We start from the raw sequence: 126,769 nt of genomic DNA on the forward strand, positions 1-126,769 counted from the left end.
AAAGTGATGTTGCTCAACCTTTGTAAAATATTTTGACTCGGTGCATGAAAAGTTCCATGTTAGGACCAAGGCATCATTCTCACTAAATGGGAATATCAGCTCACTCAATGCACAGTCTTCTGTTGGGGAAACAAAGCCACAAAGTCTACAAGAGAAAACATGATGACTACAGGGGAGTGCAGTCTTGACCTTCGTCACTGTGAACATTTGACTGTGGAAGTCCCAGCTTCTTCAGCTCTAGCAGATACCTTTAAAAGGGAGTTTGCATCTTGGGTGTTTGTTCTGGAGGACTTGAGGGAAAGGTGAGTGAAGGAGAGCGCACATCACTGTTGCTGTGGACTTGACAGGGCAGCCAGGTCTCTTGAGGCCGTGTTCAAAGCAATGCTGTGTTATCTCCTCCTGGCTCTGGCTGAGCCTGCGTGAGACCCAGCCCAGGGGCAGAAGTAACAGCAGATTCATTTGCAGGGGCTTAACACTTGATATCAGAAGCAGAGTGTAATGACATAAGGCAGAAGCATAACCACAGACGGCTTGTAAAAATTCAGCTTTGTCTCTCACAAGCGAATCCATAATTAAAACAGCAACTATAGTCCATTGTACTTATCCAGCAGGAGGACTCACTCCCGCTACCACTTGAGTCAGCAAGTTTCTCTATTTACAGTAATCCTTTACTTTGTCTTTCTTTCATTATTATTAAAACAATTTAAAAGTCTTTAATGTCAGCCAAATGGTGTTTTAAATTATATTTTCCAGGAAAAAAAAAAAAAAAAAAAGTTGAGTGTTCAGAGGGGAACACTTAGTTATGTTATAGTTCAGCCTGAGACACTCTGGTGACTCTTAGAAAGTGTTGAAATTGCAAGTTCACGTTGGACCAAGTGTTGCAGTAACATGGTGTTTCAACACTGTGTACGTCATGAACCTGTAATTTCAACACTTCCTAGGTCTTTTGTAAAACTCCATAACTGACCAGAGCAAATGCAAGTTCCCAAAAAGTCTAAAGCAACGTGATGTACAACAGGACTGAAGGGAAAACCCACTTAATTTCCAGAACTGCTACTCTTACACAGGATAATCATCCTCAAAGTATGTTTAATTAAAAAAATAATAATAAAAAAATAATAAATAAAAATCTATCATCCAGGATTAGTTGCTCTCACAGCAGGATGCTGGTCTCAAGACATGACTGGTCTGATCCGGTATGGTAACATCTATATTCCTCCAACTTATGAATTAACTTTTTATTTTGTGTCACAATAAATCCAACAGGAAAATACCTGCCTCAACCTAAGCAAAAGATAGTCACAACCAGTCTCCAAAATTTGCTGTCCTAGAGCTTCACAGAGACCATAATAACACAACATTAAACACAGGGATAAAGCCTTCTCGACCAAAGGGAAGCTGCAATTTAAAAACACAGCAAAATTTGATATTTAAAAATACACCATGGCATTATTTCAAAATACCATTCATTATATAACTGGGAGGCAGCAGGGCAGGCAGGATCAGGGCTCTCACAGCGTTTATTTTCAAGACGAGGAGAGTACAGGATCTGTGCTCGACCTCCTCACAGGTTACTCTGAGCTCATTTGGGCTCACTTACAAAAGAAACTAGTTTTCAGTCCAGGGAATCACCCATCAGCAGCTTTATACCCTGTCTTGTGTAAGAGGCTCGGGTGAGGAGACTGCTCCACTTGCACAGCACCCCACGGAAGCCATCAGAGATGCCACCAGCAGGAGTACCTCATGGAGCTGTGGCACAGGGGACATTTGGTTCTCTGCCCCTGAGGGCAGACAGAGGACTGCACACACATTTCACCACTCAGGAATGGGGATGAAGTGAAATGAACCCTCAGGCTGAGAGTCTGCCAAAACTTCGGCCTGGTGTTAAGACAAAGCTGGGCTCAAGTGGCCATAGGCCACACATGGTCCCCTTGTGCCCTGCAAAGCCTCTGTGAAGCACAGCAAAACGATGCAGATGGACTGGGAGTTGTAACAGTGCCTTTCCTTCTGCCTATCTGGCACTCCTCTGAATATTTCATGCTAATTTTAGCATTTTGGCACTTGGGGAGGGGTATAAAACAGAATAAACATATTGTGTGTATGGGGCTGTAAATATAAAGCCCCTGACATACCAGCTTCACTTTCTCTGCATCGATCAAAGCTGGAATAACAGCAGAAACAGCAGTTTTGGTGTTATATACAGCCACAGTTCTAATTTATTTTTGGAGAACATAATTTCTTAAGATAGCAGAGAACTTACTTGGAAAATCATGATAAATTATAATAGTCTCTCTTCTCCATGACTTCTTACAGAAGCTGCTTTTTTTTGGACCACTACAGTGTGCTGCATACTAGGAAGAAGGTACTTACGATAGGATTTATTTGTAGTCCTGAGCCAAAATACATATTGCCTTAGATGAGAGTCAGTATTATCACAAAGAACCGTGCTGACTAGGGTTTAATGAAATTGGACCTGGGTGTCAGATTTTAGCTTGGTAAAGTTAGCAGCTGTGATGAATTGGACCAGAAATGTGCTGTGTAACAGGATTTCACTGGAATCCTCATGAAAAAAAAATAAATAAATAAAAAATAAAAAAAAATAAAAAAGTATGTGGAATATGTCACGCTAACAGTTGACAGTGTAGCTGCAACACCAAACATTAAATAAATAAATTCCATACGTAACACAGGCATAGGAAAACTTTTCAGGAAAGCGCCTCAGAACTGCATAGCCTTGTGTCTATAAATCTCCATTAAATCAGTTTGAGTGGGGCGAGTGTTAGAGACAGAGCTGCCAGAAATAGCTCTTTTCCTGCAAGATGTAAAAAAGATTACAGCTGAGATTGAGACGGCGGGGTGGGGAGGGAAAGGAGGGGAGGGCTGGGGGGAAGCGAGGCAAAGGAGTGGAGCTGGAGGAGGCGGGGGAGTTGTGAAAGGCATCTCATAAAAGTCCCATTTGTTGGAAGGCTGCAGGAAGTGGAGGCAGCTTTGGCACACGTGTCCATGGTGCTAAATTAACTGTTAACACAAATAATCAAAGTGCAAGGCCCATCAAGCCGCTGGCGCCAGCAAAACGAGGGAGCGGCCAGGTCAGCTCTGCCTCTCGAGCTAGCCAGCTAGCAGGTGGAGACCAACCAGGGACTTGACAGGATGGAAGTGCTTACAGAACACACTGACCCACTGACAGAGGAAAACACCACTGCACTCCTGCTTTCCAGCTATTGTGTGCGGAGTGAGTTTGCTGCATATTTTTATTTTGAATTTATTTATTATACTTTTTTTTTTTTTTTTTTTTAAGCAAGTCACCACAGTTGAGCACTCAGGCACCCCCAGGATAAGCTATAGCACAGCACAGCCCTTGTTTGGCAGCAGTGGTGGAGGAACAGCTGAGCAGAACAAAGGAAGAGCCATCAGGCGCTGAAGCATCCATCATGCTCCAGCGCTACCCTTGGGAAGAACAAGTACTGCGCTTCAGAAACAGATGCTGAAAAGCAATATGGGCAGGGGTATTTCTGCCTACTAGGTGTTATAGCAAAGCAGCCACCCTAGCAGTGAAGCACAGAAAACCACTGCTGTCCACACCAATGTATGTATAGAGTGGAGTCAGGCAGGATGATGGCACTCGTTCCTGCTGAGTAGAATTAGTCTTGCAAGCAAGTAGGACTCCTCAAATCAAATTTGGACATGCTGAGGTTCACTGAAAGTCTCAAATGATCTCACTGTATTGTACTGTGGAAACAGAAACCACTCCAGCTCTCACCCTGCTCCACTCTTAGTGAGATAGCTCCATGAAAAGGCTGCCTGGTGAGCAGCTCCCACCACGCTGAAATGTTGAGTCTTGGGCTAGGTTCACTGTCTGCCTTGCTGAGCTGCGTGACACAAGACAGCTGTAAACCCTGTTTAGCTGCCTGGTAAAGCCAGGTTTACAGTTACTTTGCATGACCAGAGATCTGGAAAGCAATCACAGTGCAATGGTGAATAAGGCCCTGGAATTACAGGGATCATTTTCTTGTCCAGCTACAACACATATAGCTAGATGCTATTGTAAGTTACATTTATAACATATACATGTGCTGTGTACATAAATATTTACATCACACACTTTGGTTTGCTTTGGCTTTAGTTGGACTTAAAACTATTCTCTATAGATTCAGCTGCAGGCACATATATTCACAAAGTAAATAAATAAATAAATAAATTCAGTAAGGATACACATATGCAGGTCATCTAAACAACTTATACCTTTGATTCATAACTGAAAGTATAAAAATCTAATGTATCTTTGAAAAGTTCTCATTAAGTTTATCTCAGCCAACACATGGCAAGATGCCTGACAAAAATATATTGGGAGAGTGTAATCTTATCATAGGGCATTGTCATTCCTTTTGGTGAAAAAGTTACTAGTAACTGAAACGACAAAGTCATCATTAAGTCTGGCAGTAATATTCACGCATATCCTAGAAAAAATATTTTAGTGAGGTTTAATTTTTTTAGGAAATATGAAGAAAACTGAGTAACAGACTAATTATGATAATTGGGGGTGCTATAACTATACATTCACATATAAAAATAGGGGGGTTTACCATAGATTTGCAGTGCTTAGTATAATGATAGCAATAACATCCCTGGGATGTAGTTTTCCTTATGTTGACCCATTCCCACAGGTCAATTTGACCTCTATCAGATCCAAAATCTGAGTAGATCCAATGATCTATCACAGTATTTTAGACCAGTGCCTTTAATATTGGGGATCATCCTTAGCTAATTTTGTAAACTTTAACTGAACCATAGCCAGCTGCATGATCTGAACATAGAAAACCCAAGAACAACAACAGCAGACATCTGATGTGATCCAGGGAACAGGTATAAAGATAAATTGCTCATAAGTCAGCTAGACTTGTGAAGACTTTACAGGATAGGAAAATATAAGATCTCTCAGGAAAAGAAATGGGGAGATACATACACAGGAAAAGAGGGAAGGAGAGAGAGGAAAAAAAAAAAAAAAGAGAGAGAGAGAGAGAGAGAAGAAACAAACAAAAAACAAAAAAAAAGAAACACAGAGAGAAAATAATAGTCATAGGCCAAAATGTAATACATGTATTACTCTTTGTCCCCCTCTTGATATGGGTTAAACCAACTTCACTGAGACCTTCCATGTTTCAAAGTCAGCTTGAAACAGAGAGAATTACAGAAAATTTCTGCAAGTGGAGTGAGCGAAAAACTGAAAACACTGACCTACATCAGAAGTTCACTGGCCCTTATTATATGTGTTGCTATCAAGTTTACTGCTACAAACACATTATGGCCCCCCTTAAAGATATCATTGTACGTGAGTGGGTGGGTGGGTGCTTGCATGTGTGTGTCAGAAACAGCAAGTGCTGTCACAGCTACCTAATTAATGGAAATGTTGTAATTACTCTGAAAAATGAGAGCCAAGCACTTCCTGAGTAGGTAGGAAAAGAGCAATTGTAAATTTTAAAGCCTAAAGAATCATGGTTAGTTGAATAAGAAAATGAAAATACAAGTCCATTAAACAAAATGTGTATGATAAGAGACCCTTTTCTGACACCAAGCCAAGCTTGAGAAAGAATGTCATTGTTACAGTTTGATAAAAAGTATTGAGGACACAAAGAAACCAAGTCAGAAAAACAAAGCTCCAGACATATAAAGATGAGATCGCTGCAAACACATCAAGATTGAGTAAGAGCTAACTTGGATCCTGTCCTACAACTCATAAATCCAGCGAAAATTTGTTAGAGTTTTCAGAGTATATTGTAGTTAGCACTAGTTGTGTAATGTTTAGCATGGCCAGTTTAATAGCCTGTTCATAAATGCCCCACATCCTGGAGTATCCAATGTTGTCTGCATCTAAACTTTGGGGTAGGGGTCTCTATAGTGCTTGTCTCTGTTCTGCTCCTCTTGCTGCTTGTGGTACCTGATGAAGTGTGCCACCACTTCGTTTTGTCCTGGGTTTCCTTCCAGCAGACACTCAGGAATGAGAAGAACAACCAACTGTGAGTAAAGGTGGGCATGGGGGCAAGTAGATTTCCTGCTAAGTAACGCAATGTATATTACCCTGCTAACTGAGGAACCCACCACCATTCCATTTATATATTTACATTTCTGAATTGTCTGTCCTTTCAACTGTCAGGAAGAAATTTCTCTTCCCCTCTGTTCAAAGCAAAGACAAGAAAGAAGACCTTTACCTCTGCTGAGAAAGGGGGAACAAAGACTCCTGCTTCTCTTTACAAGGACCTTGGAGAAAATAGTTCAGGAGACTGCTGCTGGTCCAGAACACGAAGGAAACCAGTCACTCCTTTACACGTATGAAAGAATGTCTCCTAGCCTGAAAGAAAAAAGGTCAGATAAAAGGGGAGAGCAAGCCTGGGCCCATATGAAAGGCCTTAGACTGGAATTCAAAGACTGCTTTTTATTAACTATCATCTAAACATCAGGAACCCTCCACCAACATTTGAATGTGAAAATCAAAGAAGCTCTCATTCCATCCAATTTTTCTGCTCTTAGTAAGACTCAAAATGTCCAGAATAGGAAACGTTAATGCAGTGGGGCATCCAAAATTTTGACAAACAATGAAGAGAGAAGCAGCAAGGGTTTACCAGATACAAAGAAGTAGGTGGGTAGACATAGACAAAGTATTCTGTGCAGAGCTACATTCTTCCCACTCCCCTTCACTTGTTTAAATCACTTCTGTGCACCTTTTGCAAGCTGAACTCTAAACTGTCAAGGACACAGAGATATATCTTGATAACATGCAGTGTAATGTGCCCAATACAGTTAGGAATGATCTGTGATTTGGCCCTTATTTTCCACAGAAGTAAAGAACATCTACTCTGCACAAGTCACAAGCTCCATATGACAACAACATCAGGTAATGTCCATCCCTAATGAAAGCTTTCACACATAGTCTCAGGCTACTGGGTTCCTGAAGCACAGGGATGCATGGACTGCAGAATTAAGAATCACAGAATCACAGAATTTCTAGGTTGGAAGAGACCTCAAGGTCATCGAGTCCAACCTCCAACCTAACGCTAACAGCCCTCCACTAAACCATATCCCTAAGCACAGCTTGGGATAGAGACCATCAACCAACACACTCTCAAAAACAAACAAAATGCTCTGTTTTTTGCTGCTTATTTCAGTGCTTAATCTCCTTCAGTCATTTCCCAGACTGCATCAGTGAACTGATATAGAAGGCCTTCTTCCACGCAGTACTACTACATGCTTGGAAAGACCAGTAGCCTCCCAAATACCATGCATATTGAAACTGGAAGTTCTCAGAATAAAATTAAGTCCTTTCTCTCAACTCGTCCAAACAAATGTCAGTTTGTACAACAGATCATATAATGCAAAGAAATTTCCGGATATAGATCCAAGAACATTTTTGCCAGCCTCATTCTGGTACAGTATCATGCAGCATCGCTTGCTCAGACTCTACAAACAGTAGTTATGTTAGCAGTGTACGGCACCAAAGCAAACTAGGCCTGCTTCCCTCCCCCTGCCCCCAGTGGGACTAATTATCTCAGCTATAGAGCTGTACCGAAGCTCTCAGGTCCTGAGATAGCTCATCTGATGGTGGTTCAGGGATGTCTACACTGCATTGTGTTGAAGATGTGCACTTTTCATACCCTTTTTCTTATAGACACAATTATCCATAGATGCAAATCTCCTTGGGCACAATGAAAATGCCAGATGATAAACATAAAAACATAGAGAGGTCTGACAGCAAGCCTCCGTCTAGGCAACTCACATCCATGTGGTAGCAGAATAAGCATGTATCTCCTTTGTTCAGCGAGGATAAAATAAAGCTTATTTCTCCAGTTTAGCTTTCTCACAGAAAAGATGAAGTGAAATTGTTACACACACGTAGACCTGTTCAGAACTGGAGGTATGCAGCATCTAGAATCTTTAGGTGATGCAGATAGAAGCAAAAGCCAAAGTGAGCTACCAGAAAAGCTACTCCTGTCCCATGACACACTCCCCCCCTCCTTCCCCCCCACCCCCTGAGTAGACTCACCTAAATTCTTATTTCCCCCAGGTCCTGCCAAGCTGTGAAATGCATTTCCCCCCAACCCTCCAAAGGCTTAAATACAAGAGCATTTGACCCAAAGTCTTTAATGAACAAGCATGAATACAGACGTGAATGGATTTGGGGAAGAAAGCTTTCCCAATATTCTGAAATGGTTAACAAACACTTAACAACACAGGTTATAACTTTCAAAGAATTACTGTTCCCAGTTCATCCCCATGTTGGTACCCACAGTGAAAACTGAATTTCATTTAACTTTGAGCTCTTGTATCTTCAGCATAAATCCAAGCAAAAAGTGGTCACTGAGAACAGTCACTAAGGGTTTTCTAGAGGATCAGGTAGCCTGGCTAGTCTTATGGGGTTTCAGAATGGCTGATTGCAGACCACCATTTATTTCATTTCCATCTTTGAAACAGGCAATTCTCAAACTACTGACAAATAAACTCAAGAACTCCCTGTTTCATAACCCAGGTGTCCACCTATACTAACCCAATGTCATTTTCTGCCTTTGGTTTCCAGACTGCATGTGATCCTAGAGTCACACAATATGCAGGAGTAGTTAATAGTGCCGAAGTGACCTTAAATAATCCTTTAATTTTTGGTTGTTATTAACCCACGAGAGGAAAGAACAGGCAGCCTGAACTAGCACTTTCTCAGTTTGTTCTATCATGAACTGTTTTTTTCTCAATGGGATTGTGCACAAGTAGTAAAGATAGCTATGCCAGGAGAGGGGGCGGGGGAGGAGGAAAAGAAAGAGGCTTTTTACTCCTGAGGGCTTTTTCTCTTTCCTCATAGTTTTCTGCATGATATAGCTCCTCTTTTCATTGCCCAGCAGGGGATCCCAGAGGCCAGAGGCAAATTTTCCCTTTGGTCTTAGAGCATGCATGATGGATTCTTGTTTTAAGAAGACTTTATTAGTTGTTTGCTCTTGAGTATTATATCATCACCATTACAGCAAAGCTGCTCTCATTCTAAATTTCGTTTATTCTTTGGCACACAAGAGATGTATTGGGTTACACAGCTAACATCCCTTTATGCACCAAAGTCAAAGAAAACCTTTCCATTGGCTTCAGTGGTGCCAGATGAAAAGTTGCAAAGGTGTTGAAAAAATGATCTCTTTTGGGCTTAATTCTGTTTCCACTGGTAAAATTCCCTCTGACATTGACAGGAGTTGCTTTCAGTCCATTCATTTAAGCAGCATTTTAGAAACCATGAAATTATTCAGTTATCATATAAACTTCTGCTTGATAAGGAATGCTCATAGACCTTGAAGTCTGCTTATGTTTTACCTTGTCAAAAGGAGTTATCACAGAAAAATGTCATTGGCTACTCTTTATATTTTCACTACTTACAGCTCATGTAAGTTACTGTAGAAATAGTGAAAGATAAAATATTTGAAGAGGTATCCAGTTAGGGACAGTATCTATTTTTTTTTTTTTAAAGCATAGTGTTTCCAAGTAATTGATAAATAGAAACATTCCTGATCAGAAATTTCAGAAGTTAAGGCATGTTCTTATGTTGACTTACATAACTTTGTACCTATACTACCTTATACAGCCATTTTAAGCCCCATTTTTGTCTAAGCTTCACAGCTTGGGAAAACATATCCTAGCCTCATCTCAGTGCTTAAATTCCCAAGGATCATACAGCAAGCAAAAGATTCTTTAGATGCTTTTCCAGTTTTGTTATAACACTCATGTGCAGGAAAATATCCATTATTCAAGAAGACTCTGTAATAGCCGTATGCATTGATTACACGTTGTCATTCTTTCTTTTTGACTAAGTCTTAATTACAACATTTATTCATGCACACAGAAAAACAATCTTCCATATAGTTAGGGTTTAGGTAGGAGAGGTTTTCTCTTCGTTTTGGTTGTTGTTGTTGTTGTTGTTGTGCCTGAAGGTTTATTTTTCCCATCCCCAAATAGGTTATGTTATCATTCTCTTCAACAAGTTCAAGAAACTACAACCAGAAAACTCTCAATGTTCAAAGAAAAAAGGCACGTTTTATCTTATCTGTGATACACATACTTTTAATTCTGAGTCTGACATCATTGCTGGCAAAACCTTCATAATTACCAGAAAACTAACAAGTTTATTACAGTAGTGACCTGCAAGAAGAAATCTTACAGAATCTGTTTACAGACGTCAGCATAGAAGAGTTTGAAATCAAGAGTGTAACTCGATATCTCTCAGAATACCTACTTGAACTTTTCTGCTCCCTGGAGCTTGGTCATCCCTGTCAGCTTTGGAGACTGTGTGCAAGAATTTCAATATGAACAACCATATTTACTTGGCAAACATTTTCAAACATGAATGTAGATAAAGCCAAAGGAGCTGATTTCAAAACCTTTCAAGTTTCTTCTGTATACTTGATAAAATTAACTAATCTTCCCTTCAGATCAGGTCCCTTGGGGACCAGACATTCCCATATTCCAATACTTCAATTCATAGTACATAACAGAAGAGAAATGAAATGCAGGTTCTGAAGGAAAAAAATAAAAAATACTATTAAAAAATATAAATATGTAGTTTTACACAAATATTTCAGTAGTTATTTTAAGATGTTTTAAATATCTCTAGGTTTGCCACTTGCATCAGAACAGGATCTAGCTTTCCCAGTTAGTTATTTGAATAAACTGTCCATTTTTAGTAACCTTCTAATTTGCACTGAATGTCAAGTATTAATGCCTGATATTTGGGAATAATTGTTTCCACAGAAAGAGGGTTTGCAATATCTTTGAATTTCCTTTTCAAGGTTAGAGGGATGAGATCATTAAGGGAAGCCTGTGTCCTGTTATGCATAACAGAACACTCCCATCTGCCCTCTCTGCCTTTGTATAGGATTCCTGTTCCTACACAGGTAATGCATATGGCAGGAGCCAACAGCCAAACATTCCTTCTGTGTTTACATCCCAGCAGATGTTTACCCATAATTTCCATACATGAGCACCTGCCATTAAACAAAGAGAAGATCAATTTTTGTACACCTACTTAAGTGCTGTGATCATCAGAGGGGCCAGCGATCACAGGGTTACACCTTACAATCTTTCCTTGGCCTGTGAGACAACCCTGTGCTCTTGTACCTAGTGTGAGGCAAGGCAGAAATGCTGGTACAAAGGCCCAAGAAGACAGAATTAACAGCAGCCTCGAGGCAATCAAGACGGCATCGCAACAGAGCAGCAGGTGTTGTTCTCTTCCTCTCCTACTCTACTGCAAAAGCTCAGTTTCTGTCTTTCTGTCTTAGCTTTTTTTTTTTTTTTTTTTTTCTTTTTCTGAGTTAGTCATGTTTCATCTTGACTTCTTGATTGTTTGTTTTGAGGAAGAACAAGGCAACAGCCTTCCTCATGGCTTCAGATACTGGCATCACACACGGCAAGTGGGAATTACTGGTTATTCAGCTGGAAAGGGAGCTGCTCCAGGAGGAGGGGAGGGAAGAGGGGCTGCGGAGATGGGGGAGAAGCACTGCATGATGGTTGCCACTGGGCCCCTCGAGGCCATTACACAAGCTCCTCCGCTCTCTCTAAGCACCATGATCTTCTCTGCATATTAAATAGAGTTGTTTTGTTTTCTTCGAGCTAGGATGATTCCTGCCACGTATTTGATATTAGAATCTCTCTCTAGTGGTTTGCAAATATTCGATCCCCTGGGGCTTGTGATGCTGGATCCACTAATGATTCACACAATGGCATTAATGTCATTCATGGTTGAAACCACATTTCCTTACCCTACAGGGTGAGAGCGAGATGGGAAGACTGTGGCTAACATTGGGAAGGGACTGGGTGGGAAATAAAAATTGAAGTATTCAGGTCAAAAGACAGTGGGTGGCTAAATAAAAATCCGTGATTTCTGATCCTTTTGGAGGTGGGGTGAACAATAGAGATTTCACCCTCGAATGCCTGAGGACCCAGCACTAAAAAAATAGACAATAAATGACCCCCCAAGTGAGCAATTTAAAACCATTCTCTTTGAAAACAGTTCTTGAAAACGAGTTGGCAGAACAGCTAGATCTCCCCACAGCAATGCATCATGAGATCACGTACAAGGAAACAGCAGACGCATCAAAGCATGCTTTACTAGAGCATGCCCTCAGTTGCTCTGTTCTCCTCAACCAGGCAGCCCAGGCTACTGCCTAATGGCAGGGCCCGTGCGAGGAGCTGGGGAGGCATTGCCAGCTCAACGGTGGTTCAGACCCTTCTTGCCTTTGGGTGGGAAAAGGGCCTCTTAATTTTAATTACTTAAAATAATCACAGCAGATTAAAAGAGGGAACTTACATTTAATTGTTAACGCGCATGCAAATGTTGAAGGAACACTTCCAAGGGAGCTTGCACTGGTAAATGGTACAAGGAAGGTGAGAAATGACACAGGAATGCAGAAAACAACAACTTCCAGGAGGACAGAGGGGCTGAGGGAACTGACTGAGACTGGCGTGAAGGAACACCTTCACCCAAAACATAAAAAAAAAAGAGGTTGAAACAAAGGCAAAAGACAAAAAAAAAAAAAAAAAAAAAAAAAAATCACTCAAGAAGTGCATTAGAAGTAGCTGCCTCAGGGAGATGCTTGGAGCACTAGAGCGACCAACTCAGAAAAAACATACCAGAGAAATTTCCAGCAGAAAGGTCTGTTCCAAGGCTGGGACGGACCTAGGTGACTCAGAGGGCCTTTCCATCTCTGGGATGGAAGAAAGAGGAAAGATTTCCAGTTCCTCACAAGAAGAGAAACAACACTTGGATCAGATACCAGCCTAATAACCAAGGTGTACTTTCCGTACTCTTGAAACGTCCCGACTGAGAAAATATACATTGTTCCCTGGTTAACAAAACACAATAACTGTCAAAAGCGGGACTTGTGTCTTGATTTGTGGATATAATTTATTGCACAGGGGAGTCTCAGTCCCGGCGTCAGTTCTGTGGGTGCCAATCCCACCATGTCAGGATCTGGCCTCAGAGACAGCACCTCCTCTGAGCCACGCCACTGGCGTCATTTCCCGGTGAAGTCCCCTTACACCCACAAATCAGGTGCTGAAATCCCTTCGTGGGACAGGAAAAATGCTGGCACAGCTGACTGCCAATGCAAAATTGTTCCTGAAAATGAGAGGGACAGGTCAAAGCCCCTTAAAAAACCACCAAGTCTTGGTGGCTGCACAGCAGCAGATTATATTATGCTTAGCTAGTGCGTGGGTGCAGAGAACAAGGGACAGAGACTGTCTCCCTCAGTACACGCTCCCCACAGCCCCAGACTTAGGCGGAACAGAGAGGCAACGCTTCAACCTCAAAGCCACAAACAGATCAGGATACACTGGAGGACGGCGAGACAGATTTCTCTTTTTTTAATAAAAGGTAGGATTAAGAAAAGCTGGAGGTGGGGAAGGTGTAAAACAAGCAGGCAGGCAGTCCTTACTCAGCTTCCCTCTTCTATTCATTGCTCTGAAAAGTGGACAAGCCTTAGGAAGAAATAAGACACATGGCTGTGGGTAAAGGGGGGGAGGAATTAGAAACTGTAATTCAATCTAATATTTGAGGCTTGGCAAATGCACCTATGGGATTTCATGAAAACCCCCGAATCTTTTTCATTTTGGAGCAATTAACCAGATCCCAGCATCGCTGGCTCCAGTGAGCCGCTTAGCTCTCTGTTTTATTACCCATTTCCTTTCCCCCTCACCAGCACTAGCTCCCATCCTCGCACTTGGGAAAAAAAAAAAAAGGGGGCGGGGGGGGGGGGGGGGGGAAAAGCCCCACACTGTTACAATGCCACAAAGGGGCCACCACAAACAAGTGCCAGCCAGTGCATTTCAGAGCAAACACAGAACACACATAAATGAGGCTCACATTTGGATTAAAACGCTGTTGTGTTCAGGCATTTATGTGTGGCATAATTAAAAACATCCAGCCGTAATTTAATAGTTCCCACCAAGCACAGACATAAAGTCTAGCAATTTTTTCCCTCTGCATATTTAACCCTTAGAGACAGACGGAAGAGGAGGCGGGGGCAGGGGGAGGGGAGCAGGAAGCTTCAGGGAGACAGGGATCTTCTGAACACATTTTTTCCCCTTCCTTCATGTTACTCTGTTTTGCTTTTCACCGTCTCTGATCTTTTTCTTCTACAGGGAGAAAGCAAATACCCTCTGGATGCTGTAGAAATAGGACTCACACTCAGAGAGCATTTCTTTAGCTCAACAGCGGTCCGGCTGGGTATGGGATCCTCGGTCTGCAGAGGATAACATCTGTAGCTGGATGCTCTGATTCACAATTTGTGAAGACGCCAGATTTTTCAGGCTTAAAAATCAGCTACTAAAAAGACAGACTAATTTCACCACCATTACTCACCCTGAGCACAGACTTTCTATTCAGAGTGGCCCCTCTAAATCAAAGGCAGCAGTGCAAGAACTACGCGCAGAGCGAGGACGGGAAGGAAAAAAACCCATTTGCAGCCCTGCTAAGCACCAGGGGCACTAGGGTGGGTTCAAGTCCCTGCTCTGCCACATCACTCAGGACTGGATTTGCCAAGAAGCATCTCTAGGGGCATTTTCAAAAATGCCTAGCTACCAGATATGAGAGTAAGGCATCTGAGTAAGACCCCCCCTGTACCACTGGAAACCTGACTGCTTTAGCAGTTTCCATGCCAATTCCCAATAGGCAGATCTGGGATGATAACATTTTTCTCCATGCCAAGGTATATGATAAAGAGAAAGGCACTGGGATGTGCTCACATGCCCACAGCAAGGAAGAAAGTTTAAAAAAAGAGCAGAAAATCTGCTTTGTCCTATATTTCTAAATACTGCAGTCTACATTTAGGCAATGGTCCATTACCTTGACTCTGCTGCACAGCAGGATTTTGCTTGAGCAAGGAACACAGAATCCCACCCTCACTCTGGAAGAGTGAAGACTGAAGGAAACACTTTGTACAAGTTTATAATCATGGTCAAGTGTGTCCCAACTTTTCATCAGCTGTATATGTAACAATTAGTCTAGGACCTTAAATCTGTTAGACTCCAGAGACAGAAGAGTACCTATGCATATAAAAAACATATGATATTTCTATCACCAGCTGTTCAGCTCTACCCTTTCATCATGTTCCTGCCCAACAGAAGGTATGTGCAAAAAATACAGAGGGGAAAGGAAAAGGACTTCCAGAGGAATAATGTAAAACAGAGGAAACTGAGAAACAAACCTACTCTGCACCTATAATTTTGAATTTTAAGATCATTCAGACCTCTCTTTAACCTTTTTTGCCACATCCAGGTCAATATTTTACTGGCATGAAAACTTGCAGAAAATGTACTTTAATCTTGTTGTCCTGAAGAATTAGAGAAAGTATCCAACCTATTCACTCAGGATTATGGAAGCCAGCAGTGCTGTGAATTGTCCCAGTTAGGTCATAAACAAGACCTTGAAAGTCCTGTTGCCTAATTGTGAATTAGCAATTAAGAAGCCTGGTGACAATCACAGAATGGTTCATAAGCAATATACAGAGGAATGAGCTATGAAAGACAGCTTTCTAAAATACATAAAGTAATGAATGAGAGAAAACTATGACCACCTCATAGATATCTTGCTTTCATTATGTGTTTGTCAGTAAAAATAACGTGTCAATTCTCATGTACTATTTGTTCAGCTGTGCTACCACGTGAGAAGCATCGCTGTCCTATTGTCAGCGTAACCAGCTAACCACAGCTGTCAGGTAAAGGAAAGGATGGCCTAGTGGTTACAGCCATAGCTCTGGACTTGTGAAAGGTGGGATCACAGGGTCATACAATAAGTCAGGCTGGCAGGGATCTCAGGAGCTCTTTGCTCAAGCATATTTACTTTGTACTTCAGAGCACCCAGACACTGGTAGCTCTGACCTGCTGGGCACCGCTTGGCTGCAGTGCAGTGCAGCATGGACCAACACAGAAATGCTTACTCAGATCTGGTGGCATTGCATCCCTGAGAGATAAGGTTTTCTTCCCAGGAGGATCAGTCAGCCTGGAATAACGTGGCACTGATGCCTATACTGCTCCTGGTTCCAGAGTTGTTACTGCTATGTCTCTGTGCTCCACATCTATCATGCCGATATTCCCTTCCCTTCTTTGCACATCCCTTTCCCAACAATAAAGCCTTCTAGGCTGCTGTGAGGAAGAACAAAATTTAAGATTCAGACAGGCTCACCTCATCCAAAGAGGAGACTCACATAGGTATCTGAAACAGATAGCTGCGTGTGAGGGGGTCAAGTAAATAAGTTCCAAATGAAATCCCACAAACTGCAGCTCAGGACTACTGAAGTGTTGTTTCTGATTGCCACTTTATTACTGCCTTTACAGCCTCTCAAATAGATTGCAGAGAGCATGGCATGCCAAGAGAGAAGAATGAGCCCCCCTATCCTAGTAAAATCATGGGTCTCTTCCAACTAGAAATCCTAACCCTGATCTCTTTTTATATAAATAAAAGTCAGAGCAGGTCTTGCACTGTAGCAATTTCTTACAATGTCATTTTAAAAGTGCTCTGCTGCAAACCCCTCTGCAAATGAAAACAATCCGTCTTCCCAAAGAAACCTGCAGAGTGTGTAACTTTTCAGGCAAGGCAGGAGTGGGTGATGCTGAAATGAAGATGGAACAGGGTGACACAGTACACCAGCACTTGGTGAGATCTGTTTTCTGCATACTGACTCCTGCTAATGAGAAAAAAGCTCCATTGTGCCTTAAACATCACGAAATTGAAGACAAGAACATCTAGCTGACTACGACTGCCAGCAGCACTTCTTTCCTTCCTTTTTACCTCAGTGGGCTTGTACAACGCATGTAACTTGGACTGCTAATACAGAAGCACCCATGCAGCTCACAGGCAAACCTGCCAACCTGCTGCTTTTGGAATGCGGCTGCAGTGATGAAGTTTCAAACACACAGCATAAGACAGTAAAGTTTTATATTGCATGATCTTATGTCATAAAGCTTCCCAGGTAAAAATACTCAGAAGGCACTAAAAGTGGAGAAAGTCATAGAATGAGCAGTTTTCATGCTTTACAGAGTCAGAGCCAGTACTCTGAGGTTCTAGCCAATCCTATGGAAAAAGTTTTGTCATGATTTCAATAATATGGGCAAACTGGAAAATTTCCCATTGCTGTTCCGATTTACCTTCCACTCCCTTCACCATCCACTCTCATTTTAATGCAATACATTGAACCTATACATAGCAATAGAAAGGTGCCAACAATGTTACAAAAGGAAAAAGTGATAGTATCTGTTCTACACGTCTTCTGAAACTGCAGTGCCCCAACACCACTGTAAGGAGGAACGCCTCCATCACGCAGGCTGAACCTGCGAGCTCAGCTAACAGCACGTCATTATATAACCCACTTGCTGCTTGAAAGCCGCATCACCACCAAAACGCAACCACTTCTGGGCTGGAAGCAGTCAACTGACTCATGTCTTGCTGCACAATGGTTACTGCGGGACATAATTATAGTCAAGAACTCTGCAACAAACCACTGCTCTTAGGAAAAAGCATAGCGGCTTCTTTAATGTCCACGCAGAGCAGACAGGGACTTGGAGTCCAGCCCTGCAAGCTTGACTAAGCACATTGGGAAGTATGTGAGCCATGCCATGGAGCTTCCTGGCACAACCATGGCAGAAAGTATGACAGAGCTGCAAGGGGCTGGGTTCACACTTAGCGTGTGGCCCCCCAGCATTGGGATGCAGTCGATACGACTGCAGCTCACGCTCACTTGGAAGGCCCTCTCCCTTTGCCAAGCTGGTAACAGTAAAAATAGGAGTCGGGATCCAAGGTTTGAAAGAATGAGCCATTGTTTTTCCTAAGGCCACGTTAAAAAAATAATAATCCCCCTATGTTTTTCTCCTGCGCTTTGCATGCTAGTCAGAATGCACTTTCCTGGGAAATGCATTATAATAATGGGCAATGTTTAGCATCACATTTGAAGTAAGCACATCCCAGTGATTAAAATCCAGGCAACAGAAATAAACACATCAGCAGGACATGCTGCACAGTACTGAATTGGGACTTCTTTGTTTTATGACTTTCTTGAACGTTAAATACTGTGTGAGAAAAACATTGTTCGAACTAAACCATCTGTATTTGGTTTCTTTTGAGCGCGCTACAGTCATCAGCAATCATTTTAAGCCTAAAATCAGAAAACCTGGTCGTACTTGTGGGAGACTAATTGTGGCAGTAAAAGGTGGCTTATGTAGCAATAGAATCATTTTATTTATTTTTTAAGTGAATTTATTAGAAACCCATTGTTTTTAAATGGGGCTACTCCATGCTAAAGTGGCATGGACTGTTATGTTAAGCTGAACGAGAAATGGCTTCCCTGTAAACAGTTTTCTAGATATCAATGTTTTTTTTCCACATTTCAAAGTGAGAGAAAAGGTTTAAATTACCAAAATTTTCAAAGCTAAAGACCTAGAGCAAAGGGTAAAAAAAAAAAAAAAAAAAAAAAAAAAAAAGCCTGGAGTTCAAGGCCAGCATTTTGCTTTGACAATTTCAAAACATATCTTTTCAATGTGACTTTTTAAATATGCTATTAAGTTTAATTTTCTAAACAAAAACTAATTTTGAATGGGAAAGCCATTTAGTTAGAAACTACCAAAACATTCTGACAGTTCCAAAACTTTATTTCCACAATACTTTTTGAGTCAAGATACTTGTGAAAGCCAACCCTTTCCCACAAACAGTCTCAATTTCTGTGAATCAGCATGTTCCGTGCTTGAAAACTTTATTGCAAGAATGACACAAAGGCTCCCACCTCACAAGACCTCTTTTCCAAGCGCCTGTTGTTCCCACACCCTCCTGGGAGCTGCCACTGCAGCAAGCAAGCCATATTTAGGCCCTGCCTACAACCGAGGCCATATCCTGCTTCTGACTGCATTTCTGAACCTGTGTGAGATAGAGACCACCACAGGCAGGCAGAAGCGCTAGGGGCTCCCACACGGGTGGTATAGCAGTGTCTGTGCCACCCCATCAGACTGTTCTGAACTGTCTGCAGCTTTTTTTGCTGCTGGGACACAGAAAGTGCACACAGCCCTGCCACAACTCGGGAGGATGGGAGAGGCAGAGAGAAAGCAGCGCTGCTGCATGCACAATCTCTTCAGGAGGCAGAAAGAATGAAATTAAAAAAGCCTGGAGGCAGACCATGGTCTACCCTTCATCCTGCTACCCAGCTGAAGTCTTCCGTCTCTGCAGAGGTCTTGTACATCTCCAGCCAAACCCCAGAATCTAACAGAGAGGAGGAACACAGGGTAAGAAAACCACTGCACCTGCAAGCATGGCCTCACCCCTACCTCTTGGGTAAAGCTTCAGATCCTTAAGAGGTTACTTGGAGAAAGAAGATCAGCAGGAAAAGGAAGCAGCTGGCCATCCCACCCACAGCTCCTTGAAATCTCACGGCCCCATGTACAGAAGTACACCGGGACACCTGGTGATATCACAATTTTATTTTAATTATCCACACTGAAAAGCACTCAAATGGTCTCACCCATCATTCATCCCACCTCAGTGGACAAAGTAACTCTGGCTTCCAGCTCATCCCTGGGCCTCTCTGGCCAAGTCCCTGGCCTGAATGTCTGTCACCCCACAAATGTCCCTCCAGGCTCCCCAGCCCCAGCATCAGGAGGATCCTCTCATTTCACTGGTTTCTCATTCCCTGTACCAGAGTTAACAGCTGCTCTCATTACTCCTGAGCTCTGCTCATGGAAATCCCAGCCCAGGCACAGAGGCTGGAAAAAAACGCCTTAATCCAGGGTAAAACTTTCTGCTCCACACATCAGATCTACTCAGGTGCTGAGCAAGTGACGAGCTTGCTGGGTGTGCCAGCTTCAGCCTTAGCAGCTTAAACAGCTAAGCTGTAGGCAGCAAGAGGCATGGAGGAGCTACAGGCATTTCTGTACCCAGACAGGATAAAATCAAAACTTGGTTTCTAAGCTGCATGCAGGAAGCCTGCCCACACCACTCCACTCTTCCTTTCTCTAGAACTGTCTGCATTAGGGGGTTTCTGTGTGTCTTGGGTGATTAAAGCCATCCAACCTTTGGCCTCAGGCCTCATAGCTCCACCCAAGGCATGTTGTAATTCCCTAGAAATGCACTGCTTGTCATGCTTCGTTGTTTAATTACACTCTGGTTTTATTTTATTGATACGTCTGTTTCTTGACTAGCTACATACGGGCTTTTTATGCCCCTGAAGGAAAGACTGGGAACAGAGATGCCCTGCAACCACTGCTGCTGCCGGCTCAGCACCTGCCTTCTGTTTGCCTGCCTTGCTCATGCTCCAACCAAGAGACGTGTGGCCTACCAATTAGCACAGTGCCAGCAGCAAAGTCTACATTTTTCATATCAGAGTGTAAAAAGAACATCCCCAGACTCCTAATTATGAGATATCCTTTACAACATCTTGGTAATCCCTTAAATAAACAGAAGTAAACAAAAAGAGCAAGGTAGCACTGCATTTGTTGGATATATTAGTTTTACCATTTTGATGCAAGGAGGGAGGTATTTCTCTTAGTAGGTTTTTATTCCAACAAGTGACATCAGCAGATACTATAGAGAATGAATGAACAACAGATCTAGGATGTTATTCAGAGGGAAGGGAAGGGAAGGGAAGGGAAGGGAAGGGAAGGGAAGGGAAGGGAAGGGAAGGGAAGGGAAGGGAAGGGAAGGGAAGGGAAGGGAAGGGAAGGGAAGGGAAGGGAAGGGAAGGGAAGGGAAGGGAAGGGAAGGGAAGGGAAGGGAAGGGAAGGGAAGGGAAGGGAAGGGAAGGGAAGGGAAGGGAAGGGAAGGGAAGGGAAGGGAAGGGAAGGGAAGGGAAGGGAAGGGAAGGGAAGGGAAGGGAAGGGAAGGGAAGGGAAGGGAAGGGAAGGGAAGGGAAGGGAAGGGAAGGGAAGGGAAGGGAAGGGGTGATATGGACAGTCATTCCCAGGTCTAGGAATGAAGTTTGCAGATTCTAGAAGTATGCAGTTCTCAGGATGCAGGACAAGCTAGGCAGCCTGATGTAGCTTCTTTTCTCAAGGTTTGGCCCAGCTGAGCACAGACAGCTGTGCACTACCACATCCGCAGTAGTACCAGACAGGCTGAGAAGGTAGCATCCAGTAGGAGGATAATTATTTCCACATAAGAATCCCAAGGCCATTACTCATGTAAATTCCCATGGAAGTTAGTTGAGCAGAAGTTCAAAGAATTCCCCCCAAAAATATGAAAGTACCACAAGGGTATTTACAGTAAATTGCAAAATATTATCAAAGTTGGATGGTGTGCTCTCATCCTTATCAGCCCTTCTGATGCTATTTCTCTCTACTTTTTTCTCTACCTCGATTAGTTGCAAGAAATCTGTCTTCCTAGCTGAGCAATCCTTTCAAATAGGAAATCGTATTTAGAAATGTGTCAGTAAGGAGGAATAACAAGCACTCTCTGTAAAAATCCCATACCTCCTTTCATTTATCCCTTTCAGAGATAGGACTCTGCCATTTGGAACCAGCACTGTCTTTTTGTTGCCTGATTCTGGGTCCCAGTTGATCAGTATTTCCCAAAAGTTAGCGCTGCTGTGTAAGTGTTGCACGTTAGGCATCTAAAGTTCAACAATAACAGAATTCTTTCTGTTTTGGCAGAGCTTGTCTCAATTTGGAAACTTTCAGCCTGAGCTTGATGTCACTTACAGCAGTCAGTATGCCCATCCAAAGAAGTAATGCTAAGTAAATAGACTTACTCCAGCTTCTGCTAACACAATGGACACCCTTACCTGTTTCCAAAACTTTTGGGAGACAGGGAGGAATAAAAAAGTGATAGAGATTTCACTGCCTATATAGGCATATATGTACAACAGTGATATCTCAAGCTCGGGGAAAGTCGATTGTCCTTATCCTCATCAATTCTGCCAGAACCTATAGAAACTATGCTGATATTAAGGAAATAATAACGTTGATGTTAAGGAAATAATAATAATAATAATAACCTGGTCTTTCTGGCTAACAGAAATCCTTCCGAGTGTGAAATTGCTAAACATGAACCAGAATGTTTTTGTGAGCCTGCAGAAAGAGAGTCTGAAACAATAACTGACAGGGTGTCTCTCCTATGTTAATTGTTAACTCAGAGGACTGCCTTGGGACATGGAAAATGCCCATGTTGTTAACTATTTATTGCACAGGAAGGAGGGAGAGATATCAGCCTCCCTCCTCAAATCCCAGAAAGCATGGGAATGAGAAAAGAAAGCTAAGGTAACTGTTAATAAAATGCTGGCTAATGTGCATGACATTCGCATAAGAATATACCTCTGTTCCCCTCCCAACAGAATATTGTGTCCGCTTTTCATCCTACATCCTCGCTCTTTGATCCCTAATGAAAGTTAACATTGAAATATTGTCTTCAAGCTACTGATTTGCATGAGAAGTGTCAGTAGCAAATTGATTTTGACAGTTAGTTTGTCACACTGAAAATAAAACATTATTAGACACCATCCCATACTGTTGCATGTCAAGGAAACCCGTAAGGATTATTCCCCATTCAATGAAGTAGGATAACTTTACATGCTAAAAGATAGTGAAATGGCTCTGTATGTATTGTGGGCTGCTCACTGGGCAGTTTTCCTACAAGCCTGAAGTTTCTTGGTAGTTATGGTATGACACATCAATCACAGAACTTTTTAATGTATAGCCAGCTTAAGGAGTCTGTGAATCCTACATTTGTAGGGGATTGGAGAAGCAATTTATAAATCTTCCAACTTGATTTTTGAGGGGTAAAATTTCATTTAAACATTTTGATGCTTTTATCACCCTTTCAGTCTGATTTTTTTAATTGGATTGGCTTCCTACGAAACCAGCCAGTACTTAAGTAAATGAATAGTTACTCACTTGGCTCATTATGAATAAGAAATCTATCATATACTTAAGGAAGTTAGTGATGGTTTCTGTTTAGTTCTCTGTCTTCTTCTTATTCGTTCCTAAAATTTATTTGTCATTTTGACTATCTGTGAGCTAAAGTTTACATATACCTGCCTGCAACTATTTCCAAGATTTCTTCCCAAGCAGTAAACAGCTAATTTAGAGTCTAGCATCAAATAACATGCAGTTGCAGCTGGTTTTCCTCCCTAAGCAAATTATTTCACATTCATTAACACAGAATTTCATCTGCCATTTTGTCTTTCAGTCATTAAGTGTTGTGATCTTTTTCTGCTGCTCTACAAAGGACCTTCCTGCCTGAATAACCTAGCCTTGTCCTTCATCTTCTTTTCATAAACACTCTTACGTACCCAGACTAACCTAGTAAGATGCTAGGGGAAAACTCCCTTTATTCTGCAAATTCATATTTTCATTTCCCACTCACTGCACATCACCATGTTTTTATGAGTGAATGTGATGAAGGCTGATCATAGTTTTTGGAGAAACAGAACACAGCATCCAACTTCCCTACATTGACTTCTTTGGAAAAAATAAAATTGTGAAGCAGATTTACAAAACCATACCAGTAATCTTTCATCATACGTACCTCTGTGCCAACTCACCTATCTGCATTACATAGCTTCTATCAGTCTGCCTGCCACAAAGCCAGTTACTCTAGATCAGCACAAACAACCACTTTCCATCCCTCTATTACCACCAGTTGCGGTGTACAATACACTTAATAATTTGGCAATTTCATATTTGTATCATTTAAACTCCTGGGTAAGCAGCACTTGTCTGTCTGCAGAATTTGGTAAAAATGGTGCTATACTCATGTTAATACTATTCTGTCTCAATTTGAACACATTTCTTTGTTTCACTTCCTGAAGTAAATAAATAAATAAATAAATAAATAAATAAATAAATAAATAAATAAATGTTGTAGTAGCTATAAGCTCTTCCACACTGAATATCAGTACAAAAAAAAGTTTTGACATTTTAATGATATTACATTTTTTTCATATACTGAATCTAGAAATATTCCAGTAGAGTTTCAACTTCTACTGTATTAGAAATAAAATAGTTAACTTATTTATGTTTATGCTTTTGACAAATTTTTCTTCACAATCTTCTTGAAATACTTTCCTATGATTTGACAGACAAGTTGTGAAAGTTTATTTTCTTTTGCATACCCATTATTTGGAATGACTTCCACTTGTTGAATTATGTCTCTTTATTTCTTTTATTCTTTTTTAGTCTGTTTGGAAGCAAATTTACAGGCAGTGAATGAACACTATTTAGCAAACTGTCCCTAACGCAACCCTTTATACTTATACATCATGGCATTTCAAGAAATATACCATTTGGGATGTTTAAATTTCCTTTCAGAGAGGTTTCCTCTGTTTTATCTAATATCTCTGTGGTTTTCTCATTCCCACAAGAATGTTGGGCTTCAGTACATGGCGATCGCTATTGCATTGACTCTTTGGCAGTTATCTTTTGGGCCATGTCCTGCACAGTAACTCAGGACTAAATGAAATCAAACGCTGTTTCTACTCTCTTGTGTTCTTTGACTATTTAATCTAAAATGAAGTCACAACTGTGTCAGAACAAAAATAAAATAAAAATAAAAAAATAATAAAAAAGAAAAACAAAAAAAGGCCCCATATCTCAGCCCCATATGACATTTATGACATTTACGCTACCCATACCAGAATAGTTGAAATTTTTCATTGTTATTGTGATATTTTACTCTTTCATTGCATTACATGTTCATTGTTAGTTGCCCAACCACGTGATAAACATTGTAAACATAACATTATTAATATTCATGTTAATTGGAATCCATCAGCATACTATGATACAATTAATTTATTTAGCTTCATTGACCCTGATTTGTAATGGATCATGCTACTTCTCCACCAGCATTGTTATTCCTGTGTGATTTCTATCCTAATATTATGGTGGCTTCCTCCATTCTACCTACTGGCATTATACACTAATAATTCTGAACTTCAAAGTAAGCCCAACACAAACGGGATGCTTCCAGAGGTTTGAATTCCAGGTGCTGTTTTCTTCGTAGAAAGGCATGACCCACAATTTGAAGTCAGAACCTGGACAGTTTAAAGAAAGCAGAGGGAGACAGCTTTTCTCTTCTACTCTACAACCCAAGACAAGTCTCTCAAAGCTGCAAACCATCACATTTTAGCATTTTTTAACATTGAAAAGTTATTAACATGGCTGCTTTTCCTGAAGAGAGCCTACCTTTTCATTGAGAAATTAAATACAGGAAAGAACTATTGACTTTAAACATCTCTCATTCCTGTCAAATTACAAAGCATTTTTAACAAGGCCTATCTGACAGAAAAGCCAAGAGGTAGTGGTAACTTAAAAAGGAGTAACATGTTCCTTCTGTGGTACTGCTTTTTTTGTGGTACAATTTAGAAATGTATCAGAATCCACTATCTCCATTTGGACAGGCCTCCTGATTACACAAATTATAACTTCTGGTTGATTTACTGCACCTATCTTTTAGAAAGATACCAAATCTTGTTTTAAAGACTTCCTGGATAGATAGTCCACTATAACATACCTTAGCAATCTTCTAATAATTACTTACCCTTGCTTAACTTATTTTTCAATTTATTCCCACATTAAATATGGGTACCTTTAAATGGCCCATCTTTAGATTTTGTAAACTATCTCTGCCAAAGCAAAGTACCCTAAAGTATCACCTACTTTTGCTCAGGCACAAATTTTAAAAAATAGAGATAAGGCCCTCTTTAGCCTCTTTTTTTCTGCACAGAGCAAGTTGTGATGCTCTCCTGCTGTTGCACTGAAGAAAAGAAGTGAGAAGCTAAAAGGAACCAGTGCAGAATCAGTGGGAGTGAACATGAACAGTGGTGATGCCAGTGTTGAATTTCTCTTGTTTCCCTGAGGCAACTACTGTCCCAGCGTCCCATGATGCAGTGAGATGTGGATCGCACCCAAATCTTCCAGCAGCTTCAGTAAGTCCTCAAGGTATCAAAGCCAAAAACAACATCACGGGTGTGTCGACTTTGTTAATGATGATTCAAATGATCACGCAAAAGAAACTTTTTGCCTGGCTCAGCAAAAGATTGTTCGAAGACTTAACTCGAAATCAAAGGCATAGACATCTTTGTTTTACTATTAACTGTTGGCTATTAATAATTGCTTATATGATTCCACAAATGAAGGTTGCATAAAAATAATTTAAAAAAAAAAAAAAAAAAAAAGGAAAGGAAAGGATAAGATCTGTTCTTTACAATGAAGCAATTTTAGCAAAACACCTGCAAAACAGACATGCTTCTGCATTCAAGGAAACTAGTAATGAACCTGGCAACTTAACAGAGCAGATTCTGGATATAAAAACAAACACAAGATCTCATTTCCCCCCAGTCTTACAGCACATGTATTATGTGTACATGTGAACAGGGCATCTCCAATTCATGGTCCATCATTTAAATAAAAAGGACACCTTTCAACTGCTGAGACAACACGCAAGCCAATTAATAGCAAGATTTTTTTGATCCTGTCTGTTAAGAGACTCTCAAATGTACTCCTGTGCCTCCTTCTCTAGGCTCTGAAAGGAGGGTACTGACTTTGAAATCTGCCTTTACTGCTCAGACCATCATGCAAATAGCTGGGTGAGAAGGAAGAGATTTCAGGAATAAAGCAAACTGAAAGAGCAGTTCTGGAGGGCCTGACTGGTGATAAAGATTTTGGCTTACCATTTCAGGCTGTGACCGGACAAACAAGCACAGTGGTTTCAGCTGCATTTCTCTAGCAGATATCATGTGCTCAGTATGCCATAAACAAGAGTTGATTCCAGGAGACCACCTGTTGAAGTCACTAAGGCTTTTCTCCAAAGTAAGGACTAAACAGGAACTGCAAGATGGATCTAAGGTGCAAAAAAAGGAAGTTGGACTTACACTAATTATGAACTGATAACTACAAAATCCGTGGATTTTGGAAGAAAAAAACATGGTAGAATCCATGTATTTGGATTTATAAACGAAAGGCAGAGAAATTGCAGAAATGTACCACAACCAAAGAAATGAGCTTAAGTAAAGTTTAATTTCTCAGTAGGAAAATATGAAGTGTACTTCCTTTTCTATCAGTCACTACAGCAACCAACAAATCAGAATGGGTAAAATGTCATATAAGATCTGTGCTGTTTTATTTATTATCTCTTTAAAAATAGCCATCCGCAAATAAATCGAAATCAAGTTTCCTATTGCTCTTCATCAGCAGGAGGGCAAACTATAAGGCTGGGAGCTTATCATGTGTTATTTCCCTGCAGTGCAGGTGGTCTTGGGTTTCTGGCCTTTTGTGCAAGCCAGACCAGCACATTTGAGACTGGGAAGAATTAACACTACTACAATGGTCCAGAGCATTGTTAGCTACACCTAAAGAAATGGATCATATTTCCAAGTTACATTAAAATACAAGAATATTTCATGGCATTTCATGGCAACGTGTAGAGTCAGTTTAACAAAAATCATCAGCCACCATAAAGCATACTGTTGTTTTCAAAAGCTATACAGTGGGTTAAAAAAAAAAAAAAAAAAAAAGCAAGGTAAGAACATGAAATTCAGCCAAGCAAAAAATCATAACCAGGGCTTCAGAAAACTCTCTTTAAGACAAATACCTAATTTATGGATCTCAGAGATACTACATTTCTCTGTTAATTATCTGCTTATAAAAAACTCATTCTGCTTCATATATGCAATTCCCTCCAACAGCAGTGGAGAGCTGTGAGCATATATTGAGAAAAGTCAGTGTTGTAAATATGTTGGTGATACAAATATTCTTCTTTCCAATATTTTTCCCTCCCTAATAATAAGTTTTATGAAATTCTTTAATTGCCTGGATTCATTTTTGGATATATGGCAGATTTTAAGTACTGTAAAAATACAAAACCAATGAAATTATATTCTTGAGCATAAACAATGTGTGCCAAGGTTGTAAGAATGATATAAAAGATAGCCACATATTCCAGTGCCTTACAGTGTCACCATATAACTTTGGGGCTGTCAGTGTTTCCTTCTTTCTAACAGTACCTGCAAGTTCTGCCAAAGCAGCACTGCTTATCTGGTTATGTGTACCATGTGACTCTAAAATTGTCATTTTATTCTGATTAAAATGCAACATGAGAGAAATTCGTTTTCACATTCTGCACTCCTGGATATGCACTGAAATACAGATGTGTCCTATTACTTCTAATACATGCACCGATCTTTTAGAAGATGAAAAATATTATACTTATATCTCAAACTCCTGATATGCTGATCTTCAACTTCTTTCTCTGTATTGTTATCTCTGTATTGCAGCTTGGATTCAGTGTTTCCTATTTCAATTCATGCAAATTGCACATTTTCACAAGATTTACATTAAAGGCTTTTCCTGTTTGTCTCTTAAAACAGAAGAGAAAAAAATAATTAATAACATGTCAATGATTGATTTTAATTATTCTATCTTCCCAAGTATTTTAATGAAATTTCATTTAGGTGATTACTGACAGAAACTAATAATCTGCCATTTCTCTCACTTAATCAGTAGTTCAAAATCAAATAGCAGCTCATTAACAGCCAAAATTTACCTTATTCTCATTTTTTCAGAAGCTATTTAGAGGACATTTCATATGTCTCAAACAGATATGTTTGTTTTACCACTTTGTTCAGAGGGCACTAGTAATTGATCCAGATGCATTTGGGGTTAGACTGCTTAGAAAAGTACCAGCAAGTTTTCTGAGAATTTTTCTGCTATCCTTATCCTACATAAACATCCTAATCAATATATATTATAACTATCTATGGGTACCTCAAGGGAGGCTGCAGCGAGGTGGGGGTTGGCCTGTTCTCCCACGTGCCTGGTGACAGGATGAGGGGGAATGGGCTTAAGTTGAGCCAGGGGAGTTTTAGGTTAGATGTTAGGAAGAACTTCTTCACTGAAAGGGTTGTTAGACATTGGAACAGGCTGCCCAGGGAAGTGGTGGAGTCACCATCCCTGGAAGTCTTCAAAAGACGTTTAGATGTAGAGCTTAGGGAAATGGTTTAGTGGGGACTGTTAGCGTTAGGTCAGAGGTTGGACTCAATGATCTTGAGGTCTCTTCCAACCTAGAAAATTCTGTGATTCTGTGATTCTGTGATTCTGTAACTAAAAGCCCAACAATACTGAATTATTTCTGCCCAACATGCAAAAGTAGATGGCAGATGAATAGTTAGGACACTCTTAAATCCTCTTTAAACCTATACCTATTTAAAATACAGATTTCTATAGCCAAACTGCTGATCATTTTTGATCTCTGTAAAAAAAAAAAAAAATTCTCTGCATCCAGTGCATGGAGAGTCCGGGCAACCAACATAAAAGAGTGGACTCCACTGTGGAAGCTGGGAGAACAAAAGTTACATAATACCACATCAAACTGCTAGTGGCCAAAACACATGGCTGGATCTGGATGTGTGTTGTTACTTGGTACAAATAAAGTTGTTTCTTCCAAAGAGAGGTTAAGCAGAAAATACAGAAAGCCAGTTGATATAGGAATCCTCTGGTCTTACTGCTACACCAGCACTGGTGCAGAAATGCCTTTACAGCCGTCATGTTAGGAATACGAATGAATGATCTCAATGCAGCTGCTAAAAGTGATCACAGAAAAAGTGAACACAGAAGTGTCAGCATCCAACAAATTCAGTGAAAAGCTTTATTTTCACCATTTTTCTCAGAGGATTTGGGCTCTTTGGAGATTTATTTATTTATTAATACAAAGAAAAACATGCAACTCTTAGAAGCACCAGTTACTTTGACAATAAGAAACCAGGGAATTCAGATAACTACGTATATGCTATCTGCAACCTCCACCCCTCACAGAAATAAGAGCACCTTGAAAAGGCTGCAGTTATTTGGGATGAAGGGCCACCTGCACTACAGTCTACTGATTTGGACAAACATACATGACGTTACTCTTACCATGTCCTCCCACCACCTTGTCTTTCCCATTGACTAGTCTAATCATTTCTTGCTCAGATTGCTAACGTTAGACCCTGGTCCCATGGGGGAAGGGGCTGCCTTTGAGCTTTTCATTCAGTCCGTGCACACAACATACAGAATGCACTAGAAATAACCATTACAAAGTCATTAAAATAAACTTCTATACTCCTAAACCATCTATCTCAAAGGGAAAACTACAACAAATATTGAAACTCAGCACCAAATGACATGCTTTCTTGTTTCTTTCATGCAAAGGTTCACTAGCTCTCCAAAGAAAAGGCACCTGAAAGAGGTTCCAAGGACCAGCAGAACCACCACGAGCACACCAGAGTCTGCAAAGTCCTTGCAGAAAAAAAGAAGAGCTCCCAGCCCTAATTTGCATCATCTAACTTCTTCCTTCTCACTCTTCTTGATACCTGGGGCTGCTTGTTGTTGTTGTTTGCTTGTTTGTTTGTTCGTTTTTCTGGATTGAAATGGGTGATGCACAGCAGATCTCCCTGAGCTGCCCTGCTCACTGCAGCTGGGTAGCAGCCCCGTGACTCCTTGGTGGGCTGAAGAGAGCTCGAGCTCACCCAGGGCCCAAGGTCTCCTTGCTTCTGCCAGTTCTCCAGTTCTCCAGAAAGGCTGCTCGGGCCACGAGGGCAGACCACACAGGCTGCTGCAAGCACTGCCACAGCAGACGTCGCCACTCTTGCAACACACTGGATTCCCAAGCCTGGGGAGTTGCTGGTATAAATAGTCACTTCATCCTTAGACCCTACCTCAACAAAACATTTACACATAAAGAAGTGTGTGCTTACGCACACTGCTGGCCTGCAAAGCAACACATTGGAGATTTGTCCAATCAGACATTTACTTAAAAGAAAAGCAAGGGAAAGTTGCAGGCATTTTAATATTTTCTGGAAAGATTAAAACTCAGAAAACACAAAAAAAAACACCCCAGGGAAAAAAAGGCCATAAATATAGACACAAAGACCTTTTCGTCCAACCAGAATGTTGCACTAATCGTTTCAATACTGATTTGCAGCTTGCCTTCACTAGATGGTGTGAGTACACAAGCTGGTTCTGTAAGCTTGCCCGCCTAAACTGTAATTTGTGAAAAATTTGGCCTTTAGGATGAATACTCTAAGGAAACCTGGTTATTTTGAAGCTTCAAAACAAATTAGCTTTTCATCTGTCCCAGGTACTACGGGTACATCTTGGATGCACTGAAGGCTGGCTTCTTATTTGTTTTTGACTCCTGGCATTTATAAGAGGAGACAAAAATCAAAATACTGATGTTAGTTAACAATTTATGGTTTCCTTATCATAGACTTGAAAGTATCCAACATATGCTATATGAGCTCTTTCATTCTTATGTATTTGTCTTATCATACACACCATTTCATGGCTACAACAGCACATGGAATCCACAAATATCGTAAGCCATTGCTCTTTGCAAACTGATGTGTGCCAACTACAGCGTAGAAGATAATGAAACACTTCACATATTACTGGCAAAGTATATGAGCTGTTAAATATGGGACCTCACAGTCTTACAGCCAAACACCTGGCAAAGTTCAAATGAATTCCAAAGGTTTGCTAAAAGCTCATTTTTTGTCACTTATTCCATGTCTACCCAGAGGCATTTCAGTTGTGTTAGTCAAATATTTATATTTCGGTGTCTGGGGAGGAGCATCTTTCCCATCACCCTCCCCAAATAAAAAGCAACCGAAAAAGCTTAACACTCTGCCAAAATAAACCTTACTTGGAGGATGAAAAGGTTTGGCAAGACCACCTCACCACAACCAGCACTTCATCTCCTGTTTTAGCCGAGTCACCGAACTCAGCTAGGATCAGCAGAACATCATAAAAAAGGTCTTTCTAAACATCTTCTGTTCAAGGCAAAACAGGAAGCTCTGTCATAAGTGAACCTGCTCATCACTTCCTCTCTTCTGTCTAAGAAGTTCAGACAGGCTGGATGAGTCACAGAGAACTTAAAGATGACTTCTGGGGTACTCAGCCAAATAAACCCCAAATTTTAAAAGTCTCGAAGCCTGACCGTCTATCTATATGAGCATCTCTTCAGTGAGGCTGTGTCTTTAACAAGAATGAATGCTACAGGGCTCCTCTGTATATATTCCACAGCCTGCTTTTGCAGGTTTCAAACTTTTGAAATTCCCATTTGACTTCAAGAAGTCTGGTGAGTGGTCAACACAGTTTTTGCCTGCTGAATACATACTAACATATATGAAGAGCTTTTTTTTGCTTTCCAAACCAAATGTTTCCAAGCTCATGGTCTATTTAGTTGCTCAGGTATGCTCACTCATAGTGTACTGTCACTTGGAAAGCTACATACACACCCATGCTGACAGAAAAAAAATTCTCAGATCTCATGTCAGTTGACATCACAGTTGTTTGAAATGCTGTCATGGGAATCTTCTTTTTATAGCTGTATGATTTTAAGACACAACCCTGTACAGCATAATGCATCCTGTCAAAACTAATATAAGGAGGTCTCTTAGAGATGAGACATTAATGGATAGGAGATGCAAAAAAGAACGAAACGGATCCATAGCGATCCACTGAATTCAATGCTCCTGTCTAATCTACTTGAGCTCTGAAGGAGGATAACGTCCAGCACACTCTTGGGGGTTATTTAAAAGCCTAGTAAGAGAGTGAAAACATACAGCAGAGAAGGATCAAGTCCAAAAGCAAGAAAGTCAAACAAGGATAAATGCATTCAGAACCTCTTGCATCTAGGACATTGGCTAAGACCTGTGATAACCTAAGTTATTCCCATCTGACAGCTGTTCGGTAGCCTACACAAAATGAAACAGTGCTTCCACTAGTGCAGTTAGTCAGTAGACAGATGTTTACATTACCAATGGAACTACATGGCAATGTTAGCAAAGCTAAGCAGTTTTGCTGGGTTAATACACCAGCGATAACAGGAGAAAGCTTCCAAGTTCGATACTGCTCACCCCCACTTGCCATTCATAGGGTCAGTCCAGGTCGCAGCCAAGAAGCTGTGCGGGAAGTGCTTCCACTTCTGCTATCTGCTCTGTTTGCAAATACAGGAGTCCAGACAATACAGCATTTCACACAGACACTGAATCAGCAATTGTAGGCAATTTTTAAGTAATAACCTCTCCTAAATTAAAAACAAAAAATAAAATAAAAAAAAAATACATGTGACATTTGCTTATATTCCTTTAGCCACTAAATTTTATCTTGCAAAGTGGCTTTCAAATATGAATAATCCCAAATCTCAGTGACCTTGGCCTCCTTGAGAGCCAGTCCTGAAGCATGGACTAATTGCTCTTGACTTTTCCCCCGATGAACGTACACAGCCAGCTAGCTGCAGCACGGAGATATCTTCTTCAGATGATTTTGCTCCCCAAAACCATGCATGGAGTCATGTGTGTGTTCTTCTTAGAAGAATACTCTATGAGGGGAAAAGGAAACACGCAAGGTTCAAAGGGGCAACACACAGTCAATTGCTACTGAAATGCATCATCCCAACTATGTGTTGTAATCCATTTGAGGGCTGTTTGCTATTTGTCTTAAAGAACGATCATTTAAGAACTAATGCTCTAATGAGCAAAGCTGTAATTTTTAGTCACAGCCCTGCCCGGCCAGGGGTCCGGCTGTCCCCCAGGACTGGTGGTCCAGCCTGGTTGCAGCCCATGGTCCCAACCATGCTCCATCTCATCTCCATGACCTGCCCCATCACCATGACAGATACAACCCCACGGCCTCCACAGCCACCACCCGGAGCCTTGGCACTGTCCCTAGCCGCCAGCCCGTGCCCTGACACCGGGCCGGAGGAAGATTTAGGTCTCCCCTTCCAGAGCACGCTGAGGAGGGAATCCAGACCCGGGGCTGACGAGGCGACCCAAGGCGTTGGGCATGGCGGCATCTAGCGGCCGCTCAGGGCGCCGCCAGCCGCCGCCGGGGGCCCGCCTGGCGCCGCGGCCGGGGCCGGGGCAGAGGCGCCGGGAGGCGGCCGGAGAGACGGGGAGAGGCCGGAGGGGAGCGGGGGGAACCGGCCCGAGGCAGCCCGCAGCAGCGGTGTGCCCCGGTGTTGTGCTCTGTCGCCGTTTGCCTCCTCCGGGGCCGCGATTCACCACGGAGGATCGGCTCGTCCTGCTAATTGAAAGCGACGCGGAGACGATCGTGGCGTCCCGTGTGCCTTCTGCCAGCTGCAGCTGAACTGCAGCCTGAAACGCTGGCAAAGCGTGCCGCTGCCTGCTTGTTCAGCCACTCCACCGTCTCCATAAGTGCCCCTACAAGCAGGAAATAATGCTGTTCACCCCCCTAACCGAGGTTTCTTTTCCCCCTGGTAAACTGATCAAGTGTTATAAAAATGAATGTGAGCGTGGCAATACTTCTAACAGGAAATTACAGTTATCTAGCAACCGTGGAAGAAGCTTCTGGACCGACTGCCACGCAGTGGCTTCCACGTAAAAGCAGGGTGGATGTGTAACAGAGCCTGCAGCTCTGGGACAGGACGCAGAGCAGAAACTGCACATCCAGTCAACACTGCAGAGAGGTGCGATTGCAAAACACAGGCAACCGAACTGGAAATCAGACCAGATGCAGAACTTGAAATCCATGTTCTCGAGAAGAAATGGCACGTAACTCTTAATGACATCAAATGGTCACGACCCAAGTTTGAAATCTCATCTGAAGGAAGAGCATCTCTACTAATCCAATTCCCACTATGAGTACATCAGGGCAGCGGTTCAAGGATGACTAGGAGGGAAGGCTGCCATTTCTTGACTCACCATCCCCACTTCCTGTAGCCTGGTCTTTCAAGTCTTCGTCCAGTTACCAGCTCCTGAAGTGAACCTTCTTATCGTGTGAAATGCGATGAAGTCACAGGCCCCCACAGACTCTGTCTATACATACTCTCCCTCCTCCATGCTTTTGTCTGGAAATTTGTTGCTCATGCTCTTCACATGAACATTTTTCTCACTAAGATCCAAGTAAAATTATTCATAAAATGAATCAGGTTCACCAGGAAGTACATGTATTGTGAGACTTTAAGTTTCTTTGTACTTATAGGTGCTGTGATGCTATGAAAAGGCTTCCTATGAGGTTTTATTCTTAAAATTGAAAACTTACCTGTCAGTGCTCTTCCTGTCAAAAATGCAAGTAGAATGAGTGAATAAATATTAAATAAAAACCTCCCATTAACAACAGTGGATTGAGGTAGGGATGTTACTCCCAAATGATAAAAAAAATATTCCTCACTATCTCAGTGATACCATGCATGCTTTATCCACCTCCTCCAAAAAAACAAGCACACCAAAACCAGAAGAACAGACCTAAGCAAGAACATGTACCAGGACATTTCACAGGGAGAGGTCAAAATCTTTTAGCTGTAATCTTAAGCAATTAGCTCTGTCTGTTTTAGTTTGTTGAGGCAAAGCTAATTAACAACTTCTAACACCATTTCTCAAAATGCTAGATCTAATCTTGAAATATATAAATCACAAGAGAAAAGTGCACGTGGCCCCTGATCTGCTATGTTTATTTCTGCAGAGACCTTTCACACTGCTCAAATCAAGATCACTAAATGTACAAAATATTAATGAAATTGTTTTAATTCTCTTAGGTGAAATTTTGCCAAACTGAAGCTGTAGCCTTAAGGGTAGCCTTAAGGAAGTGTATACTGAGCCTACTTGAGCTGGACCTCTGTAGATTTGCACTAGAGCAGTAATTAGCAAGCAAATGTGCATAGAAAGCAGCCATTCTGAACACACCTGCAGTGCGAAGCAATAGAAATTGAGCCCCCTGCCTTCAAAGTAAAAACAGGAGCACTCAAAGCATGGCACAAGTATGGAAAATGACTTTGTAACAGGGTAAGCAGAGAGAGAATAAGAGTGAGTTGCTTTCTATGCCAACATTCAGACTTGGAAACAAAGTGAGCAAAATTTCCTGAATTTCTGCAGACAAAAGAATTCCCATACAAAGCAATGAGGAAGATGCAATCAATGGCAAGGATGAAGAAATAAGCCAAAGAAGCTAAAAAAGAAAAAAAAAAAAAAAATGGAGAGAAACTATCAGTCAAATTCATTGTGGGAAAATGCTGTTTAAACAACTGTATTATAACTAATATATAACTGTAAGAAAATCTAAAGATGTTTCATGAGAGAAACAGCAAATGCTGACAATGTCACAGAGAAAGTGGCCACAAATGTACTATGAACTGATGGGGCATTAAGGCATCTAGCCTGCAGTATCCAAGAACAGTTCTAGCTTCCTGGTTCATGCACATATGCTATTAATTTCCCAATTCCATGCCATGGGAAACCTTAGTGAGCACCAACCCTACACAATCATTTGATCTCACAGGAAGGAGATGCAGGTGCAGAAGCCAAAAAGGCCCTACAGAGCCCTTTGACCAAGCCCTGGTATGGACACTCAGAGACCCAAGACCACAGAGCACACCACAAAACTACTCGAAGGCAGACACACAGCAGTATTCATACAGCCCAAGTCAGTCCAAGTAACCAGCAGTGCTTTAGGACACTGCCACAACATTAAAGACAACACTAGTTATTTTGTCTTCATCCTCAAGGCCACAAATAAAAGCCTACATCACAGACATTTTTATGCCATTTATGCCAGTAATTTGTTTCTCATGGAAAGTGCCCTTCTGTATGTAGATGCAGTTATAAGTCTGCTTTCTCTTGAGGTGTTCCCTAAGCTTTTCTTCCAGCTCTTATTGCTGAGGCCTTCCCTGGAGATCTCTCTAATGGTGCTTGCAGCTTTATTTTTCATCCCACACACTGGAAGAACCCCATCTTCAACGTTTACTGTGGATCTCTTCTTTATTTTCTTTGGTCTTCCATCTCTGTTGCCACCAACATGCAAACAATTTAAGGAGAATTCTTTTTGGCTGAGGGAAGCAAAAGAATGAAGCAGAGGATAATAGATACAAAATGAGCATCTGTGGCTGAGAAGGGTTCCATGTTGGGCAGACATTAAAAACAACAGCAAACAAATACAAAATTAATTAACTGGAGAACTTACTGAGGACTACATGAGAAACAAGATACAGAGGTAAAAAAAAAAAAACATAGCCTGTCCTCCTGAGAAAGCCAGAGAGGCTGCTGACAAGTGAGTTTATCATTCTGTGTCCTGCCAACCTCCTATTACAGTATCCAGCAACCATTAGGCCACCCAAGTCCTACTGTCAAAAGAGCTGGATGCTCTCACTGACAAATGTAAAGAGCTGTGGAAAAAGACGTCCAAACCCAAAAGCCTCACACACAGCACCTTACGTCTTTTATAAAACCACCCTGAGTGATTTCCAAAATCACAGCCAGGCCCTAATGAACAATTTTTGAAAACAATATTGTGGATGTGTCTGTTACCACGTTCAGTGTATAATTTTAATTTCTTCATTTCTAGTTACTCTGTGCTAATAGACATTATGGTCCTTTCAAGGAACAGCAGAGAACAATGCTGCTGCACTCAGTCAGGGACATCTTCTGGAAGGAGAAAGGAATTGTGATTTTCCAAGAGCAGTTGAGCAACTTTTCAGAGGCGGAAAAAATGGAGTGCAAAGCAAGTCAGACGGAGAGTGGAGAATCGCACAGGGAGGAGCGGGCAGCACAAGCAGAGACAGGAGAGCTCAGAGAGAGGCAGGAAAGACATTCAGAACCAAGTCTCCAAGGTGATGGATGTAAGCATTTCTCCCAGGATGTTAGGTGTATTGTGAAGACTGTTACAAAGCTGAAAGTCACTGAAAATGGTGGGCTGAAAGACCAGAACATAGGGAAACAGTGGGTAATAGGAGAAAAGTCAGAAAAGGGTTAAAAACCCTTAGTTTCCATTGTCTCCAAGTTTCTTTAGAAATTTGTTGTTTTAGCTTATCTCTTAATGAAATTCTTGCACTCTTTGGCAGCATATATACTAAAATTTAAATGAAGCTGAGAGAGATGAGGAGAAGCTGAGAGAGATGAGTCCATTCAGCTTGGAAAACAGGAGGCCCAGGGGACACTTGACAGCTGCAACTACCTGACCTCAGGGTACAGAGAAGACAGAAGCTGACCTTTCTTGTAGATGCACTGTGACAGGCAACAGACACATGCTGGAGCATGGGAAATTCCAATAATACATAAGAAGAAAAAAAAAAATCGCCATGAAGGCAGTCAAGTATTGGGATGGAAGTTGTGAGATCTCCATATTGGGAAGTACCCAAGGCTTGACTAGACATGGTCCCGAGCAACCTGATCCAATCAGAGCTCTTTGAGCGTGGAGGTATTGGACCAGACAACCTCTAGAGGGTCCCTTTCAACATCAATTGTTCTGTGATACTATGAAACTCAGCTTTCCAGATTGAAAGATCTGATGTTTTCAGATGTTCTTCACTTTAAAGACAAGGTGCAAGAAAGATCTTTGACAGAGATCCAGTCTGTCCAGACTGCTTAATGTCATGACATATTTGTTACTACTGTTGATGGCATTTCAGATAAATGTTACTCCTTCCTATTTGTATGTACTGTAAGACACAGCTGTCTCAGGTGCTTGATTCACCAAGCCATTTTACATCTCTTCTTTCTGTTTTACCTCTGTGCCCTGTTCTCAATACATAGCTTTCATCAAAAGTCCCTGTCCCATTGCTTACCACATGAGGATTAAAATGGTGTCTGCAGACGGTAGTCATACTATTATAAGGTAATAAAGCTCAAAATAAAAACAGTTTCCTTCTTTTTTTTTTCCTTAATGGAAATGTATATCCTCATCTAGTACTTATCCTATCTCCCTACATTGTAAATTACAAATGATAGTCACAGATTAGATAACTGCATATGCACATACACATGCTTACATATATACCTATACGCACATACCAGCCCTATAAAGTCTTGTGCATTTAATGTTTTCCATCTCATGCTTCCACAGAAAACCCATACCTCATGTATTTGCAGTGCAGTGACTCAGCACTGGTCCCATCCTTTGCTGTGCTGACCTGTCATGCCTTCCCTTGTTCTACTTCACAAGTAAGACATCAATATTGAGAATAAAAGACATCAGGAGTCCACAGTTCTCCTTTTCGATTTGCTGCAGATTCACTTTCCAGTGCTCAGTAGGCTGTTTCATATCCTTATATCAGCCCCACTATAACCAAGAGGTGCACCATCACAGCAGAGCTCTTTGCAAACATAAACTGCACAGAAATATATTTTTCTTTTTCTGTATCCCCTTCAAAATAAAATACACAGAAACTGGTAATTCCCCACAGTTCTATGCTGGCAAGGTATAAAGAAAGGCCTCCGTGACAGAACGTGGAGTCTTTGCACAGAATCTATGATCTCAGATAAGCAGGACTGGCCAGTTTTCATGAGTTACTGCAAGTCAGTCAAGCATTTCAGTAGATCAATACTAGCTATTGATTACAATCACACAGTGTCTGTTATTCTGGTTCTTTCAGTACCTCAAGTAAGCAGCAGTAACTCCTCGTGTTTGAACCCTGATGCTGGCATTCCCACGTCACACAGTGTTAGACATCCAGACAACTGTGCTGATCATATATTTCCTCTTACTTTAATAGGCCTTTCAGAAATGAACAAGCATTCCCTTGTATACTACTATGGTTCCCATCGCTTGATGGTCACACTTAATTAACCACTAGTTTAGTAGAGAGCTGGTTACACTTCATTTCATTAAGTGATTTCATGATCACCAGAGGTACACTGACAGCTCTGTTAGCTGAAGCTGTGTGAAAAGGGGCAGTGGAGACAACAGGAACATTTTACAGCACTTCCTCATCAGTGATTTTCCAGGAACCGCTCAGAGTACAGCAAGTTCCATTCCCATTCCTTTTTAGCTTTTTTGACTCAAGGCTATCTCAGCTTTGAGGTTACATAGACCATACACTATTACTAATACCTTTAGCAATGTTGGTTCCTGAGTCCTTGAAGTCATCATTTTCATATAAAGAGTATATTAAGAATTTCTTCATTGTTTTTCCCTCCTTCAGACCTCCTTCCTTCATGGTCAGCAAATAAATGCAATTGAAGAAGGACAACATCAACTTTAAAAATGTAATCAAGAATAAATGGGAAAACAACAAAATTTTAAAGGGTTCAACAGCATGATAAACTGGGCAATTTAAAAACACATGGCAGTCAATTCTAACATGTATAAGTATCAGATGACAGGAAATATACCACCAATATTACATACATGTACATTAGATAAGAACATGCACATTAAAGGATACCTGAAGAAAAACAGGTTAAAATACGCATGCAACAAAAAAATCTTCTCACAATAGTTTAGGCACATTCATGCAGATATGTAATGGACAGATGTTTTAATGTTTCTAATATGAAAGCATTTTTTTAAATTAGATAGGGGGAAATTTGCATCACTGTACTTCGAACCCATATCTAAATTTCCATCTGCCTGTTTTTTAAGCCAAATTCCAGTTTGGCTTTAAAAGAGGAAGAAGTATTAGGAAAAACACAATCACAGAGGGTGAGATGAAAGAAATATATATGCATAGGACAAGCCAAAAATAATGCCAATGATTTGAATTTCATTTAAAGCTCTTTCTCTCTTCCACAGAGGTTTGTGCTCAGAAATTGTGAGGATTTATGAACAGTTTATATCTCCCATAAAAACAGTATCTTTTCTCTAAATATCTATTCTTTAGTTCAGATCAAATGAGGAAATAGCAGAAATTTTACCACTCACTTTAAGCAGACAAGAAGGAAAACAGAAGCATCTTGTGCCAAAGAGTCAAATGATGTGTCTCCTTGTTGCTGCCATTCCTTAGAGACTTGTTTCTGATAAACATCATGAGAAACTTATGTTGATTAAAAGTTTCCTACAAATTGTGTCTGTTCTCATCTTCCTATATGTGTTATGCTATTATGGCTTGTGATGAGACATTTTTCATTGGAGTCCAGAATATGAGGGAGCCACTTGTTTCAGTAAGTCCTCAGAGGAATTCTGTTTCATCTGTTTTTCTGAATACACATATATTAAATAAAAATAAGTTGATGAATGAATAAAAATAATCTGGCTATTGAGGTCGATAAAACTGCATGGAAAAATGCAGTATGCGTTCTCCCACCCAGCTCACAACACAGGTACAAGATATTGCACGTACATTGTGTGAATTTTTCCTTAGAAACTGCATTTATTACTGACACAGAGCAGGGAGAGTCTCACGCTGCCTTTTACAATTGGCTTGCACAAAATATTATTATGAAAAGTTTATATTCCCATAATATTTTTCACATGTATACTTTGCACAGGAGCTATTGTGGATCCATATCGTTCCAAATTTAAAGGCAGAGTCAATGATATGCCAAACATTTAAGTGATCTGTTCACAGTCAGGTAACGGGTTACTGATATCCTGGCTGTCTCCAGCCCTCATACTCTGCAAAGTACACTCTGGCAACAGTTTGTACTGAGACATTTAGCCACAGATGCTGTCAGCGAAAAGCAATTTCATTTCCCAGGTCTTATGAGTGTGATGCTTTGTGTACACAAGAGATCAAGAAAAAGGAAATCACCAGTGGCCTTTGAACCAAAACCACAAATTCACAGCAAGGTTATTGAGATTTGGTTATCACGAGAAAAAGAGATTCTCACTGCCTTCAGGGGAAATCACTAGGTGTCTCTAGATTAGATGTCCTGTTCTGCTAGCACAAAAACAGCCAGTAAAACTCTGGACTGATCTAGCCCTAATTCCTTCAAGAAAAGCTTTGCATTCTTCAGGTAGGTGAGGCATAGATTGACAGTGACAGTGACCTTACTAATGTACTAATGAGCAAACTATTACTAACTGTAACAGAATATAAACAAACACCCACCTCTATGTCTCTTGGCTGGGTAATTGGCAAGGCATTTCTCATCCTGCATATGACATATTTTAACTGGGTGTTTAAAGAGCCTCTCTCATGTATCTACATATGTTTCTGGTCTGCCACCTCTTTACATCGACTGGGACACTTGAGTTTTAAAGTGTTGTGCATTCTCTATGGTGCTACAAAAGCAACATTATTGTTAATAAAGACAAGATCAGCAGAGAAAATAGGAGAAAATCCAACAAATCTTTTTTTCATAGGAGACTCAAGGCTGCATGATTCAAATACCAGAAATTCATTTTCAGGAATTTGGCAAGTTTTTATAACCAGTAAATTATTGCTAGCTTTTCTTGGTATTCATTATAACAACATTAATTCCTTTGTACATACTAGGTTTTAATTTCCAAATCTGTGGGAATCCCACTGGTATTTAACAGAATAAAATTAAATATCAATTACAAAGTCATAGAAGGAAATCTAATAGTGTCTTTGTCCAAAAAATTGTTCACATTAATTTATTAACAACCAGTACTTTCCAAGTTTTCAAACATTGTATCACCACAAAATCATGAAGAATAATTTACTTTTTGTCCAGTTTCTAAATATGCTGCTATCAAAAACTACTCCAACAATTTATCATGTTGCCTCCCCATTATTAGAATTTATCCCATACCTCATTGCACATGATCTTAACTAAAAATGTTATCATATCAAGTGGAAGGAGAGAGCCTATTTGAGCAGTCACAGAAATTAGAGAAATGTAAGCAACAGAAAAGCATGTCAGGTTTTTCATACTGAGGAGTGTCATCGAAATTTGGCAGGAGCCTCACAGCCAATATCTTTCTCTTACACTCAATTCTCCCTTTCAATAGCTAATACAGGTAGGCCAATAAGAAAGTCCAATCCCCTGTTACTTTCAGTGGCCTGCCTCTTCCAAGGCAGTATTTCCTTTCAGTTAAACTTATATGTTTCAACATAAAAATGCTGATATGGAAACATTCTCTTTTTTAACAGGCAGATATTCCAAGGTTGAAAATTTAGTCCTTGCTCAAAGGTTTTGCCAACATAACTTTGCTGCTGGGGGTCATGACATTTTCTGGGGGGGAGGCACAGACACAGTGTGACAAAATAGTTCTTGATCTCCATCCTTCACATCTGATTTTATGTGCATCTTCCATAAACACATGAATTCCTATTTTGCTTCACAAGCATTTAAATCAATGAATTTTGCAATCACCAAACAGCTGAAGAGACATAGCTCTGGGCTACAATCCCACATGACTAGAAACAACAGCTTTTAAGTGTCTCTTCTCCAGAAGGGATCAAGTGAAAAAGATTGGATTATTTTATTATGAAGAAGATGGGCTTAAAAAGAAGGGACAAAGCCTGAGAATACATCCACGGCCTTAAATTCAGGGGTTACTCCCCCGTGTCAGGGCTCTGTGATGCCAGCTGGAGCCTTAGCCTCTCCTCCAAGGGGAAAGGCATCAGGTCCTTCCTGGTGATCACCCCAACCACTTGGTTCTGCGGGTCAACAACAGTGAGGTGGCGCAGCCCCAGGGTGCGAAAGATGATATAGGTGCGTTGCAGGGAGAAATGAGCTTGGACTGACATTGCCGATTTGTTTATGTATGGCTCCTGTAAAACAAAGAGAGGAGACAGGGATAACAGAAAACCATGAGTGCACCCCTGCTACACAGTTGGGAAGGAGAGGCAGGGGAAGGAGGCTGGGCAGAGGAGAGGTCCCAGACTTGAGGGACAGGATTCAATAAGAATATTAGTTCTTCTCCTGTTTCCTATCCCCAATTATACCTAAAACATCAGGAAATACCATAGTAAAAAAAAAAAAAAAAAAAAAAAAACACTTTCTTTTTTGTTAAACCATCAGGTTCATTCTAAATAAACTATTATGACTGGAATGTACCCAAATCTCACAGGCTGGAAAAGCAAAGTTGAGCTCCGTTGATATGGCCTAAGTTCTTACTTGGAAATAGCCAATGACCCCAATATTTATTAAGTTTTAGATATTTTATAGCTGCTATCTCATTACACAACCATTTATGACATCCTGTAATATTTTGCAGTAAATGCTTATAAAAGTCAGTTCACATAGAAACATAGACTGTGAGGAAGAGGACAAAGAAAACAATCATATAGCTCTTCTCAAGAAGGGGGCTGCAAGTACTAAAGTCTGGTCACTGAAAACTATGAGGATTACAACTTGATAGGAACACAGCTAAAGCCATTCCATTGTTAACCAATCTGCTCTTTATAGCCTATATAGGTGTTCACTAAGTTTTTATTTTTCACATAATTATACAGTATCCTACTTACGACATGGCCAGTTTCTGTCAGGGAAGGTGTATTATGCTTCCCAAGTGGATTCTTTGCCAGACCAAGGAAAAATGAAGCAAAGACATCTTAAAATAATATAAAGAAATGCACAGGAGAGAGTGACACATCTGTTCTCCCCCTGTCATTTACACAACTGAGGAAACAGTCAAAGACATAAGGAGGAAAAAGAAATTAAAGGTAAAAAGGTTTCCTTTTCTCTATATCCCATATAATTTTGCTGTGGAACACACTGCCACAGGAAATCATTAAACCCCTAAACTTCACAGTGAATATTTCTGTGGATATCAGAAACAGCTTTCATGAGCAATAGCAACAAGCTGTTAGATGGGATATTAACCTTTGTGCTTCAGGGATCATACCAGGTACAAAAAAGTTAGGTACCAATGAGAAACCTAATTGAGAGGAATATGTTTCCCATAACAAAAAAAAAAAAAAAAAGTTGTGCGGCCCACTGGATTGGGTCTCAACAAAGCTGGCTTCTACTCCCATATATGACATTCTTTTGAACTTTGGAAAGCCATGGGTCCTCCCTCCACCTCAGTTTCCCAACCTATTAAAAAGAAGCTATTAAACCAAACTAGAATATGGGTATTAAGAGTATTGCGGGCTTAGTAACCTTCCTTTCCTTCTAGCTATTCTCAGAATGAGGAATCCAGACTAGATGGATCTCAAACTTCATTGCATATGAGTAAACAGGAGCTGATTTTATCTTTTTAAATAAAACCCATCTGAATTAGTCTCTCTCATCTAGATTTCCCAGTGTGTACCCTACTTCAGTTTCAGTGCTGTAGACTGAAATTCACTGGGGCAGAAACTACATTTATTTTGTTTATAACATATTTATTTTAAGCCTTGTTCAGTATACCAAACACATTATTGCTTTTGGACCCAGTATTTTAGTACAGTATTTAGGAAATACATGTGGCAATGTCATAGCAGGGATTAAAAAAAAAAAAAAAAAAAAAAAAAAAAAGGAAAGGAAAGGAAAGGAAAGGGAGAAGAAATATAGCTTTATTTATAAGTTGATGTATAGGCACTGTAGCATAATGGAGACTAAAAACTCAAAAGCATTGCTTTATATTTGCTTTATAGGACTATAAGAGCCAAATAATGACATTTAAATGATCTATTCCATTAACATTGTATCATTTTGTCAATCTGGAATGTATTTTAATCAAAAGCCCCCTTGAAATGGTCTCCTTTGTTGTATTTTCTTTTTGGCTCATTTTATCAACATCTGTTATGTTTATACAATATGAATTAAAACTTCGGAATGCTGTTTGTACTCAGCTACTTTTGTTGAGAATGTAACGTCCCAGGATTGGCAGTGTTTATGTAAATCAGTGCGGCTGACACAGCCATCATAAACAAATGAGAAAATATAACAAACACATTGTTCATGGAGGAAATGTTTGTTTTTAGAGCTGGCTTCAGTCTTACCAGATTGATGAAGAGTTGCTGATACCGGAGATCTGTAGTGTAGCGATTCAGCAGCATGGTTAGGCGCGACAGATTGGGCAGCTTCTCCACTGTTATCTGCAATAGGCAAGAATCCATTTCTCTTTCTTTCTGCACTCCACATTAGAACCGAAGGTTCAAAAGCTTTCCAGTTTGTCTCTAAGAAAAAGTTTTCTAGCAGAGCTCTGCTGGCAGAGCTTGTCCAAACTTTATAAATTCTCTTGCCAATTAGGTTTAAACTAACACTTTAAAATAAAACACTCTTTACTTACAAAAGGATTTTTTTTCCTTAGTGTAGCTGTGTCTCTATTAAAACAATGCAATTTATACTGGCTTAGGGGTGAGATTTTTCACACTATTACTAAGTGGTAATTGCATGATGAAATAGTGCAGAAAAATGCAACAAAACCAGCATCAGCCATCAGCTGAGCTTCAGCCTTCTTCCACAGGCATACCTATTTGTACTCTGGCACCTCATTCCATGCGTAATTGCCCTGCTCCTTCTCAGTATTGTTTTGCCAACAAAATCTCCATGTGCAGACCAAGCTTCAGTAACATATGATGACTTTCTAGTTGTTCTTGTATAAACTGCTCAAGCTCCATTACCAGTATTGCTTTGGTAACACATGACTTTCTTTTACCACACTTAAAGTTTACTACACCTAAAAATCCTTTCGTCATTTATCAAGGGGAAGAATTCTACATGCTTTTCAAGTTTGAAAGCTTTTACAAATACTAATCATTCGCAGAGGTGCTATCCCATACCAAATTAAATATTATAATAATTCTGCTGTCCATACAGGAGTTGAGAAAGAGAATTGGAACAGCCTATTTGAGAAAGAACATACTTTGCAGGCACTCTTGTGCAACTCTTAGACTCTGATTGACATTATAGTTTATGACAGCTGTCCCTGGAAGGTTTCTAGTCATCCTTTAATTTAAATTGTACCTTACCACTTCTTTCTTTCTTCTCAGCCACATTAATTACATCATTTCTTCATTCATGTAGAGCTCATTCTCAATTATCCAATATGCACACTGATTAAACAGGGAACGATCTGAAAGAAAAGAGGTTACCTTCTCATAGGACAGAGGATGAGAGGAGGAAAAAGACTCATAGTTTGTCTCTGGTTCGAAGATGTGCTCGTTTTCCAGCAGCATGCACAGCTCTAGCCTAAGGTTTAAAAATAAATAAATAAATGAATAAAATAAAAGTAAGAGAGAAGAGGACTTAATTCATTATAATGAGCAAATTTTAAAAAACAAGCACACACTGCTTTACTGTCAGATGTATGGTAGATAGAGTATTAGCAGGCTGACCACATATTTCACCTTCCTAAGTTTCCATCACCAATAGCAGCATCACACAGGTGCTTTATGGTTTAGTTTTGCCTAATTGGACATCACCTACCCTACGCGTTCTTGACCTGGATCAACCTGCTTGGCAGGAACAGCTCATGTACTAGTTTACACCCAACAAGACAATGCCAATAATAGGAAACAACAATCTGCATTTAAGTAGATAGACTGTTGTTCCTGCCCACATCCTTCCCACATCTGTTACATGTAGATGTAACATCTACATTAAAATAAGACCTGCAGAAAATTCATGGCACATTTTAAATCATCGGTGAAACCTTCTCTCACAGGACTGCACTCAAGAGTTCATCAAGGCATTTAATATTCTTGCTGACTTAATCATTTGGGTTTGCATATCTTCATCAATTATTACATCATTTCAAAACTTTTTTTTAAATTAAAAAAAAAAAAAAAAAAAAAGCCTTGACAAGCAGTATGTTGAAATTATGACATACCTCAGTGTTTCCTTGCTTTCCCCACACACACATACACTCACTCCATCCACACTATCCACTTCCAGCCTTTTAAGTATATTTAGATAACAAACACCTTGGGGACCACCACAAAGCTTTTTGTTTTGCAACATTCTTAACATGATGTTAGCCTTGGTCCATGGTTACAGCTAGCAGCTACTATAGCAGTACAAAGACATGCGACACACTGTTAAATGATGTGCTTGAGGGACCCAGAGAAGACCAGAGGCACAACTCTTGTTAGCATGTCCAGAGAAATACAAGGGAGGTACAAAGTGGCTCTTGTAAATGGAACACCAAAAATAAGGTGGGAAGTTTTCAAATAAATATTTCCGTATTAGAAAATATTGATTTTCTCAAACTCAAACTTGTCATAGGAATTTACCAGTTTTAACATAATGTCTCCTGGGAAAGATTAAGTCTGCTTCAAGGTGGGATTAGCACTCAACAGCAGAGGACTTACACTAAGAAGACCTGCCTGCCAGTTCCAAAAGTTGGCAGTTAGTGCCCTCCCTAGGGACAGGATATGGAAGAACTAGGTTCAAGCCCTTTCTCCACACTTCCCTTCATAACAAGCACATTAGTGGCGGTGTTTGGCATGTCTTCACTTCTCCAGCTGGAGGGGTTCCACACAGAATAAACAGGAATCTGTAGAAGCGGGTCCCCCACATTCCTGCTGGCTGCCCTGACCAGCAGACTCTTTATTGTTCAATTATTTTTATTCCAAATAGTCTTCCCTTCACTCTTCTGTACTTCTTTGTCCCATGTCTGATGAAGCTGAATCAAAAATGTAAAGATTGCAAAAAATGATAGTAAACTTACTGTGAAATCCCATTGAGCTCTCACACACAAAGATGTAACATTAAACTAATTTCCAGCATATTACATAAACCAACTGCAGTGTCAGATGTTTCTGATGTTTCATATAGTCCACCTTTTCTCCAGATTATACCCAAGATACTTTGGGTGCATCTACCTGTGCATTTTTGTTCAGATCTGAAAGATGCTTTTGAAGCAACCTACCCTGTCAACTCTACCTGCCATGGTTTGGTAAGTATTGCAGAGCAGTCTCCTTCCTTCTAAAACAGTTGCCTGTTTCACTCTGCACATCCACTCGTGCAATCTGTATTTCCTTAAATCAGACATGCCCTTGGTCTCTCATCTAAGGATCTCAATGGGATTTTATGAGTGAGTATGACTGTGCCTAGGATATAGGTATCATTCCTTTACAGGAGAAAACATGAGTGTGAAAGTAACTTGTGGAAGAAAATCAGATGTGAAGAAAATCAGTGTCTCGGTCCCCTTTAGAGCACATCCCATCTGCAGGACAAACAAGGAATTCAGACAAGTATTTTTCATCTCCATTCTATATCTGACTGGCTTGGGTTTTCATAAAATCTCTTTCACACTGCTAAGGAGAGCACAGTGCAGCAGCAGACCTCCAAGCTGACTGCTGAGAAAACTCTGCTTGGGAAATACTGTGCCCTGGGCTCACATCTCCCCTCCTGGGAAAAGCACGGACCTGCCCTATGCTCCTCACCATCTGCATGCCAGTGTGTGGACATGTCATGTAGACAATTAATGGACTTGGGTTTGAGGGCAATCATGAGAAAACCCTATAAAGAATGGTACAGGCACGCTACAACAGATGAGATCCATTCCCCTCAGACTCCTTTTGGAGGAGGAAAGGGAGAAAAATACAATGTACTCAGAATATATTCACTACAGCAGAGGACATGGAGAAAAAATTAACCCAGTCATGCCCTTTGGTGCTTTACACACTTTATTCTCCAGAGCTCTTTACAGCTTTACAGTTTATGCTCTTTCATAAACAGGTTTCTGATTGTTGTAAGCAAGATATAAATACACAGATCTATATTCTGGTCCTAGATCATCCTGTACAGCTCCAAGAAGTCAATTTCTAGGATGATCTCTGGGTGTCTTGAAAGGAATACTTTCAAGACTTTAATCCTAACATGAATACATAGACTTTAAGTGCAAAAGCTATGATCCACCCTAATCAAACTATTCAGGCCTGCCCATAGTCCAGACTTCACCATTTTCCACTTGAACATCATGGGCTGGAATTAAAAAACCAGCAACATTCACCACAAGCTTAAAGAGCAGAAACGTTTGCTCATCACCAGTGGTTTGTTGGCTAGTTTTGGCAGCTTGCAATTTGCTCAGCACTGCTCTTAACTAAACCCAGCAGGGCGTCACTTAACAAGGCTTTGGGAAGTGTGAGAGAAATTTGGCTAGTCGAAAAAAAAGCACATGCAAACACAGTGAAGGAAATCGTTGGATCATTTCTGATAAGAATCCAAGCCTATTAAAAACTGCCATATTCAAGAGAAAAATGAGCATACATTATTTCACTTGGACTTCCAGAAGTCATGCTTCAGAGGTATAACAACACCACTCTTTGATGTTACATACAACATCCTTCCTATCACATCATCAAGCCTTAGAAAGCAGACCAAACATGTTTCTTGCACTATTTTGTGAGGTTTAACAGGAAGTGCTAGGATTCAGACTTGGACTCTGCAATTGTTCGTTTACTCGTTATTTATTTAAGAAGGAAGAAAACCCTTAAGTAGGGAATCTCATTTCAAAGATACCCTGGCAAGGCACTGTAGTAGTTTCATATGTTCTATCTGTTATAAAACATGCATTATGAAGATACACCTAATTAAGATAACACATTATTATCCCAATATCCACATGTCAGATTTGGCATGAAAGTCAGGAATGAAAAGTATCTGACAGCTGATTGTGTCACTCTTTTCTTGTCAAGTTGGCCAATTATCTGAGGAAACTACAAATTCTAAATATTGGGGGAGTGACATAAAAAGGAACTACAGCTCCAAAGTAGCTGCAAATGAACAGAAGGAAGATTAAATGGTGATGTCACTGGCAAAAGTATTCAGGGCAGGACTCTCCCAGACTGAATGGATAAAACAGCTATAGAGTTGGGGCAGAGGGAGAAGGGAGGGTAGAGAACCTGAAGCATCATTTTTAGCTTGCTTCATAAAGCTTCAGGCTTATTTCTCCTGCATTAATCCACTGAAAGTAACTAACTACATTGCTTTTATTCTTGAGCTTTTATTCTTCAGCCAATATCCGTCTCAGCGGGGACCAGCAATTAATGTACTCTGACCAGAATAACACAAATGTCCCTTCCATGTAGTAAAAATCTAATTCTCTCTCAGAGCTTCTCTCAAACATATTTAAAAGCTCAGTGATACTGACTATGAAATTTTGATTGATGCCAGTCACTTGAAATAATGATGACAATAGAACAATAACAAGTGGCAATAAATTGCACACTGGCAGAGCATGCCATCCCAAAATCCTTCATGATCTTTCCTCATCCTAAACCCTGATTGGGATTAGATTTATTGTTTTACACCTTCAACTTTCGTAGCAGTTAAAATGAACTGAGTGCTCAGATTATCTTGCAGGATTTGATCACTGCTTTGCTCTCAGCAGAAGTTCTTGCATAAACATGCAATGCTTGCAAAAGGACACAATGAGAGAAAATTCTTACATGAACTGCAAAATATACATGCTGTTTAAGAACAGTTATTTTTACATTCTAATAAGCTATCTGCTAGTATACTAAATACATTTTTCCTGGCTTCAAATAGCATTGTACCTTCATTAAATGGTTAAAACAAACAAACAAACAAAAAAGCTATTCTGCATATGGCAAATGACAGTAGATAAGAACTAGGTCACTGAAACTGATTTAAAATCCACCAAACCTTCACCTTTCACAAAATAAACCCTCAGGTTACAGGGTTGTTTCAGGTTACGCAGCCTAAATCATTAGTGTTTACTTATGTGTTTGGTTCTTCAAACCAAGAAGGAGCTTTGCAAAAGTTTTTGGCATTTGACCTATACAATGATAAAAAGGTCATTATCAAGCACCGGACTGAGGTTTTCCAGAGCTAAGGTCAAGTCCTGTCTATGCCCCACAGCCTTTCAAAGGATGCTGAATAAATATTTAATCTCTGTGCCTCAGTCTTCAGATCTACTTAACAGGCATTTCTTCTACCTCAGAGCTGTGTTTTGAGGTTAATACTCATTACTTACATTGCCTTCTGTTTTATGGACACCATAATCAGGGTGAATGAGCAAACAGTAAGTCTGTGGTCTTAACATGAAAATGTGAAGCCTGCTGTAAATAAACTGCAAACACAAACAGTATTTCAAACCTACAGAAAGACTAGATCTTAGAAAATTATGAAAACTTAGGATCGGATTTACATTTCCCTACCGGACGGCTTGTTACCAGGCAGATTTTCAGTTTCAGCGGAACCTACCACACGCTGAAATGACAGGACAAGTATGTGATCAGTCTTTCCATTCACACACCAGTTTTCCCCATGCCTATATTTGATTTCGACATTTAACAAGACTCTGCACTTGCCTAAAAGCCACCCACATGCTGCAGCGAGGCTGCATACGTTTTTAATTTGGCCTTTTGAGTGAGCACACAGCCTCTGCAGCACTCCAGCTTTCCCTCCAAAAGGTGCCGTCACAAAGCCCTGCAGCACCTGCACAATTATTCCTATGGCCAAACAGGCCTACTAATTTTAAAAGTATCATATAATGTTGCTCTTTGGAAGAAAAGTTTCTCACTTAGGATGCAGAATAAAACCACTGCCACAGACTCTATAAACCTTCCTCCATCTGTGTTACTCATGAGCTGCAGTGCCCCAGGACCCTGACAATACATGGGAGGATCGTAATGTCAAGAGCTTTTGTTGAAAGTGCTGGATTCCATTTATTTTAATAGGCAAGATCACTGTATAGTGTATCATTGAAATTAACTGGATCAGCTTTTCAAAAGCAGGAGTCCAGACAGTAAAAACAAACAATGTGCTGACAGATTCTACCCTCTCCCATGGAAATCAAGTAATCACACCACCACTTTGATATTGCAGTCTGTTCCCTAGCCTGCACACCTAAAAATAGCGCCCAAGTCCCTAACGTGTTCCCCCTCCCCTTTTTTCTTCTTTGCTGGCTCAGTTTAGATGCAGCCTTCAAACCACTGCTGATGGTGTTTCTAGCTTTGATCAGAGCAGAACCACCATTGCACAGGGCTTACAGCAAAGGGACGGGGAGGAGGCAGGCAGAAAGCTGTCCGTGATCTCCTAGTACAAAATAAAACCTTGTTTCTATCTCCATATATTGCATGAACTTTGCGGACTTCTGTGTTTGATTGAGTAACTTAACTTGAGTAAATTCCTGTGATCTAAACTTAGCAACCTCTCCATAACAGAGCCAGAAGGAAGAGGCTCTCCAAGAAGCTTTCAAATCTGTATCAGTTATTTCATGAATGCCAGCAACAAGGCTGTCATAATATTACAGTTGATATCGCTAAGCTCAGTAATTAATTTTTGCATTAAACTTTTGGGTCTTGATTTGTCTTTAATGTTCCATTTGCCCCTAAGCTGCGGTATTGCATTACTTACTGAAAGCAAGTGCTTCTCCTACTGCTAAGAAAAATAAAGGTATATCCTCATTAAACAAGTGTGCATAGCCTCTGCACACATGTGCATGCACACACCTTGAGAACAGTGTTTCATTAATCCCAGCTGGGAGGGCAGATTAAAGAAAAGTAACAGCAACAGTACCTACCACCTGACTTATCTATAACAGTTTGCAATGTTTTATCTCCTTTCCCACAGCACGTATCAATACGCTATACTCGGTTTTTCTGAAGTGCTTGGCAGAACACATTCCTGACTCACAATGGTTTCTGTTCACTGCACTGACCAGAGGCAACTCATACCTAATAAACTGCCATAAAATACACATCCACACACCACTTTGGATCAATGATTTCTCTGTTAAAGGATGTTACTGTGTAATACAGCTTTAAGTTTTCAACTTTGTCATATTTTCTAAACTCTGATCTCTTCAATTTACTTTCAGTTATGTGACATTCCCCTTTAGTGGAGTGAAAGCATGCATTAGCTAAACAATGTGGTTTGGATTTAGTGTTCCCATGCATCATCATGAAAATGTTTGTCTCAGCAATAGTGTCATTATTGTTACTGGGAACAGCTGCTCTACCATGTCTTTCGATCGTGGAAAACAGCGCGTCTCCCTTCTCAGACCAGTTTACAAGCTGGGAAATTAAAGCAAGGCTAGCAAGCAGGAGGGTTACAAGGACACAGCGTTCTCTACCTGCCTTCCTCCTACCACAAAGGAAGCAGAAAGCGCAGTGCTGCAAGAACAGCAACAAAATAAATGATGTACACAGAAATGTAGTTTGGCTCCCTCCTCTGGTAGCTCTTCTTCCTCTGGCCTGGGGACTAGCATGAGCCCTCAGGTGCAGCTCTCAGGCAGCTAAGCTCCATTAGCGGTGGCATCCTTCAAGCAAGAAACAATTAGAGCAGGGAGTTTGCTGTTCATCAAGTTGTTTAATATCTCCCCCGAGTTTCAGAAGTGGGAAGCTGTAATTCTACGCACTCTTGCCCACACTCCCAGCTTCGCTGAAGCAAGTTTCCGTACCCAGCTCTGTGTCAGCGACGCCATCCCACTGGACTCGCTGTGCTCCAAGGGCTTCAAGCCGCTCAGCTCCTGCCAGCTGCACATCTCCCAGGAAATCTCACCGCAGCCACAGCTTCCCACTTCATCACACAGAGGCTCAGGCTCTAGCTCACCTTCCTGAGCAAGGCCTTCCTGAACAAGGTCATTAGGCTGTCACTTCAGATGCCAGGAGGGTTGAAAGTGATGATCTTTAAGCTCCCTTCCAACCCAAGCCACTCTATGCTTCTACAATAAGATGGATTTTCAAGTAAAATCTCTTCTGCAGCATATTAGACTTTTTTAAAATGTCCTCAAATGGAAAACCATGTTTTCAGGAACTAGTAATAACTAGGCATTTCTGAACATCCACTATTTTTTGATTTTTCAACTACACCACGGCTTTTGAATATTTCTCCTCTTATTTAGAGCACTAAGTTCTGCTTTTTCTTTAGGTTTCCAACTATGTTCTGAAAATGGGAATTGGGCACTTTGAGCATCTCACTTGTACACTCCCATAAAGCATACAAAATTTGCAATAAAGTAGTACAAATATAATGACCATGTAAACTACAAGGACATTTGACATCTTTACCAACAATATTTTTATTGTAATTTCTTTTGGGACCCAAAATAATAATTTCCATCAACCACAAATGCTGAAGTTTCAGCAAACTTGATGGGTGGGAAGAGACGGGGTTTCCTAGGTGAAAAAAACACACAAAAATGCAGGCATGATGCCAGAAATGTCACATCCTGTACAGAAGTAGCAGAAAACCAAGTTTTACTCGTTTCTGCTTACATATATTTTTTCTGTACAGTCTGCTTATGGTCAAAGATATTGTGGTTTCTGCATAATTACTTTCTCCCAATCAAACTAAATTGAGCAAAAAAAATTTCCTTCAGCTAAAAGATAGACAAACAAAATGCAGAGTAATAGCTAACAGCTGTGTAGGTAAGAGTGCAAAGGCAAAAACGAGGAATCCTTGAGCCTCACAATAGGAGAGCCGTGCATGGTACAGATCTGAGAGAGTCAAGGCATGAACAAAATGGCTTATTTGTTATAGTAAAATTCCCTAATGGGCTACTCAGTGGTATTCATCAGCCCAGTAGTCTCTCCAGGAAAACTGTATCAAAGTGGTGTGCAAGGCAGAAATTAAGATAGCCAGGCAGCACTCCAGCTTCTGCCTCTGCACTGCTGCTCCTTAAAGGAAATGAAGTGGACCGAGCCTGGCCTAACAAGCGACCGGCATCCACCTGCTTTTCTTCAGTGAATGCCGGGAGTGTTTAACTGCAGTACGGAAACCCCAAACCTTCCATTTCCTTGGAAAAAGTGAATTAAAGGCAAGGACATCCACTGACACCAGAACCGCCTTCAGGAGCAACGTGGCATTTATCAGTCACAGACATACAGGGAACCTAAGTGCATTAAGGGATAAACAGAATCTCAGAAAAACATCTAGGTAGAGAGCATGTTATTGTCCATTTTGGTGGAAGAAATCAGAAAGGATGTGAGTGTCACACAGGCATGTAGAGGGAAGTGATCATGCATGGGCGATTGCACAGATTGGCAGCAAAGATGTTCCTGATGACCATGAAATACCACCACCCTCCATGTTATATCCCACCCATGTCCACGGGCAAGGAAAAGAAATGAGTTACCTACAGCTTTCCTCCACAAACCCTCCATGTCTTCTGTTTTTACTACAGTTTACATTTTAAAGTAATCTCTGGCAAAGGAAGATGGATCAACAAAACATAAGTGGTGATGTGTCTAATCTCTTCATCATGTCACAGAACCACTTCATTGCCCTACAGCAGCCCTACGCTAGTACATTGTAACACGTGTGGAAGCAAAAAAAAATAGTTCTTTTTTCAGTTCTGGTCTCACAGAAATTAGGCAGAAACACAACTCTATCTTTTCGTTCTGGAACAGGATCTGCAGCCACAGACTACAGCAGCCAAGACAAGAGACAGGGGACCCCCCAAGCAACTCCTCGGTATGTATTTACAGCCTCACTCAGTGTCTCTGGCCGAAGCCTCCAGGGAAGGCAGGCAGCGGTCCCGTCCTCAGGCCTCTCTGAAGAATGGGTTCCACCTGGGGCAGAGTTGTCTTCCTAGCCAGAAGGGCCTGCAACGTAGGCCATGACATTCACAGCTCTCAGCAGACTCTGGGCAAGCACATTCATAACAGCCCAGCTCCCTTTCTGCAGATGCTGGGGGGTAGATGGGGCAGGCATTTCAGCTGCAGTGCAAAAGAATAGCCTGTTGTATTCTCATGTGCAAGAATCTTAATTGTTGGGGAGAAATGAAGGCGGGGAGGCAGTCCCTGAGCACTCTGCATTGCACACAACAGGTCGAGCATCCCTATCAGTGCTGTGCATCTAGCTCACCAGCCACATGTTCCTCAAACACAATTCTGCAAGGGTTTCCCAGGCATGCATACAGCACTGCCTATGGCAAAGTGTCAAGAGTGTTACTCTGAGGAGATCTTTGTTTTGGAAACTGGCTTCTCAGCTACAGCTTGCTTCCTCTTTAACAATTTTAAAGCCAAGGAGTTTTCTTTAGTAGTTGTTTTCATTTTTAGTCTCTACTGCTTACTCGACTGGGGAAGATAACAGCTTCAGATTTAGGTCACCCAAGTAAAAATGTGTTTGGTGATCTCATCTTGATACCCGGTAGGTAACTATCCGGATCACAAAGATTAGGTGAAAAATCTGGCCCCACTAAGCAGGACTGGAAGATTATTTTTTTTGTCTGTTTGTTTGTTTTTTAATAAAATTGGAGTATCTGTGTGTTTGCTCAGGCCAGCACTGAGGTGCATTTGTAGGTCCATGCAAGTCCCAGCCAACACTTCTTGGCCACAGTCCTTGCATTTGTTAAGAACTGACATTGACCTTTTCTTTTCAAAGGGTGAAAATCGTACATATGTATTACAAAAATAACACTCTGTCCTTGTACAGAAATTCTCACCACTGCAGTTTCCAAGTGTGGGCAAATACTGAAAAACTTTTGCATTCAGTCAAATTTTCAGTGTTATTTCCATGCACATTTCATGAGAAGAAGTACAGAAATACACATAAATGAGAAACAGTAAGAAAAAAATAAGAGTTGCTGCTGCCTTCAAGCAAGCTTAGCAGATAAGATGCTTCTTTTCTTTCTTTAGCTCTTTGCCCCCATTTTTGCAATGTAATACCAACATTTTTGTGCCATATTTAAAAAAATTAAAAAATTAAAAAAAAGAATCAATAATAATGCCTAAGGCAATTCTCAAGAAACATCATGGCAATTATTATTGCATCTTCCCTCATCCACCTTTTCAAAACATGACAGGCAAGCTACATTTTCTCCACTTAAACGCTGTTGATGTACAAGATGGAAAAACAAATGATCCTTTTTCTGCCTATGGCTATGTCACCTCCACATGGAATTGCATTAGATCCTCCACAGTAAGAGGCTGAAGAGCACCTTTTTCCTTTGTGGAGTTCACAGCATTTCTCATCTTCATCTTAACAGTTACATGCCACAAGAGCTGTAATTTTATGACTAAGATGGAAAACCAGAGCCTAACTACTTATGGTTATGAATACGCTAATTCCATGACGCATCACATTTTTGGAGGCTTGTTTCAGAGGGTGGCTGCAGAGCATTCCTTTCCTAGTGTTGGTGAGGACCCATAGCAGAAGAGCAAAGCCGCGTGCGGTCACTGCTGGGAACAAGGTATCCAGAGATCATCTCAGAAATTCTCAGGCAGCTGGGCATGCGGTGGGGCGAGGAAGGGTGTTGACAGAGCATGCCAGAATGCAATACTTGCTCCCAGGCAACCTCTCTGTATGGGTTTCACTGCTGTGGGCAGCAAATAATGGACTGGATCAAAAAAAAAAAAAAAAAAAAAAGCTTCTGCTTTGCCAACCATTTAAAGCAATATCTTAGTTAGACTGTTTTGAGTAAAACAACAGCTCATTTATGCTGACAATGGCAGGAGAAAAGCTTTTTCATTCATCCTTTTTAAGGCTCTAGCAGAATGTATTCATAAAAGAGCTCTAGCAATTAAGCAAGCCACAAGCCTACCAGATTTGTCAAGTAGCATCAGGTTGTCTCTAAAGGTGCCTCTCTTTGGGATGTCCTCATGATCATCCCTCTGACCTCCCTTTCTGCTTGGTTCCATACAACATCGCTCTGTGCTGCAAAGCACAACTGTATTTGTGTAAACTCAGCATACTTCTCAGCAGCCTGGGACTCTCCCTGCCAGGTAATTTGATGAATTAATGAGGAAATGATGAGACTATAAATTTAATTTAAAAGGAGCTTTGGCTGGGTCAGTTGTTAGCATTTTCTAGTTTTATTTTTGAGGACAGATGAGAACTAAACAAGTACACTAGTATATGGTATATCTTCCACACTGGTGCACGCTGTGGACTATCACTCAGAAATTTAGGTTTTAGTGCCTTAGCACATTTCTTATTAGCGACATTTATGACAAGGGAGCAAGTATATATACCACATACAAGTATATGATCTCGCACTTACTGATGTCATTACTCCTTCAGGCCACTGCAAACCAATCTCCACTGTACAATTCTCTCATTACAAGCAGATAATTCTCTAAAAGGTTCACACAAAGTGTTTTATTTGACAGTGAAGCGAGTTAACAATTTTTTTAAAAATACTGATTCCCTTTCCATCTTCATGTCCAAAACTGCAGCTAACCATAGAGCAATAGATGAGGTAGTGTGATCCAGCTGCCAGTATTTCATCCTTGAAAAGCTGTTACAAAGCAGGCAAGGAGACAAGCCCTAACTAAATTTCCAATGATGATACATGGATAACGTTTTTCCCCATCCAGATCAATAGAAGAAAATACATTTATCCTGGACTGATCACAGATAGCTACAAACTGCCACCCAGTTAAGAGGTTAAACTAGAAGGGGATAAAAAAAAAATCTACAAGGAAACATATAAGAGCATATGGTCATTCAAGACAAAGGACAACATGTCTGTATTAAGGTTATTGGAAGCTACATTCATAGAGCTTTGCTTCGTGAAATCCTGTGCAATAGCAGTTGCATATGCACCTTTTCCTTTCCTATAGGATACTCAAGGTGGGAATTAAGTCACTGCTTCTCCCACTCATGACCCACCACCACTCAAAGAACAGTCTTAAGGTACCTTCCTGAAAGGATGGAGTCACTCTTGCTCTCACATGAAATACAGTACCAGAAATATTTCATTTATCAGGATGTTTTATATGCCTTTTGAGAGCCCCTAGTATGCAAGGATTCTTTTAGCCTAATTCTTGTTTACACTGCATGTTTCTTCCAGTGACTTTGTTGCTTATCTCATCTGTGATATGATTTACATTAATGCATTTCCTTTAAAAGCATACACTAATAAAATGAAAAAATGTGATGGGGGAACAGGCCAATTCTGAACTGGTGTGGGATCATTTCATGAGTAACTAGATTCAAATCCCTTTACTGTCTCTGTGAACCTTTAAGGTTATGAATGGAAATTTAACCTTTTTCTACAATTCACACAAGATCATTTCATTGACGGTCTTCAGTAAACCTTTGACAATAAAGACTGGCATGTTCCTCAATCTCTCCAAGGTCCTTTCTTAAAAGAACACCTGCTGTTCATGCTAAAGTTGGAAGAAGCTTCATAACCATCCCATATGGTCTTCAAAAATGCTTTAAGAAAAAAAACATCGGAAAAATGGCCATAAATATCACATAATTTGATAGTGTTTTTACCTTTTAATGGTTCCCTGAAACACCTCTGCGTGGTCTGGCTTGGGCCTGCAAACCACTGGGAATCCACCATGGCTTGTACTTGCAAGAAGCTGGGCCAAGGAAGCAATGTTTTCCTTTAGGTGAAGGACTCTGACGTGAGGCTCCATGACATCCCTGGCAGAGAACAATTCCAGGTTCAACCTGAAAGACATAAAACAGACAGACAAAGTATTATTTAGTAAACAGGAAATAAGGCATACTGTGCCACGTTAGCATTTGACGAGTTTATAATACTTCAGTAAATTACTTCAAGATGGAAATCAATCTGCTTTATTTGTAAATGTAAAAAAAAAAAAAAAAAAAGGTAATTATACAGTAAAACTGCTTATCAAGCATAGCCTTTCTTTGTGTGAGAGATGATAAATTCTACCATATGTATGACATAGTCATCCTAGTCAAGGTATCACAAGAGCTATTTGTCAATTTGCACGACTTTTCTCATTAAAAAGAAAAAATTAAAAAAAAAAAAAAAAGATTTTTAATCTGAACTGAAATCCTCTGGAATTCTGACTGATATCAAATAGTTTAATGTTAAACACTTTAGAGAAATTCAGGCTCACGATCTTTATTGCAATTTTTTCTTTCATCAGTAACGTCTAGGAAGATAGCCCCTTAAGGGTTTCTTACAAGTTGTATACTTTTTTTTCCAGTATTTTCTAACACTTTTTAGGTTCTAGGTGAAGTTTCAGGAAACATGAACATACATTAATAGAAAGACATGCATACCTGCTACTGCTGACAGTAGAGTGAAATGGAAAATAAATATACTTTCTGCAAGATTCAGCAGTGATTTCTACAGAATAACCATAGGCCTATAGATTCTGACAACAGAAGTCAGTGAATTTCTCTTGTTTTAAACTTGTTTCATATATACTATTTTCAAAAAATACATTAATTATTCTGATTATCATCTGGACACATCATAAGCCAGAATCTCCTGTTCAGACACAGGCTGACACAAACCACAGTCAGAGACAACTGGAGCATAAATTTGCCCACATCCTGTTTTACCAATGTTACCTTTCATCCCTGTGGTAAAAGCAACTATTTCCATATGCTGTTAATTATTGTCCTCCCTCCTGAGAGACACAAGGTTATTTTTTCAAGGCAGTTACTCTGATGTTTTGTGATGTGACCACCTGTCTAAGAATAACTGAACTGAGAAGACAATGCACTTCATACATGGCACACACACAGCTGTTAAAGAAGTTTCTTCTTCTCCTAAACTGAGATGGATTTAAATGAATCCTGAAAAAGAACAGTCTTATGTGCATCAAATCACGTCATGCCCATCCCCAGTTATGTGAAACAGACTGCAGGCAAGGAAAATTTGGAACACCATCTTATTGCAGATCCACATTTCAAGAGACCAGAACACCATCTTATAGAAAAATGAAACTCTCTGAAAAACATTTTGTTTCTGAATTAAAATGAGCAGTAGTTTACCTTGCAAATCGTGATGGCTGAGTGTAGAATTTAGTATCAAACAGTTAAAATACCAAAAAGTCCCAAAGTGATGTGTTTTTTTTTTGTTTGGTTGGTTGTTTTTGTTTGTTTGGTTGGTTGGTTGGTGGTAGTGGTGGTGGTGGTGGTGTTTTTTGTTTTTTTTTTTTTAGAACACTACCAGGGAATTTTTATTTTTCCTAAAAGAGTAGACTACTGTTTGTCCTCCTCTTTTCTTCCATCTCTATAGGTCTATATTTTGCTGTCTTAAACTTTTTCTATATTCAACATGCACTGCATTGCTACTAAAAATACTATTCCTAGCATAGTAGATATGATGTAAAAACATGATGAATTATAACTGCTTCCTGAATTACATGAAGTATGCGCAACCCCTGAATGATTTCTAAATAAGAGCAATGTGAATAATGCTACATTACAACAGATTCTACAGCATATTTACTAGCAGCACGCAAGTTTTCCATCTTCACAACTTCATGGTTTTCCGCTATTGCATGGAAAACAAATGTTCCAAATTATAGCAGAAGTCCATGAAACATCCTTAGGTTTTCTCAAATCAGTCATTTGTATAAAAGCAAGGCATAGCTTGTTATACGGTTCTGTGATCTTGGCCTTGTCTGGTATTATAAAGTGTCTATATTGCCTACAGGAACTATAGACCTTGCATTATCATAGGCCAGCTTTTTCAGATGTAAGAACAACATACTAGGTATTAGAGCTGATTCACTGCCTGTTGTCGATGGCATTTCTTTCAATTATTCTTCCATCTATTACTGTAAAGAGTAAGCTTGATTTGAGGGGAAGGGAAAGGCAAGAAAAATAGCCTTTCCTCCTCTTATAGAGGATTGTTATAAAGCCAAGGCATCTTTGTAGCAAAGAAAGCATTAACTGTTTTACTAATGGCTGCTGTCACTACTCATGTGTCTCTGCTCATCTGCTATCAGAGCACTGAACCTATTCTGCATTGGCAGACCTGAAAGTGGAGAAGTCGCCATTCTCCTCATGCCAAGAGCTACAGGTCTCCAGCCTTCCGCATTGTGGAAGGCTCCATTTGCCACTCACAACCTGCTATGGGCTCTAGGTCCCTCCTTTTGTGCAGCTGGGGGTTCAAGCTGTTCTTAAATGGGTGCTCAACACACTTTTACCAGAATAACCCTTCCCAACAGCAGCCAGGATACAGAGATGGCAGAGGAAGCTGGCAGAAGAGCCAGAAAGAGAGTACTGCTAGTACAGAGAAGCACGAAAACCATCTCAGGCACCTGCAGGTTCACATCCCCTGCAGCCACACTAACTGCCCAGGCCATGCTCACAGACCCACAGATAGTAGTGCTCCCCATAGATAGATTGCTTATATATCAAATGTACACAATGCAGGCATCAGTCCTATGGGCAAGGTTCCTGCTACTGATGTGTTCCTTCTTGTGCAACTGCGAGCCTGCCCAAATATCTCCCAAGGACACTGCTTAACGGGTGAGTGTCATTGTTGTTGCAAACTTGTGTTTATGCAACAAAGCCCTCAGTTTCACAATGAAATTTCAAGCAAAGACATCTCACTTACCATTTTGAAAATGCCTTTATATGTGTAATAATAATAGGAACTTACATTTGGATTTTATCATGTAGATCTTTCTCACATATTTAGATTTTCCTCAAGGAGACAGAGCTATAGCCACACTACTGAAATAGATATACCATCAATTTTTCTTTTATAGGATATGTGAGAACATTTTCTCCCAAATTCATTACAACAGTGTAACATGTTAGAGCATTAAGGTTGTTTCACTGAGGTTATGATATCCAAGTTTCAGGTTCCTTTCAAGAGTACATTCATGACTCTGGATACAACATGGAACAAAGACACTCTGCTTTACAACAGAAATAGGACAGTCATTTGGTAAGAAGCCAATATCCCTGTCCCTGTAAACTGTCTTGAAATGATTCATGGAACTGTAGATTGGACCCCGTTGCTCTTAAATCCAATGGAAGCTTTCCCACTGAAATAAATTTTTAAGGATCTAACCATAACAGATCTAATCACAACGTGGAGGCTTCCTTGGACAACATGCAATACAAGAGAACTTTTCTGTTGCTCAAAGAGCATTTACTCTATATTTTATACAAGCTTCAAATGATTAAAAGGATTAAAAGGATTGAAAAATAATCTTAACTCAAACACACTTCAAGAACCAAGGTACATGAGAAAACTGGCAGCACTGCTTGCTTGGATTTATTCACATACTTGCCTCATCTTTTTTAGCTGTCTCTCCAGTCCTCCTCTATCTGCATTGAGAAGGATTACCCATTGACTCGTTACAGGTCATTCTGCTCAGAACAGCCCTAGATATTATTTGGACTTCTTGTAAACCACTTTTTTATTGCCCTGAATGGCTACAGCATCTTGAGTAAATTCTTCTTGGGAGCTTCTTTTGGGGTTTGCTTAACATTTGTGGTGATTTTTCAGACCATTTAAGCAGCATAGTCAGAATTTCAAACAATTGAGAAGGTGGGGTGGTTAGCATAAGGGAACATTATCAGGATGGAGGTCATTACAATTACTTGCCTGTATTGTAAATACATTGCCAAATATTAGAAAAAATCTGTTCTAGTTTCTACTGTCATTCACTTCATTTGGCCAGAAAAACTGAACAGATTTATTTCATGATTTTCACGCTAGTACAAAAGCAACCGCATGTTTATGAAAATCTGCTACTGCATTATAAAAAGGGTTTATTAATGTTATCTTTCTTTTTCTCTACCATCTTTAAAGAAATCCCGTTGTGAATAAACTCACAACATTGCAGAAAGTTGCTTATGTTTAAATCCAAATTCTTTTTTTTAATAATAAAAAGATTTCTACATACAAGCCCCAATCCCACCAATTTTCTTTTCAACAAGTCACTTGGTAAAAGCCAAATACCAAAAATTCAATTCAAAGTTTACATGCCAATATTGATCTCTTTATATAATAGAAGAGTATATAAGTACTGCAGAAAAGCTGATTGTGTGCAGATGATGAATTCAGTAGATTTGCAAGTGAATTCTTTGAAAAAAAAATATTCTTTCAGTATGTTCACAGAATACTCACTAACATCAATAGATGGAAACAAAAAGCTCTGTAAAATCTAGTTACACTGGAAAAGGACACCACATATTAATTTTAAAATATACTTGCTCTACTCAGTACTAAACCCTGAAATAGACACATTTAAATTGTTTTCAAGTTAAATGAATAAAAGCACAGTGTAAATTGAAGTAAGTGTGTTCGTGCTAGCAATGCATTTTAATTTAATTAGATTTATTTAAAATCAGTTTTCAGTGGAACTTTGTGCAGCAGAAAAGGCCTGTGACTCCTTGCTGTCTTTTTTTTAGTTGAACACAACCGAGGGAGAAATTCTTCTAGTTAAACCAGGAGCCAAAAGTTTGGCAGAGTTTTCAGTCTCTGTTCAGCATATCTACAAATATTTATATTGACTGTAAAATGACAAGCTTCCCAGCATCTCCTGGTCCTGGCTCACTCAATATCCTTAAATGAGGAGACATTTAGCTCTTCAGTGCAGAGGCCTTTTGATAGCACAGTGCTTATTGTGAAATGTGTTGTTTGGGTTAGCTGAATGTCTCTGTCACTTACTTCCCAGAGAGGATTTGAAAGTTATATATGTTTAGCAACTACTGTATGCTAAAGACTAATGGATTTCCACATGGTCTCATAATCTGCTGGGAAACTGTCTCTCTCTAATACTTGAAAAAATGCAGAAAAAAAAAAAAAAAAAAAAAAAAAGATAAGAAAGCTTTTGTGTTTTGGAAAATAAATGTGCAGGAGAAGAAAGAGGGGGATATTTTTTTTTTTAATTATTTTTTTTTCTGCCAAAATCTTTTTTCTCTGTTCTTCCCTTATGAAGGTTTTCCCACTACCACCATCAGTATAAAATACTACCAAGTTAGAAAAATAGCAGCTCCTACTCACTTTGCATAGACATAGGTGTTTATACAAGGCCATTTAGCTTTAAAAAATAAAAATAAAAATAAATTAAAAAAAAAAAATTGGTTGTGCATGGGACCTTGGGACAAGCAGGTAAAAGACTGTATAAGGGGATCCTCATGCTGGAACTACTCAAACAGCAGCCTCAGCACACAACAAGCTGAGCTGTAGGTAACAACACAAAGGACATAGTTCTTGATTTAGCTTCCAGAGTGCAAGTCCAAAAACAAATTTAGAGATTGTAACTAGCCACCTAATTTAGTAAAGAGTCATGTCAGACAGTATTAGGGGGAGTACGGGCATTTAGAGATTCATAGCTACAGACAGTGCCCGCTCACTACTACCACCCAAACCTGAAGGAAACTAAACTCACTTGGTATTTGTATTCAGAACTGTGCATTTCCCCACATGATTAGTAGTAAGTGTGGAAATGTCTCGGTCCAAGCAAGCAGCTGCCTGAAAGCACCTGCTCTTACACATTTATCAACAACACTGTGAGGCAAACAGAGGGCATTGCACCATGGCCGTTGAAGAGTGACATGCTACAGACATGATCTGGTATCCTTCATACAGAAGACTGCCTTTGGCAGAAGTATGGGAGATACTAAATCAGTTCTCACCATGGGGAATCTGAACTCTTACCTGCTGTCTTGAAGATGCTCAGGGAACTGGGAGTGAACACCCTCACACTGAGGATACTCAGCAAAGCAGGACTCACACAAGCAACACATAGCTGGCTGTAAAGAGACTACACATCTGTGAATTGTTGCATTATATACTACTGGTCATTTTATACAAATTTCTCAATTTTATATAAATTTCTCAAAACTTCTGTTAGTGTTCCCCCACTTCTCTTGTGTGTCTCCATCCTGATCCCTGAGGCAGGTTTTTCACTAACTAGGAGAAGCAAACAACCTATGTTCACTGACAAGCACAAAATTCTTTGAGGATTAATTTTCCCTATGCCCTTGAAATTCTCCTCAAAATCCTCCTCAGGGTAATGGCTATGCAATCCAAGCAGCTCTGCAACAGTGCATGCTGACTTGGGGGCTGCATAAACTTCATCAGCAGAAAGTGCCAGGCACAGGAATATATCTGAGATATCCCCCTCTCCAGAGAGACCTGTAAGATGCCCCTATATCTAGTCACGCAGTATTTTCTCTCTCACAGGTAGACATCTAATAGAGAAAAAGGCCAAATTTTACCTAATAACTGAACAACTGATAACATTCAATCCCTGTATACAAAGTCTATGTCACCACAGGCATCCATATTTGCATGACATCCCTTGTATCTGTAGTACTCATACACATGCAAATGTGTGTAGATGTACACAGAGAGAAGGACCAAAGATGGATTTGCTATCTTGATGTTTAATTACACTGCTTACTAGTATATTCAGAAAGGGAATGATTCAGATATTCTTGCATTTTCCAAATGATTATCTGAGCCACTAGAAATCTTTGCCATTAAAAAAAATAAATAAATAAAAATAAAATGTTAAGCTTTTGTAGAATCCATCTTCCCTGGCATTATATCCAACCAGAAGCAAAGAAAGTCATTTCTCAAAACTACACCAGTGCAAGCAATTTAAATCCAAATAAACATTTCAAACAAACTTCCATAGGAATAAGCCGGGAGAAACAAGTAAATTGTGTGCTAAAATAAATACCTCGTGATCTTGCTTATAACTGAAAAAAAAGGGAATTGCATGTTCTCTGGATAGATCACCGCAGAGCAATTTCCAAGGAAAATTCACAAAATACTAAGCTGGCTCTTGCAGTTCAAATGCAATGACATGATGAGTTTCTTGCAAACATATGCCAAAAAAACTAATACAAACTGGAAAGAAGAGAGGAAAGCTCCTATGAGACCATTTTTATAAAAGTTTCATTCAGGGCCTCCACCCTCATGTACTGTACCAGCCTCCTTAGCTTTTCCACTCTGCCTGGTCCAAGAAAGTACTGACTAGTATATTAGAAATGCTGGCTTAAAAATGTTTGCAAATGGACAGTGAAAACAATAAATGTTTTAATAATCAGACACATTATCAGATGACCTTTTAGTCAAAAAAAGGTATGAGATTTAGGTCTAACAGACTACAGAATAAGTGAACTAAAGCAATACAGATGGAAAAATACATGAGAAGATATACCTCTGATTGCTCAGTACCTCTAAGAATCAGACACTTTGTAATGAGTAAGGGTGGTCAGGTTATTAAAACATACCAGTGGTATCTGGAGATACAGATTTTCCCCTAATCCCAGTTCTGAAAATAGAAGGTTTTGACACTTACAACCAGGGTTTTGAGCAAAGGCACTTCTTCCATTTGTTCATGCATTGGGAAAGTAAGGCATTTAACCACTCAAATTTCAACATTCCAGTTTCCAAAAATACTAGCCCATTTCTTATGCCATAAGCATATTGGGAGCCATAGTAAACAGTGGCCAGTCACTAGCAGCGTTCCCCAGAGTTGAATTCTAGGGCCAGTTCTGTTTATTATTTTTATCAATGATCTGAATGCAGGAGTTGAATGCATCCTTAGCAAGCTTGCTGATGATACTAAACTGGGAGGTGCTGTTGACTCTCTCTACATGGATGAGAGGCCTTGCAGAGTGATCTAGATACCCTGGAGAATTGGACAATCATCGATGTATGAATTTCCACAAGGGAAAATGCCGGGTTCTGCACCTGGGACAGAGCAATGCCAGACACAGGTACAGGCTGGGAGTCAAGTAGCTGGGGAGCAGTTCAGTAGAAAGGATCCTGGGGGAGCTGCTGGCTGCAGGCTCAGCATGAACCAGCAGTGTGCCCTGGCAGACAAGAGGGCAAACTGCATTTTGGGGTGTATTAATGACAGCATGGCCAGATGGTCAAAAGAGGAATTTCTCCCACGGTATTTAGTACTGGTTTGGCTTCGCCTTGAATATTTTGTGCAGCTCTGGGCTCCACAATATAAAAAGGTTGATAAGGTCCTTGAAAGTGTCCAGAGGAGGGCAACAAAGGTGGTAAAGGAACTGGAAGACCTGTCCTGTGAGGAGAGGCTGAGGATACCTGGGATGTGTAGTCTGGAGGAAAGAAGGCTGAGAGGTGACCCCACTGCTCCCTGAAGTTTCCTGAGGAGGGGAGGCAGAGGGATATGCTGGCCTCTGCTCCATGGTAACTGGTGTTAGTGTGTGTGGGAATGGCACAGAGCTGTGCCAGGGGGTTTCAGGCTGGACATTAGGAAAAATGTCCTTATTGTGAGGGTGGTCAAACACTGGAACAGGCTTCCTAGAGAGGTAGTTGGTGCCCCATGCCTGTCAGTGTTCAGGGGACATTTGGACAATGCCCTCAATAGCTTAGAATCATAGGATCTTTTATGTTGGAAAATACTTTTAAGATCGCTAAGTCAAACCATCCACCTATAGGTCCACCACTAAACCATGTTTTGTTTAGCCCTGAAGTGGTCAAGCAGTTGGCCTAGATGACCCTTTGATGTCTCTTTCAACTGAATTATTCCATTTCTTTTTTTTTTTTTCTTAAAAATACTGTAAGCTACAACTTTCCACATACACTACATATACATTATTTTGTAAATATTTCTTTAAATAACCCCCCTGCTTTCCAGGTACCTTTCACATGCAGTATCTGTGGTGTGTTTTTTTTTTCCTATATTGTGACTTTATGGCAAGGACCCACCTCTACAAATGGAGAATATGCTTGTACTTGCATCCCAGTTAAAAATAAAATTACCAAAGTTGGTATTACTTATGTGCTCTTCCAGAAAATGAGTGGTGATCTCTCTGCACCTGGCACCGTACCTACAACACAACATGGTCAACATATATAGCAAAAGTTCTGGGAAAGGATTTAGTGTGTCTGACTTGCTTTCCTTCTCTCCTTCCTTATTCCAAGCACTAGGCAGGACTCAGCTTCTTTGGGCTCTTTCCATGTGCTGTCACTTTCATCTCCCATTCACCTACTGTCACAAACCCACTTACTGAATGGCAGCAGCTAATAAAACTGTGTTCATGGCTTTATGACTTTTCATAAAACTACTCCATTTTGTGCCCTCTTTCGCCTTAGTTTTGCTGTGTCTCTGTGTACAGTCAATGTATTGAAAAACAAGCCTCCCTTGTGATCGTGTGAAATGGCATTTAGCAGCTTCGCAAAACTGATATTATTTCTAAAAAGGGTATTTCATTTCTCAAGCATGCTGAAATTCATTAAAGTATTTTGTGCCATCTGTTTCCTCATTGCAAATAAATAATTCTTTCCATCATGACAACCACTATGACAAGCTCCTAATATTTATGAGGATATAGCAACACTCACAGGAACAGAAAAAGTGACATATGCATGAACAGCAAAGAGAATTAATTTCAGCTTAAGGTGAACTCGGAAGCAGTCGCCAGAGCAATAATAAAGATGATATCCTTACACGTAACTCAAGAATATCAAAATACAGCTCTTACATAAATGGATGTCTGTGTTCCCATATCCAGCAAAGGCTCCCCAGGGACTTCAGTGAGCTTTGAGTCAGCCCCACCATTTCTTGAATGAATTCAAAGAGTTGTTCAATGACATCTTCATGAGATCGGCTGCTCTGCCGGCACAGCTGGATTTCCGGCAAGGTTGGCTGGTTTTAAGTGGAAACTGTCAGTATTTGCCAAATGGTGGCCAGACACCAGAGAAGACTCAGCCAATTAGTGGAATACCCCATCCAGTGGCTGGAGATGGTTTGTGCCTGTGCCTGTGTGCATGCTCCACCTGTGTGCAGCCACATCTGAAGGCTGCTGTGGTACCCATACAGGCAGCCTGTCCTCCCAGGTGAGTTAGAAGGGAGTCTCCTTCGAGCTGGGCCAGCAGAAGCCATGTTCAGTTTCCCACAGCTGAAAGTCCCTGCATGCATATTTTACATACAGACCTGTAGGAGTTGGAGCAGTTTGTTCGCTGCCAGCCAGCTAGCTCTGAAACACAGGTTATTAGTTCCAGATGCTGCTTGAGTGCGTTTCCTCCTGTGGAAAGTGTGCAGAAGTCACTTCTTTCAGTTTCACAGGACTCCCCAGCAATGGAAAATGCATCAAGAGTCAGTGTGGATTTGTCATCCCGCCCTCAGCATTGAGCAGGCTGCAGTGTCAGCTAAGAGATCTGTGGAAAGATTTCTCCATGATCCAAAGGGACCTGTCACTAATGACACCTTGACATACAAGGGCTGTCTCCTGATGGACCTTACAGCAAGAACCACAATCTCATGTTAAGGTCCTGTCCATTGACATAGCATGCCCAATACTTGCAGCAGGATTACCAACCCCTTGGTGGTCCCATTCACGCCCTAATGAGGACCTTGCTTTGGATAGGTGAGAGAAGTGCCTTGTGACAGAAACCAAAGGAATGGGACAACTGCTTCAAAACTCACCATATGTGATCTGTGTCTATGTGCATCCAAACTTTGTCCTCAGGATTTTGCCCAACTTCACCAAACCAGTCTTTCAAACTTCTTATAAGTTTGTTTCCCTTAAAAATCTCACTATGGAGTACAACATTCACTAGTAAATACAAAATGTTTTCTTCCTAGTGCACAGTGATTGTGATCAGTATACAACCTTGGTAGAACACTTACCTTTTGCATATTCTGGAAAGGGAGGAAAACCAGTTTAAATTTCTCCTGACAAAAATGAAAGAAAATGAAGGGATGGAGAAGCTGACCCTTCAGTTTTCAGACATATCAGAAAACACCATTTCCCAGAGCCTGAAAATATTCCAGTGTAAAACATTTTAGGCTCACGGAAAGGTAATTGTGCAAATATACAGGCCATGTATAAACATTAAAGTATTTACAAGCTTCTCCAAGGATTTCAGTCAGACAGCTTGTTGGCTTGTCTTAACTATTCTTGTCATTATTTTCCTGTATTCATGCTTCCATTGTATATACTCCATTCAGAGGACTGCAGTGCCTACCAACACCCTTGTAAATTGCAGGAGGTCATCAGCAAGCTATTAGCCAGCCCCCAGCTCTTCCTGCCAAAGGAGAGTGCTGCTGGCCATGTCTCCACAAGCTCTCCTCTCAGCCAGCTTCACACTTACTCCACCACATCACTGCCCCATGTAAGCCCGCAACTCCTAACCTTGAGAGCACAGCACCAGGTACAGCTCTCATCCTGGACATTTTAAGAAAGGGAATGGCTAAGGGTGGGAAAGGTTTATTTTAGGTTGGAGGAAGGCTTGTATCTGCTGGTATTTACTGTTGCATGGGAAGAGTTTTGTGGTTTTTTGTTGTTGTTTTTTTTTTTTTTTCCAGACTCCATTCTAAAAATAAACAGTAAGGCAAACAGAATATTGGGCATCTTTATATGGTTTTAACAATCTAAATAAATAAAGTCATTTTGATTCACGCCATGCCTTTAGATAGTAGTTTCATTAAATAGTCAAAATTAGAGCAGGTTGAAAATCATCTTTTAGGGTTCACAAGGCCTTTCATTTAAGAACTGACAACACTTTACTAACACAGCAATGCTGAAAGCTACATGAGGTATCTAGGCACCATCTCTTTTTTAACTGAGAAAACTGAGAAATAAATTGTTTTGACCAAAGCAATATGAGGAAATGAGGCAGACTCTACAACAGAACTGCAAGTTCCCTTTGGTCTCCTGCTTTTGTCCTTATAGCCTTCTTTTCTGACTCATCTGAATCTATATCAATATTAGTACTCTATTTAGATACGGCTTTTTCCTAAGAGACATTATTCATATTTGGACACTGAACTCACTTGATATTAAGTGTGAAATGCGGGGTGAAATTTAACATTAAAAAATTCTGAGAAAACAGTGTCTCTGGTCTCTGAAGACACTGCCGTAATGGACTGAAATGACCCATTATGTCATTTTTGTAGATCACTCACTGCCACTAAGATCTGGTTTTCCCCTAAATCCTGTAAAGGAAGACAATCAGATCTCCAGAAAACTACAGGCTAAAGGGTGTTTTCCATCACCACCTGTCAGAGAGCAAAAAGTACATCAATAAGGTAAGTATCCAGGTTAATACATAGCTGCAACTCTGCCCACCTCTAAATTTACCTCTTATTCATGTTCACATTAAGACATTGTTCTTCACATAAATTCATGTGCACCAGATTCACATGCACTGTTTTTTTTAGGAATAGCTTGGGATAATTTGGAGCCCATCACAGTCTGATGGCCAGAGCCCAGTGAAACAAGCTAATATTAACTTCTTTGCAGATTAACAGGACTATGAAGACAGAGAGGCTGAACTTTTGCATGGAGATCTGTGGGATCTGGTGCAGGGCAAAACGGCACAATAAGTCCTTTCACCATCCCACATGAGAACACCAAACCCTTGTTGAAAAGAAGGTGAGGCCATGCTGCTCTTCTTCATAAAGCACGTGAAGCTACATCTGGCCCTGCCATAGGATTTCTGTCAGGAGGCCAGTACTGCCTTGTCATGGCTTTGCACAGTTGCTTCCCAAGTAATGGAATCATACTAAACTCAAAGCCCAGCATGGGAGAATAGACAAAAAAAAGAGATGAAAAAAAATGGTTCCTTGCCATGTTTGCTTAAGCCTGACAGAGAGGCAACTTAAAGCCCACATATAATTTTAATAAATCTCACCCACATTTCAACACCTTCCCTCCATCATTTCTGCAGCAGCCAGGGTTCTCCCCAGACAAAGTGTGGCCCTGTTACAGCGGCTCCCTTTTCCTTTGTGCAGCCAGAACAGGATCCAGCTTCCACCACAAGCACTCTACAAAAGATGGGCTGGGTGCCCTCTGATGCGAAGACATTGCCAAGCCCACCCCCTAATGATGCCTCTCAGGATGAAAGTGCTAAGCAGCCATGAGACACGCTGACTTTTCAAAGAGGCGAGATGGGATGCACCACGTGCATCCTGGTAAATTGGCCCTGAATGAACACTTTTGTCAGCAAGATGAGCAAGGAAACTCTTAGTGTAGTAGTTGCTAGCCTAGGCCCAAACCAAAAACATACCCCGAGTCTGGTGATTTTCAAAATCCAAAGCCTCATCTAAAAAGTTCACTAATTATCCCAATTTTTATAACAGGCCAAACCAGGACCTTGGATCCCAAATAACCCTTCAACTTGGGTTGGCTCAAAATCTGGATCCAACGTCTGCAGTGTGGGCTAAGGGAAAACCAGCAAGGAGAAAGGAAAAAAAAATCACCCTTGTTCCGTGGATCTTTAATATAGGGCCACCTCTGATACACTTTAAAAAAATATATAATGAGACCACTATAATATATATTCCAGCTAAAATTCTTGGCTCCTAAAAACAGCTTTATATGGTATGCAATACAGAAACACCCAGGAGACGCTATAAGAACTTTGACAAGGCTAATATTAAGCTAGAACAAAACAGAACTACTGGCACCAGCTCCACTCAGCTCTTAAGTAAACTTGTCCCATTAAAATGTAGCCTCTAAGATATTTTCTCTCTGAAGTGTATAGTAGCTTATAAAAAGCAGGAAGAGTTGGCAAGACATAGATGTGTTCAAGTACTCCTTACCCTCATTAAAGAACATTCCCTGGCAGCCAGCAGCTCCGAGTGTTCCAGTGAACCAGATTTTATAAGAGGGGTGTTTACGGTGGTGTGAGACATAGCTAGAAATCATGGTGCACTATAGCAGCCATGTACTAGACACAGCTGTGGTTGGAGCCTTATCAGCCAGGGCATGGAATATAACAGATCAATGAAGTATTAAGAAAACAAACCTCAAGCCTGTCTGCTCTGTAGGAAGAAAGGCATCCAGAGATGCCAGTGCCTAAGGAGGAGTTAGGCAGTGGAAAACCACAGAAGATCAAGCTCTTGCTTCCACCAGTCTCACTTATAACACTGTTTACAGAGTTGTCTTCAAAGTAAGCAAGTACATAATTTAGCTTCTTAATATACCCACTTATTTCCACAGGAGTTAGGAGTTAAATTATTTTGTGGATCTGGGCCTTGACGTCCCTTGATCAATTAAAAGCTGTTTTTCCCTTCTCATTTAAGTGCCCAAGAAATCTTGTGCCTGGAGGTGTTATCCAGCCCAGGAAGAGGAATGAACTACTGATCTAATACAGATCTTTTCATCCTTAACACCTATCAAGAAATAGAAAAGAGAAGATCCATACTTTCTCTCATACAGTAAGAGTGTGGGGTGCCTAAAAATATATGTTTTCTTGAATTTCACATTTTTCCTCCCTGATACCAACTAGACATTGTTTCCAAAGGCTTTTCACTTTCAGTCGAAGAAGCATCCCAATTTATGTGGCATTTATATGTTTCTTAAGCAAGCTGTTAGTTATCCAAGCCTTTCATTCTGCATACACAAATACAATTTATCACCTGTTTATAAATACATGTTAGCTACCAGTTCCAACACAGCTGATCTCATTCCCTGTTATGATTTGGGGAATCCAGAAGTGCACAATTTATACATTTTGTGTTCTCACAGAATAGTTAATCGAGGAATGGTGATGCAGAACCTGCCCCATGTGTAACTGTGTCACCTCTGCTTTGCCAGAGCAGGAATACTGTGATTGCAAACTCTCTGCCAAGTTGTTACTGCCAGAGAAAGAAGACAATCTGTGCAAAATGATATCTGAATGATATGTGAAGAATAAAAATACCTTCAAAGTGCAGCGAATACGTGGAACTTGAAAACAGCAGAGCCTGAGATAGTCAGGGTAGTCGCCCTGCAATAAAAGTCTAGGGAATAAGATAGGCAAGCTTCCACAGCATCTTGTTAGCTGCAGGACCAGTCAGAGGAAAAAAAAAAAAAAAAAAAAAGAGAAAACAAATGAGAAAATTTGATCTGCATGGAAAAATCATGAAAAGAAAAGGCATGGCCTGCCACCTTTCTGTAGAACTTTGAGTCAAGTTTCAGGGATGCTCAGAAGTAACGTGGAAACAGAGGCATGCAAACATGTAAACCAGCTTTTTTTTTTTTTTTTTTTTTTTGACAGTCATCTTAATCTGAGTATTTTTATAGCTAGGTTATAACAGGAGCTTGCTTTTAGAATGCTTACAAAGACTGTGTGCAAAATATCATAATTTGTTTAAATTATGACATGACATCAAGAGATGCATTATTAATCCAGAATTGCCTTGAGTCAGTATTTAAGATTTGGGGATGCCTAAACTATAAAACAGATCAAAGGATTGGTCCAAATTCTGGAGGTCTGAAGTGACTGAATGGTAAAACTCCATTTCTTTGAGGAGATAATAAGGTAACAGAGCATCCAAGAAGTGTGCCAGAGAGACCAAGCAATGGGTCGATGCCATAGCCTATCCAGACAGTTTAAGAAGATTTAGATTAAAAATAGCAGTCTGGAAGGTGACCATCTATAAAGCTTTACCAAGTTGTGATACTATTTTTTTGTTGTTGTTTTAGAGTATCAGTATATTCTGTGACCACATTAGCCAGGAACTTCCTTTAATGTTCCTAGAGAGTAAAGGGAAAGGAGTGGGAGGGAAATTAGATTATTCTTATATAGATGTATGTATAGATTGATAGATAGATTTGTCCTTCAAGGGAATGGGACCTCACTCTGAACCAGGAAAATAGCTACAATTCTTTTCATGGACTTGTCATATAACTGGAACACCAAAGGGAACTTTATGACTTCTTCCCCTCTGTTTTATCTGCCATGTTACATATAGAAGTCATCCCTAATATCACAGATTGTTTTCATTTCCTCCTACTACATTGCTGGCTTTTTCTCCCCTATGTCAAATACAGTTAGAGTACAACCAATATTCAATGTGCCTGCTAAAAACTTTCAGATATAGCTATATTTAGAAGAAAGTTATAAAGTGTGGATAGAACAAGTTTTTATTCTTCTGAAGGGTTGTTTGAAAATATGATATTTTCTAGTAAACCCCAGTACCGTGAGAAATGACAGCAAAAATGTCCTACAATTAGCTTTGGTCATGGACATATACTACCCAAATATCCTTTAAGGAAAATAAAAAGTCTTCCTGTGGTAAGTAAATAAATTCATTTTTCCTTCTATTTTTTCACCACGTTACCTATTTCATTCCTACAGAATACCTTAAAGAAAAAGCATTTCTGCATTATTCTGTAAAAGACAACAGTACAGTTCTCACTACCTACAAGTAACTGTAGACCCAGAGCCTACATTTAGAAGAGAAAATGGTTCTTATTACTGATTATAAATGGTTCAATTACTGATTATAAATGTTCATCAGCAGACTGAAATTTCAGATACTGGCTCATATAGAGGACAAATCTAAGTCTAAGTCAGTGGAGGCACTTCCAGAAGACCATTCATCCAACCTGCCTCAAATTGCTATCCTTGGATGGCAGGACTCTCTGCCTGAAAATGTACTGAATACGCAGGAATCCTAGTCCAGTCATCCATAAATTAGGTAAGGCAAACTTCACCATGAGGGATTCTACAAACTGTTGCTGTTCCTCTGCTCTATGGCATCTGTTCACAAGAAACAGTTGCAACTCTCTGAAAACCTCTACTAGATTCTCTATTGGACCACTTGCTCTAATAAACAGCATCTAACTAGACAGTTTAGGCATTATAGAGCACTTAGTGCTCTCGGGGCTCTGGTGAAAGTGGTAATTCAGATCCTACCATAAAATAAGAGAAAGGGAATATCCATTGTTCATATAGAATACATGTATTGCCCTATGAGGTCCACAATCAGGATCAGGGTCACATTTTAGTCCTTTGTCCTTCCGAGCTCCACAGCACGGAGGACCCACACATTATCAGTGCAGAACACGACACAGAAAACTTACAGATCAGCAACAAAAGAGACCTCACCATTTTTTCCCGTGATGAACAAAAGGTTCCACATCCAAGTAGGGAATGCATTTCAGCCTCAGGAGGGAACTGTACAGGGACGCGTTAAAAAAATCACCAACCATCTTGGCCACCATGACAGCCAGCATTATCAGCAGCAAGGACTGGACATCATTTGTGATCTCTACCTAAGGAGAAGAGAGAACAAAGGACTTCCTTTTTTTTTCTTTCTTTCTGACAGCTAGAGACAATAGCATGGGTTGCAAAGGACTACCTACTTCTTTCACATGGGAGCAGGAAGCAATTCAGTCACCTTGCCTCAGTTAACAGTAAAGAGCACTCCCTCTCCTTCCCAGGGATAGGTAATCAATCAACACTTCCACCAAAAAGCCTTGGCTGATGCAGTGACAGCTCCCCCTCCCGTTCCTATCATCTTGAAGCACTGCACTGGCATTAAAACTCACATCTGATTCCCATATTTCAGGTGGCTTGTGATAATTTTGCAGTATCAAAGCAGGGTAAGTAGAGATAGAGTAGCCAGATTGTTTTAAATAGCTTGGCATTGTGACAAATATTAAAAAATGCAAACAAATCCAAATATTTTTCTTTCTTGCTGAGCTCAGGAGATATAAAATTGTTTTCCCATACTGCTGCTTCAAGACAGAACAAGCTCCTTGTACAAACATCGTCTTGAAAGATGCCAGAAAAGGGAACAAGAAGCTTTCAGCAGAAGTCAAGCCCAGGAGATCAAGCAGCAGGAACATCACACAGTTACCATGTTGAACAGCATTCAGCAGTACAAGGCATGGTGCAGGCATCCCTTTCCCTGTGATCACAAATCTATCAATCTTTCTACAACAACACCTGCTGTAGGGAAACAGAGTGCATACACAGGCTATGGTACCTAAAGTATCTTACCTGAGTACACTTGCATTTTCTCTCTACAGGGTATGGTCAGGAGAGTGGGAAAGTATTTAACATATTTTAATACTATATCCCCCTTTGATTATTTAGTTTTGCCTCCACAGATGGACACAGCCACAATATAGTTAGCACACTGCAATGCAAAGGTAGTCTGAGTTCACATATCCTGCAGATATTTAACAGCTACGGTGGCAATGACTTCATGAAGCACACCAATACAACCACCATTGAACAAAGGATTCGGAGTGAATCACTGTGCATGAAGTAATGTGAATGTACTTAATCTGTCTAAGCCCAACTCACAACTAGGTCAAATATTTTTCTTGGTGAAAATGGCTGCACAGAAATATTCCCTTTATGGTCGTTTAATACTGTTTTATTATTATTAAAACTGCTGTCTCCTTCCCATTATTTCCCCTATTATTGCACCTTAAAAAAAAAAAAAAAAAAAAAGATTATTCATTAAAAATTATCCTGGAATAAAATATGCAAACTTCCCTCCTAACACTAAGAGGCTTTTGCCCAGAAATTTCTCTCCAATTCAGACAAAGTGAATTGCAGCACATTGCCATTTAATAGAGCTCATTAGCTAGAGATTGTTAAGTACTCCAAGCATCCACATTCAACGAATGCCAATAAACACATTTCTGCCTGATAAGCTGTAGCACTTCTATCCAGGCTTTATACTTTCTCCCTTGTGCCGTCTCAGTTCTGGGTTCAGAATGATAACATTGGGGATGATTTAGGGTATATGCCAACAAGGGACTCGTGGCATGTTCAGCCATGCAAGACAGGGTCATGCAACTGTCCTTTCTGCTTGGACATAGCTAAGGATTTCTAATAACAGCACAGCATTCTTTGAATGTCTTTTTAAACCTAGTGTTCAACTGTTTTATTTAAAAACACCAGGAACATGTCGGTTGAAAGGAAAACAGCAACTGTGGGATTTTAAGAATTGCTTCAGCGTATCTGCCACAACTCATTCACACAGATGGAGACTCCTTTATTGTGGATTCCTTTTAAGGTTATTTTTAAAGTATCTTGCTATGGGGAACTCTTCTGGAATAATACAAGCATTAAAAATTAATATAAAAGCACTCTAAAAAGCTATAAAAGCACTCTAAAACTCTAACTTTAAAAACTCTTTGTGCTCTGAAAACATTCTCAAGTGATTGCTTTAACCTGCAAAGAAGTAATCTCCCCCAGACTACAGGGAGAAAGCATTCATTAAGTTGTGTGGATATCATTACTACTGTTCCAAAAATCGGTGGAAACCCCCTGGGCATGGACAAGAACTGACTACAGACTTGAGAACTCAAGCAATGTGCTCCTCCTTTCTTCTAGCCACAGGAAGCTAAGCATCCAGCAAATGAGACATCTTCCAGAAAGGACAAAAGAAGAGGTTACCAGGAGGGCCAGCCCAAGGAAAGGGCAAATGCAGGCAGACTATGGGAAGGAACAAGTGGACATTATTGCCAACTTTGTAGAGAGCACAAGAGTGTGCCTGGTTCCATGGGAGCCTTATCATTGCTTGCTCATCCCAGAAGCAGCAAACCTGACCACCTCCAGAACAGCAAGAACCAGAAAGCTGGCTTTCCAGGCTCCCCTCCTTGCTCTTTATCCCATTTTATCCTTTCTTTCTACCCTCCCATCCTCTAGTGGGAACAGTCAAGCTGGCCTGGCCCGCACCCTCTTCTTTTATTCTCTCAAATATTCAGCAACATTTTACATCTGCTATTGAGAAATTCTGTGGCTGGTGCTGATTTTCCTCAGCACTGCAGCCCTCCTGAGTGCTGGGATCTGTGGGGATGGCTCTTCTCTAGAACACAGCAAAGCAAACACTCAGAGCAAGTGCCTCTGGGTTCAGTGTCAGACAAAACTTCCTCCAAGAGTTAATGCCTGCCAAGCAGAAATGCTGTTTATCTTTGGCAGGCTATCATGGCTGAGGTCATTAAAGAAAGACATGTTAAAAGCATTTTGAGCAATATCTTCTATATGTAAGTAAATTGAAACTTTGGCCAAAACAGAGCAGCTACAGTTGTCCTGAACTCTCACTACAGATGGGAACAGGAGAGTCAGTTTTTGTGATATGAAATTTTCTTGGACATAGGTAATACTAAAGCAACACTTTAAAGCAAGTCTGCAGATGACTTAGAGATCAACTATACATTTGAAGCATGAGCACAAAGAACAGATAAAATCATTTCTAAAATGTCAAGAAAACTTTGCATGAAAGTGTAACCCATCACATGAGCTTAAGCTAAGATGAATCTGTATACACTAATTATAGATCAAGTTATTTGTGATGCTAGTCTAAAGCAACGTTTTTATAAAAGATGGATTTGATTCCACATCCAAGTATTTAGAGACCTAGAGAAAACCTTATTTCCTTCTTACTGGGAGTTTTCAAGTTGTAGAATAGCATTTATTAACAATAAAAGCATACAAAATACAAGAATATACTCCAGAGATCAAATTAGAAATGCTGGGGAAGGGAATTGCAATAAATAAAGATTTGCTCACAAAAGCGCAGTCACTCACACAGTAGAAGTATGCCACTCAGCAGCGAAGGAAAATGAAGAATTAAACGAAATCTGTCAAAACCTTGTAGCTAGAAGCTAAAGCCATTAATGCCAAGGATGCTGGTAATGCAGCAGCAAAGTTCTCCTTAGGGTATCTTGATGAAAATCAAGGAAGCACAAATTAATCCAAGAAACACGATAGATTCAAGTTATCTTATACAAACATAAGGACGCACACAAACCCACACACGCATATATGTGCACTTCATAAGGCTTTATTAGTAGTCTCCCTGTTTAGAGAAGGGCCATCTGCTCCCTGCTGAGAGAGACAAAGTGCAGAGCCTCGGGACTCGTCTGTACAAGGAAGTCAGCACGCAGAGAGCCTGGGTGTGAATTTACTGCATATTAGCTACTCTGCACTAACTGCCCATTCGGGTACTCTTGGCACACCTTAAGTGAAAAACAACATACTTCACCTTCAAAAAGGAGCAAGCCTAACTCACACAAAAGCACTCTGAGAGCTAACTCGCACAAAAGCACTCTCAGTAGGTACTAGAAGCACCCACCCAGGGAATTAGTGCCAAGTAACCAGCACATTGTAAATTCACACTGGAGCTCCCTGCAAGCTAATTCTGCCTGCAGACAGGCCCCAGTAAGCACAGTGCTGCCGCCAAGCAAGCCCAGCCATGGCCCAGCAAAATTAGGAACCCATGTGGTCCAGGGCTGGAAGATGATGCAGCCTCTCCACTAAAAATAGTTATCTGTTCAAACCAGTTCCTAAAAAATCTAAGAAGGGAACAAGTTATACAGAGTATTAGAGGGAAAGAGAAAATAAAGGTGACAAAAACAGAGAAAGGAAGGGGGAAAGTTGGGGCAGCCACCAAACACCAATAATTCTTCAGCAATTAAAAGTGATGTTTCATTTATTGACATTCATTCCAAGACTGCATTTTAGGGGCTGCTTTTTAGGATGCAATTTACTCTCTGTGTATATTGCCAGATTTTTTTTTTCCTTTTGATCTTCCGGGTATAGCAGGCTGTGCCAAAAATTTCTTTGCCTAGGGCACCCATCTATGCAAAGCCAGCAGCGCTAATAGACGCTGGAAGCAGTCGGCGCTGACACTTCATACATCAGCAGCCTAGTAAATTGCACCTATTTTTTTCAATATTCTCTCTATATACAAAATATTGAAATATATCATTTGCACACACATGCACACAGACCACAATTAATTTATTAGCACTGTTATTCAAAGCTCTTTAAATATCTTCTTTGTCACCGGAGGCACTTTTCAACAACCCCCACGGTCCTGAGTTTCTCAGGCCTCCACATCATTATAGTCTGTTAGCCACCTTCATGTTAGCTCTGTTTTATTATATAACACATAATTATGCATTTCATTAACAGCATCACCAGGCACAGTACATCAAAGAGAGAAAGGCAGCTGCCCAGGAAATTCAAAAAGATGCAGTTTACTTAAAGCTCACTGTTAAAAACCCTCCCCCCACACACACACTTTTCAATCAAATGGTAGTTAATGTGTTTCAAACATTTTACTCCAGCTCAGAGAACAGAGGCCAAAGAACCTCATTAGAAGCAAGGCTGCTGATACAGTAAATATTCCATGAACCCTTGGTATTTCCAATAATGTAAAAGAAATATCACTAGCCAGCTACACAGTGCAACCCAATTTTCTTTCTTCTACGAAAAAAAAAAAAAAAAATTAGCAAGAGATCTGTCTTGCTATTTGCAGTCTACAATGACAAAAAGAAGAAAAAAATAGTATGACTGCAAAATGAATTAAAATGTGTTTAAACAGAAAAGCTACCTGAAAAACTGAACAAATGAAGGAAAAAAATCTACTTCCTTCCCATGATATAATGACAATCAGCCCGGGTAGAAGCAAACTCTCCAAAAGAAATATTTTGTCATTCTTCACAAACTTATACACACCTGACTGAAAGCCCTTGAATTTGGAAAATATTTGGGAAAAAACAAGCAGCTGCTGGAGAAGACAACATGTCTGAGAGTGAGTAAAAAAAAGAGGAGGCGTGGGAAGGGACATGAAACCCTGGTCCTATAAACCAAATCCAATGGTTTTGAAGTTAAGGCTGTAGCTAGCACAAAACACCATTCCTGGGCATGATTGCCCAGGTGACCAGATTTTGTGGAAGAGTAGACATTTCCCCAGGATGCAACCAGATGCAATCAGAACTACTCCCATTTTAATTTTTTGCTACTATTGATTCAACACACCAAGAAAAACATCATTTGCAGTCAACAGAACATTTCCAAAGAGTAGAGCATTTGTAGCCAGCAGAAAACTTTTCATCGTTTTTTTCTTGCTCAGGAGCAAATGCCAACAAGGTTGTAAACTGATGGCTTGACATGAAGAAGGGGAGGAGTTAACAATTCCCTGTTCACAGCAGTAGAGGAGTTGTTCAAGCAGCTTTCTGGAGAATAGGAGTTTATGGAAACAACGTCTCCCAGGATTAAGTTATTTGTATTATGACAGCCATTTGATAAACAATGCAGCTCTGCATTTCAATTTCTTTAGTTTCTGGATTATGAACTGCTGGCCCTTAGTAACCTGTGTGTTGAACACTTGAGTCACTTTAATTCCCACTTAATAATGTCATAAAAATGTTATGAATTGCAATGTTGTTATCATTGTCCACTATTTCCATCTGGGATTATGCCAAAAGAGGCACCTTCCTCAGTATTGATCCAGCTGAATACTCCCTCCCTGAACTTCCATTAATCTCTCCTTTTGAAACTAAGTGTAAAATCTTCCTTTCCCGTGCACTTCACCTTTAAAGAAATCCTTTATCGTTCTAGGACTACATCCATTAACTCAATTCACTTTACTGTATCACCTTATCACTCAGCACCATCACTGCTGGAAATTTTTGGAGAAGTGGGATGCTGCAATACAGTAAACATAAATCTCTTTAAAAGTCCTGTTAGCCCTGAGAAATTATGCATTCAAGTTCCTTGCTGCTGAAAATGATTATTTCTTGCAGCCTCAGGCACACGAAGCTGTGCATCATGCTCTACAAAGGACGACACACCCAGGGTAGGTTCACTGTAAGGACTTCCTGCCAAATCCCCAGTGCCAGTAGAATTGCACAATTAGCAGGATTCTTGCTTGTGTTCGTAACTCTGTTAACTATTCCAGGCCATTACAACAAGTAGGCAGCTTCTAGCACCCTAGAGCTTAATTACTGCCAAGGCAGAGCACAAAAAAATGTCTTAGCACGGGGTGCATATTTTTTTCTCTTTAAGCAAAATAGTCCTAATTAATCACACTCATCCGCTGCTTTTTAATTCACTTTAATTCATAATGCTCAGTGAGATCAAGCCTCATTTTTCTCTGATGTGTATTTTAATACTTGCATGATTTTTTCTGAAGCCAACTAGTATTTTGTTGATTACTTCCTTGTTTATGGAGAGAACAACTTTTCCTAATTCCAAGACCAAGCACAGCAGTAGGAGATTACTAAAGAAAACTTAGAAATACCCAGAAAAGCTAAGTAATCACTGGAAACGTATCAAAATCCTTTGAGTCTCAGTCCTTGGGAATTTGGACAGAAGATGCTATGCAAAGTGGAAATGTTTGATTTCTTGTTTCAGTCCCTCAAGGCCTATAAATACACCTGTTTTGACAGGCTGCAGCAAGGGATGCAGTGATATAGGAAATACTATAGGTGATACCAGCAACTCTTGCCAAGATCCCCTGGAAAGATATCTACCTGTGATTTTTTTTTAATCTGTCTCTTTATCTTGGGTGTATAGTAGACACCAAAGAAAGACCCTGAAAGGATCTTTCAAAGCTCTAAATCCATGTCCCAGGAAGACAGCACTGGTGCATGTTGTGTCAAGTGAACTTTTCATTAACAAGTACAGCATTGTTTTGTATGTGTCCTGCTGAATATGCCTTACCATACAGCAAGCTCACATATTAAATCTAATCAAAACAAGCACTGTACTGTATAATAACCTATTTAAACAACCTTGTACTTTTTTAACCCACCATATAGCAGAATTCCTTGAATTATTATTCATGAGCATTTTTGTGAAATAATAAAGAGAACTGCAGTGAATCTCTGTTATGTTTAAGTAGTGCTAAAACCAACAACTCCTGAGTGCCATAACTCTCATGGCCCCAGCTCCCAAGGTCTAGAAAAGGCTGAAGAAGGAGCCCCGTGACTATGGTCAGATGAAGACTGGACAAAGGATTTACGAGGTCTCTGTGGATCTTCCTCACTGTTTGATAAATGCTGTATGCCACAGGCTGTGAACTTCATTTCAGCTTTAACAGCAGGAGGAGATTAGACCTTAAATAACAGCAGAAAATTTACAAAAGCTTGCTGTTTCCAAATCTACCATAGGTGATCATTCACTGAGCCTCTAGTTTTTTAAAGAAGTACATTACAAAATCTGAAGTCCTGAAGTGGTTCTCCATCCCCTTCTCTGTGAGAGTAGTTTCATTTATTTTCCAGACAGTCTACTGCTGAAAAATACACAGTGCTTGGAATACATTCAATAGAAAATAATAGGACTTAATGTATGCAATAGCTTGTTGGTTATGTATTGTTACTCAAATATATAAACAGTTGGGTTTAATTTTTTGTGTTTAAAATGAACTGAACTAGGATCAGTACAATACTATACTGTACAATACTGTACATCTCCCCTTCCTTGTTAAGAGGTGACCGCTTACTGTCAGATTAGGAAACACCTTTAAACTCACCATTCAGACTCACTGGGCTCCTTCTGACAGGTAGAATAAGCATAGCCAATGCTTACCCTGTTACGAATAACTATAGGCTTGGAGATTCTGAGAAATTGTTTTGACTAGGATTTAAACTCTTCATTAAAAAAAAAAAAAAATCAGACAGCTTAGTAACAGAAAATTAGGCCTTGTCAAAACAGCTTCTGTGAACCATCTCAGGTGTAATCAAAAACGTTAAGTGAGCCCTAAAGTATTTAACTGTGACAGGCTGATGCATTGAACAGTCTAGCTCTGGGAAGAACCTGCCAACTGAGTTTCCAGATAATTAGGCATTTCCTTTGCCTGCTTTGAAGGAAATATTATATGAACAATCTGAAAAACTACATTTGTCTCCACTTTTCCAAAAGATTTTTCTTTTCCCAAGAAAACAAGGTGGAAAAATCAACCATGTGGCACTCTTGTAGGGAATTAAAATGAAGGATCTAGCTATGTGGATGGCCCTGACCAAAACTAAGTTTGATGTTAAGTAACCTTGCTGGAGTGATTGTACTGAACTGTTTTTAAGCATTTATAAGGCTGTGTTGGTATAGAGGAGAGAAGAATTTGAACCTCACTGTAGAGGGAGCACATCATATTGACCAGCAGGGGAAAAAAAAAAAAAAAAAAGCTTCCTGGTAAGGAAAGCACCTAAGTATGTACCCATTCTAAAGTAAGCATGACAATCTTGTCTCATCTGCACCTATGTCACATGACAGATGCCAATGTGATTTGTTTCCTGGAGCCGTCATTACTCCCTCACAGAAATGGCTCTCCTCATAGGCAGCCACATGTTCCATATCATTTTCTGGGGCTGTGGTTGCCCCAGGAGTCCAATGTCCCTTTCATGTCTTGAGCAAGTCAGAGGGAGGCACGACCAGAGGTCTCCCAGGGTCTGTGCTGCCAAAGGAGGTATTCATTTCTTATAGTCAGTTCTTTCCTGTCTCTTTGTCTGTTCCCTCTCCAGTACTGCATACACCCTGCTAGACAAAAAGGAGAAAGGGAAAAATACAACTTTAGACTTTCAAATAAATTCTCTTTTCTTGAACAAGGGTCAGGGTAAGGAAGAACATAAGGTGGGAGTGGTATAACCAGAGTAGCCTGAGGTCGCTCTTCATGATATATGACCTGAAGCAACAGACAACTCCACCATCCACTCTCTCTACTGCCATGCAACTTCTTCCTCTTAAAACCATTTTGGAAGTTGCACCAGAGGCTACAGAAGCCACCAGTGGACCACAACCTGACAGTTTGGGTGATTTTCTGTTTCTTTTAGAGACGCCAGAAAGCAGCTCAGGTCTGGCTCTACAGGCTGGATTCAGACACATCCTTAAGCACTCAAGAGTTCTTTCATTATCACTCTTTCATACTTCAAAATGAGAGAATAGCTACCTTTAGGAATGTCCCAGTGGCTACTATTTCTGCTTCTGTTTTGTGCTTCTCCTTTTCCACACGCTTTCACAGCTTCCCCTCTGTGCCTGCCTCCACTCAGTATTGCTTACAACAGCCACACACCTTTACCAGTACTCACTGCCACCATCATTTGTGTCCCACACCCAGTCTTATTCCTCTTGAAAAACAAACAAACAAGAAAACAGGCAAAATGTTGAAACTGCAAGAACAAAACACATCCTGCCCATCTGGGCAGAGGGGAGGAGGACACAGTTCTCCTTGGGGATCTGCCTCTCTGAAGACCAACAGTAGGCGTCTCCTTCCCACCGACAGACCTTGCTCAGCAGAGCAGCTGCTGGGCTGTATAATCACTTGCTCCTGTTTCAACTGGGTCCAAGAATCAAACAGGGATTTCTGGCCCCAAGCCCCTATTCATTAGAGCAGCCGGTTACATGGGGTTTTTAATTTAAGATGATAATAAACCCCTCAGGCTAGAGAAAGAAAAAGAAAAAAAAAAAAAAAAAAAGAGGTAGCTTTTGTCCCAGAGATAAATCATTTTCACAAAGTTTGGAAAAAATACTATTGGCAATATTCTGAAGGTTTTTAAGTTAAAAATATAACAGAACTTAATGGTTTCAGATGCTTTTCTTGACAGTGTAACAGAAAAAATGCCTTTAATTTGGAAATTTGGAAACAAATTAAATTTGGCAAAGAAATAACACATAAGACAGCCCAATTGCATTCTGTAATTTGAAAAAAATTGAAAACAGATAAGATACTGTGAATTAAAAATAACTTCTGCACATTACATTCTCATGAACTTTCATTAAGGTTTGTATTACACGTCCCATATGTACAATTCTATGTTGCAATACACTAGATCGCTTTATTTATAAAATACCTTTAAAGCTACTGTAAGTTAGAGCCAGAAAAATGACTATATAAAAATGTTATCTTCTCACATTACAACCTCGTTTCCAATGTGTGTATTTAAAGCAGAAATGCAGTCTCCATTTCAATATTTCAGATGCACAACTGAACTTTCTAAAAGTTCAATGCCAATTGAATCCATGTATAATTCAGGCATATCTATTTATTTTACTGATAAGAACCTGGTGCCAAAGCTGAAGCAGCTATATGAGAGATGAAGCTAGATTCTCTTCTAACTTGTGAATTACACACAGACTAACCACTGTCCCATGGTTGAAGTTCTTCTTTATGGATGATGAATGAATGAATCAGAGGGGACTTGTTCTGACTTTCTTGGGCTGAGTTCACAAGGCTATCATCCAGAAAAAAAAGGGGGTTGTTCTGTTTTTCCCTACAAGCACACATTTTTTATGGAACGTTCCCGTGACTTGACAAATTGTTTATCATCCCTATAGAGCAGTATTTCTTAGGTTAAAATCCAAAAACCTTTGGTTTGGAATGCTATTGTGGTGTCTCATGAGAATTTTAAAATTGGATATAGGCTGGCCTCTCAGATTCAACTGCATCTTTCATGATGCACTGTGCATTGCCCCCTCCTTCCTAGAACATGCTAAGGAAGTCTCTTTGGTGTTTCATGGGAAATATTTCATCTCTTACAGAGAAATGATAACATGAAACAACAAAGCTCATGGCAAGATATTTCAAATAGCTTTTGCTTTATCTTTGTTTCTCAGGTGTCCAGCTTTTTGATGAAAAATTCAAGGTTTTTGTGAAACGAATCTGAAATCCTAATTTTCAGTCAAAAATAGAGTAGAAGGGATTTTTATTTTTTTTTTGTGATCATTCTAAACAGGGTGATGCTGAAAAAGCAACCTACTGCAGACTTCAATGTTTATAGTCATTCCCACCACAGAGCTAGGTATTGAAGAAACTTTTGCTGTGTTTTACCATAAGATTTTTCACTTGAACAAGAAATTCATGTATTTCAAATCAGTCTGTTCTCCTGCTTGCTGGTAGACCAAAAGCACCCTCGGTGTTCAGAAAAGTTTTCTCCTCACACCTTAGTGAATGACAATCTTCACCAACAAAAAGATGGCACTTCGGACGGCACTATGAGTTTGGAAGGGAGCCCCCTTTTCTTCAACTAGGTGCTACACCACATTGTATGTGATGAAATCAAGAATGGTTTGTTTTAAGACCAGAAGGTTTATTAAATCCTTTAATCTGTCATCTTGCAAAATATCATGCATTTCCTGTAGTTATTTGTGTTCTATTTGTCCTGCTGTTCAGGACCTGCCCTGAAGAGCTGTCACAGACTGAAATTTAAAACCCTCCATTTCCTGAAGTCCACTCCACAGCATGACAGTGCCACAGCTCCACTCAGGAAGAACGCAGGGCTCCTGCAAGTAAGCCCAGCTTTGAAACAGCACTCATTTTGTGCACTTAGTAATTAAAAAAATATATATATATGAACTAGGGGAAACACATTACATTGCAGTAATGACAAGTTCATTACAGAAAAGCACATGCTCTGTAGTTGGGAATTAAGGGTGACTTGAAGTCAGCTTGTTCAAACTGTATTCCTACTGTCCCCTTTTCTTACTAGAGCAAGATGCTAAGAAACCTACAAGCAAGTGAACAGGTCTCACATAAGGCACAGTTTGCACTGAAGACACTTTGCACTTCTGCAGGAGCACCTCCTTGAGTAACATCCAACTCCCTTTGCAGGCTCTCCTTGTTGCCAGCACAACAGACCCAGGGCACTCACAAAACAGAGGATGACAAAGAGCACCCAGATGAGAGCACTGTTTCGCTGCTGCACGTTCTGTGAGCTCACTCTGATCTCTGCTCCCAGCTCAAGAAGCAGAAGGGACAAGGGGAATGTAGGAGGTCCAGGTAGTGGGAATGGCCCCCATCTGAACAGAGGTGGAGGCTGCAGAAGGCAAAAAAGCACTAGTGTTTTGCATGAGGAGGAGCAAGGGGTAGTACCAGCAGAGTAGCTGGATCTGTAGGATCACAGAATGGTTTGGTTTGGAAGGGACTTAAAGATCCCCTAGTTCCAAGCCCCCTGCCATGGGCAGGGCAACTGAGCCCCAGACACAGCCACTAATAATCCAATGCATGGCTCTCCTGCACTTAAAAGGTGAAGCTGAGGTGGAAAATAGCACAGTCCAACTGCTGACAGCATGTCAAAAGGTATGGCTATTCTGACTTTTTCTTGTATCCCATTAGGTAAGAAGAAATCCTAGAATGTACATATAGTAGCATTTACATTTAATCCAAGTGTAATATATACCACAATTTCCTTGCCCAGCTAACGTAGAAGTTACCCACCTTCACCTGTAAAATAGAGCTCTCACCCATTAGCTCAGGCCTCACTTAGGAGAAGAAAAATTAAACTGATGACAACTTTTGGCCCCTGATGGTCCCTCTCTAGCAACAACATAGACAAGCCAAGCTTGTATCCTTTAACCACAGGGCAACACAGCTGTCTTGTGAAAACCTGGGCACCAGGCAGATTTTACATGTGTTTTAAAAGTCCTATGCTTACTTTTCTAACATCTTATATCACCATTCTGCTCATCCTATAACTTTCCTCTAATTAGTTGGATAACATTGAGCTACAGGTTACATCATACCTGCAAAACAAGGTGTGCCTCTCATACCTACAGTAAGTGCCCATGGCTGATGCTCTACTTAAATTTCTCTTGAGAGGACTTAAGAGTTGCTCTCTCAGGGGAAGTGAGAAGCCTCACCACAGAATTTGAAGTAATATATCCTGCCTATAATTTGAGGTAAGCACATTTTGTCTGAATTAGAAGTACTGAAGAAATTCAGAGAGAGCAAAGAGGTTAGGGTTTAATTGCTTCTACCTGCTGATACAGCTATTACATTGCACTTATCCAAGATGACCTGTATCCCTGCTGTGAAGCACGTCAGAACTATATGTTACAACTGATGCATCCAAATTATGAAAAAAAAAAAAAAAAAAGAAAAAAAGAAAAGTTAATTTTAGTTTCTTGATGAAAAACCTATAAAAAATATGAAAATTCCAAGCTATAGGACATACAGTAACGTAGATTAATATGTACCATGCTCCACCACTGTGCCTGTCCTGAGGTAAGCATCAGAGAGCACAAATAACCTTCATCCCTGATCCTTCCATACTGCTTTATGAATGAGCTGTATGCAAGCTGACTTTGCATACAGCTTGTTAGTTCTGCCATTAACCTTTCATAATTCTCAGACCCACCATCAGATGGTCATTTTATTTCAGTAGCAAGATACTGCTCGTTAGCACCAGCCACTCGTTCACAGCAGTCACACCTGCCATTAGCTAGAGAAGGAAGGACCTTAGGCAATTTAATCCGCTATGTACATTTTCCTCTGGCTTATACAATGACATGGCATTTCCCCATCCAAATCCTAAGGAACATGCTGTTTTCTCTTTTATTCTACATCTGTTGAAAGAGTGATATTTCAGTGTTTCACACTCAGAGGAGGTTTTTGAGTCTTAACCTTTTCACAATTTATCACATTCCCCATATCCATCAGTAGAGATCTTGAGAAATAAATCAGACCAATAAACTGATATATTGCTTTAATTCTGTTTGAACAGAACTGGCAGGAAAATGGAGAGAATCAAGGCTACTTTCCTTCATGTGTGAACAAAAAGGAAGACAACTCATAGGTCAAAGGACCCAAATCAGTATAAATCAAGCCTCTTTCTGAGGCTGGCTGCTGAACAGCTTGTCCATAGGAGTATAACCATTACTAATTCTAGGCTGGCCCGGTACCGTCCTTTCTCTTCAAGCCAGTGTAATGTCTTTTCAAGGCAGCATGATTGAGAGGTAAAAATACAACGTCCTGGACACAAAGCACACCTTGTAGGAAGATGCTATTTCTCTTCCTATATCTAAAGCCACCAAGCTCAGGACACAAAACACAGACACAAGAGACAGAAGGCTGCGGGAAGGCACATCATAAGGCTGGTCCGCGTGCTCGCCAAGGAAAATGTCACCACATCTCCTGTTTGCCACAAAGAGCTGAGGAGGATGAGAGTCAAGTGTCAGCATGGGGGGTAGAAAAAGGCAGCCAAGAAAGAAGAGGTGGGCAGATGCCTGTGGGGTCTGCCATGAGAAAAAAAGAAAGCATTTTACAAACCTGTTCACTGCAAGTCCCACACTCATAACTGTTTCCAAATGGAAGGCCGCGTGAAAAGCCAAAGCAAACATTCTCAATTCTTTTTGAACCCATCAGACAATATAGGAAAAATATGTGCATTTTATGGTTTGAGGGCACAACCTTTTAATTATGTTTTTGCATTGTCGTGTCCAAGACCTTTTTTCTCCTCAAAAATTAATATTTCCTCAAGCAATGCAGCTATTTATCTTGGATGAACATGAATTGAAACACAATCTCCCTGTGCAGAAAGAGGCACAGAAGAGTTATAACATGACACCTAGGGGAATTCAGAACACATTGCAATGCAATCCTAATCATTTTTCTAGTGCCTTTTCAACTGATTTTTGTACAGCTCTCTTAACAGTTTCCAGCTATTGTTTTGCACGTGCTGTACATGCATGCTCAGGGAACTTAGACAAAAAAAAAGAAAAAAAAAAGTGCAGGTAATTGGGAAGGCAGGGAGAAATTGAAGCAAATAAAACAGGTTTTTTCCTCTCTACTAGAGCTGAATTAAATGTGGTTCTGTCATCCAAGACCAGCAAGTGTTCTGGCACACATTCACTCCTCAGTTCCCTGCAATGAAGCACAGCCTCATGGGCACAAAGCTAAGGAAGATGTCAGTCAGCTGCTTTTGCCCCTGAGGACCTATATCTGCAGCAAGACCCTAACTTAATGTTTTATAAACAATGCTTCAATTAAGATTTATTTAGTCGTTGCAAGAAAATTCAGGGTAAAATTTCTTCTACTTTGGAAGACACATTACAGTTAGTGGCAATTGGAGCTCTCAGAAACTTACGCCTATTGTTCAGGCATCATCTTTCCACACTTTAAGTCTTACAGACGTTGTAGCTGGCCAACAAATCATTCGGATCTTAAAAAAGATGCCTAATAGCAATAGCATAAGCAAAAATAACAGAGTACATTTGTTCTTAAAGGCTAAGCAAGTGCTAAAATATCACAAGGACACTGAAGGAGGAGTGTTTCCATAATCATTCTAATTGTTCTTTCACAATAGACAAGTTTTTATGCACTTACACCACCTTTCAAGTTAAAATTTCACAGAAATGCTTCCTACACAATTTACACAGCCTATCACTAAAATGACCCCAGCTCCGAGTGAGTGCCGATAAGCAGCCGCTTTATCAGATGCTGCGCAACAGTGTACTAGGAGAGAAAATCCCCACTTGGTCACTCTGGGTGAATTCCGACATCTGCAAAGATTTTAATGAGATATTTTTGGGCAGAGGCAGCCAAGACTTGGTTTAGTCAGAGGTGAAATTTCCACATTGTGAAAGCTTGCCCTTGTGACCTCAAAATCACTTCTGTGTTGATTGAGCTGAATTTCAGCTGCACCTTACAACTCACCATCCCCAGGTGTTGCAATCAGGGAGGTGCGAAGAACCTCCTCTCTAATTATAAGGCCGTTCTTTGCACCTCCTTTAGCTTTCAACTTGCAGAGGTTTGCTTTGAAAGTATTGCAGTGTAGACTCAAAGTGGTCTGCTACAAAAGGAGGAGGGAAGGAAATGTGAATGTGAAGCATGTTGCAAGGGAACCTCAAAAAATTTGAAATCTATAAGGCATAAATTTACCAGAGAGACCTGAGAAGCCTCCCTTTGCATCGCTTGCCTATACTACTGCAAATCCTTCTCTCACTGTCCAGAAGGCTATATTCATCCCCAAAATAAAAAGATACACTTCACAAGGCCCTCAGCCCCTCACAGAAGTCAATTCACAAGCCAGGAAGCGTGGTCTACTATTTTTTGTAATCTGGAAGAAGAAGAGATGGTATATTCTGCTTCCTTGTTTGTAAACTGCTGGAGCCGTTATCGTTTCTCTAACCAAAAGATGTTTGAAAACAGAATGGAATTAAAAGGAATGGAACGGAATGGAAAGGAAAGGAAAACCTCTCCAGGTGAGCTAGAAATAACTAGGCCAAACATTTATTTCTCTGTGGTCCAACGTGTGTGGGACACCATCTGTGGTTCATTTAGCTGCAGCAGCAAAAGCTCAGCACAACCTCGGCCACACAAACACCTGAAAACATACTTACCATTATAACAGTGAGGGAGATGGTGAGTCTTGACACTCCACTGAAAAAGGAGGCAGCCCCAATGGCAGCAAACAGACCTGGATCAATCCATGCTCCATATTCATTAGTTTGAACACCAAAAATGGAAACAAGAATCAAACCAATTATTCTGCCATACAAAGCTCCTGTGTACCTGTATGTGAGAAGAAAAAAGAGCAGTCTTTTTGCCAGTGATCCTGTTTTCTAGAGGTGCTTCTAGTAACTTGCTAGTCCCAGATTTAATCACGAACTTCTGTAACAACTCCTTTCCCAAAAAAAGCTCTAGCTTCCTTCCTTGTTATGAATGATTATTTAGTTCCAATCACTAGCAGGAAACTGCCAAATTTGCTATAATTTGAAGAAAAAGAACTATGTGCATGTGTTGCTTAATGTTGTTCAAAGCCAAATGAGAATAAATCTTACAGGAATACAGTCAAAAATACAGATTACAGATGTACGCACAAAACAAACAAACAAACAGAAGAAACACTTTTGGAGATCCAGCTTTATATAATTTCTTAAAACTAAGTCTTTGTGCATCCCATAAACCTGGCAATTAAAATATTACAACCACATAACAAATGGGGAAATGGAGTAATAAGTATTAATGACCTGCCCAAAGCTAAGCAGGAATGAAACTGTGAAGAGAACCCAGGAGTCGTCATACTAACCATGTGCTACACTGAAGAACAAAACCAAAATTTAGCACAGTTGAACATGTAATTTCTGGGGTGAGATACAGCATTTAATTCCACATGCAATTAAATATACATTTCCAAGTGTCAGCCCATTAATTGCATTTGCACAGGCATTCACCTTCCAGGAATGGTGAATTATTATTACATATAATATAGGCACATATGTGATATATATTAGCTAACTTGGGGAGCTTCATCTTGCACTTTCACTCTCCCTCTTTTTTTTTTTTCTCTCCCATTTATTCACACAGTTGATTCATTCTATCGTTAGATGCAGTTCTAAAATGGTTACAAAAACTAGCTTATCAGGAGCTGGCTGAAAGACTTGACTATCAGTATCTACACAGCCAACTATGCCATGCTTCAGCAATCACTACATATCAAAAAATGGTTTAGACATCAGCTTGGAGAGGAAAAGAGGTAAAAGAGAGGGGCTACTCAGGGGTATGGCAAAGAAACATGAGTTTCTTTTCAGAGTGTTTTTCAGCATTTGAATTGCATCATGCCAGATACCCACCCTCCTTGATATCCAACCTCCAGCCATGGCTCCTTGCTCACTGAACACTTCAAGTATGCACATCGAACCTCTTAACATTACAGTAAGAACTCTGCTCTAGTCTACAACAGCTTTCTAAAAACTTACAACAAAAGACCTAACAGCAGTTTTCTCCAAAGTCTAGGGTGTTGATGTCCAAGATTAAGATTCAGGCTATTATGTGCATAAGAAACAGATGAAAAGTCTGGATCTGAACCGGTATTTCTACAGTTACAGAGATGGAGCCAGCAGTCGAGGCTTGGTCCCCAAAGGATTCAAATGATCTATGCTGGAAAGTACACAGTTTTGGCTATCATTCTTCTACTGCTATTCTCAGATGATTTCTCTTCATTCGTTTCCTCAATTTTAGCCTCTCTTTCCAAGCAAACCATCCTGTTCTACCTATACAATCTCCTCCGAGCAATTATAGCTTTGCTATTGCCAACCTTTCATCTTACCACTCAGGTTGTTTCTACTCAACACAGGCCTTTTGTATAGACAGCTCAAACCAAAATGGGCAAAGCTTACAGCATAGGAATAACCAGGCCACTGGCAACAGCAGAACCTGCAGTCCAGCAGCTGAGGATGAAATAAAATGCCAAAGCAGTGCAGAGGGATGCGTATCCAAATTCCTCATGAGTCCCACGTTTAAAAAGATATGTGATCCCTTGCTTCCCATTTTCAACTAGAAGCGCAGCAGCTGCAACACAGAGGAAGAGATGTGGAGAGATATTAAACAACAAAAGGATCCTTTACAAAAGGATCCACGCTGAATTAGTCCTCATTCGCCTAAGCATGATAAAAGTCAGTAAAGTATAGAAATCAAAAATTAGTTTGAGTTGATGTGACAAGTTATCTGAGGCATTTTCAGGAAAACAAGGAACATTATTTGTTCTTTTCAGTCTGCTGTGTGGTATTAATCTTGAACTAAACAAGGAGAAACAGCAATCAGTTAAGCCAATGAATGGCAACCATACTACTTTAGCAAGGCTCTTTCCCCATCCTTTTCAGAGATTCAGAAACTTCAGAAACTTCCAAGTGTCCTGAGCTCAAATATGGGATTTAGTTCTGACACACCCCTCCAAAGGGAGCACTACATTATTTTGAAGAAAACCTATGTTACAAGTAAATATACTTGGATATCATGTCTGGTTACATACATTGTTTGTTCTCTGGTATCAATCACTTAGCTTTCCTTACCTTGATTGAAGGTTCGATTAGAATATCTGACTCCATCTGGACCAATCCATGATGTGCTTGGTGAACAACCATATTCTGAAATTTCCCTCTTGAACAGATTTCTGCTTAAACATTAAAAACAAACAAAAAATCTAACTTACCTTACTGACCATACAGCATGTGTCTGTTAGGGATACATTTTACATAGAAAGCCTACTTTCCCTTTCATCTCCCAATTAAGTTGTTTTATTCACTAATAAACCTAGTTTACTAGAACAATTTATTAATTATTCCATTAAATTAATAAACCTGGTTTATTAATGCTCATGTTCCTCTGCATAAAGCTGCTGAAAACCAAAATTTCCAAAACCAGGAATCACATTGCACTACCTAAAACTGGGAAAATGGGGGGAAAAAAATGGTTTAAAATGTGCAGCCTGGCCTTGATCTCCTTGTACCATTGTAACTGTAAAACAGGATCAACAGACCAGAATTTTGTCACTCCTGATGAACATTTCTGTGGGTAAGCACAGCATCCCAAGCTCACAACTGCATCTGCAGATGGACAGGTTAGTACAGGAGAGCACCACAGAGATCAGGAAGGATTCAGAGGTTCCCGTCTTCCACAGCACTGCAGACTGTACCCAAACCACACCTAAAAGATGTTTGTCCAGTGCATTCTCAAAACTCTCCCTTGGTAAATACTGGCACCAGTTATTTCAACATCAGAAAACTTGCAACTCAGACTGCCGGTTATCATGCTGACTATAACCAGACTTTTGGTACAGCACATCCATTCCTGGACGCTTTCTCAGTCTTGGTCATCTTGAGCAATTGTGTCCTCCAAGCAGGTATGACTTCCTTCTGTGAGTCTGGGACATATCCAGCATGTTTTGGACAGCACCACAACCTAAACAATTGTCCAGTAACAATATGAACTCTGTTCCTGGAACAAGGAGCCAGAGATCTATGGTATTTGACCCACCTGATCCCTGCTCAGAACTACAAGGGAAACTTAAAATGCAGCCAATATCTAGTACAAGAAAATTTATTCCAGACCCCAGATTGGCAACCAGAGGAACACAAGATACTTCCCCAATCTTGTATTTGCCTTTTACATTAATCCAACCACTCAGAGAATATATTCCAAATTCATAATGGTCAATAAAAAAAAAAAAAAATTATTTACTCCATCCTGCTTGAGAAATCAAATGATTGTGTAACCCACTTCTAGCAAAACCTCGAGTTCCATACAAACAATGTCTTTACTACCAGTAAAGGAGTATACACAAAAACCAGCACATCCCAGAGGTAACTTGAAATTTGCAGTGATGTCAAAATAGCAGAGAGAGAAACAACAGGAGAAAGTTTTTACAATTAAAACACATGGTTGAGCAGAAAGAACAGAGAATAGAGATGCAAGATTTGTTTTTTGCACAGGCTTTTGTACCACTGACTCTTTCAGTTTGAAATCAGTAGATCATAGAATCATAGAATCATAGAATGGCTTGGGTTGGAAAGGACCTCAAAGATCACCTAGTTCCAACTCCCTGCCAAAGGCAGGGACACCTCTCACTAAATCAGATTGCTCAAAGTCCCATCCAACCTGACCTTGAACACCTCCAGGGATGTGGCATCCACAGCTTCTCTGGGCAACCTGTTCCAGTGACTCTGCCACCCTCTGAGTGAAGAATTTCCTTCTAATCTATAATATTAATCTCCCTTTTTTAGTTTAAAACCATTCCCCCTTCTCTTGTCATTATCTGATTGAGCAAAGAGTTGCTCTCTGTCGTTTTATAAGTCCCCTTCAAGTACTGAAAGGCTGCAATGAGGTCACCCCGGAGCCTTCTCTACTCCAGGCTGAACAGCCCCAGTTCTCTCAGCCTTTCTTTGTAGGAGAGGTGCTCCAGCCCCTTGATCACCTTTGTGGCCTTCCTCTGGACCCACTCTAACAGATCCACCTCCTTCCTGTGTTGGAGGCCCCGGACCTGGGCACAGCACTCCAAGAGGGGCCTCACAAGATCGGAACAAAGGGGCACAATCACCTTCCTACCCTGCTGGCCTCTCCTCTGTTGGTGCAGCTCAGAACACAGTTGACTTTCTGGGCTGCAGGCACATATTGATGGGTCATGTCGAGCTTTTCATCCACCACAACCCCCAAGTCCCTCTCCACAGGGCTGCTCTCAGTGAGTTCGTCTCCCAGACTGTGCTCATATCTGGGAATGCCCCAGCCCAAGTGTAGCATCCTGCACTTGGACTTGCTGAACCTCATTAGGTTCATATGGGCCCACTTATCAAACTTGTCCAGATCCGTTAGGATGGTACCCCTTCCTTCTGTTGAATCAATTGCACCACTCAGCTTGGTGTCATCTGCAAGTTTGCTGAGGATGCACTTGATCCCACTGTCTATGTCATTGATAAATATATTAAATAGTACCGGTCCCAGGACAGACCCCTGAGGTACACCACTCGTCACCAGCCTCCACTTGGACATAAACCCATCAATCACCACTCTCTGGGTGTGACCTTCAAGCTAACACCTTATCCACTGAATGGTCCACTTATCATATATGTATCTCTCCAATCTGGAGACCAGGATGTTATAAGGAACCCTGTCAAAAGCCTTTCACAAGTCCAGGTAGATGACATCGGTCAGTCTTCCCTTGTCAACTGATGAAGTAACTCCATCATAGAAAGCCACCAGATTGGTCAGGCTTGATTTACCCTTGGTGAAGCCATGCTGGCTGTCTCAGATCAACTCTTTGTTTTGCATGTGCCTTAACATTGCTTCCAGGAGGATCTTTTCCATTATCTTCCCAGGCACAGAGGTGAGGCTCACTGGTCTGTAGTTCCCTGGGTCCTCTTTTCTATCATTTTTGAAAATGGGAGTGATGTTTCTCTTTTTCTAGTCACCAGGGACCCTGCCTGACTGCTAGGACTTTTCAAATATGATGGAGAGAGGCTTGGCAACTAGCTTCTCCTTCAGGACCCTCGGATGCATGTCATCAGGCCCCATAGACTTGTACCTGTTCAGCTTCATCAGGTGGCCTTGAACTTGCTCTTCACTTACAGTGGGTGGGACTGTGCTCCCCCAGCCTCCATCTACAGGTTCAGGGAAACAAAAGACTTGGGAAGCCTGACAGTCAGTGAAGATTGAGGTAATGAAGTTGTTGAGTACCTCAGCCTTCTCCATGTCTGTGGTTACAAGTTCACCCTTCTCATTCATCAGAGGGGGCACACTCTCCTTGGCTTTTCTTTTCTGAGCAATGTTCCTATAGAATCCTTTCCTGTTATTGGCGTCCCTTGCCAAGCTCAGTTCCATCTGTGCCTTGACTTTCCTGATCCCATCCCTGCACATCCACACAGCATCTCTGTACTTTTCCCAGGCCGTGTGTTCCTGCTTCCACTTCCTGTACATTTAATTTTTGCTCCTAAAGACAGGTTTGTCTCTGGTATGGATGGGAGTACTGCAATGCTACACTGCATGTGCTTCACCAGGACTTGCTAAGAAGAATGGGAAGGAGCCCATTGCTCCTTTACTACCTCTTGCCTCCCCAGGTCCTCCTATTTCACATTCTCTTAGGAATATCTGGGGCTTCTGGAAATATTACAAAACCTTATTGCAAGCACAGGTCCAACATAAATTAATGAAGATAAGCTATGCTAGAAGGAAGTATTGTCATACTGGCACAGCCACATACAGCACCATCTGGAGCTGTAGCTGTTGTAATGTTATGGTTTAAAAGAAGAAAAAACAATAAATATATATATATATATATATATACACTTCACTGAAAGAGTTGGATCAGTACAGAAGACAAAAACAAGCATCTCAGAATCTTTTTGTTACATGGTTCTTATTGGATATTTTAAAGCAGCAAGGGTGCCTATTACCCACCTGATGGATACTTAGTGGTTAATGATATTTACTTGTCCCTGGATCACTGATTTTAAATTTCACGTTAAGCTCTGATGAGCCAAATTTAAATGATCCCAACTAAAATCTCATGATCACAATCATAATTCTCTCTCTAAATTTCTAAGAACAGGAGAAAAATTAACAAGCTTCTTATCCTTGTTCACTTTTGTACCTTATTACAGGTTCACTGGAGACATTATCACTACCTTCAGCAGATGCATGGCCTTGCAAAGTCCATGATAATTTGGTGCTTAATTCCCTTCAGATCTATCCATTTTCAACAGGATGTACTCTAAAACTTGCAGCCACAGCAAATGAAAAATTGGCATTAAGACAGTTTAGCCTCTAGGTTGGATCAGCCTGACTATTTTTCATCCAGAGACTGACAAACCAAAAAAAAAATAAAATTATCATGGTTTCAGATGTTTTTCTTTAGAGTAAAAATAGTTTTGTTTTGAAAAATAACATTTTGGAAGCATTTCATTCTTGAAATAAAAAGGATGTTGTGGTGAGGAAGAGAGCTTTTCTTGTAGCAAACCAAAAAGCCATAGTCACTAAGTCAAGGTACTAAGTAGATGACAAAATTTGTTTTTATAAAAAATATGTAAATATGTAGTATAGCAGACAATACTAAAAAAAAAGTATTGCAAGTCAAATGCTAGGCTAGAATTGATGGCAAGAATGGGGAAATATGCCTGCTTTCCATGTACATAAATAAGCTGTTTGGAGTCCGGTCACCAATGTGAAGTTATTCAGCATTTACTACCCATATCATGCACTATAGAATGCTGCCCACTTGGAAGGAGGATATGTAAGACTACAAGTTGGTAGTGACCGTTTGCAATGACTGTGAAACCAAACTATTGTTTCACCTAAAATCCAAGCTATTCCTTTTCTGTTTCCTCTGGATTTCTCCTAAGTATTTCTCAAGAAGGATACCCGGACTGCAAAACTTGTAACAAACTCAAGGACCTTTTCAGCTGTGTCACCAATAAAATCCCTAACAATTCAGGTCCATATTCTCAGACTGTTTATTAAGACAATGTTTGTAGTTCTAAGGTCCCTTATTACAGTTGGTGCTGTACTGGCACGCACCTCTGATGTGTTCATTACCGGTTGGTGTTCTTATATAGATGACTGATCATGTCCCTCAGCCAGCAGTAGCTGACAGAAGCTGAGAATAAGCAATGTTTTTCCTCATTACAGCTTTCCAGTCAAAGCACAAACTGATATCTGTAGGCTTATGAACCTATATAAATGGACTATATATGTTTTAATGCAAAAGTTGTATTCTAAATTGAAAATGTACTTGGATGATGCATACAGTCACATTTCAGGCTCTTTCCATTTTTGAACGCTCCTTTGTTTCTTCATTTCTCTATTTCTCTTTAATTTGGCATGGTGGCAAGTGTTTCTGACTAGAAAAGTTTGTGTGATTAAACGCCAGTGATTAATAGATTGTGTGATTCTTGTCTCTAGGTTATTTCATTTTAAATATTCAGTTCTGACAGGCTTTTGATTTTTTTTTATCCCAAATCTGTAACATTTAACATATAAATTGTAACAACTGAGAAAAAATGTGAATAATTGTATTTACACATTAATTGTAATTTTAATTGCATGATAATTTACATATTAATTTTAATTAATTGAAAGAGCTCCTGATGACTTCCCCCCACTTACATTTCTGAGTTGTTTCTCAGCTGGCCGTCTCTCACATTCATGACTGGAGTGCAGGAAAAGAAATACGGTAAATATACAGTAACAGTCGTCGTACATACCTGCAGGCATTCAAATAATCAAATAAACTATCATGAGATGTAGAAACAGAGACAAACAAAAAGAAAAGTTTCTAAAATCACTAGTGCCAGCAGTTACCAAAAAGGAATTGTCCTTGTGGTCTTGCCCACATGTCCCATATCAGATGTTGCCCGTGAAAAAAAAAAAAAAAAAAAAAGGAGGGCCCAGATTCGTCTAACTAGTTGCAGTCTCTCTCTCTGTAGCCATCAGAAGGCCACAGCTACCTCCTGAGCGAGAGACCTGGAGCTCATTGTGTACCCAGCCTCCCCGCCACCCCATTATCCCCCCAAAAAAGGATTCGGGAAAGATTATTGGAACACACAATTATACTACTGTTATAGTATTGTTATAAAACAGCTCAGGTAGCACATTTATAGAAGCCCTCAAGCTGAGATTCAGCTGTGTGCAATTGTGACTAATTTGTCTGACAATTGTATCCCAAGCATTTGTTTCTCTGTATCTCTGAGATTATAAATTTATGGGCAGAGCACTTCTAAAAGAGATAGGTAAAACTGGGAGAGGTTCGGTCTTGACAAAACTTAGGTCAAGTTTTGTTTCTGAAAACTTAACTCTGGGACAGTTCAAACCCAGGTCAAGCTTTTGCCAAAGCCACAAAGTCCAACAGCAGCTAGGACAGCTAGAAAAGAGCCAGTGGCTAGAGATTTAAAGCAGTAGCCTATCTTCACAGCTAAACAGAAAAAATATATATATCCTTTCACTTAACCTTTTAAAGTTTTGACAGCTTAATATATGCGTATATATGCATATATCCTTAAATTGTTCACCCTGCCCATGGAAACACTAAGCTTTTGGAACAGAAGCATTAGTCAACAAGATTAAAAAAAAAAAAAAAAAAAAAAAGAAAAAAGAAAAAGATAGCTCTGCCAGATTCTTGGCAAAACTTTATCTACACTGTGATTTCCTCACAGAGAGCAAGGTGATGAATTGAAGAGAAGCAAATGCAGGCCAAGGGGCAGAAGGGCACTTAGGAAGACGGCTTTGCTTAATCTATGGGCTGAAGATTAGATATTCAATTCCAGTCAAAGGAATGGTACTCCGGGTTATGTTGTGGGTGTGGAAGATACCATGATGGGTTCTTTCCAAGTTTAAATGCAGACTGGTTTATACAAGATTATTTTGGGTTAAAGTCGCTGTGACATAGTTTCTTTCAGTTGCTTGATTATGTGAGTTGATGAGAAAAAAAAAAAAAAAAAAAAGAATTGTATGGTTCTTTCTCAGATCAAACAGTTTCTTTCCTGCCTTTTTTTTTTTTTTTTTTTCTCCAATTTATGATAAAATAAGGACTGTGACCTGAGCAGGATCCCCTAGAGCTAATAAAAAGGAAAAACAGTCTGAACAAGAGTTCATGCTACAAAAGTAATGGGGAAAAAATGTATGTTTGTATGTTGTTTATTTATTTATTTAAAATGACGAAGGCAAAATATATAAGTTGCAAAGCTTTTGTAATAATTGCAGCCCACAAAACACGTGCTATTCTTGCGGTTTCAGGTGTGATCTGGCAAGGTGCTCACCACCCCATGAACTTTTGGAGTCAGTAAGGTGACACTCCTAAGCAGGATAGAATAGCTTCTACTGGGCATTTTCTCTATGTCTGATACTGAATCTTTGACTCTTTGCTAACTAATCTCAAATTTAATCCCACAGTATCTTCTAACAAGCTGGGTCATGCTGGCTTCTGTTGTGGCATGTTTTTTCTTTGTTTGTCTGTTGTGTTGTGTTTTTTTCTTCTGATTTTTGTTGTTGTTCCAAAAAGTAATAAGGAACTGTGTGTTTTTTCTAAGTAGCTTATGTAAAGCTTTTCTAATGTATTATGAGAAAGCCAAACCTTTCCCAGTGGTAGGGGAAGTGCTGTCAAAAGCAGAGCTCTGGCTCCAAATCATTAAAACAATGATTGTTACAAACCTGACCTTTCACAAAATGAGATCCTTTGGAAACCGTTTAGTTTACACAGGACTAATGGGAGTCACACAAGGAACTTTACTCCTCATTCTGATGGACTGAAAACTCACTGCTCAGGGATTTTTCTAATGGTGTATCACTGCAGCACCCAACAGCACAAAGTCCAACTCCTCCTCAAGACCTGGGAGCAAATTCATAGCACAACAGAAGAAGGTTGGGCAGGCAAAAGGTGCTCTCTGGAGCAAAGAAATGCTGTTTTTCCTACTTACTTCATCCACTCTTTCAAACAAAGAAGCAAAAAGCTTCACATGAGCTTCCTCAGGGTATCTCATGTCTGCGAGATGCTGAACAAACACGGCTCCAAGCTGAAAAGCCGACATCCTGCCACTAAGAGGAGCTAAAATCCAGTTGTCATCGATGGTGTGGACGTGCTCCTGCACAGAGTGCTCACGGCAGATCCCTCCTTCTCTACTGATCCGCCTAAAGAAGCTCAGATTGCATCTCTGTGGTGCTAACAGAGAACCAAGCAAGCAGGAGGCTGCTCTGAGCTATGAGCAGGACTTGGCCAAGGAGGAGAAACTGGACTTCCATAGCGTGCACAGTATTCAAGGACTAAATGACATTTACTCTTTCAGACCTTACAGAGGGGAAAAAAAAGTGCAGCCTAGGGGAAACATACACATCTCTGTACCAATCTGCAGAGAAAATGAATCGCTACAGATTGCAGAAACTTGACCTCGGCTTGTGGTTATTCACACTTTTAGCTATAAAAGTTTCCCTTCTAGTATTTAAAATACTAAATGTTTTATATTAGTATTATCCAGGTAGCTAATGCAAGCCAAGCTACTGCTTTTCCCCAAAGTTTGTGTTCTGTCACCTCAGAGTAGATGCTGCTGAAGCATGTGTCTGGGCTGATGGGAGAAGAGTATCTATATGGTCACCTCATTGATAAACAATTCAACAACCTTCTCTCCAGAAGGGAAGGAAGTACAATAGTATATATAAAAGTCATACAATGCCAAATGGAAACTGCAAAGCCTAGAGGTGAAGTGACACCATCATGCCTTATATCACAATACCTGAGACTCCAGGCCAGCCTCCATCAGTGACGAATAGGGCTAACTCACCCCAGATACACAACTAGGTCCAGAAAGTTTGCTATACCTAGCCACATCTTTCAAAGTCACTATAGCATTTATTATTCATGCATCTGTTCTTACAACAGACAGAGATCTCCATTGCTGCCTTAAGGCAAGAATACATATGACTGAGGTCTCAGATTGTTCTTTCCAATGCTGGCAGCTGAAAAGTTCTCCAGGTGCAGAGGGGTGGAGAAAGTTGTCCACCTGGTTATGCTGCAGAGCATAGGAGCAAGCTAACTCTGTGGGGTAATGAGAAGGCCAGCCATGAGCAAGGGAAAGTGAGGAAAAATGGATGAAACCTATTGTTTCAGCTCTCTATAGATCCCAAATAAGTGCAAAAACACCCTAGCGTGACTGGCAGATGTCACTCAGCTGAGCTAGTACCATCAGAGTAGAGCAGCAGCAGGAGATCAGGACAGTTAAATACTTCAAGTATTTAAAGAATAAGAAAAGAAAAGAAAAGAAAAGAAAAGAAAAGAAAAGAAAAGAAAAGAAAAGAAAAGAAAAGAAAAGAAAAGAAAAGAAAAGAAAAGAAAAGAAAAGAAAAGAAAAGAAAAGAAAAGAAAAGAAAAGAAAAGAAAAGAAAAGAAAAGAAAAGAAAAGAAAAGAAAAGAAAAGAAAAGAAAAGAAAAGAAAAGAAAAGAAAAGAAAAGAAAAGAAAAGAAAAGAAAAGAAAAGAAACCAAAAACAACCAACTTTCTTTTATACCTACCAACATTAGATACCTAAACATCCTCTGGAAATCTGTATGTTTATTCTACTCCATTGTACATTAGGTCAAGAACCAGAGGGCCAAATTCACTTTTGCATCCAACCAACTTATGATCTACCCTCATTAACCACTGTAAACATTATATAATCAAGAGAAAAGGATTATTTACTTACAAGGATGAGCATGGTTTCCAACAGTTTGCTTGTTTTTCTAATTGATGATTTTGGAATTGAATTAAAGAACCGCATACGCAATTTATTAATTTTTATATTTAGGGAAACAAAGAGAGCTCCCAAAAGACCTCCAAGCATTCCAAGTAGGATGGTTGGAATGAAGGCCAAGACGTGCATGTCCAGCAAGTTTTTAACCTGCATTGAAGAAGAAAATATGTTCTGAGCATCCTGCCAATGACATGACATATTGCACCCTCTCCTACAAAACCTGATACCACAAAGTAATTTCCACAGAAGAAATAAATCTTTCCTCCTGGTTTAAGGATTCAGCTAATTAATTTAAAGCTGATCTCACACGAGACAGTGTAGTGCTCTTGCAAACCTCACAGGAGTAGAGCTAGCAGGTAGATACTCTCATTGTCACATATAGCTCCATTGGCCAGTTATTTTCATTCCTGAATAACTATAAAGGACTTGAACAAGTAATGTGGTAAATTAAGGTCAGAAGTATCCTCTTGGGTCCTTCTTTTCCCTAGGGAAAGTAATGAATCTAACAGAACCTTCAATGATGCATAGCTGTTAGCTCAAACACGCAGCACTTCAGGTTACATGCAAATAACATAACACATTGGTTTTAGTGAACACTTTGAGACACTCTGCTGGACCAGAGCTTTGCTCACAGTATCTCTATCTACCTCATAATTTGGGAAAGTTCATTTATTAAGTGTCAAGCTACTTCCACATGCATTACTGATAAGCTCTAAGTAAAACTGTAATTTGATGCTGATCTGGAACAACTCATGGAATACCAAATTACAAATGTAGAACATAATCTGACAGCTGGAATAGTAACTGAATTTTCTGCTTGATTCCTCAATAAGCAGAAAGGTTGAGAGCAACACCATGCTTTAATATAATCTTCCAGCAAACAAAAAGGTGTCAATAAGTCAATAGATTCGTAGAAATCTATTAAATGCTGTGAGAATATTATTTCCTTAGCTCAGGCTTAGAGTTACACAGCTTTTTGTCAAGATTATGATCTGGACAGAGTAAGAGATCATGAAACATTTAAAAAGCTAACTGGCAAAGAGCAGTAGTGGCACATGTTAAGGGCCAGAAAAATAAATAAATAAATAAAAACTACACTGGGATAATATTTGGGGTAGCGCATAGGAGAAACTGGTAGCCTTCCTTAAATTGCTTGAGCAAGGACACAATCCCTTCTCAAGTTATTTTTTTATTCCTCTTCTTATTCTTTTTCCTTAATCTTATTCTTGTTTCTTCTGCTAGAAATACCCTAGACTTTAAGAAACACACCAGGAGGCTGTTCTAAGCGCTGATGGTATCTCCTGAGAGGAAGAAGGCCAGGGTCAAAATCCAGTCAGGCCTGAAGAGTTGGTCCATTGGGTGCTGCAGACTGAGAAAACTGATATAGACAAGGCAGACACAAGAAACTCAACACCTGGAGACACACTCAGAGGAAGCCAGGAGTGACTTGCCCTATAATCAGGACTACAACAATCATATATGTCTGTTGTACATACTAACCATAACTTCAGCAACACTATTTTTTACCAATAGCTGCATCAAAATCCATCTTTTTCCAAAGGATTTAAATAGATCTAATGTTTAAGGTGTTGAAATTTAGAAGAAATAGCTCATTTGGAAGTAGGAAATTTGTTTTATTTCCTGCAGGATCCAAATATCTTCCAGCATATTCTACTTAATTCCAAACCTGCATGAAAGCTAAAAATGGACATGCAGGTTTTTACTGGTTTTTCTCCCTGCCTTTATTTTTCCTAAGGGAAAGATATACTGAGATGATTGTTTTAAAGCAATACACACACGTTACACTGCACATGTGTGGCAATAAAGGTAAAGTCAAGCCAGTGTTCTGCATTGTGGGAGTGAACAGCGGCAGAGTGTATTGCTTTTGTCAAAGTGCTAGCGACATGCTTTGGCCAGTCATCAAGAAAAATCTGTTACCTACAGAACAAGCTTCACCTTTATAAATAATCCAATGTTCTACATAAAAGTAAAGTGAAGCTTCCTGAAAATCTCAAGCTCTGGGGTACAATAAATTCCTCCTGTAACCTTTTCCTGAGTAGAAGGAAGCTAAAGAAAACAAATAGTTTTCTTGAGAAACAAAACCCACAAGCTTTCAACTCAGAGTTTATCCACTGTAAACTGTGTTGGTTAATGCCACAAAACATGAAAGAAGCAAAATTTCCCCTGAGCCCAGTGTTCAGTGAAATTAAAATATTTCTGGTTATCTGTACCAACTTGTGAGCCAAAAACTATTGAACCCTGACAGAAGCCATCTAGATAATAATTTTAGCTAGCTTTTCCTGCTAATGACACTAAAAGAAGACAGGAGACAGAATCCACTGCTCTTTTCTGAAAACAACCTGAAAGGAGTGTTGAAAGAGCGATGTTTATTGTAAAATAGCAACCAAAGTAATTCTGCTCTCCTCTGTGCATGCAGCTGTCCATTACACAATACTTTGGCTTCAGCAATAAAGCTGTCTTCAGCAGGCCTGACCTCTTCGTTGTCCATTTAATCTCACCTTTCTACCACAAATTTATGTCTTCTTGGTTGTGTCACTACAGTTGTTGGGAGCCTGCATGAAGAGTTGGTCCACAAAAAAGGATTTGGGTTAAAAACCAGTATCTTCTCCCATTGCCACAGCTGAATTTATGTTAAAGAAAGTATACCACAAATTCTTTTGCATGACATATGCAAAATCATGGTATTTATAGCAGGCAACATGCACACACACACACAAAAGAAGTTTCTTGTTTTTCAAATTATAATATGCCTACATGTGGAAAAATGTCATTATTTCTATTTTTTGTATTGCTAGAGAGATATAAAACAGAAGAAATTAAGAGACCAATTAAAGTGGTCGGGGAATAGGCTTAGGAAAAATTACTTAGTAGCAGAAAGTGGACTGGGATTCATGAGACCGGAGGTTTATTTTTACTTTTCTAATTGACCTTCAAGTCACATCATAATACAGAGAAAGATATTCAGGCACAAAGAAGTGAAGATCGTGATTCTCACACATCACTGCTGAATCACCTTACAACAAAGATGAGTGAGAAACATAATAAAAGCAACTGTTTTTAGGTGGACAGGAAGTAAAATTCAAAGAATAACGTTGTATCGTGCTGCAAGGAACAAAGGCTGAAGGTGACCTCTGTTGTGCAATTAGGAACAGTGATCATATGCTTTCAAATGTTTAATCTGTAAGCACAAAGAAACAAGGCCATGGCACAGCAATGGCTGCAGCAACAAAGGAGAGCTCACGCCAGCTACAGGAGAAGACATTGAACATCTTGTACTACAATGTAAAACGTAATTCTCTGATTAAGTAGGTAACACAAAACATCTGTCTTGTAGCTAAGTGATTACCAGACTTAAAGCATGAGGGGTCCCATATCCACTGATCTGGTAACTGCACATACACCATCCTTCTCCCTTCTCAGTCCCACTTCCCTGCTACTCCCCCAAAAATAATGTTGAGAGAAACAAGCCTAAAACTCTGCATCTATTTCCTCCCACATCCACACAGTACTTACCCAAAACAGAATTCTTTTCTCTGCTTCAAAAAATCCAAAATGACCTCTGTAAACAAACCCATAAAGAGAAGAGGACAGCAAATCCGTGGTGAAGGTAGCCATCAGGCAGCAAAAGAAGGTTTGCCAGGCCAGCCTGATGTTCCAGAAGGAAGACACTTCCTCTAGGGTGAACAACAGCCCACCAATGGGGGCACGAAATACTGAAGCTATCCCTGCACCTGCACCAGCCGTAATGAAGCTGCGCCTGAAACAGGTAGAAGAGTCAAAATTTGATAATAGCAGAAAAAAAAAAAAAAAAAAAAAAAAAAAAGAAAGAAAAGAAACAGAAGGTCTTCAAAAACGTTTCTTCATGTCAAAGTTGTGTTTAAGGAGCTGAATTTGAAGAACTGATGGTTCATTTGGGGGTTATTATGGCAACTTTCATCTCCAAGATCTGAATACAGACTTAGTCTCAGATTTGATTCTTACGGCTCAAGTTACTGGGGCTACTTGGCAGCTTAGAAATACAGTGATTTTGATATACTGCCAAGTCCACAAGGGCTTGTGAAGAAAAAATGAACCCAATCATAACAGTGACTGAAGCACCCATAGAGTAGTAAAACCATTAAATAGTCCTCTGAATTTTTATGGGATTTTGTCAGCAAGAATGGGGAAATGACGTTTCATTCACAGATCTCCTTTATACTGTAACTGTTGTCCTCTTTCTTGACCTTCAGCCTTGACAAAACTCCTCAATTCTAGAACATCGCATGAGGAATGCAGTGCCGTGCCAGCAAGATGCTGAAGTGGCACCTAGCCGTGTAATGCCAAGTAGAGGTATCATTTCATATCCTAGAATCAGTACAGGCACAGAGGTGAAATATCGTAGGAAAAAAGGTAAGAAAGTCTGGAATTCACCAGAGAACAAAAGTACAGCCTGGAACCTCTGGTCTCAAGCAGTTCCTCAGTCTGTATGTATCTGAGAAATCCACAGAGAACATATATGCTCTGTCTTCCTCCCATAAGGATGTGAAGCTCACATACACCCTGAGGAGCAACACATTTGTAAATTTGTGTTGCTGTAAACAGCACTATGAGCTCAAATAGCAAAGATCTGCACTGTCAGTCACAGTAAAGACAAATAAATTAATAAATAAAAGAAAAATCATATAATCATTAAGGTTGGAAAAGACCTCCAAGATCATCTGGTCCAACCATCCCCCTACCACCAATGTCACCCAGTAAACCACGTCCCTAAGCAGACCATGTAAGCAGACCAGTAAACCAACGTTCAAAAAAATATATAGGTAACAAAAAAGAATTATAGTGTTGTAAAGAAAGGCTTTAAGGCATGTATTACTATTCATTTCCTCACACACATCATCATTTTGTTTCCAGGGCCTATTTCATTATATGAAAACAACATCCTATATCATACATTTTTAAGAAAGGCTGTAGTGTGCGGAACAGCAGGAAGTATATAGAAAGAGTAAATAATATGGAAGAATTCTGCCTTGGAAAATTGCATTCAAATTTAGCACTTGTAAAGGAAACTGGGCTGATGCTGACACATATATTGCACAAATCACTAGTGCTCACCAGCTCATAAAATTTGCATTCTCTGGATATGCTAACTGAGACCCTCAGGGATGATTTGTACAAATGCTGGGTGTTAATTACTAACTGAGGTCAATGAGTATAGAAAATACTTGAGTATTTGAAGTATTAAAAATGTCAAGTTCTCAGCAAATAATGTGTGTGTATATATATATATATATATATATGACCAGTCATCTGAAAACATGCACCCTTTATTAGTGTCCCTTCTGACTTTTCTGTGGTATCCAAAAATTTTATCAGTACAAAGATGGGTAGCAATAAAGATAATAGAAAAAAATGGAAGATATTAGAAAGTGCATGTGTCAAAGCCTTTACAAGTTCCCTCTCCCCTAAGGACTGTGGAGGAGCCCACCATAAAGCTACAACTTCACATCTGGTATTTCCCTGTTTACAAACGTGGAGTTAGACACTGCACGGATTGCATGGTTTTTTACTTATATGTTGCATCTGCAAAGTAACATTACTTTCAGCAGTAGGGAACTCCACAGATACTGCATGCCACAGTAAAAACTAGGGGAATTTTGCTTGGACATCTCCATGCTCCAGCCAGTTGTACATGCTGTGTGTCACATCAGTAGTATCAGTAAAGCCATTGGAGACCCCTCCAACCCTGCAGATCCTTTACATCTGATGGACAGAGGCCTTAGGATCCTTCAACATCCTCATGCTGGTTGAGTTACTGCTGGGCCAGTGGCAGTACTGGGAGAGGGTACTGAGCCTACTTAATAACTACAAAATATACCAGGGGAGTGGGATTCTTTCATTCTGATCTTTGCAAAGGAAGTGAGGTCTTTCTTAGACTGGAATTTTCCTCTGCTGCTCAGAAATAAACCTTTTTGTAAAGGGGACTTCCACACAACCTGTCTCTCCCAGGACAGTTCCTGCCTGCAAGTTAACACGTCTTTCTAATTACTCTGTAACTGTACCCTGCAGAGACAAACAAAAGTTCTCAGTGCTTCTCTTACCACAAGTGCTGACTCCTTTCATGAGTAACATTTTGCTGAGACCAGCACGTCTCAGATTTATTTAAATGACTGACCTTAAAAGCATAAAAGCAAAGGGGATTCCATATTTTCCCTCTGGTATTTTTTGATTTACTTTCAAGCTACAGATAGTTCAGTGGCCATTCATACAAATTATTTCACTTTGCTTTTCTTAGGAAATGAACACGCGAGTCTTTCTCTTTTTCTCACTTTAGAAAAATCAGTATTGCATGAACTTTTGTGTGCATGCTTTATATGACAACATGATAATAAATACCATCCAAAAAACATAAACTGGTTTGTAAATTCTTTTTACAAGAATTAATCAGGGAATTAATCTCATTAATTTCAGTAGAGCTGTTCACGAGAGAGGGCTTACCACAGCTACCTTGCAGACATACGCAACTAGAGACAGATTTTAAAAGTGACAAAAAAAAAAAAAAAAAAAAAACTTTTTTAAACTAGAAAAACAAACCAAGGCTCCCCTAGTGCACACTGTGGAATCCCCATCATCTCCCATTTCCTGAGCTGACACCGTTAGTTGAGGATAAACCCCATGGCTAAAATTCTTGTGTTTTTCTCCCTTGTTTTACAGCTGAGAAGACAATGGAAAAAGGCCTTCAGTGTTAACACACTTTTTCCACAAGCGTTCAATAAAACCACTTGTGAAGGGTTGTTTTTATTAAACAAAGTGAGGTGTGGGTTTTTTTGCCACCCCAAAGTGACAAATGGCAGGAAGACCAAAAGACAGGATTACTCTTTGAGACACAAGGAGCCTGCTGGTGGCATGCCAGATACCCCTGGAGCACGGAGGGCAGAGGGGGAGCCACAGAGACCCCCCTAGCTTGCACCCTGCACATCACTTACTTGTCAGCTGAATTCTGGAACCTGGTGAAGAACGGGAGGTGGATGCCAAGGGTGTCCGACTGCAGCTGGCTCAGGCCACAACCCAGGATAGCACTAAAAGTGATGTTGTATAATTGAGAGCGCTCCTCAGTAAATTATTCATAAATCAGCCATGGTTCAAGGCAGGGGAGGACAGAGCCTTAGCTGGCATGTGGCAGCAAAGGTAGACTGGCTTCAACAGATTTAAACAAGGAAAACGTTGAACATATCTTTTAAATATGCAAAGTCCTGTTGACATAAAGCAGGAGGCTATTGAAGACTTTCAGATTCTTAACTAGAGACTTAAATGGCTCTTTTGCAAGGAGTGTTGCGATGATTGACCACGAAATGCCTTTTGAAGAACTGCCTGTTAATGTCTGCCCAAGTGTGGTGACATGTCAGACTGTAGCCCATCATTTCAATCATCTGCCCCCAGGTTAATGACCGTGGCAGGCAAAACAGATCTGCTTCTGACAGAAGATATGTAAGGATTTAAATTATTACAGTGTGTTCCCAGGCAGCACTTCAAACTACAATTAAATGGAAAAAAGAGAAAACCAAATCCTTAGTGAAATGAAAAATCTATTCATTGTATAATCTTGGAAGACTTTTCTACAAGACTTAAATTAGGGGTCTTAACGAATCTCTCAGAGGCTTTTAGCAACTTACGTGTGTTTATGTTTAATAAAAATGGTAGAAGGTTCCAACTAAATTAAATTAAACTAGCTCTTAAGTCCTGTGTTTTGAAAAGGCATCACGTTAATACCGTGCTGACTTTCTTCATGGAAATATGATTCAGTTCTTTGGCTCATGCATCACTGTTACCAACCTAGCACAAAGGAAAAACATCACAGCTGCAGTCTCCAAGCTCCTGGAGACAAATGTCTGACAGCAAAGAAAACAAAAGAAACCTAAAGAGAGAGCTAACCCTTGGTACTTACTGACTGAAAGGTTTGTGGCTCCCTCTGACTAACCATGCTCTCCTCTTTTTGAAAATCTGAGTCATTCTCAAGGGTGCTGCACCTCCATACAGATAGATAATAAATAAATAAAACCCCACAGAATAACAGCAAATGTGCAAGCGTGCTAGAGGGGAGAGGTTTGGTCGGGTCAGCAATGAGAACAAACCTCAACTATGAGTAAGTTCCAAAACCAAAAAGAATCAGAAATAAAAGAGCAAATTAACCAACAGCTGATCTGCACCATGTTATCAGAGATCAATTTTACCATCTCATTTGTGTGCAACCACTTGAGGCTGACTTTATTTTTACACTGGCTTTGCATAGGTAAAAGCCATTACACGAGGTGCAAGGCAGCCGGCCTTGCTCCAGGACAGGTTGCTTCCAGGAAGAAAACTGATGGCAGTTTTGTCCACCCAGTTTCCCCCTCTTGCCCAGCGCATTGGAAGCAGGTGTCCAGATAACTGCTTGCTGAACCCTGCTGTGAGTTGCATTGAGGAACCCAGCCAATATTTAAAACACACAGTGAAAAAATGTTTTTCTTCGCTGTGTGGCTTGAATAGAGGGGACAGCACAACATCAGTTGTGCTAATGCAGTACAGGATGTTTTTTAAGCCAATGCTGCCACCAAGAAAGACATTGCAAAGCCATCCACGTTGACTGATAGCTTTAACTCTGGTCTGGTATTTCTTACCCCAAATGGACCATGGGACCTTCGGGCCCACAGAAGAGCCCAGCTGCTACAGCCAGCACGCATGACACAAACGTCCCTAGGAAGGTCTTGATATTAAAAAGATGCTGAATAGAAGTGCCGTTCAAATACCCAATGATTTCTGGCAAGCCAGACGGTGAACCTGCTGGACAAAAGAACTGCAAAGGGAAAAAATAATAAGCAGAGTCAATGATCATATCCTGCCAGACACATCTATGGACACAGCTGTAAGTCCAGCTCTCACCTTGCTCTGATCATGAACAAATTTTCCCAGAATTAATAATGCATACATACATAAACCTCTGGCTACAGATGTTTAAAAACTTGTGTTCCCAACAGTGCTGCTATGCACGTACTTGGAGAAGGGAGAGAAGACACCCATGGAGCAGGGCCCACCTCTGCTCCAGGTCCTGCCTCCCATGGCTGGAGCCTGCGTGCAGGTTACCTGAGGGGCGGGGGTGTACATGAGCCTGCAGCAGCCCTTCGGTCAGCTCAGGCTTTAGTTAGCTCCAACCTGGTCGGTTATCACCTGTATCACAGCAAACTCCCTTTTCCTACTGCTGCTGCTGGACTTTGGGGGAATCTCAGTAAAACTTCACTTTTTCTTTCACCTACACTGTTAATTGCCTTTCTATGATTAAATTGAGCACAGCAGGACAGTAAATGGCAGCAAGGCTCAATGCTCTAGGCGTTGCAGCCTCGTAAAAGTACTGATCTAGGCTGCAAGTGATACCCACACAGCGCAGCTAAAAGATCAGTCTAAAACCAACAGTAATTTTTATATGGCCTGACGGTCTTTGGCTCAGGCCCCTTCCAAACACCGAGTTCTCACAAGTTACACGAGTTGCCACTAGTATTTATTTTACAAACACCACACGCCAAGCATAAATTGCATGGCCGCCACCACGGATTTCACCCCAGACACTTTTATACAAGTTACGTGCTGGGGAATTCAGCATAGGCTGAAGGCCAAAAAAGGCCTCTCCAGTTGGGTTGTAAAAGAGATTTTTTTTTAATAATTTTTTATTTAAATGCTGAATTAAACAGCATTTGGAAGAGCACGAGATGCGGGTTATTGCTGCATTGTGGGCCTGCTGCATAAGAGACGACACTCACCAGCACTGAGCTCGAGGACACAAGGATCATGGCCAGCCCGGTGCCGAGCACACACACCCACGTCAGGTGGAAGTTGCCATCCTGTCCAGTTTACAAACAGGTCGTTACTTTGGCACCCATATACCAGCTATACAGCCTGTTTTTTAATCATCTTTTGTCCCACAGACTTCTGTGGATAGAATGTGTACCACAGGTAAAAACCAACCAACCAAAATAAATAAATAAACGAAACGAGCAGTGCAGCTTCTTTAAAAGGACTGGAGTGGCAGCAAGGTAAAGGCTGACCTTCAGAGTCAATTCCTGTTTTTTTTCCAGGATGTTTTCCCCATCTCTACCAACACTGCAAGGGATATGTTGTTACTTATCCAGGCCCATTGGGGGACAGAGGTGGAGTGAAGGGACCTTAAGAACATGCACTAGAAATCACTAAATGAAGCCTCCAGCAGATGTTTTCTCAAACAGAGGCTTCAAGGTCTTACATTGGCAAATATCTTCATGAATTTGCAGCTGTTACGTATAGACAGAATATATGTAAGCAAGCATTTTCATGCTCTATTTTAACCAAAAGCACATCTCCCATACTGCTCCTTCTCACTTTTAAAAGCCCGTTTCAGTCTCCCTGGATTTTGGGTTTGTTTGTTTGTCCTTGGGCTGACCACAGCCATGCTGTCTCCAGAACTCCTCAGCTCCCACATGTTTTGCCTCCTTGCACAGTGCTCAGCTGTGATTCATTGTGTGTGTGCAGGTCAAACACACCCCTTGCATTTTGGAGGTCATGGTGTTACAGCCGGTCACCGCAGCCTTCCCGTCAGCATCTCGCACCAAGCCTTTTCGGAGCATATTGTGCAGCACAGACAAACAAGAAAGCAAACTGCACAAAAACGAGTTTTGCTTATCTTCAGATGAAGGAGTTGTATAGATGGGATGGTTTTCCAGGGCGGGAGCTAAATGTTTATATTGTTGTAAGAGCCTGTGAGAGCTTACCTGCTGTCCTTCTTTGTTAATTTAATACAGTAGGACAAACTTTGTAACACAACAGGACATTCTGTGTGCACAGCAGTTGTTGTGGTGCCCTGAAGATAAACTGTTGTTTCTATATATTATTTAGCTATACTTCAGTGCTTATATATACACACATATACATGCATATATATATATCCATACACATACATAGATGCAGGTACGTATTCATCCAATGTTCATATATTTCATAAACATATGCCTAGTATGTATAAGAGAAACTCCAAGGAAATAAGATTTTGAGAGCCTTATAATATGCTTTCCAAATGGAAAACCTACACCTGTCTATTTCTTGGATATTCCTCCTGATACATTTATCTCTCATATATTCCATATTTTCAATGGAGTAAGTCTTCACTGGCATTTCTGCAAAGTGGTTGAGATCTGCCCTTCAGCAATTGGCAGCATTATTCTGTTGACAGTCTCCAAGGATGAAGAATCCGCAGGCTCTCTGGGCAACATGTCCCACCACTTGACCTCAAAAGATTCAAAATCTTTTTCTTATGTTTAAGTGGAATTTCCTGTATTTAGCTTTATAGTCATTGATTCTCCTTGCTGAGCACCACTGAGAAAATGCTATCTCTGTTCCTCAGTAATAATGACTCACACACTGTAGGTACTTGCAAACACACAGTGAAATCCCCCTGAGCCTTCTCTTCTTCAGGCTGAACAATGTCAGCTCTTTCAGTTTCTTCTTGTATGACGGAGGCTCCAGTTATAATCTTTGTGGATCTTAACCAGCTTCACTCCAGTATGTCCATGTCTCCCTTGTACTGGAGAGCCCAGAACTGAACAGAATACAACAGAACTGGCCTCACCAGCACTGAATAAAGGAGAAGGATCGCCTCCCTCAGCCTGCTGGTAACACTCCTCCCAGTGCATCTGAGGAAGCTGATGGCTGAATGCCAACACAATCATATGGCCTATCAACCACTGTTTTCTTCCAGTTTTGTAAGGATCTAAGGATGCATCCATCTGTAAGGATGCTTGTCCCTCCCTGGGCAGGATTCAGCTGGACAGCACCTTTCTCACAGTAAGCTCTTCAATATTCTTACTGTCTACCATAGATATCACAAAACAGGCTAAAATTTGATTGAGCAGTTGGGTCAGAGGTGCTTTAACACTGGCATTGGTTTTAGCCATTCAGTGATTTTTGTCCCCACCATCCTGATCATGACAGAGATGACAATGCCATGATACCCATCAAGAACAAAATTAAGCATTCCACAATAATCTGTGTACAGCATCCACAACAGATAGCGACCCTAGAAATGGAAACAAGTAACATCCCTGATACCAAGTCCACATTTACTTGGACTTGCTTAGGTTACATTAAGGGAAACCTAATCCCTCCCCTTGGGCATCAACAATACACAATGCAGTACCTGCTCCTTTCATCATGTGCATGCACAAGGGGAGGAGGAAGGCCTTCACCAATCTCATGACAAGAACTCCATCAGATAATATACTAATATAGGATAAATTGGAGCAAAGGACACCACTGCATGCCTGGACAAAGACCCACAGGATATATCATGTCCATACTCACCTAGACAGGCAGCACTTCTAGTCAGTTAAGACTTCATGATGTGGATTTTCAATAAACACACACAGAAACAGGTCAATCTAACTTTCTTTTGCTCACCTTCAAGTAATTTTCCACCAGGTCCCATTTCAATGTGATGAGAGAGTCAATTATCTGATGAGTCAAAAACCCCAGCATCCCAACTGCTGTTCCGATTAGCCCCATCAGCAGCCATCGATCCCACTCTTTTCTAGAAATAGGAAAATACAGTTACCTCTCAGCCTCCAGCAAAGGACTGTTCGGTGTGTTTCCTCTCATAAATACACAACTTCAATTTTTAGGATCATTTGATTACTAACCATGACTGCACAAGCAAAAGGTTATTTCTACCAATATCTCTTACAGAAGTGTACACTCCCAAAATTCTACCTTCAGGTGAAAACCATTTCCATTTAGGTAATGAGCATCATTGCTTCATGTGTGTTTGTTCATTTTTATATATAAAGTTGCAGTGCAACCTGCTTTTGGATGTTGATTTTCTGATGCCCTCTCAAAGCTCATTTATGTGAATCAATAATTAAACACTCAGTAGATCTCTTAGAACTGGTTTCAAATAAATTCCTGTTGTCTTCTACCACAACAAATTCACTGACACAGCACCTACATTCAAATGTGCAAATCCTTACTTCTAGTTTGTACTTTTTCTAAACATATGCCTCTAATAATAATTGTGCACTGATATTAACTTCTGATTTGTACCTGGTATCATCTAGAACTAAAGCAGCACAACTGAGATTCAAATGCCATGTTTCCTGCAAATTACACTGGGGCACTGGATTTCAAGAAAAGTCTCAGTAAGAAAACATTCCTCTAAATTTCTGCAAAATCTCCTTCTTTTAAATTGTATACATCAGGGAGTAACTTTTTTTTTCTTTTTCCTTTTTTTTTTTTTTTTTTTTTTTAACATTCAGTAATTTGTTAAGAGAAAAGGAATAAGCACTTTGAAAAAAAATGCTTTCAAACAGAGGTTGTTTGCTGCTTGGCCCCCTTCTTTATTCCATGGAAATATTTTCCTATGTATAAAAACAACAAATAATGCTCTCATCATTCCTTCTGCTAGCAGGCATCTCCCTGGATTGCCCCAGTTATCCATAGCTTAGAGGCAGCATAACAGTATTTAAAGGAAATTTACCTGTATGCTTTCTCTTGTAGCCACTTCTTATAAACTCCACTGTGTGAAGGCAAATAATCCAAACTCTCATGGGCTACCGGCTGCTCTCTCTCATCCTCCTTGCAGTGACTGTATGCTAAATCACTTCTGCTGATGCTACATGGCCTCCTAAAATCGTGAGGATGAATCAAATCAGGCCCATGATCTTCTGCCATTAACATCTCCTCTTCACCGTCATCCACATGTCGCGTACAGGAAAAAAGTGATGACATGACAGTGGCTCCAAGAATCTTTGGGATGCCAACAAGAACTACATGAGCCCAAGATCAGGCTCCCTGAGACTGAGAGAGAAATGGAAAAAGCCCATGAGGATGGAGTGGCTGTGACGCAGAGATCAGATGTTTTGTGTTTGGGGTTGGTTTGCTGTGGCTATGCACAGACCCAGCACCTTTGAAGAAATTAAAACTCGTCTGAGCTGGAGCTCTCTGGTGAAGTCAAAGCAGAGAGACCTTAAGGTAGTTCATTGTAACATGATTATTGCACCTGTTCCTGAGTCTTCAGATGACAGTGATGTTTAAGCAACAAGGCCTTTGTCTGTACTAAAGAGGTGTGTTTTGGGCTGTCCATAGATCTTGATCCAACATAATCACACAGTTTAAAAATAAAAGTTTAGTGTACTGCATCATTCAGAGTTAAACCCTACATTCTCAGTATTACACAGTCACCCTATAAAAGCTCATTTCTAACACAATTTTCTTTGAATTTACAAATATAACAAAGTTCTTTTTAGATAAAATCTAGTTTTCAAGTTGCAGTTTAACTATTTTTTCTGTACAGATAAATCTCATTGGAGAAATTAAGAATAAATGGCAAATAAAGATTGCCTAACTCACTACTTTTGGATATTATATACTATGCAGTTTACAAGTTGGCAGCTCAGTCAAAGCAGACGACTTGTTGCAGGTTAAATATTTACTGTAAAGAAAAGCCTGTAACATGCTGAGTTTGCCACCTCCAGGGCATGTTTTTGGTTACAAAGGCAGGATAGTAAAAGATTGCTGCTTCTCTACAGCTGCTGACACGTGGATCAATTTGGAAATGCCTCATCTGAAACAAGAAAGAAACATACATCGTTCCCTTTTGTCAATTAATGAGTGCTAAATGGCAAGAGATCTCAATTTAGTGCTTTTCTTTATTTCTGGGACACAAAGACTCATATGATGTCATTTTCCAGTTGCATCGGATCAAGCTGGTATGTATGAGTAGACCTGTGCATTACAGAAATCACAGCATAAACAGAAATACTAAATCCACTGAACAATGCAAAAAGGAAAAAAAAAAAAAAAAAAAAAAAAGAAAAAGAAAAAGAAAACCAAAGCTACGTTTCTAGGGGAAGGGGATTAGGCTAAATCAGACTGCCCTCAGACAACACAGCTATACTTTGCTCCACGTCATGATTTGTTATGCAAACAGGACAGCTGTTGTTCCTCAAACAGGAATACCATCGACATCCCTAAGAGCATACCTGGGCTTTTGCCTTTGCTGTCCTTAGCTGCCAGAAGATGGAAGCTGACGACTGCATTTCCATCAGACACTAATCCATCCTGATCTCTACAGCAGCTACTCAGCTGTACTGCCAATTTTCACAGGCACCCGCTTGTGCTTTCAAACTTTAAAAAACAAAACAGACTGAGAATGGCTTTTCAAATGCCAACCCCTAATTTCTTTCCCCTGTGTTTTCCTCTCTAGTTAACTTAAATCCACCAGTACGCTTGCTTATTTGAAATACATTTCACGATGCTCCGTGAAGCAGTGCACAAATGGCCAGGGTCCAAAAACAAACAGCCAGAAAGCAGAAAGAGATTTGAGGCTGCAGGAGGGCACATCTGCATCCCCAAGTGAAGGAGTGGACACACTTCTAGAGAAAGACAAGGCCTTGTAGAATACATGCACACGCATTCACAGGGCATTCACTTATTGATTTATAAAGAAACTTGAAGATCTATTCTACCTTGAAACTGAAAATGGCTATTTTCAGAATACTTAAAGGCAGCCAATCCAGATTATTACTAGAGCCATAAATGCATCCCATACCAGAAATTCCTGTGCTGGAAATACATATTGCTTAATTGTCCCCATCCGAATTGGAGCCTGAAACTATGCATTTTGGCTGTCCTTGTGTGCATGGGGGAGCACAGTTAACACATCGATGCCGAACACGAGCTTTCATCTTTCTCCTGCAAAGCATCTTGGAGGGTATATTAGCTGGCCTGTCAAGTCTGCACAAGGATCGTAATGCTTTCTACAATAAATTTTCATCTCCAAACACCACACAGGGATCTTCCTGCTTAACTACAAGATGCAATAGCTCAGATTTTACCTTGGCTACAGGCACTGAGGAAGGTATACTTTTCAGTGCTGGAAGATAAATGCCCCAACACAAGAACTGAGAATCCAGGCTGCGGCCACTTCCCAGGTTTTCTACTCATTTCCAATATTGGTTCCTGCTTCTGCAAGGCTTCAGCCTTATGATTGATTTTACCTCAGAGGGGCCATAATCTACTTAGAAACTGCTACTCTGGACAGCAGGAATGAAAGGAGTCTGTATGCTTTATTTACCACTGCAGAACGCTAGCAGCTACATGCTTCTTTTTTAAAATGCTCAGAGGACTCAAATTCTATATTGAATTTGACTCAACTGGGAGACAGCTCTGAAATACCACAGTGGGGAAGGAGCCAGCTTTGAGCTGCTAAAACCCTGTTTGAGAGCCCCAGAGCTCCTGGTTCCATGCCCAGGCAGCTTCCGCAACGACCACAGGACCAAGAGCAAGGGCAAGGCAAAAACAAGGGTGGGTAGATGTCCTCAGTTAGCAGGTAGACTGAACTAGACTGCCTCCAGCCAGGACCAGGAAAATAGCTCCCTGGCAATTAGACAGATCAGCGAGTGACTGGCCCACTGCTGCTTTGTACCCGAGTCACAGGTGAGTGGTGGTGAGTAGAAGAGATATGGTTATGATTGCTGCTAGCTGGCCATTCCCCAGCTAATTTCTCTCCCAAATAACTGGGGAAATAGGGCAACATAATTTTATTTACCTAAATGCTGTCACAGGTCCTGAAGTGTGAGAGTATGTGTATGCACACACACGCATCCTTTATCTTTCAGGAGCGCACGGTGGAATACAAAATACCTATCGCTACATACACAAACCACAGCAAATAAGAACTACCCTCCAAACAGCATTAGCAATACAGCATGAATTTAATACCCAAAACATTTTGCCACTTGTCTTTAAATAGCACAGACATCAAGCAGATTCCAACTATTACACATGAAAGCAGCTACAACAACTCACGATACGATTGATTACACTGAAACACTCCTGCCTAAGAAGAAATGACCCATCACCCCTGCATCTAAATGACTGCACAATGCAATTTTCGCTGTATAGAAGCAGGCATATGAAAACCAAGCAAATATTTAGCTGGCACCTCCATTTTCTGTGACAGAGAACAATGTATTTTTGAACAGCAGACGGAATTGTGTGCATTTAAATTAAATGAATTCCTTCACTCCCCACTGCTCCCTTTTCTTCAGCTGCAGGCTTGTTAGCGCAGGGTATGCAAGTCGTGCAGCTGTCAAGTAAAGCAGCAGATAGTTGTTTGTTGGCTTATGTTTCAATACTAATTATTATACAGATATTAGAAAAATCATAAAGTCACAAAAATACAGTAAGGCACTACAGATTGATCACTGACATTGTTACACTGAATAGCACAAAAATCCCAAACATGTGAAGGTAAATGTGAATTTTAAATGCCAGGAATAGTCACTACTTGAGGAAACACAAGCAGTTCAGGTTTTATTATTTTAGCAGCTTGAAAGTAGGACAGTAGAATGAGGAGCTCCGGAAGCTGTACTCTATTCAAAGCATCCCACTGTAAAAATCAAAACTATTACACTACTAATTGAAGTGACAGTCAAAGGCTTTAAATAATATGTGTTTAATAGACAATTTGAATGACAGCGCAAAGAAGCAAACAGCAATCACAGTGACTGAGTAGCAGTAATAAAAATATTGCTAACCAGAAACATGACAGGTAATTTTCATTTCACATTGTTTCAATACTGCAAGTTACAGCACTTAAGAACTGATAATATAGTGCTAACTTAGCACGAGAAGTTTGCTATAAATACAACTCATACGTTTGATGTGGACTGCAAGGTTTCAAAGTTTGAAACACTTTCAGAAACAGCTGTAACAAATCTAAAATATCATTACAGATTATTCCTACAATACTATGTAGGATCAGAAATTTAAACTATGGATCTTTATACAGTCAAAAAAAATACGTAAGACAGGAAACAGTTTCAGAAAACACAAACCAAGATGACTGTGCCTGCCTCTGTGAATCCTTAAACCGTGATGTTGTGGCAAGGAGTTATTTTGGAGATTTCTCTCCAAAGGTCCCACACATACAAGGTCCCATAGTTGTGCAACACACCACCCAGATCACAAATCATGCGCTCTCCTGAAGCTTCAGTCCAGCAAATAATAAAAAGCTGAAAAAACTGTAGGCCAGAAAGGGCAGCGGTCAGGGCTACAACAATTCACCTGATACTGTGACAAACACAGGGAGGTTTTAAGACCAATTTTCCTCATTAATAGTATTGACTTCATTAATTACACATATAAACTTGATACCACTGATCACCAATCCCTTAGAGTAACCTAAAAACTAAGCACACAGCCACCAGCATCACACAATTTCAAGGTCTTAATTTACACAGTTCCTCCTGGTGGCAAGTTTTGCAGATCAAAACCTAAAAGAAACAGTCATCTCAACCTGCTGGACTTCAGCACAGCATTTAGCAGTTTCAAGTGCAAGAGTATTATCTCATAAGAGCAAAGGAGAGGAAGAGAACGGGGTTCAGTTGCCCCAGGCTGAATTTAAGGAGATAGAAGTGATAGCTCATATCCCAAAGTGATTCTGCAGGACTGAACCCTCTCTCCCCTATTAACCCAACATTTTTCATGACACTGGAAAGATTGGCTAGAAAAAATCTCCTTCTCATCTCCATAAGAATTTCACATTTCTACTGTTTGAGCTATTCGTATCCTAACTGTAACAGCTTTTATGCCTGTAACAACTGAAACAAAATAAAACTAGGTATTTTTTTCCCACAGTCCATTAAAAACAAAAAATAAATAAATAAAAAAATACACACAGTCCATGTTTATTTCTGCCAGGTTTCTGTCTTCTTGACAATTTTTAGTTGAAATTACAGAAGAAAAGCAGATTTTTTTCCATGCCTTTTTAACACTCTTGCATGTTTAATAAAGTTAACAGCAATAATACTGCATAAGGAAAATCACCCTATCTATACATCTGCAATAACCACTGGGAGCAGAGTGGGAACAAGCACAAAGGAGCTGATGAAAACTTTATTTTAACCCTGAACTGCAAAGTTTATACATTTTAAAACCATGTTTACATGTTGTCCTTACTGTATATAATAAAAGCAGGTTGGGTTGCTTTCCATAAGAAATAGTGAAAAGTCATAAATTTAGTATCAAAAACATGCATTATAACAAGCTATCCCAAGCACTGGTTATTTATGCATTACCTTAATACCATCCATTAAGTTACCCATTTACATTAATGCCAAAGCACATAAATAATAAAAGGCTTTTTACATTTATCACTATTTTAAAATGATAAAGACAGAAAAATTTCATCAACCTATTTGAGGTATGAGACTGCGACTTGAGAGTTGGCATACACTACGCATTTCATGGAATGAAATTTACTGTACATTTATTTACAACCGTTTATCAGTTGAGCAGAGGTACAGATCCTTTCAGTAAAAATTGTTGTAAACAGCACTGACACTAAGGCCATGGAGAAAGTTGCTGTTTTAACCATTCAATGGAGCGCTCAAGTGCCGTGGAAGCTAAGATCAGCTATTGAAACCCGTTCTTTTGTACTTTTTAAAGGTATTTTTAAGGCAACTGAAAATCATACACTGTTTCAAAGAATAATACAAACACCAGAACAGGTTAAAAAAAAAAAAAAAAAGAAAAAAAAAGAAATCCTTCTCCCACGAGTCTTTCATTATGTGGTTACCACAGATGCATTAACAACAGTTTTAAAGCCTTTCCTTTTTTTTTTTTTTTTTTTTTTTTAAATTAATGAAAGACCACAGGCACTCCTCCCGTTCTACCAAGTGTGAAATAACACCCCACCTCAAAAATCTTTGTAAATTTTACCGAACACAAATTTTGAATATGTTACTTAGAGAAAAAAAAAAAAAAAAAAAAAAAAAAAAAAGTGAGTTATAAAATTACACAGTTTGCCGTTACGGTTGATCAACTCAGATAGGACACACCAACATTTTCCTTTAGGTATCCACTACACAGTTCCAAACATCCAAACATTTAGGAGCAGCACGAATTACGCACTTATTCCATAGTAGCTGAGCAGGTGAATTCCTGACTTGGTCCTGCTGGGTGTCCAGTATTCTCATCTTGCTGTCAGGAAGATCAGTGCAATCAAGGCAGCTGGCAGGTGTACATCTTAAAACATTTTATGCACTTCATAATAACAAGGTAAGGCACATTACTGCTAATGTGGATATTTCCATTGGATTGCTCATTATACCTTAAGGTTTACAAAGCATGAATCCATCTTTTGGATTTACTTTTCCCCTCTGTTTCACAGTGAACTTTATTCCCCCCTTGAACAATTAAAACACAAGAACTTCAGCAATGCTTCAGAGCACAAAGCTAATTAAAATCCCAGTTCATGACTACTGGCACGACATGAATCTTCAAATTCATTTTGAGGAACATACCCTGTATTTGAAACTTTTGAGCTTCGTTCCTCAGAAAACTGGCTTAATACAGTGCTCTACTTTGTAAGACATACAAATACAATTTTGATGAAATAAAAAATCCCACAGGCATTTCCCAACAACAGCAAATATAAACCCTGACCAAAGAACACAAATTAAGGAGAGGAAATTTATAATTCTGGTATGTAAATTAAATTACCAAGAAGAAATATAACATGATAAAACAATTGCTGTGCAGATGCCGATCAGACATGGATACTTGTAAAACGATTCAACCTTTCCGGAGGAGAGGAAGCAGTTCTGCTTTAAAATACAAGTAATGAAACAGTTTGGGGGAGGCTCTCAATTTTATGCAGTAGCCAAAGACATTTTGAAAGTCTATAATCAGTTACATACAGTCTTTTACCAGTGTGAGCAAAATGGAAAAAAAAAAAAAACGAAAGACTTAAAATGGCTGCAGAAATATTTTTTTACAGTCAACCTTTATATTACACACCCTGGTGTCAGCTCAGCTGACAGGTCAACTCTCACCACCATTACTTTGACTTATGTATGCGAAATGC

General features: G+C 40.2%; 1 protein-coding gene across 1 annotated transcript; it reads right to left on the bottom strand.

The window, feature by feature from the left end:
* Nucleotides 1-43,153: 43,153 nt before the first annotated feature.
* LOC311206227 (chloride channel protein C-like) lies at nucleotides 43,154-119,625 on the bottom strand (the record flags this gene model as incomplete). The annotated part of the gene is made up of 16 exons (XM_084281477.1): nucleotides 43,154-43,372; nucleotides 45,530-45,625; nucleotides 46,625-46,721; nucleotides 59,673-59,852; nucleotides 76,951-77,117; nucleotides 93,706-93,877; nucleotides 95,485-95,656; nucleotides 96,157-96,260; nucleotides 101,738-101,835; nucleotides 105,802-105,996; nucleotides 109,384-109,627; nucleotides 112,833-112,925; nucleotides 114,504-114,679; nucleotides 115,638-115,718; nucleotides 118,303-118,432; nucleotides 119,375-119,625. The coding sequence occupies 16 exons, from the start codon at nucleotides 119,623-119,625 to the stop codon at nucleotides 43,154-43,156; spliced, it is 2,475 nt and encodes an 824-aa protein (XP_084137603.1).
* Between the last annotated feature and the right edge of the window lie 7,144 nt (nucleotides 119,626-126,769).

This window comes from Netta rufina, assembly GCF_964035555.1.
Source record: "Netta rufina genome assembly, chromosome: 2".
In the NCBI taxonomy this organism is placed as follows: domain Eukaryota; kingdom Metazoa; phylum Chordata; class Aves; order Anseriformes; family Anatidae; genus Netta; species Netta rufina.